The 121,896-nt window shown below is 42.1% G+C and overlaps 6 protein-coding genes across 8 annotated transcripts; 3 read left to right on the top strand and 3 right to left on the bottom strand.

Annotated features, from left to right (window-relative positions):
* Positions 1-5,859: 5,859 nt before the first annotated feature.
* nt5dc2 (5'-nucleotidase domain containing 2) lies at positions 5,860-18,045 on the bottom strand. The gene is made up of 14 exons (XM_033969249.2): positions 17,649-18,045; positions 16,152-16,336; positions 15,997-16,071; positions 14,785-14,840; positions 13,765-13,858; positions 11,186-11,314; positions 10,623-10,683; positions 10,039-10,141; positions 9,102-9,203; positions 8,236-8,317; positions 7,501-7,587; positions 6,911-7,051; positions 6,464-6,528; positions 5,860-6,266 (listed from the first exon to the last, which is right to left on the bottom strand). Exons 1-14 carry the CDS (start codon positions 18,034-18,036, stop codon positions 6,005-6,007), a joined length of 1,830 nt encoding a protein of 609 aa, XP_033825140.1. The 5' UTR covers positions 18,037-18,045; the 3' UTR covers positions 5,860-6,004.
* Positions 18,046-21,169: 3,124 nt separating this feature from the next.
* zgc:162200 (uncharacterized protein LOC558638 homolog) lies at positions 21,170-34,568 on the bottom strand. The gene is made up of 10 exons (XM_033969245.2): positions 34,336-34,568; positions 32,389-32,675; positions 31,596-31,808; positions 31,379-31,531; positions 30,784-31,260; positions 29,225-30,052; positions 27,208-27,387; positions 26,514-26,665; positions 24,793-25,168; positions 21,170-23,980 (listed from the first exon to the last, which is right to left on the bottom strand). Exons 2-10 carry the CDS (start codon positions 32,638-32,640, stop codon positions 23,975-23,977), a joined length of 2,637 nt encoding a protein of 878 aa, XP_033825136.1. The 5' UTR covers positions 32,641-32,675; positions 34,336-34,568; the 3' UTR covers positions 21,170-23,974.
* A 189-nt stretch (positions 34,569-34,757) lies between these two features.
* apex2 (APEX nuclease (apurinic/apyrimidinic endonuclease) 2) lies at positions 34,758-38,769 on the top strand. Its single transcript, XM_033969251.2, has 6 exons — positions 34,758-34,958; positions 35,032-35,115; positions 35,636-35,816; positions 36,275-36,418; positions 36,515-36,584; positions 37,164-38,769. The coding sequence occupies exons 1-6, from the start codon at positions 34,844-34,846 to the stop codon at positions 38,217-38,219; spliced, it is 1,650 nt and encodes a 549-aa protein (XP_033825142.1). The 5' UTR covers positions 34,758-34,843; the 3' UTR covers positions 38,220-38,769.
* A 993-nt stretch (positions 38,770-39,762) lies between these two features.
* On the top strand, positions 39,763-61,145 carry LOC117373272 (sodium-coupled neutral amino acid transporter 3-like). 2 transcript variants are annotated; one of them, XM_055222830.1, is made up of 16 exons: positions 39,763-39,939; positions 45,341-45,404; positions 45,493-45,580; positions 45,663-45,778; positions 49,222-49,295; positions 49,417-49,509; positions 49,588-49,669; positions 49,756-49,838; positions 51,394-51,452; positions 51,526-51,645; positions 51,903-51,982; positions 52,117-52,217; positions 52,996-53,120; positions 57,266-57,410; positions 57,511-57,614; positions 59,424-61,145. In XM_055222830.1, the coding sequence occupies exons 2-16, from the start codon at positions 45,364-45,366 to the stop codon at positions 59,526-59,528; spliced, it is 1,416 nt and encodes a 471-aa protein (XP_055078805.1). In that variant the 5' UTR covers positions 39,763-39,939; positions 45,341-45,363; the 3' UTR covers positions 59,529-61,145. The 2 variants fall into 2 exon arrangements, with proteins under 2 accessions (XP_055078805.1, XP_033825114.1); XM_033969223.2 differs by lacking the exon at positions 39,763-39,939 and adding an exon at positions 43,130-43,296 and having other exon boundaries at positions 59,424-61,091.
* A 293-nt stretch (positions 61,146-61,438) lies between these two features.
* On the top strand, positions 61,439-75,082 carry wasb (WASP actin nucleation promoting factor b). Its single transcript, XM_033969214.2, has 11 exons — positions 61,439-61,656; positions 63,853-63,993; positions 67,279-67,365; positions 67,458-67,554; positions 67,729-67,758; positions 67,832-67,864; positions 68,613-68,814; positions 69,521-69,696; positions 71,017-71,567; positions 73,205-73,316; positions 74,929-75,082. Exons 1-11 carry the CDS (start codon positions 61,555-61,557, stop codon positions 74,982-74,984), a joined length of 1,587 nt encoding a protein of 528 aa, XP_033825105.1. The 5' UTR covers positions 61,439-61,554; the 3' UTR covers positions 74,985-75,082.
* Positions 75,083-75,141: 59 nt separating this feature from the next.
* LOC117373290 (semaphorin-3F-like) lies at positions 75,142-110,844 on the bottom strand. 2 transcript variants are annotated; one of them, XM_033969246.2, is made up of 18 exons: positions 110,411-110,844; positions 104,537-104,667; positions 93,714-93,874; positions 93,556-93,618; positions 93,331-93,450; positions 91,664-91,757; positions 90,898-91,017; positions 90,665-90,807; positions 87,011-87,125; positions 86,857-86,926; positions 84,471-84,615; positions 83,233-83,455; positions 82,091-82,179; positions 81,981-82,022; positions 80,208-80,365; positions 80,067-80,134; positions 79,321-79,448; positions 75,142-79,192 (listed from the first exon to the last, which is right to left on the bottom strand). In XM_033969246.2, the coding sequence occupies exons 2-18, from the start codon at positions 104,640-104,642 to the stop codon at positions 78,824-78,826; spliced, it is 2,214 nt and encodes a 737-aa protein (XP_033825137.1). In that variant the 5' UTR covers positions 104,643-104,667; positions 110,411-110,844; the 3' UTR covers positions 75,142-78,823. The 2 variants fall into 2 exon arrangements, with proteins under 2 accessions (XP_033825137.1, XP_055078798.1); XM_055222823.1 differs by having other exon boundaries at positions 78,073-79,192; positions 86,857-87,125.
* Positions 110,845-121,896: the final 11,052 nt, after the last annotated feature.

The raw sequence follows: 121,896 nt of genomic DNA, 5'->3' as shown, positions 1-121,896 counted from the left end.
TGTTTTAACCTTTGACCCACTTAAATATGACCCAGGCCTTTAGTGCGTCGTCCACCAGGGGGCGACATACATCTGCTTTAAACACAGGGCGAGGCAGTAACTCAATATATGTACTCAGTACATATTCTGAGTACATATATTCAGTACACGCTCTCAGTACATATTCTGAGAGCGTGTACTGAATATATGTACTCAGAATATGTACTGAGAGCGTGTACTGAATATATGTACTCAGAATATGTACTGAGAGCGTGTACTGAATATATGTACTCAGAATATGTACTGAGAGCGTGTACTGAGAATATTTCCTCCTGACATGTTCTCAGGACACTCATGTTGAGTATCTGTATCTGGTACAGTCACATTTTACTGCAGTATTTAGTATTCTGTGAATACATTTTAAAGTATTCCTCCATCTCTGTGTACATATGTACTTGTTTATGCATATGTACTTATACATAAACATGTACATATGTACACAGACGCTCCACATGAGTGTGTGTGTGTGAGTATTTGTACACACATATATACTTATACTCACATGTATATATTTGTACACACATATATACTTATACTCATGTACACGTCTCACTTCTCCAGTTGAAAATATTTGACTGAAATTTGCTGCAGGAAAAACAAAAATCAATGGGATTATTTCAGTTTGATGATGTAACATCCTGAGGCTGCAGGGGGCGCCGCGCAGAGAGACATACAGAGTTTACACAGAAACAAGAGAAGAGTCTGAGTCCAACTGGAACAATAACACTTAAAGATATTTAAAGAAAAAACTTCTGCAGCAAAAAGGAAATGAATGAGGATGAAAAAGGTTTAACCCAGATGCCCGTTCTGCTCCAGATTCAGTTTTTATCTGGAGTAAAACAGGTTTAATAAAGTGACTCTCAGTGAACATGGATTATATTTGTGTGGACGACTCAGACTCAGAGTTTATAAAAACAGAAACAGGAAACGGGCCGTTTGTTCTTAAAGTGAAATAACAGACAAACTGAAACGTGTTTTTACAACACGACCCCGAGTCAGAGCCGACGTTTAGAAACACCGTGTTTCACTTCTCAAAAAGGAAACTCCCTGAAGCATCAGAGAGAATATCGAGAAAGAAAAAACACTGAGACAGATCCACCGATGTGAGTTTGTTCAAGGCCGATACCGATACGACCGATTTTAATTATTTTTTACCAAATTATGTAATTGAAATGTACAACAAACTAGAGATGGATCGATCGCCCCTTTAGCCACGCCCCTTTAGCCACGCCCCTTTAAGAGTCTCTTCTGTGCAGCTCTTCATATTAAAGCTTCAGTATGAAACTTTGTGTGGATTTTTTATGCAGCAGATCGAACAAAATGAAATATCGGCCTGTGCTGGAGATTTAAGGCCGATATCCCATATGCTAAAAAATATGCTGATATATCGCTCCGATATATCGACATATTTCTTGAACATGACACACAGGAAGTTACTCCGAGAAAAGTACTGACCAGGTCAAACGTGACTCGGTCACATGACTCGGTCACATAAGAACAGGCAGCAGAGACGTTTCCCTGGAGTTTGACCTGAGACAAAAAACATGAAACATGAAACTCGTTAAAATGAAAACTCAGTGTTTAAACAAACACAGAAGAAGAAAAACAAACCAGACAGAAATAATCTATGGACGAGGTTAGACCGATACATCCGGCCGATATTTGGCCTTTTTAGTGTATCTGATATCGACTTTAAATCAGAGGGCGATGTTTAGTTTTGGTCGATCTGCTGCATAAAAAATCCACATAAAGCTTCAGATTAAAACTTTAATCCAGAGACACTAAACCTGACGTCCTCCACGTCTGGAGTTTGTCCTGAATTAAAACGACAATTTGGGGAAAATAATCGATATTGGCCCAAAAATATCGTCAGATCTTATCAATCATCTGGTTTTCTGGATTCGAAATAATCGATATCGACATCAGTCCCAGGCCTAAATCTGCAGAGTTTGTGCGTTAAACATGTGAGAATGAAACAAAAAAACTCAACTCCAGGTCCATTTGAGACGAGGAAACGACGTTAAAACAGATCAGAGAGGAGTGCATTATGGGACATTTAAAGTCTCCAAACTGCAAATACGGAAACAAGAAATTTGTTTTTATTACTTCACACATTTCAACAGAGGAAATTTGTAATATTTCATAAACGAGCAACAACAAAAATCCATACATGTCACATTAAAGCCTGAGTAAAGTGTTGATTCTAACGTCCTCACTTGGTCTTTTTGCAGCTGTGTTTTTGTGTTTTCTTTGTGGTAAAAGGTTCAGATCAAAAACGCTGCGGCTTCTCGGTCTGAAAAAAGATCTGAGATTATTTCTGTTTGTTTTGAAAAGTGTAAAGTTGAACTGGACTGAAGCTCCGCTGTGAATAAAACGAGAGAAAAAGAACAGAGAGAACAGAGAGAAAGAAAGAACAGAGAGAAAGAAAGAACAGAGAGAAAGAACAGAGAGAAATTTATTCTGTTTGTTTTTATTCTGTTTTTATTCTGTGTTTGTTCTGCCGTTGTGGGCGTGGTCAGAGCTCGTGCAGAACATCTCGTTCCCGCAGAGTCACGTTTGTGCGTAAACAGAGATAAGACACACACGAGAGACACAAGTGTGTGTGTGTGTGTGTGTGTGTGTGTGTGTGTGTGTGTGCGTGTCTGTGGTGTCTGTGGTGTGTGTCTGTGGTGATACGGCTCACGGCTCTTTTGGGATCCGTTCACTTCAAAGAGCCGTACAAAAGACTGGCTCTTTTACTATTTATGTATTTATTTATGTATTTATTTTTACACATTTATTTATTTATTATTTATTTGTGCATTTATTTATTGCATATTTTAATGTATTTATTTATTTACAAATTTATTTTTTTATTTATTTATTTTTGTATTTATTTATTTATTTATTTGACAGAATCCAAACTGGAAACTCCTTTAACCACAAACTCAAGGACTGATTTTTTGAAATTTTACATAATTGAAAAAAATATGAATAATTAAAAACGTCCTGTTCTTATGTTTTTATTATGTGTCTTTATCTCGTGTCGCTGCTTCTGTTCCTCTGATGGTTTTCGTTTTGATTCAGTTAAAGTGTAAAAATGCACAAAGATCAGAAATAAAAAGATTCGGTTCTTTAAAAAAACGGAGACTTAGAAGAATCGTTCAGAAGAGCCGATTCGTTCATGGAGGAAGAGGCTTTTGTTTAAACTGTAAATCAAATGATCAACTTTAACATTTTAATTTGTTCTGAGACAATTTAAAAACATGAGGCTCGTCGTGAGTAAATCATCTTCAACCTTTGATTAAAAACACAATTAAATCTTAATTAAATCTTAATTAAAACTTAATTAAAACTTAATTTAAATTTGAAAACACGAGTTACACATTTACCTTCAACAAAAAACAAATGTTCTGGACAAAAAGTGGAAATCTGCCCAAAACAGTTTATCTCCTCAGAGAAGAGCCGTGAGAAGAGCAGTGAGAAGAGCCGTGTGTGAAGAGCCGTGTGTGAAGAGCCGTGAGAAGAGCCGTGTGTGAAGAGCCGTGAGAAGAGCCGTGTGTGTCTGGGCTTTAACTGACCAATGAAATAAACTGAAACAAAATGAGCTTTGAGACATAATCACATGAAAATGAGGCAAAAGCAGCAGATAAATTAAATAAATCTCAGACTTTCTCGTGTTTCAGTCTCGTGTTTTGACTTCACTGTAAAAATCGACAAAGTCACTTCAGATTTCCCCTAAAACGACTTTTTGGTTTGAATCTGACACAGAAATGACGGATTCTCCTGAACTGGAGCAGACGATCGTCCGACATCTGTGACATTTAAACAACAGGCAGGTCCAAACTATGGCCCCAGGGCCAAATGTGGCCCTCAGGCTTCTACATGAATTGACCCATATTACTTTTTACTTTTAAGCAGTATTTTTATTACAAGTGTTGAAATATTTACCTCGATAAAGCCAATGTCAGATATTTATTGTGTCCGTCTGAGGATCTGATCATAAATAAATCTGTGGCTCATTCTGTGTAACATTTATTCTCTGTGTTGATCATCAGTCTGTCCATCCTCAGTTTTGTCTGTTTGTGGCTCTTGATGAAAAAAGTTTGGGCAAAATGGCAAAAAAAAACCCTTAGATGAACCTTTATAACAATTTATGGGGCGTCTCATTGACCTCTGACCTTTCACATGTGGTCAGTCAAACTCCAAACCAAAAATAGGACGAATAATAAAAAACTGAAGAAAAGTTATTTTTATAATAAAAGACATAACAGGGATATACAATATAAACTGATAACAATTAATAATAATGAAAACTACAATAACAGAATTTTATAATGAAGAAAAATGTAGAAATAAAATCAGATCTGGAGCGAGACTTTTGTAAAATAGTTTCAGTGTTCGGTGGAGGAGGCGGATGGTGATCAAACAAAGAGCCAGAGGAAAGATGCTAATTTATTTTATTTTTTTCTATATACATTTTTTTTACTACTGTTATTTTTTATTGCATATTCTGTGTGTTTTGTGTGGTTTCTGTTCAACTTCTGTGCCGTATTATTGCTTTCCATTAATATTAGTTCTTATTATGCTCACACTACTCAGATGATGATTATTATTTAATTTATTTATTTACGTGTGTGTGTGTGTGTATATATATATATTTACCCAGGGCTGATCTGAGCGAGAGGACGACGGCTGTAAAATGGTAAAATGCAATAAAAATATTAATAAAAAAAAAAAAAAAAAAAAAAAAAAAAAAAAAAGAGGCAAAATAAAAAAACCAGAAACCAACAGCAAAAAAACAAAAATAAAACATAATAAAAACAAAAATAAAACGCTGCCACACGAGCTCCTAAAACTGCAGCTTTTTATTATAATTGTGCGGAAACAGCTCAGTATTTTTGTGGTACATGAACCAACAACAACAACAAGTCCAGGTGATGTGCGTCCAGTTTAACAAAGGAATATTTAACAAAAACAAACACTCTTTACACCACATGCAGCCTACACCCTGCACCACCTGTAGTGCAACATAAATGTGAGGATCGTTGTGCGTATGTTTTTTTTTTTATTTGGTTAAAAAGTAAAAACAGCTGGAGGAGGTGGGGCTAAAGTGGAAAGATATTTCATAAACACTATTTCATCAGAGCCAAGAACCCGAGGATTTTATTCCACGGCACCGTAAAGATTTAAAACCAAAGTCGTCTGCTTCTTTTGAGAGAGAACGCTGCGCTGTGATTGGTTAAACCACCTGTCACTCACCGAGAGACAAATAAGACACGAAACGGAACAGAAAAGCACCAAATCATGTCATAAAAACGGGCGATAAAATATGAAATCCCACTTGACCTCCGCCCTCACCCTGTCCCCGCCCCCTGTCCCCGCCCTCACCCTGTCCCCGCCCCCTGTCCCCGCCCCCTGTCCCCGCCCCCTGTCCCCGCCCTCACCCTGTCCCTCGTCCCCTCCCCTCGTCCTCCGACCAGCAACTATAAAAAGTCCTTATGTTCAAGTTTTGAGGCTAAAATACAAAATCTTACAAGTCCATAAAGAGACAGTGGTGGAACAAGTACTCAGTGTACTAAAGTAAAAGTACAGATACTGCAGCAAAAAGTACAAGTATCACAAGAAAAATCTACTGAAGTAAAAGTATTTAAGTACATTTTTAAGCAGGTACTTTAAGAGTAAAAAGTAAAAGTATTTTGAGTGTTATTCAGATGTGATTTTGATAAATATTTGAGCTGAATTTTGTTCAAAAGAAACAAATGAATCGATCAAAATTTGAGCAAAACAAAAAAATAAACAAATAAAAACAGAAAAAACAATCGTGTTAAAAATAAACCAACAAAAAATACTTTTACTTTTCAGTCCAGTTCAAAAATGTAGTGGAGAAAGTACAGATCCTGCTCTCAAATGTGCTCAGGGAAAAGTAAAAAGTATCTGTACTTTTACTTTAGTACTTGTACTTTAAACGTCTCCGTAAACGTCTCTATCGGATCTGCGCCATGTCGTCCAGGTGAGGCGTCTTCCTGCAGCCGGTGCAGAGCTGGTCCATCCACAGAGGGGCCTCGTGCTGGAGCGGCGTGCGGCGCGGGTAAAACGTGTACGAGAGGTCATAGTTCAACAGGCAGCTGAGCGACGCCATGTATAAGTCTGAGAAACGACACAGCCGCCGGGAGAAGTACGTCGGGTTGTGGCAGGTCCTGAAGATGCTGCCGAAGTGCGGGTTGAACAGGTTTTTGGCCATAATCCTGAAAAATTAAAATAAAATGTGAAAAAAGGAAATGTTTGGACGACAGATTTAGTTTCATATTTAAAGGATCGACTAAAACGATGAGACAAAGTGAAGCAAGAAACAAACTTTTACACGAGTTAAAATGATAAACGTGAAGCTTTGGTCACTTCCTCTCAGGGGTCAGGGGTCAGGGGTCAGGGGTCAGGGTCCTACCTCAGTTCTTCCCTCTCCTTCCGCCACTCGCCCATGACCTCTTTGGACACGGGGTCACGATGAGTCTGGAACAAAACACAAACAAAAGATCAACAACTGTCATCACTTTACTCCTCCTCCTTTTCCATCTCCGAGCTCAAAGACTGACAACCTTCAGGTCAGTGGGCAAACGCTCGACCGACTGAGCCACTGTTACGTAATGATTTTTTTCCTGCGGTGACTTTGCGGAGACGTTTATTCAAACTGAGGCAGAACAAACAGACGAATCTTATCACGAGCCTCATTTGTTTTCACAGATCAGAAAAACGGTGTCGGGTTTGATTCGTTTTTCTTCTTATTAAACTTTATAAAAACATTTTCTCAGAGCGAGCGGACGACACGGCTCCTCACTGACCTCACTGACCCGTGTCCTGACCCGTGTCGTGTTTTGGTTCAGACGCGTCTCACCTGCATCTGCTCCAGGAGTCCGGTCAGCGCCTGCATCCAGGTCAGGCTGGTGGAGTATCGGGCCGTGCTCACGATCTTTGTCTCGTGCTCCAGCTCTGGGACGATGGCTCCTGTTCTCCAGCCGTGTCGAAGAGTCAGGTCCTGGTCAATAAAACAGAAGAAATAAAACATTTACAAACAGTTTAGTAAGATAATAAAAATAATAATGTAATCTCGACTCCAAAATTCAAAAAACAATACAATTTTTTGAGGATATTTTACATTATTTTGATAATGAACCTGCTTCTCTTGTTTACTTGTCTGTTTTTGTATTTTAAACAGGTGCTCTCACTGTTCTCTGTGTAAATAAAGACAAACATTGATAAAATGTGATTTCAGAAGGTGATCACTGTAATGTATAAACGTTTAAACGATTGAGACGTGTTTTGTTTTGTGCCTGGTTTTAGTAAAAAGTCAGTTTCCACCTGTATATTTTCAGTTTTTTGTGCTTTGTCCCTGATTAAATACACATAAATAAATTCAAATGTCGCCTCTAAAATGTAAAAATGTCTTTAAAAATAAACATTACTGCTCGTGTTTGTTTGACTCACAGCCAGGTCACTGTACAGATGATCTCCAAAGTACAGAACCTTAGAGCCTCTCCAGCCCGTGAGTCTGAGGAAGTCGAACAAGTTTCCCTGAAAAAGACGAGAAAAAGAAGAAAACGACATCAGCCCCTGTGACCGAACACGAGTACCATAGCAACCAAAGAGCCAATCAGGAGCGAGGCTGTTGAAGGTCACGCCTCTTCTCTAGTGAAATAAAAACCCAGGATCACGTAGACGGTTAATACGAACATTTAAAAACATTTAAGACCAAAATAATGAGTCTGAAGCAGCAGAGACAGAGAGAGGAGACAAAAAACAAAAAAAAAAGTAAAAAAAATAAATAAAAAAATAACTCAAAATAACCCAAAAAACAAAAAAGAGACACAACTTTAAATAATAAAAAAGTAAAAAAATAAAAATAAAAAAATAAAATAACTCAAAATAACTAAAAAAAAAATAAAAAAAATGAAAAAATAAAGTCAAAATAAAAAACCCATGATCATGTAGAGGGTTAATACGAACATTTAAAAACATTTAAGACAAAATGAGTCTGAAGCAGCAGAGACAGAGAGAGACACAGTTTATACACAGAAAGTGAAATGGAGCAGGAAGTGCACCATGATCACTTCCTGTTTGGAGCACGGTGGCTAGCACGTTAGCTATGTCCATTTATATAAACAGTCTATGCTAGCACGTTAGCCATGTCCTTTTCTAGTCTCGGCTTTAGCCCACACTGACCTGTTTGTAGATCTGACCCTTCTCCAGAGTCTTGATCTTGTCCCACCTCAAGGCGCCGTCACAGTCGAGGCGTCGGAAAGGTCTAAAAGTGGAGCAAAGGTCAAAGGTCAGGTCACACGGGCTAACTCACATGTTTCTGATCCAAAAGGTCAGGAGAGTTTCATTAACCACAGATTATTAGAGGCCACAAACTCCACATTTTACAAGTTACAGCTTCAATTTAAAATGTTATTTTTTAAGTAGATTTTGTTCTAATAAAAGTGAAATTTGGACGTCAGTGAAGTCGTTTCTTGAGAGAAAACTCGGACTAGACCAGGACCAAAGCAAATGTGGAAGTTTAATTCATGTATAAAAATGAAAACCAAGTGTTGATTCATGTAAACAAATATTTTATAACCAACAATCATTTAATATTGAGATTTAATTTGATTTATCCAAATAAGATAAATGTATTTTATTGCATTTATGTTGCTTTTTGGAAAATACATTAGACTGATGATAATATTGAAGCTTTAAGTAAATATGTTACTGTCACTTTAAGAACGAGAGGAAAAAAATAGAGAAAAAACAAAGAACGCACTGTTGAAACGAGCGGAGGCGGAGCATAAACACGGAGCATAAACACGGAGTAAAAGGCTTTTCTTAAATAGTGTCATTTATTTTTTGAGAATGACTTTGATTTTTTTCTGCGGTTTAATCCAGTTTTTTGATAATTTCCTGAATATTTTTACATCGGAGTCCAGAGAGTTATTTTCTCTTCACTAAAAATAAAGAAGAAACTAGAGCAGGACTAGACCAGGACCTCAAACAGGACTCAAGACCCTGAGCTCAGACCAGGCCTGGACCTCACACTGCGGCTCACTCACTTGATGCAGTCGGTGAAGAAATGCGGTTTGTCGGCCTGAACGATAACGACGTCAAAGAATTCTCTCCAGTCTTTTCCGACCATGTGGCTCATCCCTTTGTCCCTGAAGAGAAGAACAAAAGAAACACACGAACCAAGAGAAATGAGGACGGTTTATAAAATCATTTACACCAAAACATTTAAATCCAACAGCCTTTTTGTTTATATCGTATTTTGAGGCGGTTATAGCGGCTGAGTCCTGATCACGAGTATCATAGCAACCAAAGAGCCAATCAGGAGCGAGGCTGCTGAAGGAAACACGAGCGTTTAAGACCAAAATGACGAGTCTGAAGCAGCAGTTACAGAGAGACAGTTTTTCAATAAAAAGTGAAATGGAGCCAGATCAGCTCAGTCCATTTGTATAAAGTCTGTGGTTTTCCCTCAACTTCACTGGAATAAAACTCGTGATGAAATTTTAAAATGTTCAAACTTGTATCTGGCCTGAGTTTCCCGTCGGCTCCGGTCCAGACCACAGTGAGTCAGGAGTGTGTGTGTGTGTGTGTGTGTGGAGATGTGCACGTGTGTGCAGATGTGCATGTGTGTGTGTGTGTGTGTGTGCAGATGTGAAAAATACAATTGAATTGAAATATAACACTCATGCCCCCCGTGGACCCGGCCCCGCCCCCCGTGGACCTGGCCCCGCCCCCCCCATGGCCCTTTTGTTATTTAAGATATAGTTTTTAAATTGAACTCAATAAAAACAGCCAAAGTAAATACAATGCTGCAGCAAAACAGTATTTTCTGTAAATTACATAATGTAAATGTGTTTTTTATCCTCACTGGAATAATCCAAATTAAATCTTTGCTTCTAAAATTGTTATAAATAAAATGTCCCCTGGCCCCAGCGCTGTGTGACATTATAAATAGATCCTGTGTCTGAAGGTAAAAGATAAACTCACACAAACGTGAACGGGCTGTTTGTGATAAGGAACAGCTTCTTCCCCTGGTCCACGAGTCTGTGCAGCACGGCGTCCGTCTCCTCGCCGCGGAGGATGTATTTATCTGAAACACACGAGTCAGAACAAGATTCACACGAGTGCAATTTGACACAATAAAATATTACCCAGAATACACTGCACATTTGAGCTTGTTCTTGTAAACGGTTTTTTAATTTATATATATATATATATATATATATATAGAAACAGAACACAGAAAATATTCAACTGCTGCAGCTTCAATAAATAAAAATATCCAAAATGCAACAAAACAAAAACCAAACACCCAAACAAACTAATGGGGGGAAAAAATGGAATTAAAAATAAAAATAATAATAAAATAATAATAATGTACAGCCTGATTGCCAGTGTGCAGCAGTATGTAAAAAAAGAAAAGAAAAAAACAAATTATGAATAAATAAAAATAATTAATACAAATGTATAAAATAAAAATTATAAAAAATATATATTATAATCATCCTCATCAAAACACATTCTGTGGACACACCTCTGCAGAGTAAAGTGCATTTGTGTGTTTTTCTTACCCAGATCCTGCATAATCCACTTGTACATAAATCCCTTTAAGTGGACCATGCCCACCGCCTCCTGAAAAACAAACAGGATTTTAGAGAAAATACATCTGTCTCCCACTGACAGTTATGTAAAAATGAGCACACGCTGGGACCAAACTGGAGCCTTTTACAAAACAGAGTCTGACGGAGCCTGAGAGACGCCGCTGTGAGCTCCCACCAACTGAACACCAACTGAACACGAACCCAACGCGAACCGAACACGAACTGAACATCAACACGACCGCTCCACGAACTGAACACCAACTGAACACGAACGAACATCAACACGACCTCTACACGAACTGAACGCGAACTGAACACAAACGAACACAAACCGAACGCAAACGCAAACTCTCCACGAACCGAACGCAAACTCTCCACGAACCGAACGCAAACTCTCCACGAACCGAACGCAAACTCTCACGCAAACTCTCACGCAAACTCTCACGCAAACTCTCACGCAAACTCTCACACAAACTCACAGCTCAAACGAGACAAAAGTGGAAATAAGACACAGCAAAAGTCCAAAGTCTCACCGATACGTCTTTGAAGAGGTGCACGGGGTCGTAGTCGATCTCGTTCGTGATGAAGAAATCGTTTGCGGCGGCGAGAAGAGTCATTTCTGGGATTGAGAAGATGTCCATGAACTGTTTCACTTTAGGCCCCTGAGACACATGAAAAACAAACAGAAACAATGTGATCGAACTGAGCAGAAAAAACAAAAGTCCTGAAACACCACAGTCAAAACAAAGTGCCAAACTCTGAGCAGAACATTTTGTGCCGGACGGTCGGGGTGGGGCAGATTCAAGAGCGATTACAAAATGAAAGCTTCTATTCTTTGGACACGTTTGAGACTTTTCTGCACAAACTCGGCTCCTGTGAGTCTAAAAATGAACCTGGAGGAGACGGGGTCAGTGAACACGGAGCTCGCAGCAGGAATTTACCCCAGTGACTCACGACAAGCAACAGTTTAACAGGATCTGCAGCTCGAGCACAAACCCACTGGAAAACTGTGTTCAGCTGGAGTCGAGTTACAAGAGAATGTGTTTTTCTTAGTCGAGCTTCAAGTTCATTACCAGCTCTGACATTTAGTGATTTATCAAAGTAATGAGTGACTTTGGTTTGTCAGGCAGAACATTTAGTTTGTCAGAAAGTGGTGAGGTTGATTTATAGAAACTAATAAAACATTAAAGACGATACAGACACATTTATCAAAGACTTAGAAGATTCAGCAGTTTGTGTTTGTTTTTTGCATCAAACATAAAAATACTGACCCTAAACTAAACAAAATGCTGCACTGATTGAAATGACTTAATGTTTGTCCAGGTTAAACCCAAATAAAACAAATCGTTGTGAAGACGTGCGTCTGCTCGTCCACGCCGTTTCTTCAGTTCTGCTCAGATTACTCCTGGACACTGCCTTATACCGTCTAACACCTGTTTGTTTACAGTGTGTGTTTGTTTACAGTGTGTGTGTGTTTACAGTGTGTGTGTGTTTACAGTGTGTGTGTGTTTACAGTGTGTGTGTGTTTACAGTGTGTGTGTGTTTACAGTGTGTGTTTGTTTACAGTGTGTGTTTGTTTACAGTGTGTGTGTGTTTACAGTGTGTGTTTGTTTACAGTGTGTGTGTGTTTACAGTGTGTGTGTGTTTACAGTGTGTGTTTGTTTACAGTGTGTGTTTGTTTACAGTGTGTGTGTGTTTACAGTGTGTGTTTGTTTACAGTGTGTGTTTGTTTACAGTGTGTGTTTGTTTACAGTGTGTGTGTGTTTACAGTGTGTGTTTGTTTACAGTGTGTGTGTGTTTACAGTGTGTGTTTGTTTACAGTGTGTGTGTGTTTACAGTGTGTGTTTGTTTACAGTGTGTGTTTGTTGTTGGTCTGTTGAGCCACGTCTGAACTGACTTGGCTGATTTGATTTGGCTAAATCATATTTAGCCAAATCATTTAGGTCCTTAATGGTGCACTCACAACTATTAGCATACGGGCTATTAGCATACTGGTTAACCCTGTTTTCTTTGGCCGTGTTCCAATTTGACAGTTTCACTTTGAAGTACCGTTCGAAGGACCCGGCTGACACAGGGCGCTCCTCCGTGACGACCTCTGACTCATGACCTAAACGTGTAAAATGGACACTGAAATAATTAAGTTTTATTTTTTATTCTTTATTATTTCATAGAAGAGTCGAGGCGTCGTCGTCGTCGCAGCCGTTTATTTCTGTTTAGACTGAATGAAGTGAGGATTTAATGTTTCCCTTTGAATATCAACAGACAAATGTCACGTTATAGGGCATTTCCTCCCATTGTCTCTAGTGTCACATAAGAAAATATATCTCGTTTCTCCTGTAGAAAAAGCGACGCAGGGGCTTCATCGGTGCACCAAGACGCACGCTTTGTTCACCGACGATCTCCACGGAAACACAGGGCACATTTGTCGAGTGCATGAAACGGGACGGACCTCGCGGCGCCGGAAGTGACATCAGTGTCCTTCAAATGCAGCCGACGAAGTGAGAAACCGTCCCCGTTTAGAGTTCAGTCTGAGGATGTCCACGAGAACCAGACGAGACGAGATTTTGACACGATTTGTAATAAAATAGTTTGATCCATTTATTTATTTAATTCATACTGTGATGTCTCTATTGCACTAAGTTTTGGAGCTGGATCTTCTCATCGAGATACAAACTGTTTAACACTTCACCCTTTTTTGTCCCGTCTAAAAGTAAAAACACAACAAAATAATCTCACATCATTTCCCTCAGATGAGCAGAACCTCGTGGCTCTGGATCACGTCTCATCTCTGTTTCTATAAATATGTGTCAGAGAAACATCAGAGCTCTGTCCATATCATCGTCTGAGCGTTTAAACGGATTCACTGCAGCGACTTAATCCAGGACGAGCCTCGATGTGAACAACAGCATGATGGGATTATGACAGATACGATTACAACTTCAGGAGCATAATCTGTGTCTGCAGCTCTGCACCGAACAAAAACAGACGGGAGAAAAAGTTTTAAACGTGCGAAGACGTCGGGATCAGATCAGACGCATGAGACGAGTTAAAGTTTCTAATCTCATAATCTGACGTTACTTTAGTGAATATTTCAACCTCAAACACGACTGACCTTTCCATAGAAGCCGCTGTCCTGCTCCAGAGGGATGTGAAATGTTCCACCATAAAGCTCCTGCACCTCCTCGTCCGGGACGGGGCTCAAACCTCTGAAGACGAAAACAGAAGCAACAGAAAGAAAAAGAAATGGAAAACTTGGATTTATCTGATTTATTTCTGCAGCACATTTAAAACAACTTCTGTTAAATACCAGGGAGAAGAGGCGGGGCTAGTGTTAAATACCAGGGAGAAGAGGCGGGGCTAGTGTTAAATACCAGGGGGAAGAGGCGGGGCTTGTGTTAAATACCAGGGAGAAGAGGCGGGGCTAGTGTCAAATACCAGGGGGAATAGGCGGGGCTTGTGTTAAATACCAGGGAGAAGAGGCGGGGCTAGTGTCAAATACCAGGGGGAAGAGGCGGGGCTAGTGTTAAATACCAGGGGGAAGAGGCGGGGCTAGTGTCAAATACCAGGGGGAAGAGGCGGGGCTTGTGTTAAATACCAGGGAGAAGAGGCGGGGCTAGTGTCAAATACCAGGGGGAATAGGCGGGGCTAGTTTTAAGAGCCGTCTGGACCCAGTTTCCACAGAAAAGGAAACACTGGGAGCCACAAAAACTTTTTCACATGTAAAATGAAAATAACACTGAATATTTTGTTTATTTTTTTACTTTTACTCTTTGTATAAACAGAAGATCGACTCCAAAAACAAATTTCTCAATAAATGTGCTGCTTTTTGGTGTTGTCACGATTACATTTTATTATTTTATGCTCAAAATAATTTTATTTTAATATTTCAAGATCACAATAATCTTCCAATTTAAACTACAATTAAAAAAACTAAAAAAAACTACTAATAAACACACTTCAGCTTATTTTCCCAAGCCCCACGGAGCCGTAGTATAAGGATCAAAGAGCCACAAGTTGCCGACCCCTGATCTGGTGTTAAATACCAGGGAGGAGAGGCGGGTTTTCTTCTTAAACTGTGCTAAAGTCTTGATTTTATAAAAAGTTCAGATACAGTTTGTTAAAATCTCGTTACCTGTAAACCGTCCCTGGTTGGATGTAATGAAACGCGTCGATTTTCATTAAAAGACCCTGAAACACAATAAAAAAAAACATTAAGAAAACACAGAAAAGCAAACACAAATACGGCCGATACCAGATACTAAGGACGCAACGATCCGATACTGGGATCCGATATCGGGTTGGACAAATATGTCGACGTCACGAGGCGTTTACAGAAAACCTCAGAATGTTTGAACTTTTATTTACAGAGTTTCATCTCCATAAACATCTGGAGCAGTTTCACATTTTATTTTTGATGGTATTTAAAATTATAATATCAGAATCGTATCGTAACTGAAAGAGCCGGATCGCTTATCAAACAAATATCAAAACTACATACTCGTTTGAACAAGTATCGATACTGAAAATAATAAATAAATTCACATAAAAAACTGAAACGGACCGAACCTGAATCGATTTAAAAATAGTGTGTTCAGACCATGAGGTAAGATTAAAGAAACTACTGGAGTTTTGTGTTGACCAAGAAAAGTTTTGTTGTTATTTTTATTATTTTTGAACCAAACCCACTGACATTTAATTTGACTGAAGCAAAACCATGAACAGAACGACGGACAAAATGTGTTTCTGGACGTTTTTCTGCCTCATTTTCGTCGGTGGATCTGTCGTTTTCATCGTCACACGGACTCGAGGTTTTTAAGGAGACACAGGTCCAGAGTCTGACCCCGAGACGACGTCAGTGATGGACGAGTCTGCAGAGAAAAGTCAGGGACGAACTAAACTATTCTCTCCCCGACAAAACCCACAATGTCGATGAAACGTTCTGCACCGACAAAGACGCCGACGAAGGTTTGAACTTTGAGAGAGTTTAAACGAGAGAGAAATGTGAGAAAATGTTAACGCCTGTGTGAGAAAAGTGTATAAAGTGTGTGGTGAGGGGTTTTACAGCAAAAACAGAGAGAATAATGTAAAAAAATAAAGATGATACTTCGTGGATTTTGTCTACTCTGTTTAAACTCCGCACATTTTCATCATTTCAGCTCTGGAATTGCCAATTTTCGGCTGAACTAAAGGGTAAAAGGAGGAGTTAACTTGAAAACTCCCACTTGATGACGTCACAAGGTGGAACAGAGCGTTTTGAGCTCTGGAGGCCTCATGACCTTTGACCCTCTCTCAGGTTGTGACATGATCTCGACTGTTCAAATACACAAACGAAGTGAAACTGTACCTTTTGTATGTCGTAGTGAAGGCCTCGGGCGGCAAAGTTTGGAATGTAGTCGTATTTGCGGATTCCTTGGGGATACTGTCGAAATAAAACGCACAAAAGTCGTCTTTATTAAAATCAGACACGCTTTGAGTTTTGAGGGTTTAGAGGAGCCGTACCTTGAAGTGGTCGATGAGAAAACCTCGCGCGGTGTCGTAGATCATGCTGTGGAGTGCGTTTGAATACAAGGCCAGAGTGTAGTCGTAATCGAAGCCGTAGATGTCGACCTCGGCCAGACTCACCTCGTTGTTGGAGTAAATCGCAGAGTGGTTGAGAATTCCGCACGCGCCCGGCGGGATCAGATCTGGAAAACACAGTCACGGCTCGATTTGGGGAAACGCTGTGACCTCATCTGAGAGAAGTGTGTTTTTGTTTCACTGAGAACATGTTATTTTGAAACCTGAAGATGACACGTTTCAGGAAACAGATGAGTGAGCTGTTTCCAATCGAGGGGGTTTGGCAGAAACATGAGGAGCCAAAGAGTAAAATGATCACATGATGCACGAGTCGATATGTAAACAATCACTTATTCAGTTTAGAGACTGTCCAAAAAGAACATCGTGTCCTCAGAGCAGAGTCTGAAACGACTGAACCAAACTCAGCATTTTAAAAACTGTGTTTACAGTGAGAGTCTGACACAGTTTAACCAGCGACTGCAAAGAAACAAAGAAACAAAACACAACGAGCTGAAACACAGACGTGTGTAAACATGAGTCACTTTAGAATCAGTGATCTGAGTTTACACAGATTCTCTTGTATCTTTATTATTTCACAAAGTCAAACATTCAGGAAATCGTCTCTTTTAAGTTTGTGTCTCTTTTTCCTGTTTTGTAATGTTTTTGTTGGAGGATTGTACAGTTTGTTCCGCGGGACATCGAGGTTCTGCACCTCCTGACGTCACCTCCTCTGCCCAGGGCACGTAGACTGAAAATATAAATATGTCTGTGCCCAGAGCAACACGTAGGCACGAGACTGTGCAGAGACACAACTGTGCAACTGTGTGTGTGACTGTGTGTGTAACTGTGTGTGTGACTGTGTGTGTGACTGTGTGTGTGACTGTGTGTGTGACTGTGTGTGTGACTGTGTGTGTGACTGTAGCACCGGGTGCAGCACAGACTGTGTGAATATTGATGTGTTTATGCACATGCACATATACATGTGTTTATCAAGTCTACGTGCGCGTGCCTGTGGGCACCGGCGCGTGCACAGTCGTGCACAGTCGTGTCTCTGTGTCTCTGAGGACACGTGCACGTGTCCTCAGTCTCGGCTCGTGTTTTATTGATTTTTGGTGAGAAACTTCACATGTTTGAAACAAACAGAAGCTTCGACACAAAATCAAAGGATTAAATGTGTCTGAGACAAAAAGAGACAAAGAGAGACAAAGAGAGACAGAGACAAACAGAGACAGACTGTCACACGAGTGTCTCTGCTCCGGACACAGGGGTGTGACAGGTCCGGGGTCTTAGAGGACAGGGTCTCACGGGACAGAGTCTTAGAGGACAGGGTCTCACGGGACAGAGTCTTAGAGGACAGGGTCTTAGAGGACAGGGTCTTAGAGGACAGGGTCTTAGAGGACAGGGTCTTAGAGGACAGGGTCTTAGAGGACAGGGTCTTACCGTGCACCAGTCTCTTCATCTCGTGGTACCGCGCCCACAGGAGGCTCCTCTGGTCCGTGGGGGCCGCGTGGGTAAAATAAGAGCGTCCTCTGACTCCTCTGACCGCGCTGACTCCCGGGGCCCCCGGGGGCCCCGCGGGCTCCTCGGGTTTCTTGTTGGCGGGACTCGGGGCTCTGTGCGGGGCCTCGGGGGGACACGCGCTCGGGTCACAACTTTGCTGCTGAGTTTTTCCACAGAGAAGCTTCTGTTTGGAGCCGCAGCACGAGCTGCACAGTCTGTGGACGCGGGGAGACCGGGCCCCTGAGGGAGACCGGGCCCCTGAGGGCCCCCTCTTCCCCCGAGTCCAAAAGGACCGAGACAAAACAGAACCGAGTGTTTTTACGGACATTTCAACCGCGGAGCGAAAAACCGACTGAACCGAACAGAGACAACAACAACAGCCCGCCCCGAGGCCCCGCCTTTAAAGGGGCGGGTCTACAGCAGCCAATCAGAGCGCGACTGTGCTGCAACCAATCAGAGCGCGCCTCTGCTGCAGCCAATCAGAGCGCGCCTCTGCTGCAGCCAATCAGAGCGCGCCTCGAGGTCAGCGCAGGACAAAGACAGGCCCGCGAGGACGAATGACGCATTGAGGCGCAGGGGAGCAGCAGGGGGCGCTGTGTCCTCCGCTGTTCTTAAAATTATTTCACAAACCCAAAAGCCTTGAAAACAAAAGCTCTTTGTGCAGAATTCAAAATATAAAATGTAATATTGTATTTATTTGTATTTTTTTGTCTATATTTGTCTAAATAAGTAAGAGCTTCAGCCTCCTGCAGTGTTACTGTTTATACCACTGTAGATTTAAATATTAAATAAAAATTTTAAAAAGCTGCTGCTGCTCCGTACAGACCACTGTTTAGATGTTTATTTGTAACATCCAATCTATGATTAAATAAATAAATATAAACAGTTTGACAGTTTACAATGAACCTTTAGCACAGAGGCTATAAAACTTCAAACTTCACTTTAGGGAGATTTACCTCTGATCAAAAAATACATAAAAAACTAAAATGCACTTTTGTTCAAGACATGAAATTTGTTTTTCAGTCATTTACCTTTATTTTATTATTTTTTTCCACATTTTTGTGTTGCTTTGTTTAGTCCTGCTTTTTTTAAACTGTTAAGTAAAAATAAAACTGAAAAAACAAAACAAAAACATTAGGAACAAAATTAGCATCGTGGAGTTTGTATTGAGTCTGACTAAACGCTTAAAATGACCAAAACCGTCATAATTATTAATCATCACATTATAATTAAACTTTCTGACCAGCTGTCATTTAAACTACAGATTTAGACTTGATTTTAGACGTAAAAACAAGACGAGACTGGTTTGTTTTGAATTATTTCTGTTTAATTCTTGACAAATGACAAAGGTCGGAGGATGCGTCACAGCCGGGAGCGTGGACACTGCAGACGGTCAAAAGAGGAACATCAAATGTGCTGAAGAAGTGACCTCTTATTGCAGGAAACATAAATATTTAAATTATGTAACAAAGGTTTGCACGAGGAAAATAAATAGGTCTATAAATGCATGTACAGCCTTCAGTGTAATAACATCACAACAGTTCCACTTTTAGCACAAATCCTTGATAAATATTTCCATATATTTTACATCCAGCGTTTGTGCATAATTTAAACATCACCCGGCCTTTTGTTACAGTAACAGACACGTTTATGTTTATACACGAGCCAAAAGGTCAAAATATCTGTTTCCCACAATGCAATATTGAGGCGTTAAACTCTTCAAAGTGTTTAACGGTGATAAAAGTTCAGAGATTTGAGTCTTACATTTGTGACGGGTAAAAAACAAAAACAAATATAGAATAAAAAAACAAGGCACTAAAGCAAATCAGCAGGACTTTACTACAGGAAAAATAAAAGTTACACCATAAAATCTAGTTTATCTACGATTCCTAAAAAGAGCCACTGTCCGAAGGCGCGAACGATCATGAGCCGTCTCCAGGTCAACGGGGTTTTAAAGCTGCACTGCGGAACATTACGGCAGAGCAATGACATCGGACAAAGTTACAGGTCAGATCTGCGAAGAGGTGGCCATTAGAAGGATTTTTGAGCAGTAAAACATGTATCGTATTTTCCGGATTATAAGTTGCACTTTTTTTTCATAGTTTGTCCAGAGCTGCGACTTATAAGTGAAATTATTCAAATATATAATTTCACGTCTTCATCTTCTTCCTTTGGAGTGGGTGGAGTTTTTCAGAAGCGACACCGAGGACGAAGAATTCAATGGATTTATTGATTTGGAGTGAGATCCAGAGTAAACTTGTTGTTTTTTCTGCTTTATTTATCTGATTAACTGTTAATATCTTACGTTAACAAACCAGACACGTGTTCAGTTCTGTCTGTGCTTCATGGAGCTGAATAAATATCAGTACATCACACTAACGTAACACATTTATATTCAGCCTGTTGGTCCACATTTTATTATTATTATTAGAACTTGACTTAAAAGATAAAATGTCTTGGATTTTGTAAAATAAATTTCCCCAAAATGTGACTCATTCCAGTGCGACTTATGTTTTATGTGTTTTTTTCTTCATTATTATATTTTTTTTTGGCTGGTGCGACTTATAATCCAGAAAAAACTGTAATCGAATCAGGCAAAATACATGTAAATAAGTGTAATGCCGTACTGCGAAACATTCTAAACAAAGTAATGTCATCTCTATGGAGGCGAGTAGGTAGTGCGCCCGTCTCCAGAAAGGTTACACAGTGCAGCTTTAATAAAAATGCATTTTAAACAGTGCAAAAAAAAATTGTAAATCTCGACAAAACCATGATAAAAGTGTTTCTACTTTAAATAAACTCTGCGTTTCCACATTTTCAACTGTTTGATCTGACGTTTTATCGCAAGAGAATTTGATTTTTTAAAAGTAAAGCTTCAGATGAGACACGGAGCAGCAAAAACAAAACAAAAAAAAACAAATATGGATGATTGTAGATGGACGTCACTGGGATGAGACCATGCAGCAGAAATGAGCAAATCCTTAAATAGAAAAAAAACAAAAAATATCAAAGTAAAAGCTGTTGTTTTTCTAAAAGGAGGCACTGCACTCAACGGGATCTGCATAGTTTTCAAAGTACAACAAAATCAATTTTATCCGTTTGCATTTTGACCTGAGGTGACGTTTTTGACGAGGAATCTTTATCCGTCAGTTCAGTGGGACTTTTGGACTGGAGTTAAAGGGTTTGCTAGGCTAACCGCTAAGCTAACAGACGAGCTCGAGCCGTCCAACAGTTTAAGATGCGTCGGTCAGTAGAAAACAACCACGTGAGGCTGCATTGCACTATAGAACTACTCCTGCCGCGGGTTAAAACACAAATCTACTAAAAAAAACAGGCAGATTATTCACACAGGCTTCACAGGTTTAAAAGGCAAAAGGTTTAAAAACGTGAATCCTTCTGTCGCCGTCGTAAACTCGGCCTGTCACGATCACGACTGCGTCAGCTCAGTGCTTCAATGTGAAAGACGGATTTGAATGTTTTTATGACTCGGTTTATCGTGTAAAACTTTTCTTTGCACTTCTTGGAAACTCAACTACAGACGCACCAATCCAGCTTTTTCAGTTCCGATACAGATTTCGATACTATGGCTTTAAGAACGTGTCGATATATGAACCGATACCAGAGCAGAGACTGGAAACTGCATTTTATTTCCTTAAAACAAACTGGATTATTATTAAAAGATACGATGTCTGTTCTTGGTCTCGGATTTGCAAAATAAATTTCGACTTGTACATGTTTTTTTCTTCATTATTTAGTTTTTTTTTTTTTTTTTTTGGCTGGTGAGACTTATACTCCAGAGCGACGTATAGTCCGGAAAATACGGTTCTGGTTGGTCTCATAGTCTCATTACATCGATCTGTCCAACCAGGATATCGTCAGAAGCGATATCTGTAAGTCGATATCAGTAAATTCTCTTCAGCTCAGATGTTACGTTGATCTAAGAAAATTCTTTTATTCTTTCTGACTTTTATCACTCTATTTATCCCTTAGTCCAGTTCATGTTTTTAAATGACGTAAAATGAAAACCCTCATCCTGATTTAAGGTTATTCTGAGTCAAAATGATCTTAAGTTTGACACATGTGGTTTACGTGATCATTTCTATTTGCTAAACCGGTCACAATAATCACTATTTCTATTTATGGTTCAGTTTATAAACGATGGAACAGTAATTTTTTTGGGTCAATATTCATCGTGTTTAGTTTTTCTTTGCACTATTGGGAAACTATTGGTTATTTTTTGAGAATAAAATAAGATTTAAGCTGTAAAACTTTAGATTAAATAACTTAATTACAGACTCAAACTAACGACTAAAGTGTTTTTTTCTGCTGTTTATTTCTTGCAGCTCATGATTTTGAATATTATTGAAGATTTTAAATAGTTTAAATCTGCTCTTGGGTTTTTGTGTCAGTGGCATAAATTAAATTAGTTTCAATATTACTGAAGCAAAAGACGAAGTTTAAATCGATTTACGATTTGTCCAGCTGACGGATTGAAACTTTGTCTTTTGCTCTGGATCAGACCTGGACGACTGAGGGACACACAGACTTTTAATATTACAGTTTATCTTTTATATTTACTTCAGCGATATATCAAACCCTAACGCGTTATCCTGACAGTCCGTCTGTTGCACTTGAGTCTTTGTTGTGAGTCTTTGTCGCACTTGAGTCTTTGTCGTGAGTCTTTGTCGCACGTGAGTCTTTGTCGTGAGTCTTTGTCGCACGTGAGTCTTTGTCGCACGTGAGTCTTTGTCGCACGTGAGTCTTTGTCGCACGTGAGTCTTTGTCGCACGTGAGTCTTTGTCGCACGTGAGTCTTTGTCGCACGTGAGTCTTTGTCGCACGTGAGTCTTTGTCGCACGTGAGTCTTTGTTGCACGTGAGTCTTTGTTGCACGTGAGTCTTTGTTGCACGTGAGTCTTTGTTGCACGTGAGTCTTTGTCGTGAGTCTTTGTCGTGAGTCTTTGTTGCACTTGAGTCTTTGTCGTGAGTCTTTGTTGCACTTGAGTCTTTGTCGTGAGTCTTTGTCGTGAGTCTTTGTCGTGAGTCTTTGTCGTGAGTCTTTGTCGTGAGTCTTTGTCGTGAGTCTTTGTCGTGAGTCTTTGTTGCACTTGAGTCTTTGTCGTGAGTCTTTGTCGTGAGTCTTTGTCGTGAGTCTTTGTCGTGAGTCTTTGTCGTGAGTCTTTGTTGCACTTGAGTCTTTGTCGTGAGTCTTTGTCGTGAGTCTTTGTCGTGAGTCTTTGTCGTGAGTCTTTGTCGTGAGTCTTTGTCGTGAGTCTTTGTCGTGAGTCTTTGTCGTGAGTCTTTGTCGTGAGTCTTTGTTGCACTTGAGTCTTTTTCGTGAGTCTGTTACACTCGAGTCTTTTTCGTGAGTCTGTTGCACTTGAGTCTTTGTCTGTTGCACTTGAGTCTTTTTCGTGACAGGCCGAGGCTCAGCGCTCACTGCACTTCAGGGACCAAATACTGATAGTGGTTTAACACAAAACAATTCTTCATGAAACAGGATCTAAGATGGAGGATCTAAGATGGAGCTACTTCAGACAAGACAAAATCAGTGACTTCACAAAAGCGATGAGCAGCGTCAGTCTCTTCATCCGACTCCAGGGGGCGGGTTTCCCGTAACAAGAGGAAACCCATCGGACTGAATGAGAGAGTTTAACTTTAAAGCAGACTTATTATGCAAAACCAACTTGTCAGAGATTTGAACCGTGTTGTAGCGGTTTCCTTTTCTCTTTTAACCTCGCAAAGTTGTTTTTGGAGTGATTCGTGCACGTTTGAGCAATATTTAATCTCATTTTCAAGACGCTATTTTGACTATCAACCTGTTTTAACCGCCACCAATACTTCCTTCACCAATTTTATTTTCTTAAATCGATGATACACGTAGGATTCGGCAGCGTTGCGTCGTCATTTTGGTAATAATGAAAAGAAAAATCGTAGGAGGGGCCGACAACTTTTACGTTTACGGCGACGTCAGCTCCCACCGGGCACCGCAGTCTTTACTACGTGATTTATTAAGTCGTTTTAAATGAATATTATGACTTAAAATGTGCAAATTATACCATAACGATCCACGGGTGTCGTAGATTCTAACTATAGAACAGGCTCAAGCACAATAGGTCTTCTTTAAAAGGTCCATGTTGGGGAATGTGTCACCAGATCAGGGATGAACAGGGTCTTGAGTCGGGGGAGGAAGGAGGAGGAGCCAGGAGTCAACATGAAGACACGTCCTTATGAAGAAGTGGGGAGCTGAAGTAATGGAAGGAGTGTTTCAGCGCTACAGAGACGAGGTGGAAACAGACAGAAACAGATTTAGTACAAAAACAACAACACAAGAGGCAACAAAAGTAATCACAATATGTCACTGTGTGTGTTTTGTGCGTGTTTACTGTGGCTTTATCGACGTCGGGAGGATTTGGAGTGTGAGCTGCGAGCCCTCGTGCCTTGATAAGCCTTACTCCCTTTGTTTGAAAATGCCTGCGTTTCATCAGTGACTCTGTTTGTTGACGCTGACGCTCTGTGTCTGGACTCTCTACACGCCGCGCTGTTCTTCCCTCTTCCCCGTGGATTGTAAACATTAGCCTCATGCACTTCGGGGAAATTCGCCTTCATCAACGCGTCTAATCGTGACGTGATCGGACACGGCGCCGCCTGGACGGAGCTGGACCTCTGAGGCTGCTGCTGTTTTCTACGCACAGAGTTATCAGCCCAAGCTTCAGACTTGTTAGCATTAGCGTTAGCGTTAGCGTTAGCATGCACACTCACACTTTTAGTGGAGGTTAGACTTTCACTGGAGGAGGAAAATAAGGAGGATTTGAGGTCGGAGGCTGGTACGACGCGAGCGGAGATAAACGTGTCCTGACGCATAGGGACTGAAGCTCTGCGGTTTGAGGGGCCGCTCTTTGCGTTATGACCTTCTATGACCACGACGTCACTCCTGACCGAGCTCACGGAGGTTTTACGCTCCGCACACGGCGCCGCTGCTGCGACGCTGCGGCTCCTAATGAAGGTGGCGTCTCTAGGGACAGTGCGCCCCCTGCCGGACCTGTGTCCCGGGGCAGAGAGCTCAGAGGGCGGGTCGGTTCTTACTGGGCTCGTGTGCGGGCTCGCGTGTAGGCTCCGCGTCAGGGCTCGGAGGTGGTGCGTCGCCATGGCGGGGACGCTGTTGCCGGGGACGGGGCTGGCTCGGGGGCTGCTCCTCATGGGGGTCCGTGCGGGGCTGGCTCGGGGGCTGCGGGCGGCGCGGCCCGATTTCGCGGCGAGCTCTTTCGTGCGGGAGCGGCGTGGGCTGCTGTTCAGACTGTGAGGGGACATGGGCGCGGCCTCCAGGTCCTCCAGCCGCTGGGTCAGGGCCAGTTTCTGCTGGATGGCCATCCGCAGCAGAGAGTTCAGAGTTTTCTTCTCATCCTCCGCCGCCGCCAGCTGCCTCTGCATCTCGTCCAGCTGAGTGACGTACTGATCACACCTGTGAGACACACACCGTGAGCACGCCGCATGCACAAGCGCCACAGAGTTAAACGACCGGGCGAACGTCTGGACACACCCTCTCAGTGATTATTTATTTTAGATACAAACAGAAGACATCAAACATAAGAAGCTACGTACAGGGAATATATCATTTTAAAATATAGTAGAGTTATTTAAGTTAAGTTGTTCTTTGCTACATACTTCCATATATCTTACTTCACATATTTGACGTCTTCTGTGTGTTTATAAAACGTAAAAAGTTGTAAAAATAAAGAAATAAGAGGGTGTGTCCAAACGTTTGACAGGTCGTGTTTGTTAGATAAACACAAACCCAACACTGTAGATTCAAACCCATGTTATTACTGAATGCATTTTATAATTAAACATTAGTAAATTAAACCAAAGTCAAAGAATGTCAGTCACACAAGATGCAATAACTCCAAACATCCACATGAGGGCACCAAAACACACTTCTACAGTGAAGCAGCAGCTCGACTGAAGCTCTAATCCTTCATGTGCCTCCTGTGAGAGACACGTTCACACCCCTCAAATCCTCTCAAATAATCATTAAATATCACCTTTTCAGAACAAATACGGAACAAAAACTGAAAACAAAACAGAGAATAATGTCCTGGACCAGCAGGTGACCAGCAGGTGACCAGCAGGTGACCAGCAGGTGACCAGCACGTTCAGAAGAGATTAGTGATGAGTGAGGAACATGTGGTTTGTCTTCACCATGACGCAGCTCTCTGTCCTAACCGCTCCCCCCTCGAGACGCACGATACGGCTCTTTCAGATCTGATACCGATTTAGACACTACGGCTTTAAGTGTCTGTCGATTCCCGATACCAAACGATACCAGAGACTGAAAATAACATTTAAACAAAAATAAAATAAGACAAACCTGATCTAAATGTGTCATGTCGCTGGTGTTGCTTTGTATAAATAAAAGTTCAAACATTAGACTTTTTGGGTCAAATACTAACAATAAATAGTCTTAAAACATCGATTCACACGTCCAACCAGGAGATCGACTCAACCGATATTTGGAAGCAGATACTCAATCCCAGTATCGGCTCCCAGTATCGGCTCTGTGGATCCCAAGTCCCGCTCGCACAAGGGCGAAGCACGTGGGCTCTAATCTTCACGTGACCCTGACCGTCCTCGCCGCACTAAGTATTATAATCAGATTAAAGGAGTGACAAGAGGAACGGAACAAAACGACCAGACCAGGTAAAGAACGACATGTAAACTCAATCAGACTCAGAACATACGAGGTTCACGTCCCACAGACAGAACTCGAGAGGGTCACGTCCCACAGATAAAGGTCTGAAACGCCTCACCGACTGGCGAACATGACTCTGAGCGAGGAGAAGGTGGCGGCGTCTTCTTTCAGCGCCTTCAGCTCGTTGCGGAGTCTCACCATCGTCTCAGACACCATGCCTTTTTCTGTCTCGTACTTGGTTTTGAGGTTGGACAAAGCGAGTTCTGCCGTCTGAGAATCAGGGAAACAAACACTTTTTGTTTAATAAACTGTTTTAATTAGATTTTAACAGAAACATGAGGGAAAACATTAGAATGAATAAAAAAAGTTAAATAATAAAAGATAAATAAAGTTTCAGAGTCATGTTTTACCACTGATATTTTAACTGTTCAGAATCAATAAAACCTGGTAGAATTTGGACTAAACTAAATCTGTATTAAAGAGATTGACGTGACCTTTGACCCTTGAACTCAAATACCTCAAATACAGAAAAGTAGCTGAATTAACACTTGTCACATGATCAAGAAGAGGAAGGAAAAACCACAGCTAAAAGGCTCCAGTCTGGACACATAAGATCTATACTTAAGTCTAAAGTTGGATTATTACAGATTAGTTTTAAGGTAAAAATCTGTGAATGTAAAGCAATAAGAGAAGTCAAAATAAAATATATGAAAAAATATCAGTGCTAGTTTGAGCCTGAAGGTGGATCCTTGAGTTTCTCATGTTTTCAAACTTTAAATGACACGTTTAAAGCGGCGCTCGCTGACACTCGCCTGTTTGTTTGCCTTCAGCACAGTCCTGAGCGTCGCGATCTGCTCCCTCTTGGTGCTCAGGAGCGACTTGAGTTTCAGGACCTCCTCCATCAGGCTCTCGGTGTCGCGCTCGGCCTCCACGCTGGCACTGAGCCCGGAGTACGGCATGGCCCCCTGCTGACGACACACGTCTACTGCCACCTGTGGTCAGAGAGAGGAATTACACGTTAAAGAGACTCAGACTCACAGTTTAGATTATTATTATTATTATTATTATCTACTTGAATTGTCATTTTGCCTCTTAAAACTACACTTTGTAATTTTTCTGGTGGCTAGTTTATTTGCCTGACAACATATCTATCTCCATGGCGACAAACATTACCAAATTACAGGTCAAAACTGTGGAGAGGCGAGTCCGCTCTCAATAGAACATATTTTCATTACTGAGCAAAACAAATCCCTGTTAATAAATGACAGATAGATGAGTTTAATCAATGCCATACTGCGGAACATTCCAAACCAATATAACATTTCCACTGCGACAAGAAAAGTTACATAGTAGAGCTTTAATACACAGAGTCTCTAACTGTTTTCTTAAAGGATTCTTTCTTTTTGTCGAGCGTCGACTTTGAACTGTGATAATCTGCTCCATTCAAACACAGGCCCACGTGCCGCCAAAGCGCACAGCCTGCAGCGGATTTGGGGCTGAAGTTCAGGGAGTCGTCTGATCTGGTAATTAGCTGCTTCACGCCGTTTTCACACGGAGGACACAGGCTGAACGCTCAGGAAGTGTAAGGGTTTGTAATTATATTTGCAAAACATGTTTAAAAACTGGGATTATGAACATTTGAAATAACCCTGTGAGCATTAAGGTTTGAACAGGTAGAACTACGTATTTATTTAAAGAGGATATTGATATTTGTGCCAATCAGTGATGGAGAGTAAAGTACAAGTTAAAGAGCTCATATTTCACTATTCTCTGATCTGTTCTAATGTTTCCTCGTCACACACAGACCTGGAGTTGTGTTTTGTTTCATTGTCACATGTTTCACACACAAACCTGCAGATTTAGGCTGAGTTCTTCTCTCAAACTGAAAACACTCTGTTCCACCTTGTGATGTCATCATGTGGTGATACAGGAAGTGCTCCACTGTGTTTTTAAACTCCACACACCTTCATTTATAGAATCATTTGGATCATTTCAGTCCTGGAGTTGTCACTTATCACGACTGAACTAAAGGTAAAAGGAGGAGTTAACTTGGAAAACTACCACTTGATGACATCACAAGGTGGAACAGAGCGTTTTGAGTTTTGTTGATGTAACAGACTAATAATAAAGTGTGACTCAAACATGTGTGAATGAAACAAAACACAACTCCAGGTCTGTTTTTGAGGAGGTTTTAAAACACGACTTAAAGCTACAAGAGTTAATTTTGTGTAATATTTACTTCAGTACATTTTACAGTGTGTACTTTTTCCTTTTACTACACTACATTTGAGAGCAGTATCTGTACTTTCTACTACATTACATTTTTTAACAGGACTGAAAAGTAAAAGTATTTTTCATTTGATTTGAGGGTTATTTTTACCGTGTTTGTGGAAACATCCTGACTAAAGTTTTCGAGTTCAAGCTTCGACTTTGAGCAAAAACTAAAGTAAATAAACAAAAATCTTAACAAAAAATAAGAAATTGATTTGTATTGTTACTGTGACCAAAATATGCGTCATTTTGAATCAATTTTACTGTAATACTTTATCAAAATCTGTGAAATACTTTTACTTTTTACTCTTTAAGTGCATTTTTAATCGGTACTTAAATAGAGTTACTTAAGTAAATTTTTTCATATGATACTGAGTAACTTTACCACAATATCTGTACTTTTACTTAAAATGAGCTGCCCCAGTGATAAAAGTACTGTATTTTTTTAATTCTATTGCAGTACTTTGTGCAGTTCCCTGTTTGTCCACTGTGCTCTCACTGGAGCTGATGAGTTTTATATAAATATTTCTCTTGTGCAGTAATGGTACATTTTCTTACCCGGAGGTGTTTGATCTGGCAGCGTATGACGGCCACCAGGTTGCGCACATTGGAGGGGTCCCTGAAGTCCAGCGTGGGGGACCCCGGGCAGCTGGAGGACTCCCCACTGGTCCCGCAGCTGTCCACCTCGCCCATGAACTGCAGCGCCGCCGCTTTGGAGATGAACGTTTCATCTGGGCGCTTCTTCGGGACGCTGTGCTGAGGGTGGACTAGCCTCCGCCCGCTGCCCCCGCCTCCTCTGTAGTAGTCCAGAGTCACTCGTTTGGGCGTGATGTTGTTGCAGACGCAGATGTGGTGGTAGAGGTTGGACAGCTCCTCGGAGAAGGCGAGCAGCTCTTCCTGTGCGACGCTCAAATGCCCCTCTGAATCGATGGCCACTTTCCTCGTGGCCCCGATCTCCTTCTCCAGCTCGGTGATGCGTTCTTGGTCTTGTTTGCTGGACTTGATGCAGTGCCTGATTTTATCTGCGAGCTCCTGAGCCTCAGACCTCCATCGCTCCTTCTCCTGTTTGTATCTCTGCTCCAGGTTGTTGTACCGGGCTCCTGCTTGAGACAGCTCATCTCTGAGTTTCAACAGTTCTTCGCTGGCGGCTCGCATCCTGGCTTCAAGCACCTCCTTACTCTTGGTGTCCACTTCATAGTCAAACACTTCTCCGTTCTCTGGTTCGTCTCCTCCCGTTTTGGGGCGAGAGCCGTTCCTCACGGCCTCCAGCTCCCGGGTCAGAGCCTCCACCTTGTCCTCGTGTTGACTCAGAGCCTGTTTGGACATCACCAGCTGCATCTGAAGCTCCTCCACTTTACTGGTCAGGCCTGATTTCTCTCGTTCAACCTGCAAAAAATATACAGTTTTAGAATGATGCTTACAATGGACGGGACGAGATCTGGAGCCACGAGACGAAAAAGAAGAAAAAAAAAATGACACGGGCTTGAAAAATGACCTCTTGAGTTTTTAGTCTGTGTATTTACATTTGGATTGGACAAAAAGGATTAAGTGCTGACGAGGTGCAGCTCTTCAGAAGCTGTAGCTCCAAAAAGCAGGTTTAGAACAAAATTATTAAATAAAATAAATGAAATGTTTGCAACACCACACTTGTGAACTGGATAATTCATTTATTTTACATTATGTCAAAATCTCGTCTCGTCTCGTGAACCTGATCTTGTGTCTTGGTTTTGTGGAAATTGTATCTCGCTCCATCCCTAATTCTTACAATAATATTATGTATTATTAGTTTATGTAGTACTATATATTTGTATTTTTTAAAATGTATTATTTATTTTTATACACAAACAGAAGACATCAGATATATAAAGTATGATATATGGAATAATGCAGTAAAGAAAAAACTTAAATAACTAAATAGTAGTTTATATTCAAATCCTCACGTGTCCTCCCCTTTGCTGAAAAATTTAACTTTTTTTCTTTATTGCATAATTCTTTACATCTTGCTTCATGTAGAAAGTAGTAAAAATATATAAAAAAACTGAATGAGAGGGCGGGTCCAAACCTTTGACTGGTCGTGGTATGAAACATATTCATCACTGAAGTCACTGAATTCTTACCTGTAAAAGTTGCTGTTTTAGTTTCTGGCTGTCAGAAAAGTGCAGCTCGCTCAGGAGGTCGGACACCAGCCCAGAAGCCGGAGCTCGCCGCGGCCCCGAGCGGTGGACGAGGCCGTTAGCTTTGGAGCCCGCAGAGTGAGGAGGGTTAGCAGAACCGGGAGTGGACCCAGGACTGTTGTTAAAGGCAGAGTCCTGCTCCTCTCCCTCAGCGTCTCCGCCCTGACCCTCCTCCTGACCGTCGTCCAGGTGGTCCAGATGTAGCTCCAGGTTGGACTCGAAGGGGTTGAGGGTCAGGGCAGAGAGCTCCCTGCGCAGACAGTTCTTCTGCTCCCGCTCCTCACTCAGAGCCTCCAGAGCCTCGTCCAGCTGCCGCTCCGCGATCTCCTTCAGCCGCGCCGCCTCGTCCAGCTGGGCCCTCAGCTCGTCCTGCTCCTCGCTCCTCTGCGTCAGCTCCAGCTTCATGGTCTCAAACTCCACCTACAAAAGGTCAAAGGTGAGTCAAGAATGTGTTTTTAGTTTTTAGAGAGTCAGCTGCACGTTTGTGTTTAATTTTTAAAGTGTCTGGACTAAACCATTGTGTGAGAAATGGGCGCACCTGGTTTTCCTTCAGCACAGACACTTGTTTTTGCAGAGATGTGTTTTCTTCTTCTAGTTCACTGTTGTCCTGTAGCTGTCGCAGCTCTCGCACTTTAAACTCCTTCATTTCGTCTCTCAGATGGCCTTTCTCAGCCTCCAGACATTCACACTCCTGTGGACGCAGTGAGTCATTACAGCTGATCCAAACTAATACAGATATTGATCAGAGCTCAGACCTTCTTTAACTGAGTGGACAGAACGGCCAGTCTGTCGATCTCAGCGTGAGCGTTACTCAGAGCGAGTCTCGTCTGCTTTAGCTCCGCCTGTATCTCCTCCATCCTTGTTGCCATGGCAGCCTCTTTGGAGGCAGTTTCCTGCAGTAAGCTTTCCTCACGGCATTCTCCATCAGCAGCTGCACGCTTTTGGCTGCTCACAGAATCTGCAAACGCCTGAAAGTAAAAACATGAAAATAAAGAAATAAACAACTGTAATGTTCTTTTGTGTTAAAGTAAAAACACAAACACAGTGACTCATGAGCTCAGTGACTCAGAAAATATGAACTAAATGAACATGTTTCATTCACACTTAAATAAACATCATGTTATGGTTATATAATCTCAAACAGATGGGGTCATTCTTCAGTTATTACACAGTCAAAGCCGAGTGAACTGCCAAGAAATTGGCTTTATAGAAATTATGTAAAATAGATTAAACTCTGAACCAGTGTCATAACAGAGTGATAAACAGCTTTGAACAATCGAACACAAGCCCGCCTTTGTGTCCTGACACATTTAACAAATAGGAACAATCTTATTACTGAAACACAAAAAGATCATCAACTCTGAGGCCCAGTGCATAATAACTCCATTTTAACTGATGCATTTAACTAGATGCAAATTATCCTTCTATCTGTTATTAGAAACATTTGCATTACTTTCTTAAACAAATCATCAAGAATAAAACATCTGAGAACCTGAGAACAAGCATTAGATTCATTCCTTATTTAATGATGATGTACAGTGTGCTCACCTCTCTGAGCTGCTGCAGCTCCACTTTGAGCGTCTCATGTTCCTCTTCCAGTTGTCTGTGCTTCATCTTCAGGGCAGAGCTTTCCTCCAGCACCACCAGCCCATACCGCGCAGCCTGCAGCTTCTCCTCTGTGGCCTCCTGAAGCTCCAGAGTCAGCCGGAGCACTTCAGATTTCAGGTCTCCGCTTCCCGGCTCCATCTCCCCGTCTCCGGGCACTGCGTCCGCGCCGGGATCCGCGTCCGCCTCCAGCATGGCTCTCTCCGGTTTACTCCACTGGCATCACTTCACTGCAACAACAGATGTAATCAACCAGTTTTTCTCAGTTCCCAGAGAGACTTTGGTGTTTTTTCATTGGAATAATGTAATCTCATATCATTTCTGTTGTGCAGTGTCCATTTATATTTTTTAAGCTGTCCTTTTTGCTCAGTATAGTTACTTTTTGTGTGGCCAATATATCCCATGTTTTTCAAGCCTATAGGGGGCTCCACAATCCATATTAATTAGAGATACGGCCAACGTTTACTAATTAGGGTCAGAAATTATATTAAATGCCACGACCTTAATTAGCATAATGTTACTACAGCTGAGTAAGCGAAAAGAGAAGGACAAAAAACTAAATGTAGCGCACATATATTATAATGTAATAAACAAAGTGGACAAGGAAACAGCAGAAGGAAGGGTCATTTATAATTGATTAGCCCAGTCTGGGTGGGGCCGCGTGTGCTCTTATGTCTCCAAACCCCCATTACTGGCCCAAAAGCAAGAGCCAGCCAGCACATGTCAGGCTGCTCAGGATGGAGGCTTATTAAAGCGTTCTTAACCCGCATCAGCTGCCTCCAAACCAAAACAGCAGGTTCATTTCACGCTTTCTGTCAGTGTAGCTCTAGTCCTGACATAAGGCAAAGCAAGTTTATTTATACACCAGGTCATTCAAACTGCTTTACAGAATAAGAAAGACATTAAAAGCACAATAATCACAACTAATTATCATAAAATTAACATTAAAGAGAAAAGTGCAGAATAAAACCCTTTCAGTCACAAGCAGCTAAACAGAACCGTCTGAGTCTGGATTTAAACATTGTCAAAGTCGAGGCCTGTCTCACATCTTCAGGAAAAATGTTCCAGGTTTTAACTGCACAAAACTGAAACAAGGACTAAACGAGGACTAAACAAGGATTACACCAGGATTACACCAGGAGTAAACCAGGAATAAACCAGGAATAAACCAGGACTACACCAGGACTACACCAGGAATAAACAAGGACTACACCAGGACTAAACCAGGAATAAACCAGGACTACACCAGGACTACACCAGGACTACACCAGGACTACACCAGGACTACACCAGGACTACACCAGGACTACACCAGGACTACACCAGGACTACACCAGGACTACACCAGGACTACACCAGGACTACACCAAGAATAAACCAGGTCTACATCAGGGGGCCGGTCCCTGAAGTCCTCCTCATGTGAGATGGTTCATGTGGCTCATGTGGGAGATGTTCTTTGGTGCTGGTCCATGGAGCAGAGCTGCTTTAAAGTCTCTGAGCCACAGGAGCAAGTGCAGAGACATAACTCACGCCTTCACGGGCATGTTTCTCTGAATAATAAACATTCTCACATGGATAATCTGCATAAACCAACTCAAACTGCGCCTAAAATGACCATCAGACAGGGAGCGGGAGACTCATTGGCCTAATTTGTGTGACTAATCGCATTTGGGCTTTTTGCGACGTCAAACAGTCAGAGGATGTTAGCTAGCACGGTTAGCACGGTTAGCATCTTTGTGGTTAGCTCATTTACACAGACACATGCCTCAAACTCGTCTCATCAGCCCCTGTCCCACTCATCACATTCTCATCCTTAAACCTCACTTGATGCTGGAGGAGCTCTTTAATCAGAAAACCCCACCTGCCTGAGGACAGATGGAGGCAGCTCACCCATAGATGTAAATAAAGGCGCTCCACCCGCGGCTCCACTGCGCGCGCCTCTTTCTTCCTCCGGGACTGACACGGGACGTACGGAGGCTTGTGCCCTAAGTGTGGACGCCTGGTTTAGCCGCAGACGGTCGCCCCTGCCCTTCCTCCACCCGTGAGCTTCTCTCGTTTCAGTTTCAGCTCGGGAGGCGAGGCCGTGTGTCAAAAACGCGCCGAAAACGTGACAGCACCATTACGCACTCTAGCGCGCGAAAGAGAGACTGCAACCGACACAAAACTACCCACAGAAAACTATAAGGGAATGAATTAAAATCACCACCAACAATCAGCTATACTATCTCTTTGAAATGGTGTTATAAATGCAAATAATTACCAAAAAAAATTAAATATGTTTGGAATAATTACTAAAAAAACTTCCGGCTTTTACTCACGTGACTTCCGGTTTACTTCCGGGTGCGCTCTCGCTCAGAAAAAAAACTGAGATTAAATAATAAAACTTCACAATTACACAATGAAGATCGTCACATGGAACATAAACGGTATAAGAACGTTTCGAAGTGGCATTAAAAAAGCACTGGACTCACTAGATGCAGATATCATTTGCGTTCAGGAAACAAAGGTTACGAGTAAGTCACGTTTCAGAAACAAACTCGCTCCATCCACAGACGTCCTCCTCACAAATGTGTCTTTTTTCCTCAGGAGACCTGCTCGACGAAAGAACAGCGATTGTGGATGGATACAGCTCCTTTTTCAGCTACAGTCGAGGGCGGAGCGGGTATTCAGGTACGAGGCTGGAGCCAAACATTTGTTGTTTATTTTTAGCCGCACCTGTCAGATTTTTAATGATGGGACTTTCAGCTCCGGTCTGGGATCCGAATCTTTTGGATCCCTTCTCTTCAAAGAGCCGTTCAAAAGACTGTCTCTTTTACTATTTATGGATATGACAGAATATGAGAACTCATTTTAACAACAAACTAATCACAGAGACATGATCCAGGCTCAGATGGTTCAGACTGAGAGTGGAACGAGTTTACCCTATGGAATTATGAAAAGCCAAATACAATCTTGCACTACAATAATAATAATAGCTGGTATTATAATCCCAAATCTCTTTTTTGTGCACAAATCTCTCCCTCGTGTCGCCTGCTCTGCTTCTGGGCTGATTCTTGTGTTGGTTCAGTGTAAAAACTCATACATAATTAGAAATAAAAATATTCAGTTCTTTTAAATAAATGAGATTCAAAAGAGTCGACTCGCTCATGAACGTCACATCACTACAGCTTTTGTTTTGGGGCTTTCATAGGCGTCGCCACTTACTGTAAAGACCGGGCCACTCCATGTGCAGCAGAGGAGGGGCTCACGGGGCTCCTGACGAGCCACGATGGAGCCGTGGGATGTTATGGAGATCAAACAGGGTTTTCAAATGAGGAGCTTCAACTTTTAGACAACGAGGGACGTGCCGTCATTACACAGCACCAAGTCACGTAAGACTTAGGGTCCTGTAAGTGCAGCAGGAGTGTGAACAAATGTCTGTTACTTAAACATAAACATTGAGATTAAAACTCAGATTCTGAGAGACATTGACTCAAGTGTCTGCTCCATGTGAACAAACCATAAAAACAATAACTCTATTTTGTCTTTTTGCCATTTTCTACAGGTATTATCAATTAATACAATTCATACTGGATTTAATAAAGGAGGGAGGGATTCATATAACACTTGTATAGTACTTTTTATGACACTCAGAGATGCTTCACACAGTTCACGATACAAAGAGTAAACTCGACTCTGATGACTTTTTCAAATGGGCACCTCTGTTTATATATATTTTCGATGTGTTTTTCTATCTTCAGTCTTGATTTTTATTTGTACATTTACATTAGACAGTCAGAGTTGTCAGAGACAATGATGAGATTATGTTTTTTGTTTTTTTATTTATCAGATCTGAAGATGGAACTGAACTCATCACTGTAATAAACGTGTACTGTCCAAGAGCTGATCCTGAAAAACCAGAGAGGAAACAGTTCAAGCTGCAGTTCTACAAACTCCTTCAGTCCAGAGCAGAAGCCATTTTAAAGAGTGGAAGGTGAAGCACTGGTTAAAATAACTTTCACCTATGATTATATGTAACACTAAATATGATTACACAAACTGGAATCCACTTTACCCATTCTCTTCACAGTCATGTGATTGTTTTGGGGGATGTAAACACGTCTCACAGGCCGATCGATCACTGCGACCCCAGTGACATCGTAAGTACAGTGTCTCTTCCTATTGTAATTTAAATAAATACTCTAGTTTATGTTTGTGTGATCATTCAGTCGTCCATGTAGGATCCACAGTCAAAGAAAAAGTCAATTTTGTCAACTGGACATAGGCCTAACAAAACTATAAACGATAATATGGAAACTAATTTATGCCACTATTGTTAAATAAACAGCAGAGAAACACTTCAGTCTTTATGCTCATCGAAGCTGCTTCTTCAGTTCAGTGCTGGTTCACTGTTTGACCAGAAGAGGGCGCTAGTCCATTTACAGAATCGACTTTTTCTTCTACTTCTCTAGTTTTGTCTAGTTTATGTTTTAAAAGGTTAAGGAAACTGCCGCACACTGTCTCACTCTTGATTCAATTTTATTCTTACAACGTTTCGGTAGCTCTGACCTTCCTCATGTACCTGAGACAGTGTGCGGGAGTTTCCTTAACCTTTTAGACCAAGTGCTTTTTCTCCTACGCACCTGTCGTCCAGTCAGGTGTGCAGAGTCTACACAGAAATGATCTAGTTTACGTTTTGCCTTTGCGTCTTTCACCTAAACCTACTTTGTCTCACTTAGGATGACTTTAAAGAAAACCCCGGGAGGAAATGGCTGAACAGATTTCTACACTGTAACCACGACGACCAAGACGGAGGCGACGAGGACCTGGATGAAGAACAGGAAGCTCCTGAGACTCACTCTGAGGGAGGAAAGTTTGTGGACATGTTTCGTTTCTTCCACCCGACCCGCCTCAATGCGTTCACGTGTTGGTCAACGATGACGGGCGCCAGGCAGACCAACTACGGCACTCGTATTGATTATATATTTGCTGATTGTGAACTGGCTAAAGAGCAGTTTGTGGGAGCGGATATCATGCCTGAAGTGGAGGGATCTGACCACTGCCCGGTGTGGGGAGAACTGCGCTGCTGTCTCCTCCCTAGTCCCAAGCCTCCCCCGTTCTGCACACAGTACCTCCCAGAGTTTACCGGAAAACAGCAGAAGCTCTCTCGCTTTCTGGTGAAGATGGATCAGAAGATGCCTCAGTCGGACGGTAAGGCGGAGTTACCTGGTTCTCAAGAAGAGGACGAGAAGAGAGAGAATTTAAACCCAAGAGGTCAAAAGCGGCCCGCAGATTCAGCTCTTCCAAAAGCGAAAAAAAACAAGATTACAAAGCCTCATGGAAACCTGCTCGCGTTTTTCAAACCCAAGACTGCTAATGTTGTTTCTCCTGTTGAACCTACTGATAAGCAAAGTGAAAATAATCTCAATCAGGACGAGGTGAACTCAACCCCGAACCCGCCGGTCACACACAGGGTCACAGATACCGCAGGAGTGTGCCCCAGCCGTGAGTCGGAGGAAGACAAACACAACGTCAGAGCAGACGGTTTAACCTCGCACGCTCCGACTCACGCCTCAGATTCCAAAAAAGGCTCAGTGTTTTGGAAGTCCGTGCTGAAGGGTCCTCCACCCGCTCCGTGCTGTAAGGTCCATGGGGAGCCGTGTGTCCTCCGCACCGTGAAGAAGGAGGGGCCAAACGTGGGCAAACAGTTTTTTGTGTGCGCCCGTCCTCAGGGCCACGCCTCCAACCCCGAGGCGCGCTGTAACTTCTTCTCCTGGGTTGAGAAGGGAAAATGAAGCGCTGCACATAAATAAATACTGTCGTTTATCAGCAGAATTTCAGATTTTTGAATGTGATGACGTCTTACTCCCAGGTGGGGGCAGACTTCCCTGTTGATTACGTTGTGCTTTGCCACGAAAAATCCAAAATGTAAATTCACACATACTGAACCTGATCATTTCTGTTAGTAACTAGACCGTATCACAGTTTGAACGATTTTAGCCCCATCTGTGCTCAATGTGACGTCATCGGCCTGTGGAATGTGGTGACGTCGTCTGAAACGCAGCAGTATTACCTCACACCTCAGACACGCCGTCGAGCCCATTGTTTATAGTTTTCTAAAATAATAAAAGACAATATTTTTTTTAATATGCAGAGTCCAGTTTGGTCTGTTTGAACCGTGCGACTGTAGGAGGCTGATGTGACTCTGCCACTAGGTGGCAGTAGGAGCATTATGTACCATCGAGTAGCACAGAGGGATAAAACAGACTTTTTCAACAGGTTTTATTGTATTTCCAGCTGCAGATTGTTACCATAACGACCACAGAATGTGTTGCATCTACAGCGCCAATGGTGGAACGTAATGAAGCAGGAAAGTACAGATACCTCAGATTTATACTCACGTACATTTTACTTGAGTACATTTGAGAGCAGTATCTGTACTTTCTACTCCACTACATTTATGAACACGACTGAAAAGTAAAAGTTTTTATTGAGTGAGACCTGCTGAAAAGCCTCAGGGTTTATTTTTAACATGTTCAGAGTTTGAACAAAACAAAAATATACAAATAAAAATAGAAAAAAACTATCGATTCAGTTGTTTCTGTTGAACAAAATTCACCAAAATCACCACATTTGAAACTTTATAAGACTCAAAATCTGTGATAAATACTTTTGCTTTTTACTCTTTAAGTGCATTTTTAAACAGGTACTTAAATACTTTTACTTAAGTAGATGTTTTCATGTGATATTTTTCTTTTACTTGAGTATTTTTATTTCTGGTATCTGTTCTCTGATCTGTTCTAATGTTGTTTCCTCATCACAAACAGACCTTGAGTTGTGTTTTGTTTCATTCACACACGTTTGACACACAAACCTGCAGATTTAGACTGAGAAAACACTCCGGTTCCACCTTGTGATGTCATCATGTGGTGTCTAGAATCATTTGGATCATTTCAGCTCCTGGAAATCCTCGCAAATCTTGACTAAACTAAAGGTAAAAGGAGCCGTTAACTTGAAAACTACCACTTGATGACATCACAAGGTGGAACAGAGCATTTTGAGCTTTGGAGATGTGACAGACTAATAATAAAGTGACTCAAACATGTGTGAATGAAACAAAACACAACTCCAGGTCTGTTTTTGATGTAACAGTGACTGACTGTTGAATTTAAGCTCAAAAAGTGTCAGTTTATGTAGTTTAGAATCAGATTTCACATTATTACACATTTTAAACACATCCCCTTGTGTGTGAGACAGACCCTGGTAACAAACCATGATGTTATATCGTCCGACACGAGGCTGGAGAAAGGGAAGGAGAAGGGGAGGGGCTTGTAACATGACAGGAAATTAAGTTAGCGCGCTTTTACCAGCTCTCTCCTTCTCCTGTTTTCTGCAGCTGTAAGAGGAGAACACGACTCACACAAAGAGCCCAGCGTGGATCCAGGCCACGGCTTTAACCTCAGCGCACTCTCCTCCTGTTCCACACCAGAGCGTCCCGCTGACACGCACCCTGAGGTAAGTGGGCTATTGTAAGAAGCCGGTCTCTGGGCGGAACAATGAATGAACAGAGTGACAGTTCCTTGTTCTAACACGAGGCGACGTGGAGAACATTCATTTAACATTCCTGCTTGTCAACTGTATATGGGACTAATTATGTGTTTTGACATGTTTTACGAAGTTACCCAGGTTTAAATTTGGGTGTATCTAAGGTCTAATCTGTGAACTTGAATAACCCCTTGAACAGAACAATAATGTTTTCATCAATGGAAGTTTGATTAGATCTGAATAAAAACACAAAGATTTATGTTTTTGACCACGAAAACACAAAAACGCATCAGATTTCAAGCAGTTTCATTCATGAGCTGCTCACTTCAAACTGGGTCACTCAATGTTATAAAGAACAGTTTGTATTTAACCCGGTGAAGCTCTGAAGACTCATGTTTCATTTAAGTTCCATTTGAGGACGTGTTGTGTGGAGATAAGACGAATAAGGGAGTTTCTGGGCTGAAGCTCTGTTGAACTTTATCAGTTAACGGAAAGTGGCCTGTGACGATTCTGAACTTTCTCTGAAACCTCCCCGTGTGTGTCAAACCTGTGGTGAAAGAGTGAGCCACGAGACAAAATGTGTGAGAAGAAACTGCACGAGTGCGATCCGAGCGAGACGAGTGTGTTGATCTGATCTGGAGACCTCGTTACATCTGTTTAAGTTTGTTTAGGTGAGTTTGAGGGTCACGGTTTGTTTATATAAATGGACATAGTTAACCTGCGGCCGCACTCCAAACAGGAAGTGAGCCTGGACGCGCTTCCGGCTCCAAAGTGAATTGAAAGTGGCTTCAATTCACTTTCTATTGAAGGTGATTTGTTTTCACCAGTAGATGGCAGCGGTGAGACCTGTCCCCCTCTCCTCCTACCCTCACTTGTGCGCTCTTCTTCTTCTTTCTTCTTCTTCTTGTCCTTCTCCTTCTCCTTCTTCCTGTCCTTCTCCTCCTTCTTCTTCTTCTCCTTCTTCTTCTTCTTCTTCTTGTCCTTCTTCTTCTTCTTCTTGTCCTTCTTCTTCTTCTTCTTGTCCTTCTTCTTGTTCTTCTTGTCCTTCTCCTCCTCCTTCTTCTTCTTCTTCTTCTTCTTCTTCTTGTCCTTCTTCTTCTTGTCCTTCTCCTTCTTCTTCTTCTTGTCCTTCTCCTTTTTCTTCTTCTTGTCCTTCTCCTTCTCCTTCTTCTTGTCCTTCTTCTTCTTCTTGTCCTTCTTCTTCTTCTTCTTCTTCTTGTCCTTCTCCTTCTTCTTTCTTCTTCTTCTTGTCCTTCTCCTTCTCCTTCTTCCTGTCCTTCTCCTCCTTCTTCTTCTTCTCCTTCTTCTTCTTGTCCTTCTTCTTCTTCTTGTCCTTCTTCTTGTTCTTCTTGTCCTTCTCCTCCTCCTTCTTCTTCTTCTTCTTCTTCTTGTCCTTCTTCTTCTTGTCCTTCTTCTTCTTGTCCTTCTCCTTCTTCTTCTTCTTGTCCTTCTTCTTCTTCTTGTCCTTCTCCTTCTTCTTCTTCTTCTTGTCCTTCTCCTTCTTCTTGTCCTTCTCCTTCTTCTTGTCCTTCTCCTTCTTCTTCTTCTTGTCCTTCTCCTTCTTCTTCTTCTCCTTCTTCTTCTTCTTGTCCTTCTCCTTCTTCTTCTTCTTCTTGTCCTTCTCCTTCTTCTTCTTCTTCTTGTCCTTCTCCTTCTTCTTGTCCTTCTCCTTCTTCTTGTCCTTCTTCTTCTTCTTGTCCTTCTCCTTCTTCTTGTCCTTCTCCTTCTTCTCCTCCTTCTTGTCCTCCTTCTTCTTCTTCTTCTTCAGGCCAAACCGTGCTCACTATCAAACTGCAGTGGCATCTAGTGGTGAGATGTGAGAATACAACAGGGGCGGGTCGGCTGGTCTAATTACAAACCAAAGACATTTATTTTGTTTTGGGTTTTTTTGTTCTATTTATGCCATATTTTGTGAAGAGGCTTTAGTTGCGACTTGCTTTATGTAACATTTTTGGGTCTGTTTGTCTCCGTGTCGACGTTATTGTTGCGTAGCGTGTCTTTAAATGTGTCTGCGTCAGTGCTGTGGAGAGGCAATCCCGCTCACAATAAGAATACGCACGTACACAGTATTTAAAGTGAGTTACTAATGTGGATTTCACACAGATCCATTTAAATGTCCTTATTACTTTACTGTGTCGTCGCTATGGACCCGCTCGTTCTCCATCTCGTTCTGGTCCCAGGATCTTTGAGGCTTATCTGTGGGATCGTTCTATTTTCGTCCGGTCGCATGCCTCGTCCATTTCCTCTCTTTCGTGCTGGTCCTAATGTCCATTTGGGGTCGGCTTATGGCGGCGCGTTAGCATGTTTCCACTCGTAAGTACTATCACATGTGAGTAATCTTAAAAAAGCACTTATCTCCTAAGCTAATTAACATCCGTGTAACCAGCAGGACGCGGGCTGTGAGCGCGGCCGCCATGTCCAAACCACCCCCACCGCAGCAGACCGGTCACTCTCACTGCGCCTGTGATTACAACAAATACAACAATGACGTTTGTGGAGACGTGGGTCAGATTCTGATTATGTAGATCCAGCGTTTATGATCTTTTACTACATTTAATCTACTTTATTTTTACAGCTATTTACAAAAATCCAAATAAACAATAGTATTTTTTTTATCTTACATAATTAAAATCCAACATAAAGGGCCGATAAACTACATTGTGTTGAGATGTTTGAACAGATCTGAAGAGCGTAATAACAAAGCAAACTGGATGAATGTAATCAAAAGTCTGGACACGCCCTCTCAGTCAATGTTTATTTTTATTTTTTACTACTTTATACCTTTTATCTCCACACAGAAGACATATAAATACACAATATATGAATGAAGATATATGGAATTATGCAGTAAAAAACACTGAATAACTCAAAGCAAAGGGAGTTATTTAACTTTTTGTCATTACTACATAATCCCATACATGTTACTTCATATATTTGATGTCATCTGTGTGTGTAGAAAGTGTAGAAAGTATTTTATTTTTATGTATAACTGAAGTATTTCTATGTATAAACAGTTCATATTGTGGAAACCTGGGGGAGTGGTCTCTTTTGCCTTTTTTTTTTTCCCCCAGAAGCCATCTGCACCTGAACCAGTGGAACAAAGGGTTAACTGTAGGTGCTCCCACTTCCCGTTTACTCCTCCTATAGTGTGTAATCTCCCTCGCTCTCGTTTCACTGCCAAAGAGCTCAGGACACTACACCCGGCTCCACACAGTCCTGTACGTAAACATCACACCGGTCACGTCTCCCGTTTGTGGATATACAGCTTGGAATTTTCTGGATTTATTCTTGGACTTTTTGCCGTTGGTTTTCCAGAGGCTGAGGCTGGTGAGTGAGAGTGTGTGAGAGTGTGTGAGAGTGTGTGTGCGTGTGTGTGTGCGTGTCCTTGTGGAGGAGCTGAACAGTCAACAGGGAGCAGCTCTTGCATCAGATGAGGAGCCATGTGGCGAATGGGAGTCTGTTTGTTTGAGTTCGAGACGTGTTATCCGTGTTACTTCTGTTTCTGTTTGTAAAGAAGAATCTGTGGGCAGGTGAGGTGTTTGCGAATACGACTAAAAGATATGATTTAGTTTAGTATTAAAGAGCAGGACATGACTGTAAGACGAGATCATCATTAACCAGCCCAGTCGTAGTTTCTTTACAGAGCTCTATTAAAACCACACAGTCTTTTGTTTGTTTGTAAAAAATGAAACAAGACCCCAGTAGTTCAGGTCCGTCTGGTTTGCCTTTAAATGGAAGTGTGTGGTTGTAAAATGTCTCTGAAGTGACAGAACCAGGCGGAGATCAGAATAACTCTTTCTTAGGCCTGTGTATCTTGGCCACCGGCCCTGGGAACCCGTGCAAATATGCTGCTAAGAAGGTCGAGGGGGAAGGGGCCACGTTTAGATACATTTACACAGAACGTCTTTGTCCCAAACGTCGGTCTGTATCTGTCAGTATCGGACGTCTCCTCCGAGTGGGACGTCTGAGATCTGTGGAATGGCACACTGCTTTGTGAACGTGTCCTTGGGGTCAGGAGTGAGAGTCCTGAGTGTGGCCCCCAGACCGGACTCTCCCATGACCCCTGGTGCCACCGAGACCGCCCTGCACCAGCCCAGTGTGCACGGAACTCAGATATACTCTAAAAACATACTCAGATATACTCTAAAAACATACTCAGACATACTCAGATATACTCTAAAAACATATTCAGATATACTCTAAAACATACTCAAACATATTCAGATATACTCTAAAAACATACTCAGACATACTCTAAAAACATACTCAAACATACTCAGATATACTCTAAAAACATACTCAGATATACTCTAAAAACATACTCAGACATACTCTAAAAACATACTCAAACATACTCAGATATACTCTACAAATATACTCAGATATACTCTAAAAACATACTCAGATATACTCTAAAAATATACTCAAATATACTCTTCAAATATACTCTAAAAACATACTCAAACATACTCAGATATACTCTAAAAACATACTCAGATATACTCTAAAAACAGTCAAACATACTCAAACATTACTCACATTAGAACGAGGCCGTCTGTCTTTATCTGTGACTCAGGCTCATATAAAGCTGCAGTGTGAGAGTTTTCGTGGGAGTTTTCGTGGGTGTTTTTGGTACAAACCACAGTCTGTGTAAAGAAGTGACTGAGTGCGACGTCACCACAGCTTCAGCTCCAAATGAAGCTCATTGAGGCCAGAGCAGGTATAGGAACCAATTTGGAGCCGAGTTCCACATTTGGAATTCCGACCACGAGTATCATAGCGACCAAAGAGCCAATCAGGAGCGAGGCTGTTGAAGGTAACGCCCCTTCCCGCCCACGGGGACCAGGCGCTTAGCAACACTGTCAATCAAACCTGTTGCTAACGCTAGTGGGAGCGACCTTAGGGAGAGACAGAGTAGTAGACGTAGAAAGTGAATTGGAGCCAGAGTCGATGGAGTTGGAAGCGCAGCCACGATCACTTCCTGTTTGGAACGCGGCGACTAGCAAGTTCGCTATGTCCATTTCTATATCGAGTCTATGGCACAAACACGTTCTGGGGCCAATAGTGATTTTACTTCGATCTGATACGTCCCACATTAGTGCGACAGACCTGTGTTTATGTCTGTATTTTACATTAAGAATATATTTAAACGGCTTTGACCATAAAAGGTTCAAACAGACTCTTCTTCTTCTGATTGGTCTAAAAGTTAAAAAGCCAAACCTCAACATAAGATCAGTAAATATTTAGAATGTCTGGTTCCTGTTTTCATGTCTCGTGCTTTAGAATTCGAGTGGACAGAGGACAGTGGACACATCAGACACGTCAGTCCCTCCCTCTGTACATCATAACGACGTCTGCTCTCCCTCCTCAGATAATTCAACGTCGACAATCAAAATGGAGCTCGAGAAGATGAACGGACACGCCAAAGAAAATGGGTACGAGTTTTGTTTGGAATTAACTAATAATTCATCCAATCTGTCCATCTGTCCGTCTGTAATAATGTGTCAATGTAAACGTCCGCAGCTTCGACGGCCTGGACGCCATCAACGCCGAGCGAGAAGAGTTTCTACCTCACAAAGCCGACGGTCTGAAAGAGTCACAGTTTACAGATGTAAGTGACGACCGCGTGTCTGACCTCTGACCCTTTACACGTCCAAATATTTAAACACATTTTATACTTTAATCTTTTGCAGTTTGAAGGAAAAACGTCATTCGGGATGTCGGTGTTTAACCTCAGTAACGCCATCATGGGCAGCGGGATCCTGGGACTGGCCTTCGCGATGTCCAACACGGGAATCGTTCTTTTTGTGTGAGTAAATCTGAACAGAAAAGAGTGTGTGTGTGTGTGTGTGTAGAGTGTGTTTGTAGTGTGTGTAGAGTGACGTCACCCACAGCGGCTCTAGAATTTGGAATATTTGGAATTCCGTTCATAGCAACCAAAGATCCTGAGTTTGACCCTCATTCCTTGTTGCATATTTAAATATTTCATAATTATTTGTATGTTTTTATATTTAGCGTGTTATATTGGTTTAAGAAACTTTGCATTTATCATATTATGGCACAAACATCAAACTGAGGAAAAGAGACAGTTTAAAATAAATACAACTTAAATAGAAAGGTCCAACATCACACAAACTGACCCTTTAATCCATGTTCTAATGATGTTTCCTCCTCAAAAACAGACCTGGAGTTGTGTTTTGTTTCATTCACACATGTTTGAGTCACTTTATTATTAGTCTGTTACATCTACAAAGATCAAAATGCGACATTCCACCTTGTGATGTCATCAAGTGGTAGTTTTCACGTTAACTCCTCCTCCTTTTACCTTTAGTTCAGTCGAGATAAGAGACAACTCCACGACTGAAATGATCCAAATGATTCTAGAAATGAAGGTGTGTGGAGTTTAAAAACACAGTGGAGCACTTCCTGTATCGCCACATGATGACATCACAAGGTGGAACAGAGTGTTTTTTTCAGTTTGAGAGAAGAACTCAGCCTAAATCTGCAGGTTTGTGAGTTAAACATGTGAGAATGAAACAAAACACAACTCCAGGTCTGTGTGTGACATTAGAACAGATCAGAAAATAGAGGAATATGGGACATTTAAATAAGAACAAATTGTTTATTGAGAATGATTCAGTCTTAGTGAAAAGGCTGGGCTCTGTCTGTCTCTCATCTGTCTGTCTCTCATCTGTCTCTCTCTCATCTGTCTGTCTCTCATCCATCTGTCTCTCATCTGTCTCTCATCCGTCTGTCTCTGCCTCTAATATCGACCTGTCTCCTGTGGGTCTGTCTCTGTTACTCGACACCATTGTATCAGTTTAACACTAGAGCCTTATATGGACACAGACCCACGGTCCAGACCCACGGTCCAGCTGTGACTGTGCTGGACATGACCCAGGGAGGGGCTCTGGTCATGACCCAGGGAGGGGCTCTGGTCATGACAGAGGGAGGGGCTCTGGTCATCACAGAGGGAGGGGCTCTGGACATGACTCAAGGAGGGGCTCTGGTCATCACAGAGGGAGGGGCTCTGGTCATCACAGAGGGAGGGGGCTCTGGTCATGACAGAGGGAGGGGCTCTGGTCATCACAGAGGGAGGGGGCTCTGGTCATCACAGAGGGAGGGGGCTCTGGTCATCGCAGAGGGAGGGGCTCTGGTCATGACAGAGGGAGGGGGCTCTGGTCATGACTCCCATTTTCCTCCAGTCCTGTCCCAGTGTGTCCTGCCTCAGTCTAAATCCTGACCCGTTTGACGCGTCCTCCTCAAATCAGATTTGAGTGGTTAAATTTAGGCCGTGTGATCATGTCCAGGCCACGCCCACTTGGATCAGAGCGCAGCTATGTGGCAGGGGCCGGAGCAGCTAAAGCCACAGCAGCAAAGAAAGAATAGACTTAACCCTGACACGGCTGCATGACCCGGACTTCACCTCTTTAAAATAATAATAAAACAATAATATTCACACTTAAAATGAAACTGTGGCTTTTGTGAAGGAACCAATTCATGATTATTCACAGTAACTGACCCCAAACAGCTGGAAAAAAAACTTAATTTCCGTGACTTTACGTCTAATCCATGAACATTCCTTTGTGATTCAGAAAGTTTTAGATTCAAACTGCACAGAATCAGTGAGAAAAATATAAAAATATCAATCTAAAACTCTCTTGTGTTGAGGCAGGTGAGATTAGAACAAACATAAAACTGTTTTTAATCCCGTGTTGTGTTTTTACTCTATAATGTAAAAGTAAAAAAAAGAGTCAAAAATGCATAAAAATGAAGGAAAAAATGCAGTTGTCAGTGTGACCGTAACGAAGATGTGAAATGATATAGTCAGATACTCAGGTTATGTAGTACTTCTCTGAGTATAAGTTGTACCCAAACTATGAAAATATGGTGTTCAAAGTATCAAAACGCAGTACTCTGATTGGACCGTGTGTCTGAATAAGTTACAAAATACATTTTTACTGCAGGTATTTCAGTATTCTGTAACTAAACACATTTTCAAAGTGTTTCAAAGTTTTCAAAGTGTCTTTTTGAAGTAAAGATTGGATCAAACGTCTGCTGCTTCTACAAAGGTCACAGGAGTTATTTCAGTTCTTACAGTTCTGAATAATTATCACTGTTCATTAACCAGATAATGTTCCACAGCTCTGCAAAAAAAAACACGACTGAACCAGACACGAGAAATAAACCAGGCTCCAAACAAACTTTAATATTTAACCATCAAAACAAACACGAGTTAAACCAGAGACATTTAGTTTTTACTGTTTTAAACCTGTCAGAGCCTTTGGAGTTTTCATTCTTCTTCTTCTTCTTCTTCTTCTGTTCTTTAGCTTTATGTTACAACACTGTAATTTCCCCAGTGTGGGACAAATCAAAGTTTATTCTGTCTCATCTTATACTGACAATTATGGTTTTCTGAACGTAAAGGTCCAAAGACTTTGACTCGTTTTCTGTGGCTATTTTTATATTTGAAGATCTACAACGTGAAACGACAAGATCCAAAGAACAGAACATAAACTCTCCACACTTTAGTCCTGGTTTAGATCTGGTTTAGTCCTGGTTTAGTCCTGGTTTAGTCCTGGTTTAGTCCTGGTTTAGACTTCGTTCAGTCTTGGTTTAGTCCTGGTTTAGTCCTGGTTTAGTCCTGGTTTAGTCCTGGTTTAGTCCTGGTTTAGACTTCGTTCAGTCTTGGTTTAGTCCTGGTTTAGTCCTGGTTTAGTCCTGGTTTAGTCCTGGTTCAGTCCTGGTTCAGTCCTGGTTTAGTCCTGGTTTAGTCCCGGTTTAGTCCCGGTTTAGTCCCGGTTTAGTCCTGGTTTAGTCCTGGTTTAGTCCTGGTTTAGTCCTGGTTCAGTCCTGGTTCAGTCCTGGTTTAGTCCCAGTTTAGTCCTGGTTCAGTCCTGGTTCAGTCCTGGTTTAGTCCTGGTTCAGTCCTGGTTTAGTCCTGGTTTAGTCCTGGTTCAGTCCTGGTTTAGTCCTGGTTTAGTCCTGGTTCAGTCCTGGTTTAGTCCTGGTTCAGTCCTGAGGTTTTGTGCCTGTGACTGAAATGTTTTTATTCTGTCTTTTCTCTTTTAATGTTCATTTGACGATTATTTCTGATTCTTTTTGTCTTGCTGAGTTTGTCTCTTTCATGTTTTTCTTTTCTTTTCTCTCTTTCGTCTCATGTTTTTCTTTTCTTTTCTCTCTTTTGTGTCTCATGTTTTTCTTTTCTCTCTTTCGTCTCATGTTTTTCTTTTCTCTCTTTTGTGTCTTCAGGATCTTGCTGATCTTCATTGCGGTTCTTTCTGCGTATTCCATCCATCTGCTGCTCAAAAGTGCTGGAGTTGTTGGTGAGTTTGGGGCCGTTCTCTCTGCTGTGTCTTTACTTTATATAATGACCGTGTGTCTTTTGTGTGTTCTGTTGTGCGTTGGTTTGCGCGTTGGTTTGTGCGTTGGTTTGTGCGAGCGCAGGAATCCGGGCCTATGAGCAGCTCGGGAACAGAGCCTTTGGAGCTCCAGGGAAAATGCTGGCGGCCGTCATTATCACAGTTCATAACATTGGAGGTATGACGTAATCCGACTGTTTTGAATTATTTCTACGAGGAAATATCATCAAATTCTGTGTTTTTCTTCTTTTTTTAGCCATGTCCAGTTATTTATTTATTGTAAAGTCCGAGCTCCCGTTGGTGATCCTGGCGTTCCTCGGTCAGACGACGAACACGGGGTGAGTCTGGAGACCACCTCGGGCTTTTCTGCGTCCTCATTTTCATGTTTCAGTTTTGTTTTACATGTGTTTGTGCTGTTCTTCAGAGAGTGGTTCCTGAATGGAAACTACTTGATCATCATTGTTAGCATTGGCATCATCCTCCCATTAGCTCTCATGAAACAGCTCGGTATGTTTTCCATCGTAGACACACTTTTGTCTCGTTTGTCATGTCTCCTTTTAGTTCGTGTTGTGGGTTTGAGATGATTGAAGCTGAATGTGAATCTGAGAGAAAGATATTTTTAAAACACAGAAGCTCAGAACAAATGTGAAACTGAACTGTTACTGCCGCGTTACAAACAGGAAGTGGTCATGGGCGCAATTTCATCGACTCTGTCTCTGCTGCTTCAGACTCATTCTGGTCTTAAATGTTCGTATTAACCCTCTACATGATCCTTTTTATTTCACTATTGTGTCTGTAAATCAAGATATGAACATTAATAACAGACAAATCAGACATGTTTTATCTCATTTTTTAAGTTATTTTGAGTTTGTTTGTTTTTTTTTGTTATTTTGAGAGTAGTTTTTTTTTTTTTTTTTTTTTTATTTAGGTCATTTTGAATTCATTTATTTATTTTTTTGTTATTTAGATTTTTTTCCAGTTATTTTGAGTTTTTTTTGTTATTTTAAGTTTTTCTTTTATTATTTTGAGTTCATTTATTTATTATTTGTTATATTGATTTTTTGTGTTTTTTCTGTTATTTTGAGTTTTTTTTTTTTTTTTAGTTATTTTGATTTCATTTATTTATTGTTTGTTATTTTGAGGAGTTTTTTTTGGTTTTTGGGTGGGGTTTTTTTTTGGGAGGGGGGGGGGGTTGTTATTTTGAGTTTTTTTATTTTATATTTTTAGTTTGTTTTTTTTAAAACTGTGTCTCTCTCTGTCTCTGCGTCTGTCAGACTCATTCTGGTCTTAAATGTTCGTATTAACCCTCTACATGATCCTGGGGTTTTTATTTCACTATTGTGTCTGTAAATCAAGATCTGAACATTAATAACAGACGTCGTACTCACTCGGTCAATACTTAAAGAGTCTGTGGGATGAACTTAAGTAAAATTTATTTATGAAGCACTTTTAAAAACACTCACAGCTGCCCAAAGTTCTGCACAAAGACGATATAAAGTGCAATCATAGAAAACAAAACGTACAAAAACACGATAAAACAAAACCATACAGGAGTCTCACTCAGCTCGTGTTCAAACCCAGTGAGTTTTCAACAAAGACTTAAAAACATTTATAGATTGAACTGTTCTAACACACAGAGGGAGACTGATAAGCCCCGCCCCCTCGAGCTTTGATCTCAACGTTCTACTGGAACATGGACAGACGCTCAGGGAGAACTTAAGAGGAGGAACTATTTTTCACTTTAAAAAATCTAAAAACACTGATATGTAACAAATATAAGAATGAAGTTAAAGTTAAATATATGAAAAATACTCAAAAAATGTGAATATAATGTAAAACTTTTAGGTGAACGGATCAGACAAATCACAAAAATCACAAAAATGGAAGGTGTGACAAACCGGAGACAACATCTTTTGGGTTAATTTTATTTTGAGGCTCGTAAAGATAAAGATATATTTATGAATATTATGTACATTATATTTTAAACAGCTGAAGTAAACACTCGTTCGTTCGTTCATTCGTTCACGTGCTCACTTCTCACCTGTTTTCCTCGCTCCTCCAGGTTATCTGGGATACACCAGCGGCTTCTCTCTGTCCTGTATGGTTTTCTTCCTGATTTCCGTGAGTTATTTCCCTGACGTTACAGACGGTGTTTGCACAGAATGAGTCGATATTTACTTTGTGCCACGTCCAGGTTATTTACAAGAAGTTCAACATCCCGTGTCCTCTGGAGGATTTCCACAACAGCAGCCAAACTCACACTGTGGATCCAGACGAGTTCTGTGAAGCAAAGATGTTTACCATCAAATCTGAGGCGAGTGACGGCATCACAACCACAGACTGTTTATGTAAATGGACATAGCCGACCTGCTGTTGTGTCCTTGAGCAAAACACTTAAGTCAAAATGCAGATTTGTGTCGTGATACAGTGAGATCTCGGGTCTAGTCAATAGAAATGCTCAGGTTCAACAAATATAATGGAATCGATATGAAAAACTAAAGCAAAATCAGTCTCATATTTAAATCCCGACGTTTTTAAGCCATAATAATAATGACCGTTCTTTCTTTACAGACGGCGTACACCATCCCCATCCTGGCGTTTGCTTTTGTCTGTCACCCTGAGGTTCTCCCGATTTACACCGAGCTCCGAAAGTGAGTCCAGCCCGTTTAGAGCAGATAAAACGTCATCAATGTGAAGTGTGACGGCAAGAGATTAGAATAAAGACATAACAGAACCAAACATATTATTATTATTATTATCATTATTATTATCTGTGTTGTTGTAGTGCAAACCGTGGTCGTATGCAGAAGGTGGCAAACATCTCCATCCTGGCCATGTTCGTCATGTACCTGCTCACCGCCATCTTTGGATACCTCACTTTTTACGGTAAAGCCCAAAAAGTTCAAATTACTTTTGTGTAACTATGAATTAAAATTAGATCCTGATTCTGATAGACCTGGTTTAGTCCTGGTTTAGTCCTGGTTTAGACCTGGTTTAGTCCTGGTTTAGACCTGGTTTAGTCCTGGTTTAGTCCTGGTTTAGACCTGGTTTAGTCCTGGTTTAGTCCTGGTTTAGCCCTGGTTTATTTTCTTTGCTCTGTTTGTTCTGCAATAACTTGTGTTTAATTAGACACACACACACGCACACACCCACGCACACACACAGCAGTGTTTTCTTTACTCTCACATTCTCTGGGCGTGTGATTCTAACTGGAGGCACTGCTCTGTCTGAGGCTCTGTTAGACTTTAATCTGAGTTTTGTTTTAACACATTTTGACCATAAAGAACTGACTTATCTGAAATACAACAGGGGATTTGTGCCGTTAAACAAGACCCTCTCAAATAACACCACAGTCACAAGCTAGCATTAGCACTAGCATTAGCATTAGCATTAGCCAACAGTTTTTCAGTGAGTCAGTTTCATCTTTTTGTGTAAAATCAAACTCTAAACAGGACGATGAGCTCAGACTGACACAGGCTCCTAAACATGAGCTCTTTAAATCACTTTGGGATTTTTTTCTTGCGTTTTCAGACGAGTTAAAAGTTTTTTTGGGAGTGTGCATTGAGTCTTCATGGTAACTGCTGAACATTCCACCATAGAGCTACATGCAGATCACCCCCAGCGTGGCGTCAGTGCAGACTCTGACTCGTGTTGTGTTTCTCAGGGGCCGTGGAGTCGGAGCTGCTCCACACGTACATCCGCGTGAACCCTCTGGACGTGCTGATCCTGTGTGTGCGTCTGGCCGTGCTCGCCGCCGTCACGCTCACCGTCCCCGTCGTCCTGTTCCCGGTAAGAAACAGGCTCTTAAAGATGCACTGTGTGACTTTCCTGGTGGATCTTTGCCGCCTGCTTGGAGAGGTTTTTGCTTTGCCTTAGAATGTTCCACAGTATGGCATTAAAGCGCCGCTGACGGGTCGGACCACGCGACTAAAACACAGTTAAGATCATTATATTTAAGATTTCACTAAAAATTACAATTCTTTTCCCCAGTTTGTTTAGGTTCACATTTTACTTCCTGGTTAGAAATCATGACATCACACTAGGGAATTCTACCTAGCAACCACGTGGTGCACTGGGCCACAACCCAACGCACAGATCAGATCCATGGAGAGGTGACCCACAACGAGAATACATGTTTTAGCCATATAAACTCCTTTAATTGAAATAAATACAATTTAGTTAATTAATAATGCCATACTGTGGAACATTCCAGTAAAGCAATAACATCTCCCGGTGCACAAGCAGGAGGTCGGCCCTCAAACAGTAAAGTTACGTCATGTAGCTTTTGTAATGTCCTGTTTATTGTAGAGTTTAGAGAGTTCAAACGAGTGAGTGACAGGTGGATTTACAAAAGCTTTATATAAAGAAACGAATTTGTCACATCGTCAACAACGACGTCTCTGACACGGACGGTGTAAAGACGTGAGCGTGACGTCACCACAGGCTGTAAAGACGTGGAGTGAGTGTGAAGTCACCCGCGGCGTCCAGCTCATCGAGGCTAGAGCAGGTATAGGGGCTAATCTGGAGTAGGGATGGGACGATATTAAATTTTAGACTCACGATTATCGTGGCCAAAATAATCGCGATTAACGATATTATCGCGATAATTATTAACCTGTTAACGTTCCGACGGCCCGGGCCTACTTTACAACTTTACAGCAATGTACATACACTTCTGCGTCACCCACACAAACAATCTACACATCAAATGAAAGCTGCGGCGCTTGTCTTTCTGGATATGCAAACCATTTTCACCTGCAATCACCACAGTGCTGACAGGAAAGACGTTTTTATAGAAAAGTCACAAAGTGTGAATCTGGACTTCACTTACCATTGAGCGCTCTGGTTCTGTCAAACATCAACATATTCACACAACGTTGGTCTCATTTGTTCCGTAAAGGTCCAGAGAATATATTCCAGTCAAGAAATTATGTCCAATCTGCTGCAGGAAAGTACTCCAAATATGAAATCTGCTCCGTCACTTCTTTGCCTTTCTTTAGTCGATTTCAGGCATAATAAACTTCTGACAGCGCCAACTTTGTTCCCCAGTGCTAAACACACGTATTAGCTTGTGATTGACACCAATGTTGGCCAATAAGGTGGGGGTTGTGGGTTACTGAGCCCGCAGACAGCCAATGAGCAGCGGGACAGGATGACGTATCACATGCCATGGTTTTCCGTAAACAGACGTACCCGGAAGAAAATGTGTACTCCTCAATGTCATGCTGGAGAAATGGACCGGTCCTTGTTGCGCCGGAAGTGACGCAAGTGCCCGTCGACGAAGACTTAATTTTTTTTAAATTAAGGCACTTTGGTGAATTGGGAAACGAGTGGATGCAGAAATGTGTGCATAATGGCGCATTTTACGCACTGTTGTTTTGCGTTTTAAACATGACGAAACGGACAAACCAAAGGGAGTACGTGACCGAGGACACTGTGGATGTTTGTACAAGTTAAACTAGAGGCATCTCGGACCTGGAGCGGTTCATGGCAAAGATTAAAGATCCCACAGTGGACTCAGGAGTAAAGGACCTTATTTTTTTATGGATTGGATGCTGTTCTCGATCGGTAAGTGTGGTTTATTCTGCTATTGACTTAATTGTACGTAAATTATACCGTGTATAATCGTTAGCTTTGCTCCTGTGCACACAGTGCGCATTCGGACCGTGCGCTCTGGCACATTTGTGTTCAGCTGTATGAATTAGACTTAATTTGTCTATTGTTTAAAAGGTGTTGTTTTATTCTGCAGTTTGTATTATTGTAGGTAAAAATCTAAGATGTGCACACATTAGCGTCTCATCTGTGCGCACGGGTGAGGCGCGCACTGGTACGTTCCTGTGGAGAGTTACGGATCAGACTTTGTTTATTGTTGATATCTGACAGAATATAGTTCAGACAGAGATAAGCACAGAAGCTACAAGTGTCATTGCTATGTCAGAGTGGGCAAACACCAGAACTAACATATAAACGTTGTATTGGAACTGGAAACATGAGGCTGTGTGATGCCGTAAAGGCGATTATAATCGTGCACAATGATCGCGATTATTAAAAAATGCCACGAACGATTAATTGCGGACCTTATTTATCGCGATTAACGATATTATCGTATATCGTCCCATCCCTAATCTGGAGACGAGTTACATGTCTGGAATTCCGACCGCAAGTATCATAGCAACCAAAGAGCCAATCAGGAGCGAGGCTGTTGAAGGTAACGCCCCTTCCCGCCCTTTGCAACACTGTCAATCAAACCTGTTGCTAACGCTAACAGGAGCGACCTCGGGGAAAGAAGGACCTGATTTGTCTGTTATTAATGTTCATATCTTGATTTACAGACACAATAGTGAAATAAAAACCCCAGGATCATGTAGAGGGTTAATATGAACATTTAAGACCAAAATGAGTCTGAAGCAGCAGAGACAGAGAGAGGGGACAGTTTCAACCCGGAAGTGCGCACATGATCACTTCCTGTTTTTGGAACGCAGCGGCGGCAGCAGGTTAGCTCTGTCCATTCATATAAACAGTCCGTGGTTCTGAGTGACATCACTGCGTGTGGCCTTTGGCGTAAGAACTGCACATAGTGGATCTGTATCAAGGCGATTGTTTTGTTCATGATGAAGGTGGAGGTTTTAGCTGCAGAAGTGTCTCTTAAGTCTTTTGTTCTTCAAGGTCCGAGTTTGACGCTGGTTCTTTTATCTGTGTTTTTCACATGACGATAAAGTCAAGGCCTCAGCTGTGAGACTGTGTGAGGTCGAGGAAAAAGACGTTAGACAAAGCACGAGACTGCAACAGGATCAGGATTATTCACGTTTTAACTCCGCAGGATTCTGGAGACACGCTGAAGATCTTCATGTGTTTATCATGTTCATAATGTTTGTGTAATGCCTCAGTCGTTCAGGTCAGTTCCATAACAAAAAACAAAGTTAAATCTGTCACTGGACAAATCGTTGTAGGAGTGAAGACGCTTCTTAAGTTCTGAACTGAAGTTTTATCCAGTTGACAGATTTAACTTTGTTTTTTGTAATGTTTATCAAGTCAACTGGACTGTTTTGGGTTCAGACTGACTAAAAATACACTGTCTGACCAAAAAAACCATCCCACACTCTAATATTTGTTTGTTCCTTTAGCTTTAATTACGTCACATTCTCTGTGTCATTGTTTCGATTTCTCTTCTCCAACGTCACAGATTTATTTCCATCCAGTTGTTGCTTTAATGTTTCTCCTGTTGCATTGATGATGGTGGAGTCTGACGCTGCTCAAAGCTTCAGCACAAAGATTCTCACTGGGGTTAAGGTCTGGACTCTGTGGTGGACGTGTGTGAAAATGACGTCTCTGCTCCTGATCCACTCTTGAATCGTGGCATCGTCGTCTTGGAATATGCCCAAAAATCCACTGATGGAATAACCTGGTCCTTCAGTCTCTTCAGGTGTCAGCTGACCTCAGACTGTTGCTGAACCTAGACCTGACTCGTACCTGTAGGCTCAGATCTATTCGCTGAGTTAAATCCAGGTGGAGATTTTTGTTTTTAGTCCAGGCAGAGTATGACTGGTGACAGCTACTAACCATTTAAAATCAAAAATCTTGTAATATTGTAAAAATGTATTTGAGTGTTTGTCCGCTGATCTGAAGGTTCACAGTTCAAACTCCGCTCCCTTGGGCAACACACTGGTGCGTGAATGTGTGAGTGAATTGGGGAGCGGTTCTTGATGTAAAGCGCTGAATGAACATGTGACCGTTTAGCATCTTTTGAATGAAGAAGGTTCTCAAAATGGCATCGAAATTGAGAATAATTAGTGGATTTGTTTTCTTATTGTAAAGTGTCAGGTTGTAAACTCGTAGGTTGTAAACTCGTAGGTTGTAAACTCGTAGGTTGTAAACTCGTAGGTTGTAAACTCGTAGGTTGTGTGCAGCGTCTGATCAGCTCCGTGCTCTTGCAGATCAGGAGGGCGGTGCAGCAGATCCTGTTCCCAGACAAACCGTTCCATTGGGCCAGACACATTTTAATCGCGTGTTCCCTCATCTTCCTGGTCAATCTGCTCGTCATCTTCGTGCCCTCCATTCGCGACATCTTCGGCATTATCGGTGAGTTTTACAGATCGAATCTCTATTTTAATAGTTACAACATCCAAATCTCACTTGTAATGTTGTTTCTTTTGTTTGTTTGTTTGTTTGTTTTTTCCAGGTGCGACCTCTGCCCCCAGCCTCATCTTCATCCTGCCGGGAATATTTTACATCCGGATTGTTCCTGAAGAGACGGAGCCTTTGCTTTCAAGAAACAAGATCCAGGTACGAGTTGATGATGCTCTAGACCACAGGCTGTTTTCAATGTAAAGTGAATTGGAGCCAGAGTCGATACTAAAAACACAGCTGGATCTGATAAACTGATGTAATGAGACTTTTCACACGTCGTAGTCGCCCAGAAAGTCTCAGAATGTTTGAACTTTTATTTATACAAAGCTGTTCTGTCGTTACTTGAGAGCTCTATACAGCTCTATAAACACATTTAGATCAGTTTTGTCTTATTTTATTTGAATTTAACGGAAATAAATGCTCTTTTCAGTCTCTGGTATCAGTTGATATCGAGTATCGGCAGATCCTTAAACCTAAAGTATCAGAATCGGGTCAGTGCGTCTTAAGATATGACGGATAAATGTTCCAGAAGAGCAGGTCTGTGGTGAAGCGGGAGGGGTCAGGAGGGGTCAGGAGGGGTCAGGAGAGGTCAGAAGGGGTCAGAAGGGGTCAGAAGGGGTCATGTGAGTCAGGCCTGTGTTGTGAAATTAGAGGAAATTGTTCTTTTAATGGAAAAAAGAGTAGAAATAAACATAATGAGTCTGTTGTGGACTCATCTCATCGTAATAATAAAGGCTCTGCTTCATGAAACTCAGATGTTTGTTTCAGGACTGAGGCTGTTTCAGTGGGAGCCTCTCATCCTTCTCTTAATGCCATTTTAGTTTAGTAAAGTATTTCATTCAATTTATTTTTGTTGTGCCCAAAATCACAGCAGTGTCGCCTCTTTGGGCTGAATGTGAGAAATATTTAACCAACAGAAAGTTAGAAAATCAACAATGAAACAGAAACAGATAAACAAGTGGAGAAGTGTCCCAGAGCGCCCCCTGTACTCAGATGGACGCGCTGCAGATGTGTCCGGAAAACAGGAGGAAACAGAGGACAGTGCTCAGGTCACCATGTTCCCCCGAAGCTGCTCCTGAGGCAGCTTCACGAAAACTGCAGGTTTTATTTCTGCTCCTGACCGGCCTGGAATGTTTTAAGCCTGGTCTTAAATGTAGAGACTGTGGAGCCTCTTTATCCATAGACTGTATATATCTGTGGACCCCGACCCTCCCCGCCCTCACCTGGCTGGATGACCCGGTGCCTGGCTGGGGTGGGCCCCTCTCTGGCTCTTAGTTGAGCGGCTCTGGCTCTTCTAACTATAAATGGATGCATATTGGTGTTCGTTTGTGTCCAGGGGAGTGGATCTCTCCTTCACTGTGGTTTTCCCACTGTTTTTTTTTTTTAGTTTTTCTTTGGCGAGGAGGAGGGTCTAAGTACAGGGGGCGCTCTGGGACACTTCTCCATTTGCTTGTTTGTCTGTTTCTGTTTAATTGTTGATTTTCTAAATTTCTGTTGGTTAAATCTCATGTTCAGCCCAAAGAGGCGACGCTGCTGTGATTTTGGGCTTTACAAAAATACATTTAATTGAATTGTATAGTTTACATATATATATATATATATATATATATATATATATATATATATATACACATATATACAGTCTCTGGTCAGGAGGAGAACTTTAAATGAAATTCTAAACTGGACAGAAACCAGTGAAGGGACTCCAGCTCTGGGGTGATGTGCTCTATTCTCTTAGTTCCTGTAAGAGCCTGGCTGCTGTATTTTGAACTAGTTTAAAGCTTTTTATAGTTTTTAGGGCACGCAGCTTGTGGGGAGTTACATTTATCTAGAGCCTTGATGTAAAATTATACTGACAAAAACTATGACAAAATATGAAAACAACAACAGGAATAACACTGCTCTAAAATGATGAAAAACCCTCTGGTGATTCCTGAAACTGTAATGTCTCTCTTTCTCCACTAGGCGGCGTGCTTCGCTGGCCTTGGCTTCATCTTCATGATCATGAGCTTGTCGTTCATCATCATAGACTGGGTGACGGGGGAATCCCGGAGCGGAGGCGGGCACTGACCAACGAAATCAGAAACAAACTGCCAAAACTCTCCCTGTTTGTCAAAGACCCTCGACCTGCCCACGACCTTCCCACGAACCCGAAGGAACCTGCGCTCAGACCAAAGAAAATCGCTATAATGTGAACGAGAGGGCAGAACGTCTCACAGCAGAGGAGACGATGGGAGATAACACAAGTCGGACTGAAAGAGGGGCCTCTCGGGAGCATTCTGAGGGAGCAAAACCATGACTCAAAACGGAAAATCTGTTTTATTTTGGGGGTTTTGGCGTAAATCTGGAACAGCTCAGTCAGAGAAGGAGCTGCTATCTGAGCTACGTCTCGTCTTTACTGAAAGCCAAACGTATTTTGTGCTTTTCAAACCTGTTTTATTTTGCTAAAACTGACCACGCTCATCGTTCATTCATCTTCTATTGCTGTATGTCAGTGATAAAAGACTACGGTGGCTCCCCTAAACCAAAAAAGCATCAGATTAGGCATTTTGCTTCATTATCAACACCATAAAAACTGATTACCGGTACTAAAGGTGCACTGTGGAACTTTTTAAATGGGTTTATCCATCACCTATCAATGTTCCACATCTGATTATCACATTTGTTTACTGTTATCGCTAAAATCTGACTTGAAAAACACAGTTACTTTGCGCAGCTTGTCTCCATGGAAATAGAGAAGTTTTAATGCCATTCTGTGGAACATTTCAGGCGAAGCGATACGGTCTCCATGGGGACGAGCAGGTGGCGGACCTCGCTACGCACCACCAACTCCAAAGTTTGTATAGATAAAATGATTCCGTCGAGGGTTTACGCTGCGCCGCCGGAAACGCTTGAAATGTAATTTAATAATATATGAAAAATGAAGTTATTTAAAACGTGGACTCTATATTTGAGAGAATTATTTATAACTCTTAGTACTGGATGATGTCGTTAAGGGTTCATTCCTGTAATTCCTCCCTGCTCTTCGAAGCTAAAGCAGTTACCAAAGAACCAATCAGGAGCGAGACTGTTGAAGGTAACGCCCCTTCCCGCCCTTAGCGACGCTGTCAATCAAACCTGTTGCTAACGCTAACGGGAGTGACGTCGGGGAAAGAAGGACCTGATTTGTCTGTTATTAATGTTCATATCTTGATTTACAGACACAATAGTGAAATAAAAACCCCAGGATCATGTAGAGGGTTAATACGAACATTTAAGACCAGAATGACGAGTCGAAGGAGAAGAGACAGAGAGAGGACACAGATTTTACACAGAAAGTGAATTGGAGCCGGAAACGCGCCCATGATCACTTCCTGGTTATAACACCACGTTGGCTACGTCCATTTATATTCAGTCCTTGTGTATAACGCAGGTTTGAGACGTCAGTGAGAGTTACAGAAAATATAATATATATTTTTCACATTTCAAACGACACATTGAGCTGCAGTGAGGAGGAGGTTCACACACACGTTTTTATCAAAGCTCTAAACCAACCAAAACCGTCCAGTGTTTATCATGTGACCCCCGAGCCGTGAGCAGCGACGTCGTGACTTTAAGTTAAAATAATTCCGTCTGTTTTGGATCTGAGATGTTGTTGCTCTTCCTGTACATTTTAAATTAATATTTGTCAATAAAAGTCTGTGTTTTAATATTGTTAAAGTGCAGATTTGTGTCGGGTCGGGTCATGTACAGAAATGATCAGGTTCATCTTTTATATATTTCATGGTAAAGTTCAGTGAAAAACAAAAGGACAAACTGAAAACATTAAGGTTTATACAGTTCTATGCAAATATAAATCTACAAACGCACAGAGTGAAGTTGCCCTGCTGCGTTTCAAAATGGAAGTATCACGCTCACTTCATCTGAACGACAGAGGGAACGTGGGGGTTAGAGTGCGGTTGTCCATTTCCTGTTTGAACTGATGTGTGTGCGAAACAGAACAGATACTTCCTTTAACCGGGGCCACAGTTTGGTGTGGCGTCGGTGGAGCCTCTGGACGTTTTTAAATGCTCCACGCAATATTTCTAAAACCAAAAAAGTATTAAAATAAGCCACAATGAGCCGCGGATCAAAAGCTAAAGGGGAGAGCGCTCGGAGCGTCCTGCTGAGCGGTCAGGAGAACGACAAACTGGAGGAGCTGTTGGGCAGAAGGTGTCCTGTAAGTCTCATAATTCACTCAGATATTTCATTTACAACTAAAATTACTCAAAGTGTTTTCATGTTTGAACTGATTTTTACTGGTGTTTTCAAAGGTTGTTCTCATATTATATTTTTAAATCCCTTTACATTGTCGATTTTAAGATTCTACGTTCATCAGATCTCATTTATAACTTTATTTAATTAAACTGTAGATTTTTTCAGACGATAGAAAATGGTTTTGAAATATTTCTGACCTGGAGAATTCTTGTTTTTGCAGAACCTGGTTGAGAATTGTTTAGATCAGTTTTTTTTTTACATTTTAAGATTATTTTTACAGATCAAGGTTTAGTTTCTGGTTTGTGAGGCCAAGTCTTTTCTGAAGTGGATGCTGATGTGAAAAGATGAGGCTCAGCTGTAAAACTGAGACATAAACAGTGTGTAGAGTCCAGATCTGATGCTTTTCTGTCTCTGAAACGAGCTCATGAAGCCAGAGTCCTCCACAGGAAACAGTGGCTGCGACTCTCAGGCTTCAGCCTCAGTGAAGCAGGTTCATCTGACCCTGGACATGTGGCTCTGGTCAGACTCTCGTTTCAGCTCTGATCAAACAAGAACAAGAACATGGTATTTTTAGACGCACATCCTCTATCAGCCTCAGAGTTTAAGTTTAACGTGAGTAAATACGGAAGTGGCAGCTGCGCACACACAACACACTACACACAACACACTACACACAACACACAACACGCCACACACTACACACTACACACTGCACGCCACACACTACACACTACACACTGCACGCCACACACTACACACTACACACAACACGCCACACACTACACGCCACACACTACACGCCACACGCCACACACTACACGCCACACACTACACGCCACACGCCACACACTACACACAACACACTACACACCACACACAACACGCCACACACTACACGCCACACACTACACACTACATACACTGAGGGCCGTTAGTTAAAGTTCTTTTGTATATTTTATTTAATCTTTAATATTTCAGTTTATGTTTATGTAAAGCTCTTTGTTCTGTTTTCTGTGCTGCAGAAATAAAACTGATTTGAATAATTTCAGTGCAGGTTTGTCCCATTTAGACTCGTCTGTCACATGTAAACGCTGCCTTTGCCACATATATTATATATACACACATATATACACACATATTATATACACACACATACATTACACACACACATATTATATACACACACATATATATTATATACACACATATATTATATACACACACATACATTACACACACACATATTATATACACACACATATATATTATATACACACATATATTATATACACACACATACATTACACACACACATATTATATACACACACATATATATTATATACACACATATATTATACACACACACATATATATTATATACACACACATATACACACATATATACACACACATATATTATACACACACATATATATTATATACACACACATACACACACATATATACACACACATATATTATATACACACATATATTATATACACACACATATATTATACACACACATATATATTATATACACACATATATTATATACACACACATATATTATACACACACATATATTATATACACACATATATTATACACACACACATATATACACACATATATTATACACACACACATATATACACACACATATATATTATATACACACATATATTATACACACACACATATTATATACACACACATATATTATATACACACATATATTATATACACACATATATTATACACACACACATATATACACACATATATATATTATATACACACATATATTATACACACACACATATTATATACACACACATATATTATATACACACATATATTATATACACACATATATTATATACACACACATATATTATATACACACATATATTATACACACACACATATATTATACACACACATACAGCCCATTTCTTCACCGGGGCCGTGTGCACAGTCCCATCCGTCTGAGTCACATTCACATTCAGGGCAGGAGGCTTCACAAATTTGTACTGACCCAGACGAATAAACTAATGTTCTGTGTGTGTTTCTGTGCCTTTGTGTGTGTGCGTGTGTCCGTGTGTGCGTGTGTCCGTGTGTGTGTGTGTGTGTCCATGTGTCTGTGCCTGTAGTCGATGGCGAGCGCGGTGGCTCAGCTCTTCATGGCTCTACCTCACAGTCCTGGCGTCTGGAGTCTGCAGCACACAGGAGCCGTCTGCTTCGTGAAGGACAACCCCCAGCGCTCATACTTCATACGAATGTTCGATCTGAAGGTAAACGACAAAGTAAACACAGACACAGGTAAACGACAAAGTAAACACACGCACAGGTAAACGACAAAGTAAACACAGACACAGGTAAACGACAAAGTAAACACAGACACAGGTAAACGACAAAGTAAACACAGACACAGGTAAACGACAAAGTAAACACAGACACAGGTAAACGACAAAGTAAACACAGACACAGGTAAACGACAAAGTAAACACAGACACAGGTAAACGACAAAGTAAACACACGCACAGGTAAACGACAAAGTAAACACAGGCACAGGTAAACGACAAAGTAAACACAGACACAGGTAAACGACAAAGTAAACACACGCACAGGTAAACGACAAAGTAAACACAGACACAGGTAAACGACAAAGTAAACACAGACACAGGTAAACGACAAAGTAAACACAGACACAGGTAAACGACAAAGTAAACACAGACACAGGTAAACGACAAAGTAAACACAGACACAGGTAAACGACAAAGTAAACACAGACACAGGTAAACGACAAAGTAAACACACGCACAGGTAAACGACAAAGTAAACACAGGCACAGGTAAACGACAAAGTAAACACAGACACAGGTAAACGACAAAGTAAACACAGACACAGGTAAACGACAAAGTAAACACAGACACAGGTAAACGACAAAGTAAACACAGGCACAGGTAAACGACAAAGTAAACACAGGCACAGGTAAACGACAAAGTAAACACAGACACAGGTAAACGACAAAGTAAACACAGACACAGGTAAACGACAAAGTAAACACAGACACAGGTAAACGACAAAGTAAACACAGACACAGGTAAACGACAAAGTAAACACAGGCACAGGTAAACGACAAAGTAAACACAGACACAGGTAAACGACAAAGTAAACACAGGCACAGGTAAACGACAAAGTAAACACAGACACAGGTAAACGACAAAGTAAACACAGACACAGGTAAACGACAGGTAAACGTGGACACGCCCCTCTCTCATTCAGGGTTACAGATTATAAACCCAGAGAAAACATCACATATAGTATGAAGTAAGACAAATGGAATTATGTAGTAAAGATTGAGGATCTGAATATAAAATGTAGCAAATATCTGACGCCAAAATGTTTCTAAGCTGCTCCAGTCGACCTGAACATCGATCATGATGTAAGTGACCTTTAAGCGACCTCTAAGTGACCTTTAAGCGACCTCTAAGTGACCTCTGAAAGCCCCAAACTGTGAGGTGGGGAGAACATGATGTCTATGATTGTCCCTCAAATTAAAGTAACAGTGCAGAGCTTTCTGGAGTTGGCTCGTCATCTGCTTGATTATATTTTAAATAGAAAAAAAAAAACACACACTTCATAAACATTCATACAACACTCGTCCATGTAGACAAGTCAAGTTTGTGGAGATGCGAGCCTCCTCTCAGGAAGGACTCATGTTTGTCAAGATTCAGAGCAATAAAAACAAAGCAAAGGGCAGAGACTCAGAGGACTGAATATCAAATGTAGTTTTAACTCTTTTTCTTTACTACATAATTCCATATATCTTACTTCAAATATGTGATGTCTTCTGTGTGTTTATAAAATTAAAAGAAGTAAAAATAAAGAAATATTTTTTTTTTAATTTAAACCATAATGAACAAAGAGTTAAGGGAAAAAGTGAAAAAATAGGCCAGATCAGAGAGTAACAACAGAGGACACTTTGCATTTAAGTGAAAAATAATCTGTATTATGATTAAAATAATGAGACAAAAACAAAAATACAGTGTGCGCTTATACCCAACAAAACAGAATACAACTGAGTATAATAGTGTTTTAAGTCCTCTTCACACGTCCGTTACTGTCTGTTAATTGTTCTTTCGATGTCACTGTGTTTGTAACCAGTCGGATTACAAGTTACCTGTTTGTTCGACTCTTTGGGCTGGGGCTCACCATCCAGTCCTGAAAATGATCCTTTCTCCTCTGCACGTCGGCAGGTCTTAATTCTGATCCAAACAAATAAACCTGACCTAAAATCAAGGCCAGAATAAAGTCGATCACTATACTACTCTTTTGCTCTTTTGCTACTGTTTACATCCATTTCAAAATAAACACAATTACAAAATGACCATATGAATAAACCAAATTAAATCATTTAAATGTGGTAATTACTAGTTCCATTTTGCAGTCAACACACCATTAAAAAAAGACAAAACAGCTTTAAAGTGCATTATAAATACACTACAGCTTTTAGTTCTAATAATCCGCCCCAAAATAATAAGTCGACTTTCACAGACAATTTTTACAGAGCTCTGAACCACATTAGCACCACAGGCTAACAGGCTAACAGCACACGAGCTACTACCAAAACAAGCACAATTATAAAACTTTGTAATAACCAAATACACGTTTTGTGCACAGCACCTTTAAGGTTCTTTAAAGATTTAGTTAAACAGCCCACAGCTGATCGTTTTAATCTCTAAAAGAGGATTTTTATAGTAAAAGTCTAGCGGAGGTTAGCATGAAGCTAGCGCCGATTAGCATGCTACGTTAGCACAATACAACCCTGGGCAGAATGTGCTACGGGGTTTCCCAGGCTTCCATGCTCCTCACAGCAACTTTAATAACTTAAGATTTAACAAATGTTTTGTAACCAACATGAATAAAATGAGACTTTAGATGTTTTTATGATGTTTGTTCTGATCAAACTCTCACCAGACTGAGGAGTAAACAGGCGCACGCCAGGCTCCACTTTCACTTTCACACAGCGGCCTCATATTCTACAAATATATAAATGTATTTGCATTTGTGGTGGAAGGGAATGAAGTACAAGAAGTAAAATACTGTATTTAGGTAGAAGTTTGACGTATCTGTACTTTACTTCAGTCCATTTTATACTGTGTACTTTTTACTTTTACTTGAGTACATTTGAGAGCAGTATCTGTACTTTCTACTCCACTATATTTTTGAACAGGACTGAAAAGTAAAAGTACTTTTCTTATGATTTGAGGGGTTATTTTTACCATGTTCGTGGAAACATCCTGACGAAAGTTTTCAAGTTTAAGCTTCGACTTTGAGCAAAAATAAAAACACAAAATTCATAATAAAATATAAGACACTGATTCATATTGTTACTGTTGAACAAAATATGTGTCATTTTAAATCAATATGAGTACATTTACACTTCAGGAAATACTTTTTAGTCTTTAAGTACATTTTTAAACAAGTACTTAGGCTGAATACTTTTACTTAAGTAGATGTTTTAATGTGGTACTTGGTCACTCCTCTGTGCTGTGGTTGTGTGTTTTGTGCAGATGGGGAGGATGGTTTGGGAGCAGGAGCTCTACAGTCAGCTCGTTTACTCTTCACCTCAGCCTTTTTTTCACACCTTCAGCGCAGACGTGAGTATTTCACTCTGTCACAGACAAACTGTCGTTTTCATCACATTTTCGGAGACAAAATGCTGATTATTTTTCATACTTGGCACCTGCAGGACTGTCAGGTCGGGCTCAACTTCGCAGATCAACAGGAAGCAGACGCCTTTCTGCACGCGGTGGAGGACAAAATCAACCAAAGAAACAACAGACACGGTTATTATTTATTTGTATTATTTTTGTTATTTTACTTTGTGTTTGTTTTGTTTGTTTATATTGTATTTTGACTGAAAATCTCACATATTTTCATAATTTTCCAAGAGAAGTCCATGAACATGACACATTAAATATAAGTTTTTAAAAGTGAAATGTGACAAACTTGTTTTACAGATAAGAAACAGCGCCCCCGTCAGTCTGCAGGTGAGTACGACACGTCCCTCCTGAAGAATGAGTCTGTGGTCACAAATCTAAAGTGTGTGATTGTGTTTAACAGACCGAGCTCTTCCTCCAGTGCCCGGGGAAAGTGGTAAGTGGAGTATTTAAAAAACAAAACAAATTAAAGACAAAGTAAAGACGCCGTGTGAAGCTCTGGCGTTTTAGCTTGAGTTTTAGTTTTATTTGTGGTTCAGCAAGAAAAAGATTTAATAAAAACAAAATAGGATTAATTTGTGGAAATCTAACAATTAATATTTTTAAAAAGCATATTATAGGTCCAGTATTACACAAAATGGACTCTTTTTGAGCGGAAACAGACCTGGAGTTGTGTTTTGACTCATTCACATGTTTGAGTCATTTTATTATTAGTCTGTTACATCTACAAAGCTCAAAATGCAGCGTTCCACCTTGTGATGTCATCAAGTGGGAGTTTCCAAGTGAACAGCTCCTTTTACCTTTAGTTCAGTCGAGATAAGAGACAACTCCAGGACTGAAATGATCCAAATGATTCTATAAATGAAGGTGTGTGGAGTTTAAAAACACAGTGGAGCACTTCCTGTATTACCACATGATGACATCACAAGGTGGAACAGAGTGTTTTCAGTTTGAGAGAAGAAATTAGCCTAAATCTGCAGGTTTGTGTGTTAAACATGTGAGAATGAAACAAAACACAACTCCAGGTCTGTGTGTGACGAGGAAACGACGTTAGAACAGATCAGAGAATGGAGGTATATGGGCCCTTTAAGGTAATATGGGCCGTTTAAATAGAGTCATTTGGGCCTTTAACACATAAAACTGAACAAAACAAAATGTCTTCCCTCGTCGTCGTGTCTGTGCAGCGTCCGGGAGCCCGGGTGGTTTTCACATGACCACGGTGGACATCCAGAACCCGGACATCCAGTCGTCACGGTACCGGTCCCTGCCCTCCCCCGTCACCTCCCCCATCTCCTCCCTGTCCAAGAGCAAGAAGGACAAGAAGAACAAGAACAAGAAGGGAGCCAAGCTGTCCAAGGCCGACATCGGCGCCCCCAGTGGATTCAAGTGAGAATACACTTTGTATTTGTAGTTTTGATGATTGATATTTTGAGGATCGGCGATGTATCGATTAGAAATGAGCTTATTCAGCCCCGCCCACTTCTGCCTTTAAACCACATGTGTCAAACTCAAGGCCTGGGGGCCAAATGTGGCCCTCAACATCATTTTATGTGGCCCTCAACATGGTAAATGAAAAGGTATGATAGTGTTAAAATGTCATTTTATTAAGAGATATGTCATTACACAGCCATGTTTTTACATCTATGAAAATTAATATGCAATATTTAAAACATGAATAAGTAATAAATACAGAAACGGTTAATTAACAAGTTAAAAAAGTAGTTACATCTATTTTACATCTGGCCCTTTGAGGGCAGCCATTTTGCTCATGTGGCCCTCGGTGAAAATGTGTTTGAGGCCCCTGGTCTAAACGCTCGAATCCTGTTATTTTCAAAGGCAAATTCAGGAAAAGTTTGGCCTCAAAAACAAGATATAAAGTTGTGTTGATTTGTGTAAAATGAAATTACAGACTGACCCAAACATGTTCAACAGGAAACTGCGTCTGATGCAGCTGTTACTTTATCTACAAATTTGAGCCCTAACCCCAACCCTAACCCTTAACCTCTAACCCTAACCCTGACCCCTAACCCCTGTGGACAGTTGTTGAAAACGACCTCTCGTGCTCTAAACGCTTCCTCCATGTTTGTTTCAGACATGTGACTCACGTGGGCTGGGACCCAAACAACCTGGACCCGGACCTGCTGAAGCTGCTGTCCCAGGCCGGGATCAAGGAGGCGGACATGAAGGACGAGCACACGTCCCAACTCATCTACGACGTCATCGAGCAGTCGGGCGGGCTGGAGGCCGTCAAGAGAGAGGTCAACAAAGGTCAGACAGAATCAAGCACCAGCCTGACACTTTCAAATGCACTGAAAGAAATATCTGCTGTACCCACAATCCTCAGGGACACTGGGAGTATTATTATTTATGTATTTATTTATTTATTTATTTATTTATTTATTTATTTATTTATTTATTATTATTATTATTATTATTATTATTATTATTATTATTATTATTGAGCTGTTACAACATTAAAAAAAAAATAAAAATACAATTGTGAAATAATGCAAAAGACAGAAAATGAAAGGAACAAGTAAGAAGATGAGAAAAACTTTATTCCTCCCACAAATTTCAATGTTGCAACACACAGTTCAAGAACAGCAAGAGAAAAGAAATAAGCAAAAATCAAGTGATATGATCCTTTTATTTACACAAAGACACTGTGATGTTTGTGGATTAAAGTTAGGATTAGGTTAGAGCAGGAGTGTCCAAACTTTTATCATTAAGGGCCACAGACACACAGACAAAGGTGAGGGCCGACTGAGGGCCCACTGAGGGCCACAGACGGGTCGCCAGTACAGTGAATACTTCAAATCTGTGTGTTTCTTACAAGTTGGACTGAAACACTCGACCTTTATCCACACTCACATTCTCAATGGGACACATTAGTAGATTTTTAGAAATGTTTAAACTGATATGGGCCGATTCACCTGGAGCTTGAGGGCCAAGAAAAGTTTGGGCATACCTGGGTTAGGGTTAGGGGTTAGGATTAGGATAGGGTTAGAGTTTAGGATTAAGGGTCAGGGGTCAGGGGCTGTATTTCAGTCACATTGTTGTAGAGATTTTAGGGGTTTGTCCTGTTTTCATTATGTCGACTGTCACCACCTGATCACACGATACACGAAAATATCAAACCTGTCACCTCCTCAGACCCGAGCTCTTTCATCACTTTATTCATTTCTCTTTGTTGTTTGGGCTGATTGGACCTGATGAAGTAAAAACTAAGAATTATCTTTTTACATTATGTAGTTTCTGAGAAAAGTGATGTAAAACAAATGTCCTCGTATGTGGACGTTTTAATCATTTTGATAAAACATTGAATAATGATTTACAAAAACTGTTTATTAAGACCCTGAAACAGCAACATTTGTCCTGAAATTAAAAACAAAATGAGAAACAACAATTGTGCCTCTTGGAACAAAATGTCTCATGTGAAGAGACGGGAGCAGGAGACATGTGACTTTACAACAAAATAATAATGATTCTAAACATTCTAAACTCTTAAAAATATTCTAAATTGAATATATTTGCATTGTTGCTGTTCTCGTTGCTGTTCTTGTGACCTCTGACCTTTGACCTCTGCAGGTAGCGGGCCTCCTCCTCCTCCCCCGGGCAGACAGGGCCCCCTCCCTCCTGTGCCCGGCTCCGGTGCTCCGGCTCCGCCCCCTCATCGAGGCCGCTCCGGACCCCTGCCCGCCCTCCCGGGTCAGCCCCGAGGTGCCCCGGCCCCGCCTCCCCCCTCACAATCCCGCGGGGCCGTCCCTCCTCCGCCGGCGTCTCATTCCTCCGGTCGCGGTGGTACTCTTCCTCCTCCTCCTCCTCCGTCGCACTCCTCCCCCTCCGGCAGACCCTCACATCACGCCATGCCTCCCCCGCCTCCCCCGTCCAGCCAGCCACGCTCTCCGGTCCCGCCCGCTCCCCATGCCCCGCCCGCTCCCAACAGAGGAGGAGGAGAAGCACCGCCCCCTCCACCACCGCCTCCACCTCCACCTGTTATGACCCCCAGCTTCCCGGATGGACCAGCCCCTCCCCCTCTGCCCTGCGGAGGTGCCCCGAAACCTCCTCCAGCCTCGTCCGGCGGGGACAGCAGAGGGGCGCTCCTGGACCAGATCCGACTGGGCAAGAAGCTCCGGAATGTAAGTGACAATTCTGATGTTTTTGAATGATTATTATTATTATTATTATTATTATTATTATTATCATTGTTATTACAGAGACTATAACCAAATCCAAACCAACTGAATCTAAACTTTGACATTTAAAAGTGTGTTTGCTTTTCTAATTCCAAAATGTTCCATGTTCCAAAGTCGCCGTGACATAATTCTGTGTTTCACTTTTACCTGGTCCATAAAAACATAAACCTTAGACTTTATTTATGTCCTATTCATAACTCCAAACATCCTCAGACCTAAATCTAAACAAGGAAAACAATAGAGCTAATGCCAGTGCTGTATGCTAATAGCCAGAATGCTAACAGGAGTGAGAGCGTCCATTAAGGGCCTGAATGATTATACTAAATATGACTTAGGCACAGTTCACACTTACCGAACTCGATAACAGGCTGTAAACAAACAGGTGTGTTAGCTTCAGTGTCGTTAGCTTCAGTGTCGTTAGCTTCAGTGTCGTTAGCGCCTCCTTCAGACAGACATAAGGCCGTGTCCAGCAGGAATCTGACCAGAACTGAAGAAGTGACCAAACGTCTTCACTCTAAAAGTTTTGTGGAATTTCCTTTGGATCAGACCTGGACGACAGAGGGTCACACGTACGACCTGCGGTGATGTGATCTGACACGGCAGTACAGCAGTGGTCATTTATCCAACCACACCTAAAACCACACCTGACCACACCTAAAACCACACCTGACCACACCTAAAACCACACCTAAACCTCACCTGACCACACCTAAAACCACACCTGACCACACCTAAAACCACACCTGACCACACCTAAAACCACACCTATACCTCACCTAAAACCACACCTAAAACCACACCTGACCACACCTAAAACCACGCCTAAAACCACCACACCTGACCACACCTAAAACCACACCTAAAACCACACCTGACCACACCTAAAACCACACCTAAAACCACACCTATACCTCACCTAAAACCACACCTAAAACCACACCTGACCACACCTAAAACCACGCCTAAAACCACCACACCTGACCACACCTAAAACCACACCTAAAACCACACCTGACCACACCTAAAACCACACCTAAAACCACACCTGACCACACCTAAAACCACACCTAAAACCACACCTGACCACACCTAAAACCACACCTGACCACACCTAAAACCTCACCTAAAACCACACCTGACCACACCTAAAACCACACCTGACCACACCTAAACCTCACCTAAAACCACACCTAAAACCACACCTAAAACCACACCTGACCACACCTAAAACCACACCTAAAACCACACCTGACCACACCTAAAACCACACCTGACCACACCTAAACCTCACCTAAAACCACACCTGACCACACCTAAAACCACACCTAAACCTCACCAAAAAAACACACCTGACCACACCTAAAACCACACCTGACCACACCTAAAACCACACCTGACCACACCTAAAACCACACCTGACCACACCTAAAACCACACCTGACCACACCTAAAACCACACCTGACCACATGTAAAAACACAAACAGAAACAGGACTTTTCCAGCCCCATTAAACCCGGGTTGAACGTAACATTTGACTTGTTTTTGAATGTGTTTTTGATTGTTACCTTTATGTTTTACAGGTGACAGACTGTGTGGACCAAGCCCCGCCCACCCCAACGGAGTCCGGGGAGGGCATTGTGGGAGCTCTGATGATGGCCATGCAGAAGAGAAGCAAAGTCATCCACTCTTCAGGTGAGTTTTATACGACCTGGAGCTTTCAGAAGTGTTCAACTAAAATGAGTCAAAACTGTGACTGAATCGAAAAACAGTGTACAATCTGGACCACAGACTGTTTATAAGTGGACATAGCTAATTTGCTAGCTGCTGCGATCAAAACAGGAAGTGATCATGGTCGCACTTCCAGCTCTTCTGTGTAAAAACTGTCTCCTCTCTCTGTCTCTGCTGCTTCAGACTCATTCTGGTCTTAAATGTTCGTATTAACCCTCTACATGATCCTGGGGTTTTTATTTTGAGTTTATTTTTTTCCATTTTTATTTATTTATTTATTTTTAGTTATTTTGAGTTTTTTTGGTTTGTTTTTTTTAGTTTATTTTTTTAACTTTTTTTTTGCTATTTTGAGTTTTTTATTTTATTTTTTATTTTTTTAAAGACATTTTGTGTTCATTTTAGATTTTTTTATTTTGATTTTTTTGTTGCTTTTTTAGTTGTTTTTCTTTTACTTTTTTGTTATTTTTATTTATTTTTTTATTTTTTTTTAAATATTTTGGGTTATTTTTTTTTTTTTTTATTTTGAGAGTTTATTTTTTGTTTTTTGTCCCCTCTCTCTGTCTCTGCTGCTTCAGACTCATTCTGGTCTTAAATGTTCGTATTAACCCTCTACATGATCCTGGGGTTTTTATTTTGAGTTTATTTTTTTCCATTTTTATTTATTTATTTATTTTTAGTTATTTTGAGTTTTTTTGGTTTGTTTTTTTTTTAGTTAATTTTTTTTACTTTTTTTTGTTATTTTGAGTTGTTTATTTTATTTTTATTTTTTTAAAGACATTTTGTGTTAATTTTAGATTTTTTTATTTTGATTTTTTTGTCGCTTTTTTAGTGGGTTTTTTTCTTTTACTTTTTTGTTATTTTTATTTATTTATTTTTGTTTTATTTTGAGAGTTTATTTTTTGTTTTCTGTCTCCTCTCTCTGTCTCTGCTGCTTCAGACTCATTTTGGTCTTAAATGTTCGTATTAACCCTCTACATGATCCTGGGGTTTTTATTTCACTATTGTGTCTGTAAATCAAGATATGAACATTAATAACAGACAAATCAGGTCCTTCTTTCCCCGAGGTCGCTCCTGTTAGCGTTAGCTGTTAGCGCAACAGGTTTGATTGACAGCGTTGCTAATCGCCTGCTCCCTGATAAACCATTGGTGTGGGTGGGAAGGGGCGTGACCTTCAACATCCTCACTCCTGATTGGCTCTTTGGTTGCTATGATACTCGCGGTCGAAACTCTGCTCCAAATTAGCCGCTGCTTTAGCCTCGATGAGCTTCATTTGACTGGAGCCGAACGCTACAAAAAAAAAAAAAAAAGCTTGGGTCCTTGGAGATAAATAGTTAAATTCTATACTGTGGAACATTCCAGGTAAAGCAATAACATCGTCATGGAGACAAGCAGGTCATAGACTGCACACAAGAGTTGCATAGGGCATCTTTAAATTATGAGAATAAATTAAAAATATCATTGGCTACCATTAAAAAAAAAAAAAAGTCGCTTATGTGAATCATATCTAATCTTCCAGTTTAATTATAAATGTAATTGTTTTAAAGCTTTTAGTTAATAATTATAAATATGTTTTCAGATGAAAGTGAAGAAGTTGGCGATGACGACGACGATGACGACGAGTGGGACGAGTGACCGTGACGTTTATTTTGCATTTGGTCTAATTTGAATGAGCGATGTCGTAAGTGTCACGTAATAAATGTTTTTAATGCACAAATAAATGGACAAACTGAAAACACAGTGATTTTTGAGAATTCCCAGATGTTTATGTGACTCAAATAACTGTGGCACATTTAGAGTGAAGTGCTTTTTTATGTCTGAAATACAACACGAGACACAACAATGAAATATACAGTCTGAACGGCTTCCATCCTATTTTAAAATGTAATGTACAAACCAAAAATATGTTCATTTTTTTTCCCCAATGTGCAAAAAATTCTCAGGTTCCCTCGAAAATCCACCACCAACAAAAGTGCAGAACTGGAAGAAACACGCAAACGTCACGACTGTCGGTCACCGCGAGTCTGACCACATCAAATGGAATTAGCTTAAACCGAACGGTACAAAAACACCACGACTGAGAAGAGAAACAGGAACATTTACAACTTGCAACATATGGGCATGCAGCATTAGCATTAGCATTAGCATACGATTTGAACACAAAAGCATCACCACTTTACATTAGCATTATATATTACATTTAGTTTAAATAAGTCCAGGTTTAGCAGGAAACACTTTACTGAACAACACAGTAAAAGAGAAGCAAAGGGAACACGATGGAAACAGAAACAACCGGAGCAGCTAAACGCGTGATGTGGAAAAATATATATATAAGTCCTGGTCCTTATTTCAGTTTGATTTTCTGCCTATTAAAACACATTAATAGGCTCTGTGCACATTAGCACGCTAGCTGTGTCTCAAAGCTAACACTCACTTTGATTAAAATCAAAAACTTAAAATAAACAACCTTTTAAAACTCAAATGAAATAAAATTAAAACTACCTTATTGTTTGTAAATGTAGAATGCTTAATTCTGTGGTGTTCTTTTAATATTTATTATGCATCAAAATTAGCATTAGCATTAGCGTTAGCATTCAGACACAAACGTGTCTCTTTCTAAACACAGACGTTCATTTTATTTGTGTCGTGTTTAACGTGTCAGTGACGTCCACCTGCAGCTCCCTGTCCACCCTCTGACCCCTGACCTCTGACCCCTGTCCACTGTCTGCCCTTAACCCCCTCACCCTCTGACCCCTGACCTCTGACCCCTGTCCACTGTCTGCCCTTAACCCCCTCACCCTCTGACCCCTGACCCCTGTCCACTGCCTCATCTTTTAATATTTATTAATTTTAGCGAGACTCGTCAAAAACCTCAGAGATAAAACTGGACAGGAAGTAGTGATGCTAACGGTGAGGTAGAGGGCGCTGTTGTGCACAGAGTCTATTGATTTTATGAACATAAACGACACAAACTTTTAATAAGTGCCATTTTTCACAAACTGCTTCCCCTGACGAGGGACGGGCTGTCGACCTCTTTATAAAAACAAAAATCTTGTCAGACAATTTAAACCTATGAAATTTGGTTAAAATTTGATTAATTGCCGATAAAAGGATTATTGTTGTACTTAAACGGCAAAAACACATTTAACAGAAAATGTGGCTGTTTTTCTGGGTGATGTTTTATATCAAATGACGAGGAGCTTTTACTGTGGAGGGGAGTAAAGTGCAACGACTTCCTATTTTCAAAAACATGACACAAGAGCCACCAGAACAAACATGTCACACACAACCCCGGCGACGCGACCCCGGCGACGCGACCCCGGCGACGCGACCCCGGCGACGCGACCCCGGCGACACGACCCCGGCGACGGGGCCGCGTCGATGATTCAGCTCAGCCTTTGTACAAAAATGTGTTTTTCTGTCCATGTCCACTGTGTGACACATGTCCACTGTGTGACACATGTCCACTCTGAGACACATGTCCACTCTGAGACACATGTCCACTCTGAAAGTTGAGCACAGCCGCTTACACTGCAAAAAATCTCTCAGGTTCAGTTAATTATTTCTTGACGTTTTCTCTTTTGTTTTTTTTTATAAAATAAAGTTTATTTTTCTGATTCTGTTTGAACATGTGATTTATTTTTTGCAGTGAACGACCAAAGTTTCTCCAGTGAATTGATCTGAATCTGAACAGCCACATGTGAAAGACACATTGTGTAACATTTGTGTAACATTTGTGTAACATTTGTGTAACATTTGTGTAACATTTCTGGCAGAGGGTGCGCCACCTGCTGGTCTCTATGAAAACGTTTTTGCTTTTTAGAATGCTCCGCAGTGTGGCATTATACATGTTTATCCAGCTTCATCTCCAGAGTTCAGCCTTTGGAGCTGTGTTTGTGTGTTTGAGAGTGGGAGACTTTACATGAGAGTCTACGGTCTGTAAAAAGCTCCAAAGACTAAATCCAAAATGTGAAACAGCTGCGGCTTAAAAACAAAAATAAAAGTCTGTAACTCAACAAGAAAATCAGTCCAGTCCGAGAGTCTGTGGAGAGCAGCAGGTGTCAACGCGGCGCCAGAAAATGTACACAGTGCGTCTTTAATCCCACTAAAGAGCACAAACCTTAAAGCAGCAAAACAATAAACAGATGAAGTAAAAATCAAATATACAAATCTTTACATATTTTAGATCGATCTGACATGAAACCACTGACAGTGTGAACCGCACGAGCAGAACGGCCACCGGGGTCAGGCCTGTCACCGCGAGAAACACAATCATCTCTAGAATAATATCTATGTGGAGTCATTATTCAATAAAAAGAGGGAACTATATTTTTCGTGCTAAGATTTGAGATTTTCTGTGTCTCATTATAAAGATAAAACTTTAGCACTAAACTCCTGTGTCTTTTATTTAGTGCAGCTCTTTTTTTAAACCATATCAGTGTTTTACAGATTCGATCCAGACACTTCTCCAATAAAATGTGAGTCTGGTCCCTGTTTTCAAATGATGATTGACAGGTGGATTAGCCAATCAGAGACACGCGCCGTCCGCATCGGAAAAAATTAAGGAAAAAAAATCTCACAGAGCTGAAAAACATGTTGGATTTGTGCAGAATCACTGAGCGAAGTTTAAACTGTGGAAATGTGATTTTATCTGTAAACCAGAGGCGACCAATGAGCTGCTTCGTTTCACATGTGTCACTGAAATAAACAGATCTGATTGGACGAGGACCAGACTGAGATCAGTCGACTGGACAAATTGATGTAGGAGAGTTGTAGGAGTGTAGGAGAGCTGTAGGAGAGTTGTAGGAGAGCTGTAGGAGTGTAGGAGAGTTGTAGGAGTGTAGGAGAGTTGTAGGAGTGTAGGAGAGTTGTAGGAGTGTAGGAGAGCTGTAGGAGAGTTGTAGGAGAGTTGTAGGAGTGTAGGAGAGCTGTAGGAGAGTTGTAGGAGAGCTGTAGGAGAGTTGTAGGAGAGCTGTAGGAGTGTAGGAGAGTTGTAGGAGTGTAGGAGAGCTGTAGGAGAGCTGTAGGAGAGTTGTAGGAGTGTAGGAGAGTTGTAGAAGTGTAGGAGAGTTGTAGGAGTGTAGGAGAGTTGTAGGAGAGTTGTAGGAGTGTAGGAGTGTTGTAGGAGAGTTGTAGAAGTGTAGGAGAGTTGTAGAAGTGTAGGAGAGTTGTAGGAGAGTTGTAGGAGAGTTGTAGGAGTGTAGAAGAGTTGTAGGAGAGCTGTAGGAGTGTAGGAGAGTTGTAGGAGAGTTGTAGAAGTTTCCAGTGGACAGATTTAATTTCATCTTTTGCTAAATCAGACCTGGACACTGACGGTTTACACAAACATTATGGTTTATCGTTTAGTTTATACAGAATGTCGCTCTTCAGAACGTGCTCTCGTGACAGGCCTGACCGTGACCCTTCACCTCGGGGGCGGAGCTGAGACATGAGTGTGTGTGGATCCATCTTAGTCCAAAATGCTGCGTTGGGCTCTAGCCCAGACCCTGGTCCTGTCCCTCCGTGTGCCTGCGGCTGGTGCGTTTCCTCTGCTGCTGTTTGGGGCTGAGCTGGTCCCAGTACGACTGACAGTACTGGTTTATCAGTCTGATCTCCGGGGGAAACGGCGTGGACAGGTGCGGCTGAGGATGAGGAGGGTGGCGCGTTTTGGGCTCTTCGTCTTCGTCTTGACCGGTCAGAGCTAAAACTATATCCCGGTCCAAGATGCGGAGAGCGACGCGAGCCACCGTGTGTTTGAAGTTGTTCTCTGTTGCGAGGCAGTGGTACAAACCCGCGTCCGATTGGTTGAGAGATTTCAGCAGGATTCCGTGGTTGGTCTTTAAAACGCCCCCGACTCGGTTCAGCTGGAAGAAGAAATGAATCACGTTGAAATAAAGGACAAAATGTAAATATATAGATTGCTAATGCTAACGTGCTAATGCTAACGTGCTAATGCTAACGTGCTAATGCTAATGTGCGCGCTGTAGCTCACCAGTTTCCGTTTGCCTTCGCGTTGGTAAAGCCATTTGACCGTGGCCTGAGGAGAACGAGGCTGACACTCCAGAAACGTGCTGCTGCCCTCCACCCCAAACTGCACCGTCTCCTTCAGCCGCTTCTCCACTGAAACACACAAAAACGTATTTAAGAGTCACCGAGGAGATACTTTAAAGCCATACTGTGAGACATTCCATGGCTCTTTGGTTGCTATGACACTCGCGGTCAGAATTCCTAGTACACAACTTGGCTCCAAATGCTTTGGTGACAAGCTTCATTGGTCTTCATGGTCTGTCTACATCTCCAAAGCTCAAAACGCTCTGTTCCACCTTGTGATGTCATCAAGTTTTCAAGTGAACTCCTCCTTTTACCTTTAGTTTAGTCGAGATAAGAGACAACTCCAGGACTGAAATGATTCTATAAATGAAGGTGTGTGGAGTTTAAAAGCACAGTGGAGCACTTCCTGTATCACCACATGATGACATCACAAGGTGGAACAGAGAGTTTTCGGTTTGAGGGAAGAACTCAGGCTAAATCTGCAGGTTTGTGTTAAACATGTGAGAAACAAAACACAACTCCAGGTCTGTGTGTGACGAGGAAACGACGTTAGAACAGATCAGAGAATAAAGGAACATGGGGCCTTTAAGTTAATATGGGCCTTTAAACTGGGCCTCGATGGCGTCTGGGCCTCGATGGCGTCTGGGCCTCGATGGCGCCTGGGCCTCGATGGCGTCTGGGCCTCACCTTTAGCATTAAAACCTCTGCACTGTCTCAGTGGATCTCCATGTTTCACATCCTGTCGTCTGCTCCTCCTGAGAAAACAAAACCGTGAGAATAATCTGGAACGTATGGACCTAAACAGCACATCTGACCCGCGGCGCCGACCTCTTGGTGGACGGGGTGAAGGCCGAGCAGCTCTCCCCGTCCCAGGCGCAGTAAGGGTCCCGGGCAAGGCAACAGTCGGAGCAGGCCCGCCCGTACACGCCACAGCGGTGCAACGACACCTGGGTCAGACCCGCGTCCGACGACACGTACAGCTGTTGCTAAAGGAACACAGGGGGCAGAGTCGGGAAGTTTAACAAAACACAACGGCACAACATGTGTACGCACACACACACACGCACACCCACACCCCCACATGTACACGCACATGTCAGGGCCTAAAGTCGAGCGACGCTGCAAACTGTTCAGATGTTTCTCCTGTTTCAGTCGTTTCTTCTCGTTGAGCCTCTGATGTTTCATTTGGACTGATTCATGTTTGAGTTTAATCTTTAATCCACTATTTTCAAGACGCCATTTTGTCCATAAATCCCTGTTTTCACCTCCACTGTGACACGCCCACTGTGACGTCCGCTCTTCCTTCTCCAGTTTTATTTTCTTAATCGTTGATACTCGTAGGATTCTGCAGCGTCGCGTCGTCATTTTGGTACAAATGTATAAAAACGTGCTGCTGTAGTGCGACGTGCCTCTGTCCATAGGGGGCGCTACAGCAGGCGGCGCTTTAGTGTGACGACGTTTACGGCGACGTCAGCTCCACTGGACACCACAGTTTTCTGATGTGAAAGTCAGTAGATTTGTTTCTTTTCTGAAGTGTTTTTAGTTGAATTTTGTGATTTAAAATGTGTAAATTATAACAGAGATGAGAACCATAAAGACTCAAGCTCCATAGGGCTGGTTTAGGGCGAGACGCTGCAGGTGAATATGAAGAAATCTCACATTTAGCAAATTTGATTTAATTAAAACTGTAGAAAAAAATGTAAGATAAAATTTGGGACATAAAAATCTGAAAAACGGACAGACCCGGGTTTAAATATATTTTGTTTACAGAAGGATTTAAGATTTTATTTAGAGTTTGAGTAACTGTTAATACTTCTGTTTTGGACAAGTTCTATTTGCTGCTTCTTATCATTTTACAAACATCAGGCTGTTCATGTCTCGCACGTCTCTGTCATTTCAAATCTACAGTTTCACATCAGCAGAGGAGACGTTTATTTTTCTTCTCATCATTTTGTCTTTTATCAGAGCAAGTTTACGTCTCTTTATGAAGAAAAACATAATGAGAAGTTCTTTAAAAATAAACAAACCACAGCGGCCTCTGAGTGAAAAGGTCAGAGTGAGGTCAGTGAACGGGACGCCCTAAATACTCGGCGTTTGGTCCGGGGGCGGGGCTGTAGTGTTGTATTTTATTTCAGACGTGTCACAGCTTCATTTAAAGTTCAGTTGTTTTATCATATATTTATAATAATCTTTGTTTATTTAAGAGTTTCTTTTGTCTAAACATTTCAGCTCAAGACCCAGTTAGACGACCTGTCCCAGAACCTCAAACTCACCTGTTCCCAAACTGAACCCTGGTCCTAACTCCGCCCCTGTCTCTGACCTTGACCCTGATCCTAACATCGCCTTGACCTGATTGTAAAAAAACACATTTGTGAGCACATCATGTTTTTCCTTTTGCCTTTTCTGTTCAGTGTCACTGTGTCTGGGACAAAATGTCGCCTCTGACGCATCAACAGAAAGTAAAAGAAAAAACAAATGCATTTTTGTTATAATTTTAGCTCTAAAAACACTGTAAAAAAAGTGTGTTGCCACGGTTACAGCAGAACATTAAGTCCCGCCCCCCTGGACCAAACCAGTCCACAGCAGTAAACTCCGTCTTACTCGTTTGGATGAAAGCTTCATTGTCTTGACGGCGGCTCGAGTCTGAAAATCAAACATGAATCAGTGACATGTTTGTTTTACTTCTGTTTGTGTTTCAAATCCAGACTCACCCGAAACACTTCCACTTCCTCCAGGGTCAGCACCTCCATCGAGGTCGGGTCTTTGGGCAGAACGATGACCTTCTGCACGGTCCCTCGATCTGAAGAGGAACAAACGAGATCAGATTAAACAGATGTGTGTGAGGTTTTAGCTTCAGCATCAGGGAAACTGTGAGAATCTTTTCTGACAAACCAAAACTAAAAGTCTCAGGCTCATTTTAGACGCGGTCACTGGGTCATTTTTATAAACACTTTCACTGAGACTGAGAAAAGTGAAGCGCGATATCGAAAAGTACAACTGTGTCTCATGGAACCACAGTCGCCCCAAGTTTCCCTGATTTTATTTGCAACATCTTTATTTTTATATATTTTTTATGGTACCTGCATTTTCCTAAAAGTTCCTAAAATGTGTAAATAAAGATTAGAGAGGCACCGATGCAGCTCTTTTCATTTTCGATACTGATTTCGATACTAAGGCTTTTAAGCATCTACCGATATCGACCGATACCAGAGCAGAAAACAGACTTTAGTTACACGGCAAAGATAGTTTTATTACATCACTTTATCTGTCCAACCAGGATATCGACTGAACCGATATTTTGGAGCCGATACCTGATCCAGCAAATGTTCACGGATCAGCGCCAATGTTTGATACCAGTATTGTATCGGTGCAGCTCTAAAAACATTTCTTTTGTAATAGAGACTGTAGAACACACGTCAAACTCAGGTCCGGGGGCAAATCTGGCCCGCGATGTAAATATATTTGGCCTGTGAGATGTGCTTTAGAGCCGGTATAATTTATTTTATTTAAAAAAGAAATTAACACTACTAATGTGTGTTTATTTCAAAGTTAATTTCTCAAATATTTGTAAAATCAAACTTGAGTTGTTCCAGATTTTGTGTTTAAGCAAAATTAAAGTTTGTTTCCAAATCAGGCGCAGACATTTTTCATTAAACATTAAGTCTGGCTCATAAATTTGACTTAGTTTTTAATTTTGGCCCAGTGTGAGTTTGAGTTTGATCCTCCTAAACAGAATTAAAACAGCTTAAATAAAAATCCAGCATAAAAACAAACAGAAATTTAAAATCAGTCCACAGATTTACCTTCAAAAGTTCTTGTATAAAGTTAAAACAGTTCAAACTTTTCTCCTCACCTGTTCCCAAAAACAGCACCTCGTATCGTCCGTCCACCGCGTCCACCTGATCCACCACCAGAGCAGTGTAACGGTAATCCACCCCCGTCCTCACCACCAGGGGGCGCCGGTGGATCGGGTACACGGGGTGGAACATGAGGGGATGGGCCCGGATGAAATTCACAGCCTCATCTGTGAAGTTCTTGGAGGAGCGGATGCCTGGAGTGAAGGTTCCTCCCGGACACTGGGAAAAACAGACACGGATCATCTGGGAATTCTCGTTTTTGAATTTTAAAGAGAAATATCGAAACAACAACAACGGATTAGGAAAAGGATAAACTGCAACTTTCAACAAAAACACTTAAATCTGAAGTGACAGGACGTGTTTGTACAGATCTAAACTACAGGGTGAGACGTTTATGACATGAAGATTTAGGGAGGAGGCCCCGGGGACGACCCAGGACACGCCGGAGGGACAGTGTCTCTGCTGGGGACGGAGGAGCTGGAGGAAGCGTCTGGGGTGTGGGAGGGCTGGGGGTCCCTGTTTAGACAGCTGCCCCCGTGACCCGGCCCCAGATAAAGGGAAGAAGATGGACATTTTGCTGTTTGTGAAGGAAATAATACGACTTAAAATGGCCGCCGTTGTGATTGACCAATGTGTCCATTCATTTTTATTCATTTATTTATATATCGTTATTTTATGGGCCAAAACAATAATAAAGAAATAATAATAATATATAAATAAAATGAAATAAAATAACATAAATAATAAATTAAAATAAAAACATTTATTTATGACATTATTTTAAGAGTCCAATGAGAGAATCAGACTAATAATAAAAAATAAAAAATAAAATAAAATAAAATAAAATAAAGAAATTTACTTAAACCATTTATTTATATATAATTATTTTAAGAGCCCAATGAGGGAACCGGACTCTTTCTTATGAGCGTCCTGCAATAATACAAACAAAAATGAGTAAAACAATAATAATCACAATAAAAAATAAAATAAATAAATAATAAATTAAAAATAAAATCATTACAATAATAATAATAATAATAATAATAATAATAATAATAATAATAAGCAAAATAAAAATAAAACAATAAAATAACAATAAATAAATAAAAAAAACAATTGAAAAGATAAAATAAAATGATAAATAAAATAATAATCATTAGTGCATTCGTCCATTTCAAACATTAAACACAGGACAGTTCAGTTTCAGTGTTTGAGATCATCAGGTCCCACATACCGTCCCGGGCCGGGGGTAGGGGATCTTGCCCGTGTACTCGGTCCACTGGTAGTTGTGCCCGTGCTTGTGGGCGAAGGGCCCGTTGAAAACATTCCGGATGTCGGACATGGAGAACACGCAGACCGCAGAGCCTTTAAACACGGAACTACAAAACAAACAGATATTATTACAGAGACGTTCAGTGACAGGAGGAATGTCACTTTAAAAACCACAAAAATGTAGTAATTAAAACTGAAAGAGCATCTCTGGTTCACGCAGGTACGAGCGCGGTCATGATACTAAAGACTCGATACTCGAAACCGATACCACGATGAGAATAAAAACACTTTAGACGACACAGTGTGATTTTCCACGTTAAAACTCCTATAACTGTGTCTTATATCTGTGTGATCCCCCAGTGTCAGTAGGTTCATAGTGGTCCTGGTTTAGTCCTGGTTTAGTCCTGGTTTAGTCCTGGTTTAGTTCTGGTTTAGTGCTGGTTTAGTCCTGGTTTAGTCCTGGTTCAGTCTTAGTTTAGTCCTGGTTTAGTCCTGGTTCAGTCTTAGTTTAGTCCTGGTTTAGTCCTGGTTTAGCCCTGGTTTAGTCCTGGTTTAGTCCTGGTTTAGTCCTGGTTTAGTGCTGGTTTAGTCCTGGTTTAGCCCTGGTTTAGTCCTGGTTTAGTCCTGGTTTAGTCCTGGTTTAGCCCTGGTTTAGTCCTGGTTTAGTCCTGGTTTAGTGCTGGTTTAGTCCTGGTTTAGTCCTGGTTTAGTGCTGGTTTAGTCCTGGTTTCATTTCTGTCAGTGGGACTTTGAGTATCGATACCTGCCAAAAATAAATACATTTGTCCATCACTATATCACGGTTCACCTTTCGTGGTCTCGCTGTTTCGCAGATTTTTTTTAGTGCAGTTTTACATGTTTTTTTGTTTTTTTTACATCGTCTGAACGTGCATTGTGTCGTGCGTCCTGATTGGCTGTTGGACTGTAGACCATTGTGTCGTGCGTCCTGATTGGCTGTTGGACTGTAGACCATTGTGTCGTGCGTCCTGATTGGCTGTTGGACTGTAGACCATTGTGTCGTGCGTCCTGATTGGCTGTTGGACTGTAGACCATTGTGTCGTGCGTCCTGATTGGCTGTTGGACTGTAGACCATTGTGTCGTGCGTCCTGATTGGCTGTTGGACTGTAGACCATTGTGTCGTGCGTCCTGATTGGCTGTTGGACTGTAGACCATTGTGTCGTGCGTCCTGATTGGCTGTTGGACTGTAGACCATTGTGTCGTGCGTCCTGATTGGCTGTTGGACTGTAGACCATTGTGTCGTGCGTCCTGATTGGCTGTTGGACTGTAGACCATTGTGTCGTGCGTCCTGATTGGCTGTTGGACTGTAGACCATTGTGTCGTGCGTCCTGATTGGCTGTTGGACTGTAGACCATTGTCCATCAGTCTCCTCCGTGCCGTGTCTCCTGTCCAGTACAGAATGTGTTCAGACAAATTTACATAAACGTTGGATCTCAGTGTGACTCTGAAGTGCTGTACGTTTGCAATTTGTTTTCTCCCCGACAAAACCCACAATGTCGATGAAACGTTCTGCACCGACAAAGACGCCTACGAAGGTTTGAACTTTGAGAGAGTTTAAACGAGAGAGAAATGTGAGAAAATGTTAACGCCTGTGTGAGAAAAGTGTATAAAGTGTGTGGTGAGGAAAAAGAAAAAAAGAAAGACAAGAAAGAAAGAAAAAGAAAGAAAGAAAGAGAAAAAAGAAAGAGAAAGAAAAAGAAAGAGAAAAAAGAAAAAAATGAAAGAAAGAGAAAAAGTAAGAAAGAAAAAAGAAAGAATAAGAAAGAAAGAGAAAAAAGAAAAAGAAAATGAAAGAAAGAAAAAGAAAGAAAGAAAGAAAGAAAGAAAGAAAAAGAAAAAAGAAAGAAAGAGAAAAAGGAAGAAGGAGGAAGACAAAGGAAGAGTGTGTGAGAAAAGTGTATAAAGTGTGTGGTGAGGGGTTTTACAGACAAAAACAGAGAGAATAATGTAAAAAATAAAGATGATACTTATTTATTTTTAGAACCAGGGACCAGTGTACAAACAAACTTGTCTTGCCTTAAGCGTCTTGCCCAAGGACACAACAACATCGTTCATTTGTGGGAGCCGGAATCGCACCGCCAGCCCGAGGGTCAGTGGAAGCGACCGCTCGACCGATGATGTTAACGACGAGAGCGGGATTTGAACCTCCAACCTCGGATCAGTGGATAAACACCAGCTGAACTACTGTGTGGCTTTTGAAAAACATGTTTTTCTCGTGTTTTTGCCCTCGAGTCTTTTCCGTTTATGTTTCATCACCAGTTCATAAACGAAGAACGACAGAAACACTCCCTAAAAACGCCACAAATATGAGACGTCTCCAAACCACTCACCCGGCGGTGGTGAAGAGCGCGTACACCATCGGGTTACGCTCGTCCTGAGTGGGCTGAATGAACACGTCTCCTGTGGGGAAAAAAAACGAGACAACAAATGAAAATGGCCGCCGCCCTCCCCCTCCGTCAGTCTCTGATCTGATTGGCTCCTCACGTAGTTCGTCGAAGCGAGTCTCCACGCCATCATCCCCGATCACCGAGCAGATCAGCCGCGCTTTGAGGAACGTGGTCCAGCGGTTCACCAAGGACTTCTGCCCTCCTTCATCGTTCTTCATCACGAACGAGAGAGAGTCACAAAGAGAAAGAGAGAGAGAGAATATGTCACAAATAAGAGAGAGAAAGAGAGAGAATATGTCACAAACAAGAGAAAGAAAAAGAGAGACAAAGAAAAAGAGAGAATATGTCACAAACAAGAGAAAGAAAAAGAGAGACAAAGAAAAAGAGAGAATATGTCACAAACAAGAGAAAGAAAAAGCGAGAGAAAGAGAGAGAATATGTCACAAACGAGAGAGAGAAAGTCACAAATAAGAGAGAGAAAGAGAGAGAGAGAATGCATCACAAAAACGAGAAAGAGAGAATATGTCACAAACAAGGGAGAGAAATAGAGAGAATACATGACAAACAAAAAGAGAGAGACAGAATGGAGATCAGGGTTTAGTGATACAGATTTAGATTTTTTTTGTGCAGTATTTCAAATGACATCACGACATTTTCCAGGTGTTTGAGAAAAGAGCGACAGAAAACACTCGTTAAACGTGCGACTGTCGGACGGTCAGGTCTGAGGACAACTGTTCCAAAAAGTTTGAACACGTAAATGTTGATTTGTACATCGGCAAAATAAAAAAACAAGTTTTTTACACTTACAAATATATCGTTTTACAATTACAAATATCGTCTTACACTTACAACGTTGTAATTTTACATGTACAAATCTGAAAATTCCGCTCTCACGCGTTGTGAGACATTCGTTGCTCTGAGTTTGTCTCAAAACGATTCGACTGAAGTTCGTCGCCTTTATTATTCTCCTTTTAATACATTTATTTCAGGGTAAATTGTGTCGATAAAACCAGTGCGACAAATGTTATTTACAGAAAATGACATGTTAGCATTAGCTACTGCCTTAAGCTTTTATTTATTATATTATAGTATCATAGCAACCAAAGAGCCAATCAAACCTGTTGCTAACGCTAACAGGAGCGACCTCGGGGAAAGAATGACCTGATTTGTCTGTTATTAATGTTCAGATCTTGATTTACAGACACAATAGTGAAATAAAAACCCCAGGATCATGTAGAGGGTTAATACGAACATTTAAGACCAGAATGAGTCTGACAGACGCAGGGACAGACAGGGGACACAGATAAAAAAAAACAAAAACTAAAAAAAAAACCCAAAAAACCCCTCAAAATAAAAAAAAAAAAAAAAAAAAAAAAAAGTAAAACAAAAAAACTCCTCAAAATAACAAACAATAAATAAATGAAAGCAAAATAACAAAAAAAAACACAAAAAAATCTATATAACAAATAATAAATAAATGAACTCAAAATAATAAAAGAAAAACTTAAAATAACAAAAAAACAACAACAAAAAAACTCAAAATAACTGGAAAAAAAGTCAAAATAACAAAAATAAATAAATAAATGAATTCAAAATGACCTAAATTTAAAAAAAAAACCCAACCTACTCTCAAAATAACTAAAAAAAAAAAACAACCTAAAATTACCTTAAAAAATGAGATAAAACATTTCTGATTTGTCTGTTATTAATGTTCATATTTTGATTTACAGACACAATAGTGAAATAAAAACCCCAGGATCATGTAGAGGGTCAATACGAACATTTAAGACCAAAATGAAACGTTTTTATTATTTTTAGTTCAGTATTTTTCAACAATAAAAACTGCAAGTGACTAAATGCCAGTTAGGTCAGTTTAATGCCCTGCTGTGAAACATTCCAGGCACAGTTCCTCGGAGACAATCACTGGCACAGCGCCCACTAGAGGAATTATATAAACAACGACGAGTCCTGAGAAGTTTGCGATAGTTAAGACTTTAGTTTAAACAGCTGCAGAGAGAGTCGTTTAGGAAAATCTAATATAAACAGCTCAGTTTTATACAAGGATTAAACTCAGAGGAACCACTCTGTCCTGTGTGAAGGGCCCCACTGACACACAGGGGCCCATATCACACAGGGGCCCATATCACACAGGGGGCCCATATCACACAGAGGGCCCCACTGACACACAGGGGCCCATATCACACAGGGGCCCATATCACACAGGGGCCCATATCACACAGAGGGCCCATATTACACAGAGTTAAAGGGCCCATATTCCTCTGTTCTCGTCACACACAGACCTGGAGTTGTGTTTTTTTGTTTCATTCTCACATGTTTCACACACAAACCTGCAGATTTAGCCTGAGTTCTTCTCTCAAACTGAAAACACTCTGTTCCACCTTGTGATGTCATCATGTGGTGATACAGGAAGTGCTCCACTGTGTTTTTAAACTCCACACACCTTCATTTCTAGAATCATTTGGATCATTTCAGTCCTGGTGTTGTCTCTTATCTCGACTGAACTAAAGGTAAAAGGAGCTGTTCAACTTGAAAACTACCACTTGATGACATCACAAGGTGGAACGTCGCATTTTGAGCTTTGGAGATGTAACAGACTAATAATAAAGTGACTCAAACATGTGTGAATGGAACAAAACACAACTCCAGGTCTGTTTTTTGATGATCGAACAACATTATAACATGGATTAAAGCTACAAGGGTCAATGTTATGTAATATTGGACCTTTAAACGGCTCCTTGTTGTTGTTTACTGCTGTTACCACGGCGACAATATTAAAAGTCTCACCTTTGAATGTGAAAAGCCCGTTCACTGTCTGTAAATCCCTCAAATATCAGTTATTTCAGTGTTTTAAACGAAGCTAGTCCCTACATTCTACTCAGAGCAGTTGAGCGTTTGTTTACCCGTTGCTACGGCGACGTCACGGCAACGGCCTCAGAGCAGTGATACAGACTGTGATTTAACTGTTGCCGGAACTACTTGTGCGTTATGCAGATTTAACCGCAGACTGTACAAAGAAATGGACTGAGTGAGTGCGACTCCAAATGAAGCTCGACGAGGCCAGAGCAGTTATAGCATCAATCCAACCTGTTGCTAACGCTAACGGGAGCGACGCCGGGGAAAGAAGGCGCCGGATTTGTCTGTTATTAATGTTCATATCTTGATTTACAGACACAATAGTGAAATAATCATTGTAGAGCGGGTTAATACGAACATTTAAGACCAAAATGATGCGTTTTTACACAGAAAGTGGAAGTGCACACATGATCACTTCCTGTTTGGAACGCGGCGGCTAGCAGGTTAGCTACGTGCATTTATATGAACAGACTATGGTCACAGTCTACAGTAAAAACTCGGGGCGTCAGTATCGTACCTGCTCAAGCGAGTGTCTAGTTTTGAGAATATAATAATATGTATAACAGGTTTTTGTCGACGTTTGACAGCCCTGGATTTTAATTTGTGCATCATTTCTTCTTCTTCAAACCCTAAACCCGTGTGTGTAAACCCGTGTGTGTAAACCCGTGTGTTTAAACCCGTGTGTGTAAACCCGTGTGTGTAAACCCATGTGTGTGTAAACCCGTGTGTGTAAACTCGTGTGTGTAAACCCGTGTGTGTAAACCGTGCGTGTAAACTCGTGTGTGTAAACCCGTGTGTGTGTCAACCCGTGCGTTTAAACCCGTGTAAACCCATGTGTGTATGGGTCCCTGGTTCTCACTGCTGTGTGGGGCCTCACCAAACACACTCGTCCGACTCGGGCCAGGACACTGGGGCTGGCTCCGTTTGAGTCCAGACTCTTCTCCCGGAAAAAAATGTAGAGTTTGTCATCGTTCCGTTCGGCGCTGTCGGGAATCTGCTGGATCTCCACAAACACCGGCTCTGGGGGAATGAAAGGGCGGAGCAAAGGGAGGAGGTTAAGCCTTTAATCAAAACGTTCTACCCGCACACGCTCACACACCCCTCACTTACCGTTGAGCCACCTCGAGTCGTACTGCTCCGTCCTGATCGCCGTCCTCCCGCCCATCGTCCTGAACAGCGCCGCGTCTGTGCTCATGAAGTCGATGTGGACGCCGGCGTAGAGACTGTCATCTGCCGACAGAACACGAGCGACGTCACGGCTCCAGGTCAAAGGCGTTTTATGGGTTTAAAGTGCACGGGGCAGGTTTTCAGCGGTTTATAATTATTACTTTGTGGGACAGTATTTAACAAACAGAGGCCGACGTTTATGTTTGGACGAAAAAGAAAAACCTCTCCCTCTGTCATCAACACATCCACCTTCATCCACCTTCATCCACCTTCATCCACCCTGCGGACATGCCTTTGTTTACATCGCCGTTTGTAGGTAACACTTATGGAATCACTAGAGATGCACCGATACGATACTGGTGTCAGATACTGGTGCCAATATTGAACATTTTGATCTATCAGATATCGGTTCAGTCGATATCGGTTCATCCTGTTTTGGTTTATAAATCGGTCCAAAACGTCTCATCATATTTAATTTGTATTTTTAAAACCTGCTCTGTCGTTACTTTTAATGATAAATAACTTTTTAAAAAACACATTTGGATCATTTTTACCTCATGATGTTTGTGTTTTAAATAAATAAATGCTGTTTAAAGCCAAAATATCGACATTAACGACAGAAAAAGCCCCGACAAAAGCCATAAAAAACAGAATAAACAAGTCCAGATTTAGTTGGTGTGTGTTTTGGTGTGTGTCTGCTGCTTCTCACTGATCAGAGTGGCCACGTTCTCCTGTTTGGGATCGTACGAACATTTTCCCTTCCCAGAGTCCACATAACCCGGGACCAGTCGAAACAGGTAGTCCTACAGACGGAGAACAGAAAAGAGAGAAAAAAGAACTGAAATCTCACGAGGAACCAGAAGAAAAAACATGAACAAATCACTGTCCCCCTGAGTCTACAGTAGAAGAACCTGACCCTACAGAAGAACCTGACCCTACAGCAGAAGAACTTGACCCTACAGCAGAAGAACCTGACCCTACAGCAGAAGAACTTGACCCTACAGCAGAAGAACTTGACCCTACAGCAGAAGAACCTGACCCTACAGCAGAAGAACTTGACCCTACAGCAGAAGAACTTGACCCTAAGGCTGAAGAACTTGACCCTACAGCAGAAGAACCTGACCCTACAGCAGAAGAACTTGACCCTACAGCAGAAGAACCTGACCCTACAGCAGAAGAACTTGACCCTACAGCAGAAGAACTTGACCCTACAGCAGAAGAACCTGACCCTACAGCAGAAGAACTTGACCCTACAGCAGAAGAACTTGACCCTAAGGCTGAAGAACTTGACTCTACAGCAGAAGAACCTGACCCTACAGCAGAACCTGACCCTACAGCAGAAGAACCTGAACCTACAGCAGAAGAACTTGTCCCTACAGCAGAACCTGACCCTACAGTGGAAGAACCTGACCCTACAGAAGAACTTGACCCTACAGCAGAAGAACTTGACCCTACAGCAGAACCTCTACCTACAGAAGAAGAACTTGACCCTACAGAAGAACCTGACTCTACAGTGGAAGAACCTGACCCTACAGAAGAACCTGACTCTACAGAAGAACTTGACCCTACAGAAGAACCTGACTCTACAGAAGAACTTGACCCTACAGCAGAAGAACTTGACCCTACAGCAGAAGAACTTGACCCTACAGCAGAAGAACTTGACCCTACAGTAGAAGAACTTGACTCTACAGCAGAAGAACGTGACCCTAGAGCAGAAGAACTTGACCCTAAGGCTGAAGAACTTGACTCTACAGCAGAAGAACCTGACCCTACAGAAGAACCTGACCCTACAGCAGAAGAACCTGAACCTACAGCAGAAGAACTTGACCCTACAGCAGAACCTGACCCTACAGTGGAAGAACCTGACCCTACAGAAGAACTTGACCCTACAGCAGAAGAACTTGACCCTACAGCAGAACCTCTACCTACAGAAGAAGAACTTGACCCTACAGAAGAACCTGACTCTACAGTGGAAGAACCTGACCCTACAGAAGAACCTGACTCTACAGTGGAAGAACCTGACCCTACAGAAGAACCTGACTCTACAGTGGAAGAACCTGACCCAACAGAAGAACCTGACTCTACAGAAGAACTTGACCCTACAGAAGAACCTGACTCTACAGAAGAAGAACCTGACTCTACAGCAGAGAAGCTTCAGTAGGTCAAATTACAGGCCAGATCTGTGGAGAGGCGACCCTATTCACACTAAGAATGCATTTTTTCCAAGTCTTTTTTGAGCCTAGTATTGAATAAACAAACAATAGATCATTTTAATGCCAGACTGTGGAACCTTCCAGACAAAGCAAAACAAAATCCACGAGGAAACCGTCCCATGACACAGAACAGAGAGGTCAAAGGTGAAGCGTCCGTGCTGACCTCCGCTCTCCAGCCCCGGTTGATGAAGGTGCAGATGGGCTGGTACGCCCCCGTCCCGCAGGTGTACAGGTGGGTGCGGTTCCACGGCTCTATCATCCGTACAAAGTTGGCACATTCGCCCTGAGTAACAAAAGAGACTCTTAAATATCGTCTTTGTCCTGCCAACCTGCCCCACTCACGAACAGCACGAACGGCAGGAAGCAGCAGGACGGAACACGATCCTACCTGTTTTCCTTTTCCCGTCATCTGGCACTCTCCCTTTCTCTTCGCTGACGCCGGCCAGTGGATCTGAGGTACAGAACAAAAGGAGGATTATTAGATTTAGAGACTTAAGGCTTGTAGCAAACAGCCCGGATTTAAGAATGAAAAGCATTTGTACACACGATGAGGGGCTCCTTGTTCACGTTGTGCATGTCGAGGGCCACCAGGTACTCCCGGCTGCCCAGGTACAGCCGGCCCTGGTCCTGGTCCATGTGCAGGATCCGGTAGTCGCTGGTGTTAAAGGAGAAGCTGAAGGGCCGCGCCGCACGAGTGTCCATGAGCTCTGTGTGGGGACAGAAAACACTTTACCTTTAAATCTGCATCAACCATTTTAAAAACAAGAGTTTAAATGAAGCGGATTAAGGAACAAGTTCATTCTCACGTTAGTCGTGTAGAAACGTGCTAATGGTGAAAACAGCTCGACTCGCAGCATTTTCAGAAACACTTTCGCTTTTAAGATCTGAATATTTGATGTGCTCAGACTGAGTTTAAGTCACAGCCACTCGGAGGTGAAAGCAGGTCCCCGGGGAACACGGTCAGTGGGTCTGAGAGCGAGCGCCGTGGATGAGGCCGCGCTCAGCCGAGCAGAACCTGTTAAGACGCGCCGCGGACCAAAATGGGCCTGTGTTTTGTTCTGTTTAAATCTTCAATTGAGCCAGTTTCAAATGTGCAGCTGCTACAAAGACAAATGGGCCGCGCTCGAAGGCGACGCGTCCGACGCTACATCAAATATGTGTCGTATTAAAAGCAGCTCACACATCTGCGACGGGCCGGCCCAGCACATGTGCTAAAGACAGCGGCTTATATAATGACAAATGTGCAGTGAGAGGCGGCTTACGAGGATCCAACAGGAACACCAATCTTTATTTACATCAAAGGGCGGCCATCTTCCCCTTTGGGGTCAATGTTAACAGGATGCAGTCAAGGTGCCACTAAAATAAACTATGCAACGGGATCTCCGGCCCGAGCGGGACGGGGCCCGGGAGGAGGGCCCGGGAGGAGGGCCCCGGAGGAGGGCCCGGTTCTGTTCCTGAGGTAAACACAGGATAACAAGCTCCAGAGTCCAGGGGCCACAGTGGATTCAGTGAACGAGCTAAATGTGGTCACACCCCTTCACATGTGTGTGTGCGCCCAAAATAACCAACAATGCACAGCCATCATCCGCTAAACATGCAGCTATACACACACAGATATACACACACACAGATACCAGATACACACACACACAGATACACACACACACACACACAGATATACACACACACACACCATCCCCCTGGGCCTGTTCTGATGCAGCAGGAAACACTGGGACGGCATTCGATTGAAGTGGCATCACTGGACCAGGTCAAGTTACAACATTCACACACACACACATGGGCGCACTCACACACATATCCACACACACACCCCAACTCTCTCTCTCTCACACACACACACAGTCGCGCACACACACACACACTCTGTCCCGTGTTGCCCTGGCGACAGGAGGAGCAGCTTGAGTTTCTGCGTGTTACTCTGTCTAGCAATGATGACTAATGATCTGCCAGAGCTTTTCAAGTATGAATAACTGTGAAAGAGACACAGCAACGAGAGAAACAGAGGGAGAAGAAGAAGACAGAGACAGAGGACAGAGACAGAAGAAGAAGAGCACAGGGACAGAAGAAGACAGAGACAGAAGAAGACAGAGACAGAGACAGAGGAAGAAGAAGAGCACAGAGACAGAAGAAGAAGACAGAGACAGAGGAAGAGCACAGAGACAGAAGAAGAAGAGCACAGAGACAGAGCACAGAGACAGAAGAAAATCCAAAGTTTTAGTTTTTGTTTGCCGTCGGGGGAAGTGGGCGGGGAAAGGGGGAAGTGGGCGGGGCTTTGGACGTCTCTGTTTCCCACAGAAACGGCCCAGGTCCAGTAAAACGTCACTTTACAGGTGTGGAATTCTACGAGTGAAATATTTACGAGGAAGTTCAAGTTCAAGACTAAACCTGCTTTTAAAAAAACACAAAAACACGGAGCAAATAAGCAGGTTAGAGGCGGGACCGGGGTCAAAGGTCACGTTAAACCACACTGTTATAACTACGGGATCGACACAGGACTTTTCCTCTGTAAAAAACACAAAACATCTGCTTTTGTCTCAGTGGATCAGAGTGACACCGTTTACTCATCGTAGAACTAATATTAATTCTGTTTATTTTAGTTAAAGAGCAGGTTCTTTCAGTTTAATTTTATTTTACTTTCTTCTTCTTCTACTGTCACGATCTCGTTTTATTTCCCAAAATCACAGGCGTCAGATTTAATGTTTTATTTTACATTTTCACAGCAGATTTTCACTTCATATTTAATTTTGCACGGAAATAAAAATAAAGAATCCAGTTAAATCTGTGGAAAACGTTCAAACTGCACTCGCTTCACCTGGAATGTTTCGCAGTGCGGCATTAAACACACCTCGGATACGACACAATAACACATTTTGAAGCACGATTTATCGCTACAGAGAAATACTGCGAGAAACAAGAATATACAGCAAGAAAATCCCGTTAAAGTATTTTTAAAAAGACAGTTTCTTTTAAAAAACACGAGCTGCAACAGATAAACAGACGAATGAAGCTGGAATTGGCCATAGAAGTGATGCAGTCTCCCCTCTGCAGCTAAAATCGTATCATATTATAACTAAAATAACAAAAACCGGACCATTTCTGCAAAAGAAAAAGCCCCACGATAAACACTGGACCCAAAACACACAGTTCCATCCATAAACTGAAGCTTGAAAGTCCATGTAGTGATTATATAATATTATCACACGAGTTTTTACTGAGGAAAAAAAAACATTCCTGCGGTTTGTTTCCATAGAGACAGAGACAGGTAATGCCACACTGCGGGACAACCCAGGCAGAGGAATAACTCCACAGCAGAAATAAAAACACGGTGTTGTTTTTGCAGAGTGAGCACAAAACGTGTGACTAAAGCCTGAGTTCTTTTCCTGAGCGTCTGTTCAGGTGTGAGCTGCAGATCTCTGTAATCTGTGAGCTGTTTGGGATCAAAGCTCCGCAGATGTGGAGCGTGAGTCTGTCCCATTAGATCCAACAACACGGGGAAAACCACAGCACGATCTGAACCTCGAGGCGAAAACGTTTAACTCCTCCAAGATCATGTTACTTTTATGATCGAGTTTGAATCAGACACTTCTGCTGTTCCAGACGCCCGAGGATCATTACGTTATAATTTACACGTTTTAAATCGATATCATCCACGTCACTGTAAACGTCGCATGCTGTCGGCGCCCCCTATGGACAGCTGCGCATCACAGAGGACGAGGAGACGAGAGAGGACACGAGAACGAGACGAGAGAGAAGACGAGGAGCTGAGAGAGGACATGAAAAAGAGATGAGAGAGGAAACGAGAACGAGGAGCTGAGAGAGGACATGAAAAAGAGATGAGAGAGGAAACGAGAACGAGGAGATGAGAGAGGACATGAAAAAGAGGAGATGAGAGAGGACATGAGAGAAAACACAAGAGGAGACGGGAACGAAGAGACGAGAGAGAAGAGAAGACAAGGAGATGAGAGAGGACAGGAGAACGAGGAGACGAGAGAGGAGACAAGAGAGAAGACGAGGAGCTGACAGAAGACACGAGAACAAGAAGATGAGAGAGGAGACGACAACAAGGAGACGAGAGAGAAGATGAGGAGCTGAGAGAGGAGACGAGAACGAGGAGACCAGAGAGAAGACAAAAACAAGGAGATGAGAAAGGAGACAACAGAGGACATGAGAACGAGGAGACGAAAGAGAAAATGAGGAGCAGAGAGAGGACATGAGAGGAGACGAGAATGAGGAGACAAGAACGAGGAGACAAGAGTAGGCATGTATGTCACAGTGGGCGTGTCACAGTGGGCGTGTCACAGTGGGCGTGGCACAGTGGGCGTGGCACAGGGGGCGTGGCACAGGGGGCGTGGCACAGGTGGAGGTTAAACGGGGGCAGATCGACTAAATGGCGTCTTGAAAATAGTGGATTTAAGGGTGTGGGTGGTGTCGGAGGGCAGAGGTGGGGGCGGTGGAGGGTGTGGGTGGTGTCGGAGGGCAGAGGTGGGGGCGGCGGTGGAGGGTGTGGGTGGTGTCGGAGGGCAGAGGTGGGGGCGGCGGTGGAGGGCACAGTTCCACGTAACATCCAGCTTTTGTTTTTACAATTGTTTTGTTTGACATGTTCCAGGAAATAAGCTCTCGACACGAGGAAACGGTGCCAGAGCGGGTGACAAACACGGAAACACTCCACGATTAACAGCTACGATATCACTCAGCGCCGTGACCGTGATGAAGACCGTGACGAAGAACAGGATAAAGACGAAGATGAAGATTTGTTTATGTCGAGCACTGACCTGGAGCATTTATAAAACACCTCAGGACTGACATGACGTTCTGCAGCTAAAACACGTCTGTCATGGGTTTTTTTTTTGCTATTGACAGGTGCAGGAAGACATATGCCTTTAAATAAAAAATAAAAATTAAATGAAATAAAAAATACAAAATTAAATTAAAAAAATAATAAGAAAATAAATAAAATAAAAAATAAAATAAAAATACATTAAAATAAAAATAAATATTCTAAACTCTTAAAAATAATCAAAACCGAACATGTTCTTGTTGCTGTTCTTCTTCTAAAAATTTGCACTGTGGCCTAAACAACCCAAAATGTGTTTGATGAGGACGCCAGGTCTCAGGAGGTTAAAGTCACACAAATCTCATAATATTCACCTGCACAAAGATTAAAATAACTGCAGTTTAAAGCCCCTACAGCCCCTAAAGTGTAAAGCCTCTTACAGCCGCTCGCCTCTATGACAAAACACAAGGTTTTTTATGTTTTTTTTTCTGACATTTGTGAAAAGTTGCGCTTCTCCTCAAACCGTCCTGCAGTTTGACCCGACACAGACGAGCTTAAAGACTTTGGAAATACAAGGACGACACTGACAAACTTCAATATATAGAAGTGTTTTTGTCTTTGGTATTTTAAGAATGCATCTGGAATGTGATAAAAACGAGCTGTAAAAGTCTGGGGCCAGGTTCAAATACGGCAGAAACATCACTGTACACTCTTATATCACAGATTATACTTGTGTTTCTGTCTCTTTTTGAGGTGATTTTTGTAGTTTTAACTATAAACAAAACTCTCTATGTTCTAATTTAGCATTTCTCCATAATATTTACTATTCGACACATCTCCGCCTGTGCTGGAAATACTGGATTTAAGTGTAATTTTGCTCCAATATCACACAAACAAATCTGTGTACATGTCCAAAGCTCAAAACGCTCTTCCTGTTTTACCACACGATGACATCACAAGGTGGAACAGAGTGTTTTCAGCCTAAATCTGCAGGTTTGTGTGTTAAACGTGTGAGAATGAAACAAAAAAACACAACTCCAGGTCTGTGTGTGACGAGGAAACGACGTTAAAACAGATCAGAGAATAGAGTCACGTGGGCCGTTTAAGGTAAAATGGGCCCTTTAAGTTAATACGGGCCCTAAATACCACGGGGTCAGTTGTTTTTGTATGTAACCATGGAGACGGGTGCTTCGTTCTCTGCGGTGGAAACGGACGATTTGACGATTTAACGCTTAAAATGTTCCGTTTTATTAGTCCTGAAAAACAGTTTAGTCTAATTTTTATGACGCCTGTTCATCGAGTCGATCTGAAAACACAGATACGTCTCGAGGTTTTTTATGCGTTTGAGCGAAGCAGCGTCACGTTTATACGACAATACATTAAACAGGAAAACACGGATTACATTTCATAACAAAAGCCTGTCCACGTGATCTATGCTTCACCGACAAACTGTGTCCTCTCTCTGTCCCTGCGTCTGTCAGACTCATTTTGTTTTTAAATGTTCGTATTAACCCTCTACATGATACTGTTTTATTTTATTTTGAGCTATTTTGAGTTTATTTTTTCATTAATTTTTTTTATTTTTTTAAGTTATTTTGAGTTCTTTATTTTATTTTATTTTTTTATTTTTTACTTTTTTATTATTTTAAGTTCTGTTTCTTTTGTTTTTTGGGTTATTTTGAGTAATTTAATTTATTTATTTTTTTTACTTTATTTTTTGTTTTTTGTCCCTTCTCTCTGTCTCTGCTGCTTCAGACTCATTTTGTTCTTAAATGTTCGTATTAACCCTCTACATGATCCTGGGGTTTTTATTTCACTAGAAAAGGGGCGTTACCTTCAACAGCCTCGCTCCTGATTGGCTCTTTGGTTGCTATGATACTCGCGGCCGGAATTCCAAATACAGTTGTCCCTCGTTATATCGCGGTTCATCTTTCGTGGCCTCGCTGTTCCACGGATTTTTAATTTTTTTTTTACATCGTCTGAACGTGCATTGTGTCGTGCGTCCTGATTGGCTGTTGGACTGTAGACCATTGTGTCGTGCGTCCTGATTGGCTGTTGGACTGTAGACCATTGTGTCGTGTGTCCTGATTGGCTGTTGGACTGTAGACCATTGTGTCGTGCGTCCTGATTGGCTGTTGGACTGTAGACCATTGTGTCGTGCGTCCTGATTGGCTGTTGGACTGTAGACCATTGTGTCGTGCGTCCTGATTGGCTGTTGGACTGTAGACCATTGTCCATCAGTCTCCTCCGTGCCGTGTCTCCTGTCCAGTACAGAATGTGTTCAGACAAATTTACATAAACGTTGGATCTCAGTGTGACTCTGAAGTGCTGTACGTTTGCGATTTGTTTTCTCCCCGACAAAACCCACAATGTCGATGAAACGTTCTGCACCGACAAAGACGCCTACGAAGGTTTGAACTTTGAGAGAGTTTAAACGAGAGAGAAATGTGAGAAAATGTTAACGCCTGTGTGAGAAAAGTGTATAAAGTGTGTGGTGAGGGGTTTTACAGACAAAAACAGAGAGAATAATGTAAAAAAATAAAGTTTTGCCGCTTATTTTTAGAACATAACCCCTGCGATACATCAGGGACCACTGTAAACATCTCTGCTCCAGATTAGCCGCTATAACTGTTAGCCTCGATGAGCTTCATTTTACGCTGAAGCTGTGACGTCAAACTCACTCAGTCCTCGTCTTTACACAGTCTGTGATTTGTACAGAGCCCATAATCCCACCGCCGTCGTCTCGCGGAGCTTCACATTTGTTCATTTAATCGACAGAAATGTAGAAAATCCAACAATTAATAATAAAAGCTAAACGGTTGTACACAAACATCATGAACTGAAGCGGCTCAAACGTCCTCGCCGGGACAGGCTCTGGAGACGTGTTTGTGAGAGGACACCGTGGAGCAGGTATTGTTGAAATGGCATTCATAAACTTCTATCACTTTGCCAACTGTGCGTTTGTGTGATTCTGAACGGGCTTCCTGGGATAGTCTCAAATCTGTCAGCGTGAAAGTCCCACCACAATCAGACCTATTCACAAACGCACTGAAACCGGGTTCGCTATTCAGCTGGAGCGCCACAAAAACGAGGAAATGGACGAGTAGAATCAGGAGAAAAACTGTTGTAATCTCTGCTTAAAATGTGGCGTCTTTAAGAAAAATGTGACGTTGAGTTTAGTTTTGCGTTCAGAGTCAGTACATTAAACATCAGCACAAACACAACAACACGATTAACACGTTCAGGGCGCAGTGTTTATCCTGAGGCTTATTCTTTCTGTACTATGGAACATTTTTGGTTATTTTCTCACAACATAATGAGATTTCAGCCTTAAAGTTTGAATTAAGAACTTCTACGACTCATAACAGACACAAAATAATGACTTCAGTGTTTCATTCTGCTGTTTTTTCTTTACAGCAGCTCATGATTTTTAACGATATTGTAGCTTTAGAAACGTTTTGGAGATAATTTTAAGGTTTGGGTTCAATATTATCATTTATCTTCTATATTTACTTCAGCAATATGTCGGAACTTCAATTTTTTTTTAGCCTGTATAAAGACACGGACTAAGCGATTGCTCCAAATGAAGATAATCGAGGCTAGCAGTTATAGCGGCTAATTTGGAGACGAGTTCCACATTTGTAATTCCGACCTCGAGTATCATAGCAACCAAAGAGCCAATCAGGAGCGAGGCTGCTGAAGGTAACGCCGCTTTTCGAGTTCGCACCGCTGGTTTAGAAGGGAGCGGGCGCTTAGCAACGCTGTCAATCAAACCTGTTGCTAACGCTAGCTAACTGTGGCGAAAGAAGCCACCTGATTTGTCTGTTATTAATGTTCATATCTTGATTTACAGACACAATAGTGAAATAAAAACCCCAGGATCATGTAGAGGGTTAATACGAACATTTAAGACCAAAATGAGTCTGACATGATCACTTCCTGTTTGGAACGCAGCAGCTAGCAGGTTAGCTCTGTCCATTTATATAAACAGTCTATGTTCATGATTGAGTTATTCAGTTGTTGAAATTCAAAATCACTTCATTCCCATGTCCTCAAATCACTCGAAGCATTTATGTGCAGAATGTTGTCGGCTTAACAGAGCGAACTCCAGCCCTATAAATATCATTAATCCGAATAGAAAACTCGTCACAGCTGAAATATTTAGAATGGCAGAGCTTCCATTTTGCCCCCGAGTCTCATTTACTCCAAAGCTGATTCTAAATAGACTTCCTGGGATACGCACACAGACTGTTTATATAAATGGACATAGCTAACCTGCTAGCTGCTGCGTTCCAAACAGGAAGTGATCATGTGCGCACTTCCGGCTAAAAATGGTGTCCTCTCTCTGTCTCTGCTGCTTCAGACTATTTTGAGTTTATTTTTTCATTATTATAATTTTTTTTTTTAGTTATTTTGACTTATTTTTTTATTTTATTTTTATTTTTATTTTTTTACTTTTTTATTATTTTAAGTTTTGTTTCTTTTGTTTTTTGGGTTATTTTGAATAATTTTTTTTTTAACTTTATTTTTTGTTTTTTGTGTCCTCTCTCTGTCTCTGCTGCTTCAGACTCATTTTGGTTTTAAATGTTCGTATTAACCCTCTACATGATACTGTTTTGTTTTTGTTTTTTGTTTTGAGCTATTTTGAGTTTATTTTTTCATTATTATTATTATTATTATTATTATTATTATTATTTATTTATTTATTTATTTATTTATTTTTTAGTTATTTTGAGTTCTTTATTTTTATTTTATTTAATTTTTTTCCTTTTTTTATTATTTTAAGTTTTGTTTCTTTTGGGGTTTTTTGGGTTATTTTGAGTAATTTTTATTATTTTTATTTATTTTTTTGACTTTATTTTTTGTTTTCTGTCTCCTCTCTCTGTCTCTGCTGCTTCAGACTCATTCTGGTCTTAAATGTTCGTATTAACCCTCTACATGATCCTGGGGTTTTTATTTCACTATTGTGTCTGTAAATCAAGATATGAACATTAATAACAGACAAATCAGGTCCTTCTTTCCCCGAGGTCGCTCCTGTTAGCGTTAGCAACAGGTTTGATTGACAGCGTTGCTAAGCACCCGCTCTCTGCTAAACCAGCGGTGTGGGCGGGAAGCAACGTTACCTTCAACAGCCTGGCTCCTGATTGGCTCTTTGGTTGCTATGATACCAGATTAGCCTCTACACCTGCTCTAGCCTCGATGAGTTTCATTTTTAGCTAAACGCTGTGGTGACGTCACTTACTCCACGTCTTTACACCGTCTCTGGACACGCAGTTTGAAGGTCAGACCAAAATCAGGGCTATTCACAAACCCGAGCCGACGCAAATTCACCTGATTATTTCGCCGTTTTACAAAGAGACGGCGTTTTGCTGAAGCCGTGAGAGGCTCAGGTCCAGACTCTGAGACTGTGGCATTAGAGCCTCAACAAAGAACCTCCCAGTGAACATAAACCCACAGCTGACGCCACCTCACATTATGTTTTAAATAAACCAGATTATGGCTAAGACGAAGGGATTACTTCATACTTTATTACCGCCACGTCACAGCGGGACGACCAGCAGGGGCAGCGTAACATCTCTGAACTAAATAAACCTCTGTGTGATTAATAAAAGAAGAAACATGACTCTGATCTGATCTAGTGTTTCCTCGTCACACACAGACCTGGAGTTGTGTTTTTTTGTTTCATTCTCACATGTTTAACACACAAACCTGCAGATTTTAGGCTGAGTTCTTCTCTCAAACTGAAAACACTCTGTTCCACCTTGTGATGTCATCATGTGGTGATACAGGAAGTGCTCCGCTGTGTTTTTAAACTCCACACATTTTCATCATTTCAGCTCTGGAATTGCCAATTTTCTGCTGAACTAAAGGGTAAAAGGAGGAGGAGTTAACTTGAAAACTACCACTTGATGACATCACAAGGTGGAACGTCGCGTTTTGAGGTTTGTAGATGTAACAGACGAATAATAAAGTGACTCAAACATGTGAATGAAACAAAACACAACTCCAGGTCTGATTTTGATGCGCTAACAACATTTTAACATGGATTAAAGCTACAAGAGTCAGTTTGTGTCATATACGACCTTTGAACTTTCAACGACTCAAAACGCTGTCAATCAAACCTGTTGCTAACGCTAACGGGAGCGACCTCGGGGAAAAAAGGACCTGATTTGTCTGTTATTAATGTTCATATCTTGATTTACAGACACAATAGTGAAATAAAAACCCCAGGATCATGTAGAGGGTTAATACGAACATTTAAGACCAGAATGACGAGTCTGATGTGATCACTTCCTGTTTGGAGCGCGGCGGCGGCGGCGGCTAGCACGTTAGCTCCGTCCCTTTATATAAACAGACTATGAATATGACTTATCTTCTTTGCCAGTTCACTTTTTTACGTACATCTGCAGGATTTAAACTCAGTAAAGAAGCGAATGGAAACAAAACCGTTGATGTGTTTGAGCCCGAGCGAACAGCCCGACCCGCCGACCACCGCACCACCCACCGAGCGAGAGTCCCACTGACCACACGAACACTCTTAATCCTGTCATTTGTGGGCCGAGCGCGCCCTCACCTTTGAAGGAGAGTCGGATCCTGGGAGCGGACTGCAGGGCCAGGCCTCCGCACACACACGCCACCAGCAGGGGGAGGAGTCCGGCCGCTGCCATGGCAACCGTCATGCAGGTAGACCACAGAGATCTAAATCTGGACACAAAAAAAGGAATTCACTATTATTACAGCATTCCCCCGTGAGGCAGGAGGAGCCGGAATGAGCGAATGGGGAGGGTTCGCTGTGATGTTTACAGGGGCGGCGCCGCGGGGGGGGCTTCAGGGGGCCCTGGGCTCCCGTAGAAAGGCCCCTCCGAAGATTTTTACCCAGTTTCATACCACAGAGCGATTCTTTCTTTGTTTCTTTATTCTTAATTTGTCAAGGATCATGTACAAATTCATGAATCTCACAAAAGAAAAGCTGATTTGTTCCAGATTTAGCTGCTGTTTCTCTCGCTCTGCAGACTCTGAGCAGGTGAACACACAATAACACACAAAACACACATTTCATCACAATTACATCATAAAACTAACAGTTCATCATTAACATCAGCAGAAAATACAATAAATGTCCCATGTTCAGTGCAGTGTGTTTCCTTTAGTCCAAACCAGTTTAAAAAATCAAAATGTAAAGGTTTTTACAGTGAAACAAATGAAATTAAATGTACTTTTTTCAAATTTTTGGCTAAATTATTTAAATCTACAGACAGTTTCAGAGCAGTTTGAGTTCACACAGACCGAGTGGATCTGGAGTTTGTTTGGAAGAAAATTTAATACATTTTTTCAAAGTAAGTGGAGCTGCTTTATTAATAATTTTGACTACAATCCTTAGATTTGAATACAGAATCATACTGATATTTACTCAGGATTTGACTGAATCTGCCGGACTGTCGATGGATCTGAGGTTTGAGTTTAAAATGAGACAGACACGACTCCGCTCAGCTAAAGAAAAGAGGAAGTAACAAACCAACTAAAGTTATTATTTATCTAAAAGGAATGTTAAAGTAAAAACCAACAGAGTGGTTTTCAATGTTTAACTTAAATACGACAAAACAAAAGTCCAGAAATGACAATAACACAAAACAAACCCAAGATTTACCAGTATCTCAACTACAAGTTACTCAAAGTGTTTTAAAGGTGAAGGACCAGGTGTGACCAGACTCCAGGGCCCAGGAGCCAATCAGGTGCCAGTTTGTAAGCAACGCTCCAATCGCAAGAGAGGTCAAAGTTTGCACAGACTTTTATAAATCACTACAGGGACGAACTCCATTTAAACGTGTTTAAAACAGCGACGCAAACCCGGTGGAGGGCGTTTGGGGCATCCGCATTAAAGACCGTAGCGCCCTCTTAGCTCCGCCCACTAAAAGAGGTCTGGCTCCGCCCCTGATGACGTTCAGACCTGTAGACGTCTCTGTGTCCCTCAGTCGTCCAGGTCTGACCCAAAGTAAAAAGTCAAATCTGTAACTGGACAAAAAGTTTTCGAGTGAAGACGTTTGGCGGCTCGTCGTCTCGTGGCGGCGTCTTCACTTCTGGTCAGATTCACTTTTTCTTTTACTTTAGGCCTTGAGCTTTTGAAACACACAACTTTGGCAGAGTTTCCTCGGAGTCCAAACCTTCACACCTGCAGTGGAAAAGACGGCAGCCCTATTATTTATTTAAAGAGCAAACCTGTGTGTTAAGACTGCATAGTAGTTTTCAACACGCTCAGAACCCCCGCGGAAAAATGTGAAAAACAAGAACACTGCAGTCCGCGCTACGCCTCCTCGGCCTTGAACCGTTTTAATCAGCCCATTAGAATTTCATACTCATAGATTTATTGACTGCGTTCTGTGTGAAGTGTCAAAAACAGGATTCAGACGCCCATCAGTGATTCCCGGAGCATCCATCTTGGTTTTCCAGAGGTGAACGTCAGCGGATTTTGAGCAGGTAAAGACGGGAGGACTTGACAGTTCAAAGACGCAGGTATTTCTCCTCAAAACAATCCCTGACACTTGAGTTCAAACAGTAGCCAAACTGTTAGCCCTTAACTCACACATTTATAATGCATCTGCACTTTCCCGGAGAGGATCCCATATAAATTATGAATACTAAAAGCTGAGACCAGAACATGCATTAAAGAGGCGTGCTCTAAGCGGCTTCCAGCGGCTCCCAGCAGCTCTCGGTGGCTCCCAGCGGCTCCCGGCGGCTCCCAGCAGCTCTCGGTGGCTCCCAGCGGCTCCCAGCGGCTCCCAGCAGCTCTCAGTGGCTCCCAGCGGCTCCCGGCGGCTCCCAGCGGCTCCAGGCTGCTCCCTCTCCTTCAACTCCCCAGTGTGAAGTGGACGAGGACTGAAGCGAGGGACATGGCTAACGTCCAGAGCTTGGAGCCTCATCACGATTTTGTGTCTTGTGAGAGTTTGTGCTTCACTGTGACGCAGAGTCGATGGTGGACACTCGTCTTGGCCGCTCTGCGGCGTTGGACGCTTTGTTCACACGTCCAAAAGTTGAAAAAGCTGATGTGTTTGGTGCAACGTCAACCAATGAGAGACAACGCTACAGTGACAAAGCGACGTCATTATCCAGAAAAAGTAGAAACATCAGCCACAAACTAGTGGCAACTTAATCATGCCGAGCGCACCAGCATAAAGGCTAATCACAGACCCAGACACGCCGCCGCCAATCGCCTCCGGTGATGAGTTTTATGTAATAAAACTAAAGTCACTCTCTCAACCTGCTCTGCTCTTCACAAAGACACAGGGAAAACAAAACATCCAAAGACACAGACGACAACGAGCGTCTGCGTCCAGAGCGTCCATGACGTCACAGGTGTCTGTCCTCAAAGGCGTCGAGCGCGGCCCCGGTGTGAACGCACCACCACAGAAAAAACAATATGAAAAGAGGGAGTTTTTAGTGTTTAGTTACATTAATAAATAAAGTGAATCACAACAGGACGACGTCACAAAAACATCAGATTTTTAAACAGAGTCAAAGGGAGTGATTCTCAAACTGATAAAAACTGAATCATATAAATACAATATATTTTTATCCACCCTGTTCAATCTGTTCAGATGTTTCTCCTGTTTCAGTCGTTTCTTCTCGTTGAGCCTCTGAAGTTTTATTTGGACCGATTCATGTTTGAGTTTAATCTTTAATCCACTATTTTCAAGACGCCATTTTGCAGATCTGCCCCCGTTTAACCTCCATCTGTGACACGCCCACTGTGACACGCCCACTGTGACACGCCCACTGTGACACGCCCACTGTGACACGCCCACTGTGACACGCCCACTGTGACACGCCCCCTGTGACGTCCGCTCTTCCTTCTCCAGTTTTATTTTCTTAATCGTTGATACTCGTAGATTCTGCAGCATCGCGTCGTCATTTTGGTACAAATGTAAAAACGTGCTGCTCTAGTGAGACGTGCCTCTGTCCATAGGGGGCGCTACAGCGGCGCTTTAGTGTGACGACGTTTACAGCGACGTCAGCTCCACTGGACACTGCAGTTTATTAACTTGAAATCAGCTGTGAGTGCTTATTTTCTGAAGTGTTTTTAGTTGAATATTGTGATTTAAAATGTGTAAATTATAACAGAGATGAGAACCATAAAGACTCAAGCTCAGTAGGGCTGGTTTAAAGGTGCTTCACAGGAAAATAGAACCAAACAAAACATCATCCTCATTTCACACGATTCTGTCCAGAGAAAACAACATGCGCAGAAAAACATAAACAGGATCAAACTCTTTCTGAAACTCTTCACTGATCAATGTCAAACTGAACATAGAAACATAAACAGACCAGACGAAGGTGAAATAAAGAAGCTCAACTAAACCAGGACTGAAACACGAGTCTGTGAAGGAAACACGAAGAAACACAAGGACCAAACGTGGGTGAAAAAATGACTGGTCTGGACAAGTACGAAGACAAACAGACTCCAGAGATTTACAGAGTTTATGGCACAAAGACACAGACGATACAAGCACGACTCGAGAGTGAGACAAGAGTGAGACGAAAGAGTGAGACTCAAGAGTGAGACGAAAGAGTGAGACGAAAGAGTGAGACAAAAGAGTGAGACAAAAGAGTGAGACTCAAGAGTGAGACAAAAGAGTGAGACCAAAGAGTGAGACGAAAGAGTGAGACAAAAGAGTGAGACTCGAGAGTGAGACGAAAGAGTGAGACTCAAGAGTGAGACTCAAGAGTGAGACTAAAGAGTGAGACGAAAGAGTGTGACTAAAGAGTGAGACGAAAGAGTGAGACGAAAGAGTGAGACTCAAGAGTGAGACTCAAGAGTGAGACGAAAGAGTGAGACGAAAGAGTGAGACTCGAGAGTGAGACGAAAGAGTGAGACTCGAGAGTGAGACGAAAGAGTGAGACGAAAGAGTGAGACGAAAGAGTGAGACTCAAGAGTGCGACAAAAGAGTGAGACAAAAGAGTGCGACGAAAGAGTGAGACTCAAGAGTGAGACTCAAGAGTGAGACGAAAGAGTGAGACAAAAGAGTGAGTCTAAAGAGTGAGTCTAAAGAGTGAGACTAAAGAGTGAGACAAAAGAGTGAGACGAAAGAGTGTGACTAAAGAGTGAGACTCAAGAGTGACACAAAAGAGTGAGACGAAAGAGTGAGACCAAAGAGTGAGACCAAAGAGTGAGACCAAAGAGACGCACTGTGGTCCTGGTCCTGGTTTAGTCCTGGTTCAGTCCCAGTTTAGTTCTGGTTTAGTCCTGGTTTAGTCCTGGTTTAGTCCCGGTTTAGTCCTGGTCTAGTCCTGGTTTAGACCTGGTTCAGTCCCAGTTTAGTCCTGGTTTAGACCTGGTCTAGTCCTGGTCTAGTCCTGGTTCAGTCTTGTTTTAGTCCTGGTTCAGTCCTGGTTTAGTCCCGGTTTAGTCCTGGTTTAGTCTCAGTTTTGACGTGTTCCTGGTCTGTGGATCGTGACCAGTGACTCGAGTCTAAACCAGAACAACCAAATCTGGGTGAGATCAAGACACGACTTAACAAAGACTAAACCAGAACTAAACCAGGTCTAAAAAAGGGTCTAAACTGGGACTAGACCAGTTCCAAACCTGCTCTAAACCAGGTCACACAGTAGAAACAGGTGGACTCTCAGAGACACGAGGCTTAAACACGTTTTCATTTCTGTGGCACAGTTTTAAATCACCTTCATTTCACCAAAGTCTTGAGATAATTATGTTGTGAAATTCAGTTTTTGGCACAATCCAGCGTCAACAGATCTGTATCACTTTTGTGGCGTAAAATCAAAATAATGAACGCATGTAAAAGTGATAATAATTACATTTTAAACAAACAAAACAGTGATTTTTAAATGCACCTTGACATTTCTGTTCCAAAGCTTCTGTTCAGGTTAAATGAGCAAAAGTTTCCCAAGATGGAGGAACAAAAAAGTCTTAAAAATCAGATCCTGGACACATTTTTCTGACCTGACCTTTCCTGCACGTGTTAGACTATTACATTTCATTTTAAAATCCAGAAAATATTGTATTGAACTTGGAAAATGTGAGAGATGGAGGCACAGAGCTGAAGCCTTCCACAGAAGTCCCCAATGATTTGTAAAACAGATGAACCATCCCAGGAAAGAGCTTACACAATGCGCAGGGATAATGTGGGCCATAGGTGCTGGAACGATGAGCCAGGAGTAAAAATAGGGGACGCAGACGGGGATTTGTGCTGTGACATACTTTTATTGCCTTTTCTTTGACATGAACCTAATTGAAAAACCAATTAACAGCTCCACGCTTCATTAAAAAACCAAATACAATCCAGACTCTAACCTCTTTTTCTGCGTTTACCTGTGAACTCAACATCCCAAAATAGGAGGCAGCATTCGTGCGTAAAAACTCATTCACGTTATGCCACACGGCGAGTAACCGAATATGAGTTAAAAGTTAAACCGTGTACGCGTCGAAATGTCTCACCTCGCGCTTCTGTCGAGCCTCGGGGAGAAGCAGGGAAACTTCTTCAGGGGATGTTGGCGCTACATGTCCCCGCGTTTGGAGACACTCAGAGCCGCTGCGGATCTCTGCCCTGAACGCGACGGGGCCGTATCCAGTTCGGTCGGTAAAATCCCAAGTGAAAACGGACACGGACACGGTTAAAACGCGTCTCTTTTACGCGCTGGCTCGTCCCGTTTCCGAAAAAGTTGCTTTGAATGGAGTTGTTTTATGCGTCTTTTCCAGGGGCTGGACGCGCAAATGGAGAGCAGGTTGCAGGTGTTGGAGTGAGTGTGTCCCGCTGTTCTCTCCAGTCTGCTCTGCCCCCTCCCCTGCCTTCCTCTCGGCTGCTCTTGGCCCGCAGCAGCATTGGAAACCTCTTGGTACACCATATGGGTATGATTAACCCTGTCAGTGCCACACACTCACTATTCGACCCGCTAATGCGCTTCCTCCACTTAATTATGTGAATGAAGCGATGCGTGCTCTCCCTCCTGCCCCACGTGGTTCTGTGCCAAATGCTTTTCTCATGAACCGAGACCCGTGGCCTATTCTTAAACATGATCCACTATAAAAGCCATTGCACAATGTCACCATCTCTTTTGGCTCCGCATAAGAGTCACGTCAAGCGAGCGGATTCCTGGGATTCCGCTGTGCCAAGTGCCAGAGCGCACAACAACGGCGCAACAACGGCGTAACCAAGGGCCAAAGCGCGTAACAACGGCGTAACCAAGGGCCAAAGGGCGTAACAACGGCGTAACCAAGGGCCAAAGCGCGTAACCAAGGGCCAAAGCGCGTAACAACGGCGTAACCAAGGGCCAAAGGGCGTAACAACGGCGTAACCAAGGGCCAAAGCGCGTAACCAAGGGCCAAAGCGCGTAACAACGGCGTAACCAAGGGCCAAAGCGCGTAACAACGGCGTAACCAGGGGCCAAAGCGCGTAACAACGGCGTAACCAGGGGCCAAAGTGTGTAACAACGGCGTAACAACGGCGTAACCAAGGGCCAAAGCGCGTAACAACGGCGTGACCAAGAGCCAAAGCGCGTAACAACGGCGTAACAACGGCGTAACAACGGCGTAACCAAGGGCCAAAGTGTGTAACAACGGCGTAACAACGGCGTAACCAAGGGCCAAAGCGCGTAACAACGGCGTAACCAAGGGCCAAAGTGTGTAACAACGGCGTAACAACGGCGTAACCAAGGGCCAAAGCGCGTAACAACGGCGTAACCAAGGGCCAAAGCGCGTAACAACGGCGTAACCAAGGGCCAAAGCCCGTGACAATGGTGTAACCAAGGGCCAAAGTGTGTAACAACGGTGTAACCAAGGGCCAAAGCGCGTAACAACGGCGTAACCAAGGGCCAAAGCCCGTAACAATGGTGTAACCAAGGGCCAAAGTGTGTAACAACGGTGTAACCAAGGGCCAAAGTGTGTAACAACGGTGTAACCAAGGGCCAAAGTGTGTAACAACGGTGTAACCAAGGGCCAAAGCGCGTAACAACGGTGTAACCAAGAGCCAAAGCGCGTAACAACGGTGTAACCAAGGGCCAAAGCGCGTAACAACGGTGTAACATCGGCGTAACCAAGGGCCAAAGCGCGTAACAACGGCGTAACCAGGGGCCAAAGCGCGTAACAACGGCGTGACCAAGGGCCAAAGCGCGTAACAACGGCGTGACCAAGAGCCAAAGCGCGTAACAACGGTGTAACCAAGGGCCAAAGTGTGTAACAACGGTGTAACCAAGGGCCAAAGCGCGTAACAACGGTGTAACCAAGGGCCAAAGCGCGTAACAACGGTGTAACCAAGGGCCAAAGCGCGTAACAACGGTGTAACCAAGGGCCAAAGCGCGTAACAACGGTGTAACATCGGCGTAACCAAGGGCCAAAGCGCGTAACAGCGGTGTAACCAAGGGCCAAAGCGCGTAACAACGGTGTAACCAAGGGCCAAAGCGTGTAACATCGGCGTAACAACGGCGTAACCAAGGGCCAAAATGTGCAACAATGGCATAACCAAGAAAAAAGCGCGCTATAACGACGTAACCAAGGGCCAGAGTGCACAACAACTGCGTAACAACAGCGTAACCAAGGGCCAAATCGCGTAACAATGGCGTAACCAAGAGCCAACATGCATAATAAAGGCATAACCGACTGTTAAAGCACAAAACAACAGTGTAACAATGGTGTCACAAAGAGAAAAAGCAGGGAAAAAACCCCGTAACAACAGCGTAACCAAGAGAAAAGGCGCATAGCAACAGCGCAAAACAACAAAGCCTAACCAGTGGGGACAGTGTTTGTGAGGACTGTGTTTATGGAGACAGTGTTTTTGTGGGGGCCGTTCTTATGGGGACAGTGTTTTTGTGGGGACAGTGTTTTTGTGGGGGCCGTTCTTATGGGGACAGTGTTTTTGTGGGGACCGTGCTTATGGGGACAGCACTGACACAGTATGGGGCCCAGTGGATCCACAAACACATGTGAGAATTCCAAATAAACACATCGGCAGCTGTGGAGAAGCCCCGGAGGAAGAGCGGAGAAATGTTGGGATAATTTAACTTTTTTAAATCATTTTGTTTGGATGAATCAATTGATTCTACGTTACCGTCTCAGGCCGGAGGAGTATTTTTTTAGACAGAGACTTGGACGTTTGCCAAACAATAATTGAACAGAACACGAAACAGACACGGACCTACAGGACGAGAGACTCAGGGCATTTTGGATTTTTATTTATTTGTTTATTCGATGGAGGATCTGACCCGCTCGTCTCCACGGAGATGTCAGCGCTTTGGGCTCCTTTCCACGGCAGCACCAAGCAGGCCACGTTTACAGCTCAGATCTGTGGAAAGGAGACCCTCTGCTCACAGAAATAACAGCTCACAGTTTTGGTAAATTGAACCAGGACTAAACCAGGACTAGACTGGGACTAAACCAGGACTAAACTGGGACTAAACCAGGACTAAACCGGAACTAAACCGGAACTAAACCGGGACTAAATCGGGATTAAACCAGGACTAAAGCAGGACTAAAGCAGGACTAAATTGGACGACACTGGGACTAAACTGGCACTACATCATGACTATTTTGGGCCAAAACCAGGACTAAACCAGGACTAAACCAGGACTATACAAGGACTAAACCAGGACTAAACTGGGAGTTTTTGAGGCTGGATTCAAACGTTCTCAGGTCTGTTCCTGGTTCCAAACCTCATCAGAAAAATCAATTATTTTTTCCCACATTGTTCTGCCCTGAAATAACAGTCACAGTTTTTTTTTTTTTTTTTTTTTTTTTAAAAGCAGGCTCAAGACCCATCTTTTTAGCATAGCTTTTGATTAGTATTTATCATTTTAGTTTACTTCTCTATTTATTTAGTCTTATTTAGGCTGGCTAGTGTGTTTATGTTTTACTTATGTTTTATTTACTTGTTTAGTTTTGACTTATTTTATTATTTATTGATTATTTTATTATTTATTGGTTATTTATTTTATTATTTATTGACTTATTTATTAGTTTTGACTTATTTTATTATTTTTAATCATTTTAGATTTGCCAGTGTTTCCTCTGAGGAGCCCTCTGCACCGGGAGCTGTGGTTGGTTGTGGCTGCTGGGCCCTGGCTCGTGGGCCCTGGAGGTTTGGTCTTGCCTCATCTCTTCTCTGGGCCCTGGGCTGGTGTCCTGTGGCTGTGGGTGACCCTGTTCCTGGTGCAGATGGTTCCTCTGGTGGCGCTCTCTCATCTGGTTCATCTTTATCCAGCCTGTTCCACTTAAACATATTTTAAATGAAACTGAGGTATTTTAACATGTGTTGAGGTGGGGGGTGGGAGTGTGTGTTGGGGTGGGGGGTGGGAGTGTGTGTTGGGGTGGGGGGTTGTTTGGTTGTGTTTATTGATGTGTTGGGGTTGGGTTGTTGGGCTGTCGGGTGGCTGGGTGGGTTTGGTGGGTGGGACTGATTTTAATGCTTTGTAAAGCACTTTGTGTTACTTTTTTTTGTATGAAAAGTGCTATATAAATAAAGTTTGATTTGATTTGATTTGAAATAAAAACAACTGTGTCTGACGAGCACAAAGCAGGTCAACTTAATGCCACACGCTGGAACTTTGAGTTAGCACAATGACATTACCAGGGAAATGAGCAGAAAAGTTACAGAGTGCAGCTTTAACACTTTGCTCTGAGACATTCTTCAGGGCTGCAAACGCTATGAGAGTTTACAAAGTCTACAAAGCACCTACAAAGCACACTTGTTTTACTAATCCGTCTCCAGTTCCATAAAAACCTGGTGACCCTTGACCCTTGACCCTTGACCCAGAGGTAACGACAGGACAAAGAGTGTGGTCCATCTGAAGGCGACACACATATCACAATATCACATTTATTTTAACAGATTCTTTTCCCAGACCGAGGTTTAGTTTGTTTTTCAGTTTGGACACTGCTCACTAGCGCCTCACAGTGGTCACATGACACTGCTGCGACGTGATTGGTCGGCTGGTTTAAACAGGTTCCGACGTCGTCTTTTTACCTACGACAGCGCCATCTACAGTCTCACTTCTTCAGGACAGTGTTGCAGGTGTGTGAGAGTGAAAAAGCCCCTCGTCCCGGTTGGAGATAGTTTTGGACTGTAGGTGGCGCTGTCGTCCTGGTCCTGAGAATCTATTAAAGCGTCTAACACAAAATGGACACTGTTTGAGCTTTAATCCATGTCCCAGAACTGTCACCTCCTCAAAAACAGACCTGGAGTTGTGTTTTGTTTCATTCACACATGTTTGAGTCACTTTATTATTAGTCTGTCACATCTACAAAGCTCAAAATGCGACGTTCCACCTTGTGATGTCATCAAGTGGTAGTTTTCAAGTTAACTCCTCCTCCTTTTACCTTTAGTTCAGTCGAGATAAGTGGCAACTCCAGGACTGAAATGATCCAAATGAATCTAGAAATGAAGGTGTGTGGAGTTTAAAAACACAGTGGAGCACTTCCTGTATCGCCACATGATGACATCACAAGGTGGAACTGAGGGTTTTCCAGCCTAAATCTGCAGGTTTGTGTGTTAAACATGTGAGAATGAAACAAAACACAACTCCAGGTCTGTGTGTGACGAGGAAACGACATGAAAACAGATCAGAGTCAGAGTCACATGGGCCCTTTAAGGTAATATGGGCCGTTTAAAATAAATGACGTGAAGATCAGACCTCGTTTAATATCAGTGTTTTTAGCTCCTCATGAGTCAAAATGTCTCCTCCAGATTCCACAAGTACGAGAAAAAAAAATCTTTATCTAAATCACACTTTTGAATGGACTCAGGTTTTAAAGGGCCGTCATTTCTTCTTCTCTTGTTCTGTTCTGATCTGCACAAACATGTTCTGTGATTCTAGTTTTATTTTGTCAGTTCAGGCGTCGTGTTTAAAATGTGAACTTTGAACAGAATCCTACTTTTAAAACATAAATCACAATGAGCAAAGCCCCACGTTTGTACAGAACAAAGAAGAAGAAGAAAGACGTTAAAACGACAAATACAAACAAATGATCAAAAGGAACGTTAAAAAACAGAAGAATAAAACACCAGGACTAAACCAGGACTAAAACAGGACTAAACCAGGACCAAACCGGGACTAAACTGGGACTAAACCAGGACTAAACCGGGACCAAACCAGGACTAAACCAGGACTAAACCGGGACTAAACCGGGACTAAACCAGGACCAAACCAGGACTAAACCAGGACTAAACCAGGGCTAAACCGGGACTAAACCGGGACTAAACCGGGACTAAACTGGGACTAAACCAGGACTAAACCAGGACTAAACCAGGTCTAAAACGGGACTAAACCAGGACTAAACTGGGACTAAACCAGGACTAAACAGGACTAAACCAGGACCAAACCAGGACTAAACCAGGACTAAAACAGGACTAAACCAGGACTAAACCAGGACCAAACCAGGACTAAACCAGGTCTAAAACGGGACTAAACCAGGACTAAACTGGGACTAAACCAGGACTAAACAGGACTAAACCAGGACCAAACCAGGACTAAACCAGGACTAAAACAGGACTAAACCAGGACTAAACCAGGACCAAACCAGGACTAAACCAGGACTAAACCAGGGCTAAACCAGGACTAAACCAGGACTAAACCAGGTCTAAAACGGGACTAAACCAGGACTAAACTGGGACTAAACCAGGACTAAAACAGGACTAAACCAGGACTAAACCAGGACCAAACCAGGACTAAACCAGGACTAAACCAGGACTAAAACAGGACTAAACCAAGACTACACCAGGACTAAACCGGGACTAAACTGGGACTAAACCAGGACTAAAACAGGACTAAAACAGGACTAAACCAGGACTAAAACAGGACTAAACCAGGACTAAACCAGGACCAAACCAGGACTAAACCAGGACTAAAACAGGACTAAACCAAGACTACACCAGGACTAAACCGGGACTAAACTGGGACTAAACCAGGACTAAAACAGGACTAAAACAGGACTAAACCAGGACTAAAACGGGACTAAACCGGGACTAAACCGGGACTAAACCGGGACTAAACCGGGACTAAACCGGGACTAAACTGGGACTTTAAAAAATCTGTTAGATATTTTTCCTAAATTGTTCAGCCCTGAGAAGTTTATTCCTGAACTTTACAAACTTAAACAAATCCATCAAACTGTGGCAGAGGCAGAACAGAAGTACAAGTACAAGTACTAAAGTAAAGTACTGATACCTACTGATTCTACTTTCTACTCCACTGCATTTCTACTTTTCATGACTTGAGGAGTTATTTTTACCGCGTTCGTGGAAACAGTTTAAACTTCGACTTTGAGCAAAACAAAAATAAACACAAACTATTCATGAGAAAAATAAAGAAATGGATTTGTTTTGTTACTGTCACCAAAATATATGTCATTTTTAATCAATTTAACAACTACAATATGTGAAATACTTTTACTGTTTACTCTTTAAGTACATTTATAAACAGGTACTTTCATAATTTTACTTAAGTAGATTTTTTGTGTGATACTTTTACTTAAGTAACTTTTAACCTTTGTATTTGTACTTTCACTTACATAACAAAATAAAGTACTTGTCCATCTCTTCTCGTGGGACAGTGGGACGTCCCGCCGCGTCTCCAGGTCGAGGACAATGCTTCTATTTTTTAATCTCTTCAGATGAATCTCTTCTGTTTATCTCCCGTTGGGAATCTGCCAGTGTCCATCGACACGACGAGCCGCGTCCTGGACAACGTGTTGTTCTTTTTGGCGCCACGCGGAGGTGTTTCCAGGGAGGAAGTGAGTCAGGAGCCGGTCCCAAGGTCAGATTTCCTCTACGTCCAATGACACGAGAGAACTGACCATGTGACCACAGCGAGTTTGGATGAGTCTGGAGTTTTGACTTAATGTTAGTGAGAGTTTTACACAAATCAAGAAGAAGTTTGTGAAGAAAAGTTGAAAAATAGGTTGAAAATGACAGGAAGTAGTTTTCTCACAGTGATGACATCACACTGACATCACGCTGACATCACACTGACATCACACTGACATCACGCTGACATCACGCTGACATCACGCTGACATCACGCTGACGTCACGCTGGGAGAATTCTGTCCAAACGTTTGCCACAGTTTCACTTGATCTTAGCCAAAAATCTGAGAATCTGCTGCTGTAAACGGACTGGTCAAGATGGCGGCTCGAGGAGCTTTTTTTCAACCGACTGCGTCAAAACTTGCATTTTGCTACAGAAAAAAACACTTTTAAATGCTACTCCAAGTCTTTTCGTTGTTCATCAGCTGCTGGAAAACCTTCTGAAGTCCCAGTGTTTTCTCGCGCTCAGTCTGTGGTCGGGTAAATACAGTGAAGAGATTTAAATGTTCAGGTTCAACATTTGTGGATTTCCTTTGGGATATTTCTAGATCATAATGACATATATTTAATACAGGTGTCCTGCCATCTGCGCCTCGTCTGCAGTGAAGCTAATATAAAGCTTCAGTACGTCACTTTTCAAACCTAATAAAGCCGATCAGAACAACTTTAATGCTCCAATATGAGATTTAATCCATGTTCTAATACTGTTTCCTCCTAAAAACAGACCTGAAGTTGTGTTTGTTTCATTCACACATGTTTGAGTCACACTTTATTATTAGTCTGTAACATCTACAAAGATCAAAATGCGACGTTCCACCTTGTGATGTCATCAAGTGGTAGTTTTCAAGTCAAACTCCTCCTTTTACCTTTAGTTCAGTCGAGATAAGAGACAACTCCAGGACTGAGATGATCCAAATGATTCTATAAATGAAGGTGTGTGGAGTTTAAAAACACAGTGGAGCACTTCCTGTATCACCACATGATGACATCACAAGGTGGAACAGAGTGTTTTCAGTTTTAAATCTGCAGGTTTGTGTGTTAAACGTGTGAGAACGAAACAAAACACAACTCCAGGTCTGTGTGTGACGAGGAAACGACGTTAGAACACACTGTAGATCACAGAACGGCGTAAGTAAAGACACACGATGTAACTTTTCTGCTTGTCACTAAGGAAATCTTATTGGAATGTCCCACTGTACAGCATTAAACATGTATCTTGCATTTGTTCAATTCCAGGTGTTTTCTTTGCGTAAAAAGTCCCTGATAAACGTGTAGTTTTACTGTAAGCGTCTCGCCTCTCCACAGATGTCACCTGTAACTTGTGCTGTGGGTGTCTCTTACACGTCTCCATGGAAATATATGTGTGTTTAATGTCATATGATGGAACATTTACAGTGTTATTTTCACTCTTAGCTGCTCTTCCTCTTGTTTCTTTGACGTTCTCAAAACTTTTATTTAAAAACACAAATCCGACGTTTCTCTGGACGATTTATTTTGCAGAACCTTTGACGTTCCGCTGCCCGGACTTGTTGGACAGATTTAATCCCAAAGCGCGTCGCATTTTTCCTCTGCGTACGTGAGGCCGGTGACGGGAAGTAGGAGCAGAAAAGGCCCAAAGTGATAAATGGGTTTTGTGAGTCGGAGACAGATTGGGTGGAGCAGAAAACAAACCGTGTGGAGCTGGAGGACGCGGCGTGGGACGTTTATCTCTGAGGACCACGGACGCTCCTGACCTCATGGATCAGGACTGACCTCATGGATCAGGACTGACCTCATCGATCAGGACAGGTCATTATTTCAGTCTGTGGCGGCGGCGCTCGGGACGATAACTGGACGTGTCGAGGTTTTTAACGAGTCTGAAAACGCCGCGACTCTGAGAAGAAACGACAGCAGCGAGAAAAGAGAGAAAGTGAAGATTGTTTATAGTTTTCACGGTGTTCAGGAGGCGAGGTCAGTCTGGAGGTGACGGTGTGGTCAGCGAGTCGTCCTGCAGCGAGAGACCACAGTCTGTTTGTATAAATGGACAGAGCCGCGCTCCAAACAGGAAGTGATCATGGTGCACTTCCTGCTCCATCGATTCTGGCTCCAGTTTTCACTTTCTGTGTAAAATCTGTCAACATCATTTTCCATCTGTGGGTGTGTGTCTGTGTGTGTCTCTGTGTGTGTGTCTGTGTGTGTCTCTCTCTGTGTGTCTGTGTGTGTCGGGGTGTGTGTGTCTGTGTGTGTCTCTCTCTGTGTGTCTGTGTGTGTGGGGGTGTGTCGGGGTGTGTCTGTGTGTGTGTCCGTGTGTATCTGTGTGTTTGTCGGGGTATGTAGGGGTGTGTGTGTGTGTCTCTGTGTCTGTGTCTCTGTGTCTGTGTCTCTGTGTCTGTGTCTCTGTGTGTGTGTGTCTGTGTGTCACCTGTAGAGACAAACACATATTTAAATAGGGCTCCTGGTGTTGTCTGTTAAATTTCTTTCTTTTTCTTTGAGGTTATAGACTCCCCTTCAGGCTCCTCTTCTGGCTCTTTTGGCTCTTCTTCTGGCTCTTCTTCTGGCTCTTCTTCAGTCTCCTCTTCTGGCTCCTCTTCTGGCTCTTTTGGCTCCTCTTCTGGCTCTTCTTCAGTCTCCTCTTCTGGCCTCTTTTGGCTCTTCTTCTGGCCTCTTCTGGCTCTTCTTCTGGCTCTTCTTCAGTCTCCTCTTCTGGCTCCTCTTCTGGCTCCTCTTCTGGCTCCTCTTCTGGCTCTTCTTCAGTCTCCTCTTCTGGCTCCTCTTTTGGCTTCTCTTCTGGGTCTGGCTCCTCTTTAGCCTCCTCTTCTGGCTCCTCTTCTTGGCTCCTCTTTTGGCTCTGGCTCCTCTTTAGTCTCCTCTTCTGTCTCCTCTTCTGGTCTCGTTTGGCTCCTTTTCTAGCTCTGGCTCCTCTTCTGGCTCTTTTGGCTCCTCTTTTGGCTCCTCTTCTGGCTCTTTGCACAGTCCTCTCCACAGACTTGTGCTTGTGGCTCATTCTGACTCTTGTGGCTCTTTTGTGTCTGTTGTGTTTCACAGAGCAGATCCAGACAGAATAAACTCACCGTTACATCAGATGGATTTACGTGACCATTTCCTCAGTATTTTCATTATATTTCTTATATCTCCACCGTGACCTCCGCCCTCATGTAACGGGCGGAGGTCACGGTGGAGAAGATGCAGTCGCTGGTGTGTAATGCACCAGCCCTGGACCTTTTACTGCGGTGGATGAAAACAGAATTTCACAGCAGAAATTTGAGTTTTTTAATTCAAAATGTTCGTTTTACAAATGTTACATAATTTTGTTTTAAATTGTTAATTACTACGGCAACGCTCCTTGTTTTTTCATCGTTGGGAAACCCTTGGACGGAGGCAGGAGCTCAGTTTGCAGAGTGATTTTTTGATATAAAAATGTGTCTCTTTACCGTTCCGTTCCTCGTCTGTTCCTGTCGTGCGTTCTTGGTCGTCGTCGTCGTCGTCGTGCTGGTCGTCATGACAACCAGAATCACCATGTTTCTTCTTCTTCTTCTCCTTCGTCGTCTCTAATTGCGGCGCTGACATTTGACTCAGTGACAAACCTGGATCTTAATTATTGGACCGAAAGCTTCAAGGAAACGTAAACAACAAAAGTCAGAGATAAGAAGCAGTGTGACCTTCAGCGACTTCACACGGCGATGACAATCAGAGCGACGCGGCGAGCATTCCACACGCCGAACACACGCACACGCCGCCAAAACACGGCCCGTACAGACTATTGACTGTTTATATAAATGGACATAGCTAACCTGCTAGCCGCCGCGTTACAGACAGGAAGTGATCGTGGTCAAACTTCAGGCTTCATCAACTCCGGCTCCAATTCACTTTCTATTGATAAACTGTGTCCCCTCTGTGTCCTCTCTGTCCCCTCTGTCCTCTCTCTCTGTCTCTGCTGCTTCAGACTCATTCTGGTCTTAAATGTTCGTATTAACCCTCTACATGATCCTGGGGTTTTTATTTCACTGGAGAAGGGGCGTAACATCCTCGCTCCTGATTGGCTGTTTTGTTGCTTACTCGAGTATTTGTATTTGTGAGTATTGGTACTGTCCCTGTACTTTTTACTTTACTTTTACGACTAAACTGTTTGACGGAGGCGTAAAGATGTAGATCGT

Source organism: Periophthalmus magnuspinnatus, chromosome 7, assembly GCF_009829125.3.
Source record: "Periophthalmus magnuspinnatus isolate fPerMag1 chromosome 7, fPerMag1.2.pri, whole genome shotgun sequence".
NCBI classification, from domain to species: Eukaryota; Metazoa; Chordata; class Actinopteri; order Gobiiformes; family Gobiidae; genus Periophthalmus; species Periophthalmus magnuspinnatus.
This window is presented reverse-complemented; position numbering and strand designations above follow the sequence as displayed.

What these genes read in the sequence shown, in the direction of transcription:
- nt5dc2 (XM_033969249.2), bottom strand. Translation starts at nt 18,036, where the DNA reads ATGTCCGTAAAAACACTCGGTTCTGTTTTGTCTCGGTCCTTTTGGACT. An exon ending in GATGAAGAGACTGGTGCACG is followed by an intron (nt 16,337 to 17,648) that starts GTAAGACCCTGT and finishes TGTGTTTTCCAG; the next exon opens with ATCTGATCCCGCCGGGCGCG. An exon ending in TTCTCATCGACCACTTCAAG is followed by an intron (nt 16,072 to 16,151) that starts GTACGGCTCCTC and finishes TTATTTCGACAG; the next exon opens with TATCCCCAAGGAATCCGCAA.
- zgc:162200 (XM_033969245.2), bottom strand. Translation starts at nt 32,640, where the DNA reads ATGCTGGAGGCGGACGCGGATCCCGGCGCGGACGCAGTGCCCGGAGAC. An exon ending in TAAAACAGCAACTTTTACAG is followed by an intron (nt 30,053 to 30,783) that starts GTAAGAATTCAG and finishes TATTTTTTGCAG; the next exon opens with GTTGAACGAGAGAAATCAGG. An exon ending in GCCAGATCAAACACCTCCGG is followed by an intron (nt 27,388 to 29,224) that starts GTAAGAAAATGT and finishes CTCTGACCACAG; the next exon opens with GTGGCAGTAGACGTGTGTCG.
- apex2 (XM_033969251.2), top strand. Translation starts at nt 34,844, where the DNA reads ATGAAGATCGTCACATGGAACATAAACGGTATAAGAACGTTTCGAAGT. An exon ending in ATTACACAGCACCAAGTCAC is followed by an intron (nt 35,817 to 36,274) that starts GTAAGACTTAGG and finishes TTTATTTATCAG; the next exon opens with ATCTGAAGATGGAACTGAAC. An exon ending in GCCATTTTAAAGAGTGGAAG is followed by an intron (nt 36,419 to 36,514) that starts GTGAAGCACTGG and finishes TTCTCTTCACAG; the next exon opens with TCATGTGATTGTTTTGGGGG.
- LOC117373272 (XM_055222830.1), top strand. Translation starts at nt 45,364, where the DNA reads ATGGAGCTCGAGAAGATGAACGGACACGCCAAAGAAAATGG. An exon ending in ACGGGAATCGTTCTTTTTGT is followed by an intron (nt 45,779 to 49,221) that starts GTGAGTAAATCT and finishes TTGTGTCTTCAG; the next exon opens with GATCTTGCTGATCTTCATTG. An exon ending in GGTCAGACGACGAACACGGG is followed by an intron (nt 49,670 to 49,755) that starts GTGAGTCTGGAG and finishes GCTGTTCTTCAG; the next exon opens with AGAGTGGTTCCTGAATGGAA.
- wasb (XM_033969214.2), top strand. Translation starts at nt 61,555, where the DNA reads ATGAGCCGCGGATCAAAAGCTAAAGGGGAGAGCGCTCGGAGCGTCCTG. An exon ending in TGTTGGGCAGAAGGTGTCCT is followed by an intron (nt 61,657 to 63,852) that starts GTAAGTCTCATA and finishes CTGTGCCTGTAG; the next exon opens with TCGATGGCGAGCGCGGTGGC. An exon ending in CCAAAGAAACAACAGACACG is followed by an intron (nt 67,555 to 67,728) that starts GTTATTATTTAT and finishes CTTGTTTTACAG; the next exon opens with ATAAGAAACAGCGCCCCCGT.
- LOC117373290 (XM_055222823.1), bottom strand. Translation starts at nt 104,642, where the DNA reads ATGACGGTTGCCATGGCAGCGGCCGGACTCCTCCCCCTGCTGGTGGCG. An exon ending in TTCACCCCGTCCACCAAGAG is followed by an intron (nt 80,135 to 80,207) that starts GTCGGCGCCGCG and finishes TTGTTTTCTCAG; the next exon opens with GAGGAGCAGACGACAGGATG. An exon ending in GCGAAGGCAAACGGAAACTG is followed by an intron (nt 79,193 to 79,320) that starts GTGAGCTACAGC and finishes TTCTTCTTCCAG; the next exon opens with CTGAACCGAGTCGGGGGCGT.